This window comes from Lathamus discolor, chromosome 1 (genome assembly GCF_037157495.1).
Source record: "Lathamus discolor isolate bLatDis1 chromosome 1, bLatDis1.hap1, whole genome shotgun sequence".
NCBI classification, from domain to species: domain Eukaryota; kingdom Metazoa; phylum Chordata; class Aves; order Psittaciformes; family Psittacidae; genus Lathamus; species Lathamus discolor.
This window is the reverse complement of record NC_088884.1, coordinates 76,488,410-76,631,287: the sequence shown is the minus strand read 5'-3', so window position 1 is coordinate 76,631,287 and position 142,878 is coordinate 76,488,410. Positions and strand designations below refer to the sequence as shown.

Below are 142,878 nucleotides of genomic sequence, written 5' to 3'. Positions count from 1 at the left end.
GTTTTAGCCATGACCTGGTAGGCAGCACCAACATCCCATGTGTCCTCCTGCAGGACTGTCCAAAAGGGCAAACAGTCCTGATGCCCAGGCCCTGCTGCAGCAGTCCCACGGGCTGGGAGCTCTGCAGTCACAGGGAAAGGAGGTGGTTGTGGCATGGGACTGTCAAGGAGGCTTAAATGTTCCAGGTGCCAAGATATACCCAGGCTTCAAGGCACCCTGTGGGGCACTCAGTCCTGTCACTTGAATTTAAGTCCACAATTGCCCCAGGGAGCAGTACCACTCTTTCTCACGGGCTAGCTTGATTTTTTTTAGCGTTTTCTAGCTTTCACGGAACAAAAATCAAACATTTTCATTTTGCAGAGCTAAAAATGATGACTATGCCTTGAAACACCCTGCAAGACAGAATACCTGCTTTTCAGATAATCTTGGTTTAAATACAAAAGCAAATATTGTCTGTCTACATATAGTGGTAACATTATCTCTGCTTCTGATTGATCTTTATTTACACTGTCAATGACTGCATAGACTCTTGTCTTGCTGCCGCGTCATCCTTAGAGCTCATGTTGCAGTGATTATTCATTCTAATCCTTCAGTCCTTAATCTCAACCATGTTTTTTAAAACACAGCCTTCATCTTATATAAATATGGCCTACAATTTTCATTCCTAGATGAATAACCTTGCATTTAGCTGTATTAAGAAAAGATGATGGCATCAACATACAGCTCTGGAAAGTTTCCATACATCTCCTTCCAGCTGGAGACAAGATTTCCATGGCAGAACTGACTGAGAAACTGAGCAAAGGGAAAGGGATCCAAACAAGAAGGATTAAAACAGGAAAGCTAGGGAGATTTGCCCTTGCTTCAGATAGTTGTATATAGAAAGGCAACTCCAAAAACTGCAATGAAAAGATATCAAGTTCTTAATCACATACCAGCTATCTCTCCCAGCCAGGAAAACCAGGCCTTTGAAAAATGTGGAGCATCCCACACCTTCTAGAGTCCTCTCAGTCTGCAAATTGGCATTAATACCATCCCTCCCTCCTGCTGCTTCAGTCCTTCATACAGACAATCAGTTTTGAAAGGCAGTCGTGCCCTTCTCCCTCTCTCTGTGGTAAGAAATAAAATGCAGTCCAGACAGAAGATTTTATATGCCAATGGGGGGGGGGGGTGTGCTCTGACTGTGTTTTCCCAAAATACAGATGTAATTACTGGGCCTCAGGCAAAGAGAAAGAGAGAAAGAATGTGTGCCTAAAGGCACACAGCTTTGCAATTTAACTAGGTCCTGAACAACTCTTCCAAGTAAAGGTACTGTTCAGCTGAATTGTTGCCTGCTCAAGAACACATGGGAGTCAGGCTCTTTTTTTCAGAAGCACAGGGTAGTTTTTAATGTTTGGAGTGTGGTTTGGTTTTTTTAATGACTATCCAATTTGTGTATTTTAGTGCTTGTTCCAGCCTCCTAATACAGAGCAACTTTCCCAGAAGAATGGTAGGAACTAGTGAAGTGGCTGTCTCTGTCCCAGGCAACATAGGTGCACAAAGGAGTCTTCTGTTTGCCTTGTACTTTATGAAATTCTACTCACACTCTCTGTATATAAAGCGTAACTTTCCAAAGATGTGCACAAGCATTCTTGTAGGACTATGTTTTATATGTGCAAGTTTGCTTGTGGACTTTTTCTTTCCAATATACTCATATAATGTAGATTATTTGTAATTCATCAGCTTGTATGGACTCCTTCTATCAGTGTCTGTTTTTCCTATTTATCTCTGGATGAGTGCAAAGGATTCGATCAACCCAGCATTTTTCCCAGGACAACTAACTCCACCTTCTCAAGGAAGTGATCCCTGAGGCATTTGGTGTGCTGTTGAGGCTCCTTATTACCCCTCTATTTCAGAAGACAGTAGCTTTCTGTTTTTTATTTGATTTGTAGGCACCCAAAAGTTTTTCTTCCATTCATCTCCCCAAAGCCAAAGGACTTTGAGGGCCCACAGAGCACAGCCTGTATAAGCAGCATAGATACTTGCATGGAAAGCACAGTGGAAGTAAAAAGACAATATGTGTTCAATAAATAGAAGTGTTATGACTTCAAGTTAACCCAGGCTCTCCCAGTATCTACCAGTAAATCAGTTCCACTTCTCATTGAAATACATTCTCGGTCAGTTAAGCAGTCCAGACTTCAATGTGATGGTCTTTCTTTGGGAAATATTTGTTAAAATCCCACAATTTAAAAAGTTCTATCCAAAACGCTCCAAAAATTCTATCCAACGTTCTCATCCTTTAACTATAATGAAAGCCCAATCTGTTGGGTTTTAGAGTTTCTAAATACAAGCCAATAAAATTCCCAGGGAGAGCAGACAGATTTTATGAAAGCAGTGTTTAAGTGAGAGAGCTAACTTGTCCATAGAATTGTATTTCAACAGAAGATTCTCATTAACTATAATTACATGTTTTCAAAGGTGTAGTATTCTCTTGGTCTCACAGACCACTGCATGTGCAAAATGGAAATACAGAGGGCTCTACCTTCTCTGAGGCAGCAGTCAAAGGGAGGGCCTTTAATACAATGCCAGTAAAAGACACCTAGAGAGCTTGTGTCAAACAGGAGCAGTTCTCTATCCCACATTTCAAAAACCCGCCTCTGAGCCTCCAGGCCCAGCAGTGAGGTGGCACGGGCTGTGGCAGCTGTCACACAGCTACACAGGCACAACATCATTTCATGCTAGGAAAACAATCAGTGTCACAGCAGATTAACATAAACCTTACTTCTTTTCTAGAGTGGGGAATCTCTTGATTACCATAAGCTGCAACCTCATTAAAATATCACAAGGAAAAGCAAATTTCTGACATTTCTAATGCTTTTGGGTTTTTAATTCACTCATCCACACAAGCAGCAGTTATCAAGAGTGTGGGAGGACAACTCCTGTTAACCAGAAGCAGCCTTCAAGGGCAAACAGCTCTGATCTAGGCTCTTGAGGAAGGGAGAGAGACAATCCCCAACTGAAATAAATCTTCAAAGGATAGCATGAAGACTATTCTGGGTAAAAGCAAAGTGTATGTGTGTCCTTCAAGTTTATTATCCCTTTTTCCCTTGATTTTCAGTTTCTAAATCAGACAATATAAACTGAGATTTTTTGTGGGTTTTTTTTTTTTTTTTTTTTTTTTTACTGATGTACTGCTTTTGGACTCCATTGGGCAAGATTTTATATACAAAACCCCAAACTGGTACTGATGATGATGCAGAAAAAGAACAGTCTATGAGTTAGGGTAAGCATAAAATATGGGTAAAATACTGGCAACCCTGTGAAAGGCGAGAGCAACAGAACAGCGGAAACAGTCACATAGAGCTGCTAGCTTACCATATTGCAATTGTTATGATGTCTGTGGAGAGCAGCAATGGAAGAGCATTTGTTCCATCTCCAGCTGAGATGAACCAGAGAACGCCTGTTTACTTCAGACAGCTTACTTCAAGCTTTCACAGAAATAATCTGTTTCTGTGAAAGCTTTCTCTCTGTTAGGGAGAAATATGATGGATTTTTAGCAGGAATATGAGATAAGTCTCCCTCCATTTAAAGCAACTCTTGGCTGTTTTTTCTAAGCATTATATAAACTATTGGGCAGACAGAGCTAAGGAGGGTGGCAGAATCCGACCTAACGGTAGTTCATTTTTTCCAGCAGTGCTCTCCTGATCACTAGGATATGCGGGACTGGATTAATATCAAACAAGAATTACATTTTGAGAAAATACCTGAAGCTTTGCCACTTGTTTTCCTTCTGCGCTAGATTAAAGGCCAGACCTCTTTGAGATACTAGGTGAAATCAGATTTTGCTCGATGATAAGTGGAGAATGGAGACTACCCAAGTTCAGGTCCGTATTGTTCTGGAATTTGCTTCGGCCCTAGCACAAGCCCCGCACAGCAAGCTATAATGTCAGTCTCCATGGGGTTATCCATTTGGCAGTGCTGGACTTTCACTCCATGTGCAACAAATAAGTTTAGAGTAAAAGAGAACATGAACCGGACAGGTTCTGTCACTCTCGCATGCTAACATTAGCTGAGAATCAGGAGAGTTCAAGTAACCCAACCCAAGCAACGAAGGGCTGCAAAGAATTTTTGTTTGAAACTGAAAAGCAATGACTAAGTAAGTAAATAGTATTCCATACACATCTTATAACACAGAGATATTAAGTGTATGCAGCCAACAATTATACTGAAAACTGTGTATGATATGAAGGATATGATATTCACCATACAAAGCAAATAGAAAGTTTATTTCTAAAAAAAATTAATTTACTAAGGCAGAAGTCTTTCCAAGTTACCTAAATTCATGAGCTAAGGTCACAGAGGTGTTTTTAAAATAACAATAGATAAAGCTCTACATGAGCACAGGCTTAATAGGAGAGCACCTTCTCCATGATGGTCTTTCTTTTATTGTAATTATTTTCATGAAGTTATCTCAGTACATACTCTATAGAAGTTGGTCAAATATTGCAATACTGCTTTACCTTAATCTAAGTAAGTTATAAAATAAGTTTATCAGCTGCTTTGTGATCAGACCAAGCTCCCCTGATATGTGCTTATAAATATTTCCAGTTATCTAACTTCCTCATATACTAACTTAGATTAAACTGACATGAGCTGCTTCTATTGTTACCCATTTATGCAAAATTCTATCCCCATTTTTATCTTGTTACCTCCCTAATGGTTTCCATGTACTATTTCTTACATTGTCTTATGCAAGATCTTACAATTTGATCTACCGTAAGATGGGATTGAATGATAGCTCTGCTAGTGCACATGTGCACTTTGACCGGAAGTCCATTCAGTCTGATGTGTCACCTCACCAAATGTGCAGTAACCTACAAAAAAAGTAAAGGAAAAAAAAAAAAACACAGAAAAAACCAGCACAAAATCTTTAAAAGAAATTACTAACCTCATGAATGCTTCTAATCCAGCAGCTAGGACAGCTCACTTGGAATTAGTCAGCACAAAGAATCCAAGACATGTCCCTTCTAGGATCCCTCTGGGGTTCTATTGACTTAAGTGCACAATCAAAGAACAAAATCAGGTGCCTCCAAGTCATCTAAAAATAATTTCAGGGACAACTTGTGAATTTGCTTTTCATACAGAGTGCACAGGTGCATTAATTCTGAACGGACATTTATGCGCTTTTGAAACCCAAACAGCCCTCAGGCTTTGTCTGGCTTTTATTTGGTCCCTTCCATTAAGGAATCATGAACATTTTAGAAGTTCAGTTTTGCGTAAGAAGTCAGCTTTTTATTGATTAATGAACTGATAGTGAATCGCTAAAGTACATATTTTGCCCCTCTGAAGAGAACATGCCCTTACATTATCACGGGCTAGACTTCCGGTTAGTTTAGTGCAAGGACAGAGAAGGTTCCAACTCACAGGTTATTCCAGCACACAGAACAAGGACTCATTCATCTGAAAAAAGGAGTTGTTCATCTCTGTTTTACACTCAGCTTGCACTTAAGTCTATGTAATTACTGCCATTTCTTAAGAGTCATTTTTGTGTCCCTTTTGAACTGCTGTCAACAGATGATGCTTCAAGACAGAAATCATTAAGCCCAATGAAACAGATTTTACTAGCATCAGAGCATGGGACTATTATGATTCTATGATTAACCCCAGGGCTGTGGGTCACGCCTCACCTTGGGTATCAAAGAGGACTGCTTATGCTAATGCCAATTGGCAGCCAGCCCCACACAGCTGCTTGCTTATTCCCCGAGTAGAAGGGCGGAGAAAATCAGAACGGTAAAAGTGAGGAAGCTCATGGGTTGAGAATAAAACAGTTTAATAGGTAAAACAAAAGTTGTGTTCAGAACCAGAACAAAAAAAGGAATTCTTTGTCTACTTCCCATCAGCAGGCAGGTGTTTAGCCACATCCAGGAAAGCAGGGCTCCATGACACATAAGTTATTCATGACGACAAATGCCATAACTCTGAGTGGGTCCTGTCCGCCCCAACTCCTTCCTCTTTCTTCCACCAGCTCTTTACTGTTGAGTACAACATCATATGGTACGGAATACCCCTGTGGTCAGCTGGGGTCAGCTCTCCTGGCAGCGTCTCCTCTCAACCTCTTGTGCACCTGCATCCTACCCACTGGCAGAGCAGCATGAGAAACAGAAAAGGCCTCGACGTTGTTCCTATGTTCTCAACACTGTTTTCATCACAAATCCAAAACATAGTATCATACAAGCTACTGTGAAGAAAATTAACTGTCTCTAATATCTATCTTTCAAGTCTAATAGCTTAATTGTAACATGGAGGAATAGAAACTTGGATTCAAATATTTAATTTTATGTTCTGGATCCCAGGCATGGTACCTGATTCTGCCTTGCCTTGCATTTTCTCTCTACACCTGTAAGATGGAGATTGAAAAATTGAGATTGCAAATATGAACTATTTTCTGTTGGAAACACACAGATGTCTTAGGAAAGCATTGTGAGCAGATGGCTTTCTGGAGCCAAGACCAGTCCAGGTGTGAGCTGCTCAAACTCTCCTCCACAATTCCTTCATCTCAGCCCTCTCTATTTTCAGCTGCCCCAGTACAAGCCAGAGACTGTTGGAGAGGCTGGGCTGGCTTCTTACACTTTAACTCATCTATTTTGTCTGCACTGACGTTAACATAATTTGAGTTTTTAATGAGGAAAATGAAGCCACCACCATCACCTTCTCTCTTTCTTTCTTTTTCCCTTTACAGGTGATATCAGGGAGAAATGAATATTGTTCTTTACATGCAGAGAGTCACTAATTAAATGCAGTCACCTCCCTCTATGTATGACCACAGTCTTTTAATACTTTTAAAAGGCATCACACACAAAAAATATTAGTCCCAGGCAACAGAGGAAAGAAACATAAAGTTAGCAAAATAAATGCACTTATACTCACATTGATCTCAAAGAATTGGTCATAGCACATTACAGGATCCAGCAAAATATAATGGAACTTCAAGAGGATTTCAGAAAACAATCACCATGCTGTTACTCTGTGGATAGTCTCAGAGACTATATAGGGCTAAAGAGTAGGCACTTGAAAAGAAAATGAAAGATCTTTTTTGAATTGAGTATGCTACATGTCATGAAGCTAGGAGTACATTATTCCCACCAAATGCAGGAAGAATGGGAAACAGATTTTTCCTGATAAACAGCCCTGGTCCTAAAGTGAGATAATTACAGCTGCGCTTGTCTTGGGGATGATATGTGCCACAGCGGAAAAGAAAGAGATCCAAAATTCCCAGCTCATTCCCACCTCTCTTCTACATTTCTGGAGATAATAAATTACAGGAATGTACTATGAAGGGGCTTGCTAAGCTGTCCTGGTTTTGACTGGGATAGAGTTAATTTTCTTCCTAATAGCTGGTATAGTGCTGTGTTTTGGATTTAGTGAGAATAATGTTGATAACACACTGATGTTTTAGTTGTTGCTAAGTAGTGCTTACCCTAATCAAAAGCTAATCAAGGACTTTTCAGTTTCCCATGCTCTGCCAGTGTACAAGGGGCACAAGAAACTGGGAGGGAGCACAGACAGGAAAGCTGACCCAAACTATTATTATTTCTATTAACTTTATTTCAATTATTAAACTGTTCTTGTCTCGGTTTGTGGGTTTTAACCTTTTTTCTGATTAGCCTCCGCATTCCACTGAGGCGCAGGCAGCAATGACCATGTTGCTGCGTGGTTGTTAGTTGTTGGCTGGGGGTTAAACCACAATATAAGTCTTTCCTTACTTTTCCTCCCTCTTTAGAGAATTTCCAAGTCTATACGATGCAATAACCTCCTTTTTAATCCTCTTCCAAGGTTAGTAAGTTCCCTCTGGTACTGGCATGACAGATATATGAGCCTAACACTTCCCTAATTGCTCTTCCCTGTGTGGGTATTAAGCTCTGAAGATGAGAAAGTAATAGGCTTTTGTACATTTGTGGTTACAATGGAACAGAAAAACCTTTGCTTCATCTTACATTGGTTTGGGGGTACATGCACATATGCCAATATATGTTGTGTACATCTGCGTATATTTGGACAGGCTAACGTCTGTGTGTGTGAGTGTGCATCTCTTTTTGTGGCTTACTTTTCCAACAGGATATCTGGTGGCATTTGAAAGTTTATATATGTTTATTTGCTGTGCACTAAAACTTTCAGTAACGCACAGTCCTTCAGAGGCTCCCATGGCCCTGTTTGAGGTTTTGTTTTGCAGGCAAACTTTTGCTGCCCACGAGGATGCTGCAAGAGAAAGTGAGAACTTGTTTCCAGTGTCAGTTTATCCTCAGTAAACCCACTTTCACTGCCTCACCAGAGAAATAAATCTGGAACTTGTAGCTACTCTATAGTTTATTCTGAAATAGGTCATGGACATGCTGACAAATGAACTGTATTCATTATTACTACTGTTAAAGCCACAGGGAACTTTGACTTCTTTGAGAGAAGCAGAAATAATAGAGTAGAAGTATTTGAATATCATCAGGTAAAAACATACAATGTGCCAAAAATTCATCTTCACCTTCACAGACTCCCTGCATCATCTCTGAATTACTCCAACTCCCCATCAATTTAGAGAAGAATTTTTTCAATGTGGAACCTAGAGATCAACAGGTATTGCTCCATCAGGACATAACAAGGATGACATTTGAGAATCATCTGTGACTTGTTACAGTCTTGCCTCACCAATGCTGCAGTATAGCTGTTTCACGAAGTAGATTTCCAAAGACAGAGACAAACAGGCATCTTCTAAGATGATGTGACACATCCCTCTAAGTTAAGTGCCCTCCCTGAAGTGATATGCTATAACGCTTTGTAAAAGATCACAATCAACAACTGTTATCAACTAAGAGAATTCATGAAATCAGAAACTTGAAGTCAATGCAGAGATTAATTTAAATTAAGAGTTCTAGAAAAAGTTAGACTGATACAGACGACGGATAGCTAGTTTTTGTTCTCTTTCTCTCTTAAAGTTTCTTGCACTTTCTTGCTCCTTCTTGCTCCTGTGCCTTAGTTAAAGCCTAGTTCCAGTCACTGAAAAAGAAGTTTGCTCAATAGAATCCTTAAAATATTCTCTTAAGTTTCCTGATAACTTAAATTTTTCACCTTTGGTGAGGGAGGGAGATTTGTAGGTAGGTCAGAATAAAGAATGAATATATGTGGCCACTAATTTACCAATGCAGCACATCAAATATGGAAATATTCACGGTGAATTTTTTTCTCCACATAATTTAAAATTGAAAAACAAACAAAACACAAACCCAGCAATAATTTCTAGCAAAACCAAATTTTCCAGCTCTCTGAGAAAAGCCATCTGGGGAAGCAAAAATAATGTTATGTGAATATGCGTCCTGCTTTCTTTTCACTAAAGGAGACATGGCATAAACCAGCATCATCATTGGTTTAATCATAGCATTTTTCACTTTGAGATTTCAGAACACTGCCAGTATTTATTTTTCTACTGGACTCATCCTCAAGCTCTTTCTGAATATTCATAAGTAAATTCCTGCCATGTATATTAACTTTTAGCAGCAACAGTTTAATTGCTTTGGTCATAAATGCCTATAAATTACCATTAACAAAGAAGTTATGTTTTCATCGCAAACATTCCTCAAACAAAGATACTCCAAGCATTCAAGATTACAGACAGAGACAAAACTTTGGGGTATAGAAAAGAACAGAAAGATTTAATGGATCCGTCTGAACTGTCGAACACCAAAAGCCAAATTTTAGACAATCCTAGATGCACTTTGAAGTCATTTAACAGCAAGAAATCTCTCTGTAGTCTACATAAGAATTCATATACCAGTAAAAGAACTGTGTGCCTCACAGTGAGAGCAGAGCAAAGCTGGTTGCATGGTAATAGCTTTTGTCTTCAAACTGCAGCAGGTGAGGGAACAGGACCAACGCTATGGATTTTGCACCATTTCAGTTTGTTGCTGGTCTCAAGAAGAAAATTTGAAGCTACTTCACATTGCACTTCTCTTTCTAGCCCTTGCTCAGCTTACAGTCTAGCTATCACTTCCCTCAACAGTTGCTTTACGTGGTGACCAGAGGAATGAAGCACTTCCCTAAAGCTGAAACAGCAGCAAGTGTTCCCTCATCCTTTAAGTAAGACGTGTGTGTTTCTGTTGTCTGTGCCTGTGATGGGAGCTGCCAAGGCTTCCAGCACGGTAAGCATCAAGACGCATCCATTGCCCATTATTTCGAACAGGTTTTGACAGCCCTTACCTGCAGCTTTCTGGCTGCCTCATTCACTCTTCTGGCTTGCAGCTAAACAGCTGCATGAGGAAATGAAGACAAATATTTTTCCACTTTTTTCCCACAAATTGGTAATGATAACTTCTTTTTAGTGCTCAGCTACTGAGAAAAACAAACAAACAAGAGTAAAAACAAAGCCAGTAATCAGTGAAAAATTCTTGAACAAATATAAGTGGCCGTTTCTTCAGAAAGTACCTCACAGATACACCCATAAGTAATCCCGGGGTACCACTGTGACAGTCTAGTCTGGCCAACAGCACAATGCAGGTCATGTGACTTTCAGAAGTGAAGTATTTCTGTTTGGACAAGTGTGTCTTCTATGGAAGAATGACCATTTTTAATGTCCCAGTTTTCAAGAATGAAGAATCCGTCACAACTCAGTAGAAATTCTTCTAGGCTTAGCTACAAGCACAATTTAAAATGTGCTTCACAATTTAAGGAATTGTTTCTCAGGAATGTAATTTGAAATTGTTCAGGTTACCAGATGGTTTCAAATTCAGAAAAAAAAACCCAAACCAACAAATAAGCTTTCTGCAGGATAGACCATATTGTTTTCCTAGAATACATTTTATTTATTGTTTTGTTTTTAAATTGTTTGAAAAATATAGCTCTCAAAGTGACACACCTGCCTGACCTTCAGTCTCTCTATTTGAGGTGTATTGTAGAAGCGTATAGGGCCTTAGCTTTTCCTTTTGTCTTTGCATTACTTTGAACTGGTAATGATATATGTATGCTGAATAACACTCCCCTGAAGGAACCTGGAGTGATGGAAATGTTTACCTCACTAGGCAGGCTTCCTGTAAAACCTTCTTCTTGCAATAAGGCACCTACCCTTGTTTGACCCTGCATTTGATGTCAAGATAATATGTTGCTCAGGATGTCACAAGCTCAGCATAATTTTCCCTCACTACCAGAGAAAATACAGTCAAAGGAGGAGATGGGTTCAGAGGGGGGAAGATTCAATTTAATTGCAAATATCTACAAAATTAGTGAGAGATAAATTGGTTTATGTTTTATGAATAAAAAAGAGCTAAGATTTCAATTTTTAGTGTTGCCCTTCATCCTACTGTCTGGCACAGATGTGCACTTTTGCAGTCCTTATGTATGTGATAAGATAACATAACAACACAACACCAGACCTATCCATTTATTTTAGAAGGAACTAGCATATTTACATATATTACATTCACATATTCTGTAACAAGTATTTTTTATTCATTGAAAAACATGAATCAAATGCTACACTTTTTATGTACTTCAGATAAAATTCAAAGGAAAAAGTTATTATTTTCGTATTTTACTTTCCGAACTAAGAAGAAAATGACATACTTTTTTCCATTGCAAGTTGTTTTTCTTCCAGTTTAAGACTTGTGTCTTCAAAAGTCCCTTTAATGGGAGGTTTTGGCATGTTTCCTCACCAACTACAAAAAATTGGTTTTTTTTCAGACTGAAAAAATGTGGAAAATGAAGTTTCTGTTATTATTTTAAATACAAAAGAAATAGCTTCGGTGGTGGCAGTGCTAAATAGCTTTAGCTTTTACAAGACAATTGCACCAAATGCAGTTATGTTTCCCAACACCTTCCAAAAAAATAGTCCAATGCAAGTGATCCAAACTCCAGAACATTGACACCATGTACCTTCAAAGAGACAAGAGAACTAAGTGGTTGTTGCTGAGGTCTGGTTCAGCAGAGGAGCCTGTAAGAAAGTGTCTCTAACTCAAGTGTAACGGGGTGCTGAGATTTTTGCCTGGGCTGGGCAGGTCAGTGCCATTCATGATCCAGAGCAATTCACCTCCTTTGAGCAAAATGACAATTGATGCTTTTCTAAAACTTTCCCCCTCTCAGTGCAAGGCCCACAGACAAGTTACAGTCACTGTGCTCTTCTATACAGAAGAGGAAAAATTGTTCTGTCTAACGCAAAGTGCAGCAATTGGAAACCCTTCAGATAGGAGATAGATAGGAAGTTTTTGCAAGTAATGCAAATTCAGTGTATATCACATAGACGCTTTTCCTCTGCCACATCCCACTGTCATTGACAATTGTTAATGACAATGAACTCATCCATCACAGATGCTGTATCGCTTTAAACCCTCAGAGCTACAATGGTACACCATATACTTACAATGGTTTTATAACACTGACATGATTTATATCACCCTTAATGGCACAGCACAGAACATTTCTCCACATCCCCATTAAGTCAAACAGGAAGCTCACAGGTGTATTTTCCTATTGTTATCCTTTATGTAAAGTGAGTGTAAAATGTTAGCAAATGGTGGAGTGGTGACTACAAATCACTACAAATAGCCTTAGATCAGAGCAAAACTTATGCACTAGAAGGCTTCACCAGGGATCATGTTAAAGTCATGATGCTAAGAGAACATAGAGCATACTCTTGAGATAGTTTCCAAATGGACCTAATTAACATCTTCAGATGCTAACTGTGCTGAAGCCCAGTGTTGCCCAAATCATGCCTCATTTTCTGATCCATCCACTTATACTCTTCCACAGTCTTTAGGTAAACTGTGGAAGCTCCTTGCACATTTGAGTGTCATCAGATTACCCTTACCTAAAGGAGTTCTCCAAAGGGTAAACATAATCACAGTAGAACTCAAGACTGGACTAAAATTTTATTTCACCACCTAGGAGTCTGCTTCTTTCATCATTTTTTTTCTCAGTAATTATAATTCCCTCTTTTTCTTCCCTAAATGAGGTATTTTCTTTGTGTCGTGTCTGTTGCTACAGTGAAAGTTAATCTCTGCCCTTTCCTGTGTTCCTTCCTTCATTTCTTCAAAACGTAGGCCACCTTCAGTGTTGATTAAATCTAGAGGATTTTAGGACAGTATAGAAAAAGGATATGACTTTGAATGCATAAGAGGTTTATCACTATACTGTGTGTGCCATAAGATACTGAAAGGCGTAAATGCTTAAGACTACAACAGTTTACACAGCACACCAGGCAATTCATTATAGCTTATTTCTAAGGATGAACCCATTTAACTCAGCAGGCTGTCAGTCTAAAAATAATTATAAATAAAAAATAAACTGACATACGTTCAGTCAAAATAGAAATTGAGTAGGGAACAAAATAAGACCACACCATCTGCAATTCCAGCAAATTTCTAAATTGCCTTAAGGTTACCTTTTTCTAACAGACACCAGTTCACATTTTTTCACCTTTGGAAGTGAATTCAGTTCTCTCTGACTGAATTCCCTCCTTGTTTTTCCCTAGACTTGCAACAGCATGGAAATGCATTGCTATTAGACAGCCATGCTGTCCAAACTGTACTGAAGAGCATGTGCCAAGAGGCAGGTGAGGTACTTCTCTGTATTGGAAGTGCTGTACTGGAGCCAGGTACATAGGCAGGAGGAGTCAGCAATGCTGAATGGTGAATGGGCACAGCTGGGAAACACACACAGAACTTTTAGCATCATGATAATGTGGCTGGAAGATCTCTGACTCTGGCAAAATAAGTGGGCCAGCCTGTGAGACAGCACCAGCTTTAGCTCCTGCTGTTTTATCTCTTCACTTGAATGCCATGATTTCTCTTAATGCATAGTTGTAATAAAAGTGAAAAGTTAACACATATATGAAACAACAAAGCAATCTTTTGTAATGCTATCTTGCAATATATATGCTTCTTCAGTATCTCAGCTTTCACCTCAGCTTCACCTGTTCTCTTGTGCTAAACTAGAATATTTCCATCTGATAAAAAGCAGTCTCTCTTGGTTTTGTGGTCTTTGCTGCCTCCTACTCTCTTGCCCTGAGAAGAATTGAGGGCACGAAGTGCCTTTTTTATTAATACCAAGTTCATGGTATTACTGTTAGAGTCATTCCTCCTTTTCTTTCTGTAACTATCACATAAAGGTTAACATCAAAAAGGTAAAATTAGTGAAGGGGACTCCAATCCACATCTATATGGTTAATTTCTGAGTGGTTACTCTCCCAGGCATGATCATTTCCTAACATACAGCTCTTATTTTTTTCCTGAGCTTCAATTAATTGGTCTTTCTTATTTTGATGCATGTGAAAAAATAGATTCTGACACCTTTATTGTATAAGTAACTCCATCACTGACACTGGCCTTTCTCAGAATAATTGCCTGCTAGTGTGAGTAAGAGTACCACAAGTATAAGTTATTGCTGCAGAAATGGTAAAATGTAGACCTTTGGTTAAGATTTTTTTTTTTTTTTAATGAAGGTAGAGTGACAGAGATGCCACATTGGAAAGAGGGGAAAGGCTATTTTGTGTGGATAAAACTTGGTGTAAGAAAGATATATTACAGCACTCTGCAAATAGCAAGCACAAGGAAGGTGAACCTACAGATTTCCCCTCTGGAGTATCTCCTTCCCTACTGTTTTCTTTGGAGGTAGTGTTCCACAGTGGAAGGTTGGTCTGGACTATTTCCCTGAACCTTCTAATTTGATCCTGAAAAGTCATGCTCAGGTGGGGATTATTTCCTTGTTCTATCTGGATAAGATACCAAAGTTATCAGTCCAGCAATTCAGATTTCAGAGATTTCAGGTCACCATGAAGAAGAACAGCGTACAAAAAAACTCCACTGAAAACTTAGTATCTCCTTCTGAAATACTGATACTTCAGAAATAAAGAACCCCATCAGGATATTGTCTCCTGGTTTCAAAACAATAGGCTTTCCAGTTTGGAAAGCTCGTATTTGTTCACACAATACCTCAACAGATTGCTGCAAGTATTTATTCTGATGCAGCAGCGACACAAGCCTTTCTGCATTTGCCAAGATTCTAATGTTAACAGTGGTTTCCATTAGCTATGGAAAGGTTGTTATCACTAATCCTACTAAGTAACAGCAACTTGCCAGGCCTCAGTTGCTTAATGGACTTACAAAATGCATTCAGCCACTGATTTCCTTCATTCGCTGTCAAAGCTGAGGTAAAAAATAATCTCAAGAGACCCCAAACTTGACCTTTTCAAAATTTTCTGCTTGTCAAATTTTAGTGCAGAAGATGAATTATCCATGCAAGCTCTGGGAGAGCAACAGTTTGGCATATACAATGCCTCAGATTGATTCAGATATACATACTTCTGTGTGTCAGAAGAATCAGAAACAGGATGCTCCATCAGTGGTGCTCACAATAGACGTGTCTAGCTCTTGTCCAAAATAGACACATTACCAGAAGCATGAATTCATTCTTCACTTTCTATGTGCAAGAGCAATCAGGCAAACAGAAAAGTAATGCCGTTCATATTGCCTCCCCTCCTCTACAATTAACTTTCCTTTTAAAAGGTTGCTACAGGCTATATTCACTGTGGGGAAGGAATTGCAAATTGCGCAGGAAACCTATTTCACCTCAGGGAAGGAGTGGCCCATAATTTTATTCCTTAACATTATAAATTATGCTTTTCTATGCTTTAAGGGTTAGAAAATGCAGTGAAGATTAATAACATCAGTGTTATTAATTATGACCCATCAAAATACACAATAAGGAGGGAGTGTTCTCAGTGGGAGGCTATTCTGCTGGTGTGAAGAGAAATGGCTTAGGAAATAGCCATGCCTGAGTCAGCTGACAGAGAGCAATTAAAGCTTGCCTTCAGTTCATAGAAAACAGGCAATAGTATAACGGACTCATTGTACTTTTTTAAATAAACCTGTCAGACGATGCATAGAAAACATAACCATGATACCTTGCGTCAAACTGGAGCCACAACTCCTGCAGAACAAAACAGTAGCAAAGAAATATAGCAAGACTGAGAGCAGTAAGAAGACCCTGACATCAGCAGCAGATTACATGGCTGGACTGGCAGGCCATTTATAAAAAATTACACTTCGCATAGCATAGGAAAATATTTCACTTTAGGAACCTACCCTCAGCTATTACATATCCTTTTTACTCAATGAATGTACATACATAACGAAAGGGACAAAGATAACTTATGAACAGGCTGTATACACAGTCCATGTGATATAAGCAACACACCTGCAGTGGAAATAGAATATAATTTACAAAAAGAGTTAGGCTCTAGACCTAAATAGAAGCTTAGATACTAGAGCACTGAGCATTATAGATACTTATGGAGACACTGTCAAGTGCTGAGGATATTTGTACAGTTCAGACGGTCTGGAAAACCCAAGTCATATTATGAGTGTATATTCATGAGCTAGCCAAGTAGGGAATTCAGATTAAGGGGTTATGCCATCAGTTTTTGTTGGCAGGCCAGTGGTATATGCCCTGCAAAGTCAGAAGGAGAGTACAGGCTTTAATCTAGGAAATGAGGTGGTCAAACCAGAATCCCTTTCCTTACTACAACCATTTTCAGCCTATGCCTACCCAGAAATGTTAAAAAAAAAAAAAAAAAAAAAAAAGTCGACGACTCAGATTCTCGGATTACAGCCACTACAGTGTTACCACCAGTGAATCCATTGTGGTTTGTGGCGTTTATGTTCCTATGACTTTGATGGTCATTTTTCTTCAATGATCATAGAATCATTGGAAGGGTTGGAGAGGACCTTAAGATCACTCAGTTCCAACTCCCTTGCCATGGGACACTAAACCATATCACCTAAGGCTCTGTCCAGCCTGGCCTTGGACACTGCAACAGATGGAGCATTCACCACTTCTCCGGTCAGCTTATTCCAGTGCCTCACCACCCTCACAGTAAAGAACTTCTTGTTTATATCTAACCTGAACTTCCCCTCTTTAAACACATTCCCCCTTGTCCTATCACTACAGTCCCTGATGAAGAGTCCCTCTCCAGCACTCCTGTAGGACCCCTTCAGACGCTGGAAAGCTGCTATGAGGTCTCCATGCAGCCTTCTCTTCTCCAGGCTAAACACCCTCAAATTTCTCAGCTTGTCTTCATACTGGAAGTGCTCCAGTCATTCATTAAGAGTCTCCAGTTGGATATTAATCTGTTGACTGCAAGTGTCTGCATGTGGCCATCCATCCAGTTCTTTATCCACTGACTGGTCCATCCACCAAACTGATGTCTCTCCAGTTTAGAGATAAGGATGCCGTGCGGGTCAGTGTCGAAAGCTTTGCAAAGTCCAAGTAGACAACACCAACTGCTTTGCCCTTACCCATCAGTTCTGTAGCCCCATCATAGAAGGCCACCAAATTGGTCAGACATGATTAACCCTTACTGAAGCCATGCTGGCTGTCACCAACCATCTTATTTTTCATGTGCCTTAGCATGTTTCCAAGAGAATCTGCTCCATGATCCTGCCAGGCACAGAGGTGAGACTGGTCTGTAGTTTCCCAGGTCTTCCATTTTCCCTTGCTTGAAAATGAGGGTCATAGTTCCCTTTTTCCAGTCATCAGGAACTCCAGCTGACTACCACAATTTTTTAAATACAATCAACAGTGACTTATCAACTTCATCTGCCAGCTCCTTCAGGACCCATGGATGGATTTATACATAACACAATTTGTGATAATACAATTAAATTAAATTTTATAGTTCTGCTGATTGTACTGATCGATCAGTGCTTAAACTATTTTAGGTTGCTTTAAAATTTTCAGGTCAAAATAAAAATGATTTTTTTTGTCACTAGTTGAAATAAGTGACATTAAATACTATCTGGAATGGGATACCAATGATTTTCAATTAATATTAAATAAGAAAGTGTTTAATATCAATTTTAGTTAATGGGCACATTACCATTATATTAATGCTAAATGGTATAGGCAAACTTTTTCCATGAAGTATATTCATTCTTTTACAGTAGGCAGTAGTCAATCTCAGGTTTCCTCAGCTGAAAGATGTTTTTTGATAAATGGGCATTTATGCCATTTATGTCTCTTTAGCTACCAGCTCTATCTAATCTCCATTATAAATATTCCCTGGATAAGACATTCTTGTAAATTTTGACGTGCATTAATTCTGCGGCTCCTGCCAACTAATTGTCCTTTTCTTTGAACCTTTTCTTTGAGTTTCATGTCACACATACCATTAACTATTTTTTGCTGTTCCACAGGATGAATTCATAGCATTTGATTCTTCTCCAATTTAAATGAGGGTCAAATACTTGTATCAATAAAACAGTACTGAATAGGGAAGAAACAAATTAAGAAAAAGTCTTGGTATTTTTTAAAGATAACCAGTCCCATAACATACTCCTTACTTACAGGAGCTGGCAGCTTCTATGATTCAGGAATCATTTTTAAAAGTGAGCACTATGTGAATTAAAAAGTGTATAAGGATATTTGCTTATGGAAAAGCATTGCCACTGGGTGAATAATAAAATGCTATTGAGTTGCATGGGGTGGGACACAGTACATGCCATGAGTTTTACTCAATTGGAAAACCACAGGACTCTGTGTTGGATCATATCTGAAACTGATGTGTTTGGACAGTCTTGATGAAAGTGTATCAGACCCCTCTGTACCTCTGAAGCTCCTCTAAAACCTTGCTTCTCAGGTATGTTAGGACATAGCTTGAAATCTGAATTATTCATAATCACAAAAACCCTGGGGGTTTTAGACACCAGATGGTCCTTAAGCCATAAAGCAGAGAAGACCTCTTAGGTCTCTGAGTCCCATCTCCTGTTTTCACAAAGACCATGTTCTTAAGCTCCTTGAACAAATTTATCGAACTATCTTAAAACTTAGCAGGGGAGTCTCTCAAAAGAGGCAGCTATGTTTGATATCTTGAGTATGGAACTGAAATATATCATCCCAGAAGCGAATCAAAGACACAGGTAGTATATTAATGAATCACTGTATAAACATAACTTAAAATGAACTTTTCATTTTTCTCATCTTGGGAGTTCGATAGCCTAAAATGGATTTTTCTATGCGCTTTTGAAAGCCTCAGCCTGCATGCTTTTATACAGATGAGCTATTTTAGTCAGAGTAAGAAGCAATTCTTGAAGTCTGCAAATGTTTAGTCTTGCTGAATTGTCTTCAGAGAGAAAACAAAAAAGCATTATACAGGATTTTTGTGCAAAACAGCTTGTGCTGTGCTTGTGAAGTGGCAGCATGTTAGAAAACTGGTGCGACAGTTTCATGGGTTTCCATGGAAACTGCTAGACTTGAATGCATGGGTGCACAAGCAAGCTTGCCAGGTGCCTGTTATTGGTTTGGAGGAAGAAAAAATTACATTTCCATGACAGCTATAGATTAGCTGAGCAAGTATCTTTCCAAAGTGATGTACTTGCAAAAATAGATAAGCGCCAACACGACTAAAATTTTTTTGCACTTTCTACAACAAGCTGCGTAATTTGATCTCCCCTTGAAAACGTCCAGATTGCAGTTTCTGCCCGTTGACCGTTTCGCCCAAGATACTATGGCCTTCGGCAGCAAGGTAATTTTCTGTAAAAAACTTATAACACAGCAGGTAGGATGGAAAAAACAAAACTGAAATGGCAGAGTTCTCAGAGAGCCACACAAGCATTTTAGACACCAGTGATATATGTAAGAGGATGAACCACAAATAGGGCTTATTTGATAATCCTTTACATTCACTCCACTTGTCTGCTGGGCTATTTTTAAAAATCCAAATATAACCAGGCCTTTAGCTAGTGTAAATCACCACTGCTTTGATGAAATCAGTGAAATACTGAAAGCTTCTCTAAACTGGAGATTTCAATGGGAAGACACAGATTAGGAAAAACGGACAGACTGAATTTTACCTGGTGCCTCATCACCAGTGTAACTATGTTGTCTTCTTCCTTAACTCTTTGAGTATAACTGATATTTGATAATTTGATATTTGAATAAGCAAATTTGATATTTGAATAAGCGATGCAAATATCAGAATGTCACGGTCAGGCCAAGAGAGAAGGAGATTGAAAAGTTCAGGAGGTAATAACAAAGAGGCTTAGACTTCTGAAAAACTGTATAGGAATACGACTACCATAACTGCTCCAGACTGAAGACTTATTTACTTTGGTGTCCAGCAGATAAGGAGTCTTCTCAGAGGCTGCTTATAAAATGCTAGGGTTATGTGAACAAAATCTCACAGAAGTCAATTCACCAGTTTCAGCTGACAAGCAATTTGGTTTTATACACTGGAGAATATTCGGGGAAGAGAAAAATGGGCTGTATGGAAGACATGCATAGGAGGAATTACAGAGATCCTGAAACACCTGGCCTAATTCCAAAGAACACAATGCAAGGGTAGAAACTCAGATGTTTCTTTGTTTTGTCTAGTTCCATGAGTCTCTCACACAGTTGGAGGTGAAAAAATTGTCAGTACATAAGGAACTTCTAATACTCAGTGTTTCTGGGAAAACCAACTTTGAAATAAACTGCTGACAGGTATCGTGCTCTGGGAAACAGCAAACTGGTGAACTTTGTGTGTCTACATCTGTGTAGAACATAATTGCATTCCAGGAGCTTGCTTCTCTGAAGGGAGTCTTCACCCAGGGAATTTACAAGAGATGTTAGAGAACACTGTAACTTACCCAGACCAAAGAAACCTTATGAGTACTTGTGCTTATTCCTATACAAGCCAGAACAGCCTAGTAACCAAATATGAGAGGTCAATTAACAGAGTCGCTGAACAAAAGCTGAGGACTTTCATCAATGGACCCTCTGAGCTCTGTCGTTGTCCAGAAGTGCTACACTTCCGCAGCTGTTCGCCCCTTTCCAGTGGGTACTTGCTTATGGGTTTCTATACTTAGCCACACACCAAATGGTATCTCTAGGATCAAATATTCATGTCAAAAATAAGCGATTGTTTACAAAAAGCTCTATTTCACATAGCAGTCTCTTAATTATACATATTCAGATGGCTTTATATTAATTCAATTATACCCTTTTAAAAGAACCAGCAGCTCCAACAGAGATTAACAGCAATACTCAATGGAAGCATAGGCCCAAAAGTGTATTTTTAAATACTTACTAGCTGTTTCATGAATTATTCCTTTTCAAAACATATATTATGTCTCTCTTAAAGGAACGGTTTCTGCATCTATTTTAAATGTTGACCTAAACCTCTCTGAAGGGTCTAGCCATAAGTCCTTCTGAGGGGTAGCTACCGATACACACAACTGTTGCAGATGTTATTTCTTTTCATACTACTTCTGTCACAGATGGGCCACTTGTGTCATAGCAGTAGGGGAGGTGGGAATGAGTGTTACTGCACAGAGGGCAGATGGCAGAGGTATATAAAACAGTCTCCGAGCCCTATACATTGTCCAATAGGCTGAAAATCAGACAATGTAACAGCTTCAGAAAAGGCACAAATTAGTGTTTTGTACGCACGTACATTATAGCATATGGTACTTTTCCATTCATTCGTTTGACTAAATCACAGCTTCAGGATAAAATGATGAGACAAAAAGAACCCTGTACAAATGCATTTAGTATAATGGCTGAATAAGCTGACTCTGGAGAATCTTTCATGTTCGAGCAATTTTTTTCTTACTGTTTTTTTCTTGACACTAATTCTCTCTCTGGCTTCCTATAATACATAATTGATATGGAAATTAAAGCATGAGTGAAGATCAAACAAAAAGTCACAGTACTTGAACTTTGTTATTCTTCCTTTCCTGGACAAAGTAATTTGTATTACAGTAACGCAAACTCAATTACACTAAGCAAATATCAATGTCTGAAACCAAAGAGAGATTACTGGACAACAAGATGCTGGCTGATGGATTTGAAGGATGTTTTTGGGTTAATAAAATATACAGCTTTACATATTTCTGAAGTTAGAATTCAAATCAGGAAGCCTTTTAACCTTAAAGTACCGGTTTTGAAAGGAGACGAAAGACAAGAGCTGTCAATAGGACACCATAACTTCCTTTCATGCTAATGCATATAATGTTTATTATAGTTTCTACCTCTCTACTGCTAGGAAGCTTTTACCAAACAGGAAATCCACTAGCTTACCTGTTCCTAGCTGCAGAAGACATCTTGCAACTCTTTCAAGCTTGTCAGAAAGCACTGGTCACATAATGGGGCTTGAATGTCCTACACTAGATATAACCACTATCTCCATGGAGTAGGAGTTCCAGAAAACTACGTGGGGAAAAAAAAAAAAGTGACAAAAGAAGTAAAAACACAAAACAATTCTGAAAAATTAAATTTAACTTCTCAGTGGGCATTCAGATTTTACAAGTTTTAAACTCACACAGCCATACACTCTTATAAATATGCCTATCATGCAAACGCTGCAAATGAGAGTGAGTCAATATATAATGCCCTTCCCCAGAGCTTTGCCAGGGTTACTCAAAAAAGAGCTTTAGCAAAGGTTTTCATGGGCCTGAAACACACTTTCAATTCAAGCTCTACAGTTTTCACTCATACTGACATGAGATAACAGCTGTGTGACAGCAAATTAATCAGTTCTATGAATAATGAGTCAACCAGTGTGATAACATTCTTGACTTCAGTGCAACAAGGCAAGAACCTGATGATGCACTAAACAATGTCAAGGTTTTAAGGACTTCTTGCAAGTTCTACTTTACTTTTAAAAGTGACTTTCAGCTGTTTTGGGTGGACTTTGCAAGGGACAGCAAACCCCGCTTGCTGAAATGATGATTTCTTCTGCAGATGTTGAGGGGTTTTGCTTCTGGGAAGAGCTGCACTGAGGACATAGAAGCAGCTTTTGTTTTTATAGAAGTTTCACTTGGAAGAAAGATATGCTATTTTGTGAACCGGTAACTTGAATATGAAACACAGATGTGCACAATGTAAAATGTACATTCAGTTAGTCCGACTTAATTCTGCAGAGTTAGCAACAGCTGAGGTACCTCAGTAATAGAAGAACCACCAGGAGCCAGTTAAGGACTTGCAAATGCTTTGATTCCTCAAAGAATTATGCACATACTTTTGGACTCCAACCAAACAACAGATAGATGTAAAGGCTTAAAACAATGTTGATATTTAATCATTGGAATACACTACCAGTCTTCCAGAACTGAGGCACAAGCCAGTAAGAAAAATTGCCCTATGTTGAATTCATCTGGGAGTTATGTACTCTATTGCAGCTTTATAACACATGAAGCACAATCTGGGAGACCAGTTTCCTCATTGTACATGAAGATACAGTTCACTTCTCAGTAACACTTCGTAACTATAAGCCATTAAATTTTGGTTGCATTAGGATTCTTTTAGATTGGCTTATTGCATCCCTCAAATTCATACAATCACTGGAGTGCTGGTTGGAAGGGATCTCTGGATGCTTCTGGTCCTGCCCCCCACAAAAAGCAAGGCTATTGCCAAGACTATATCAGGTCAGCTGTTACTTTACCTAGTTGAGTACAGAGAACTTCCAAGTACAGAGAGTCCCTGGTTGGGTAACCTGTTCTAGTGCTGAATGACTCTCCCAGTGAAGAAGTTTTTCCTAATGACTAACCTGACCCTCCAAAGCTGCAACATGTGACTGACACTGTCAGGAAAAGCTTGTATCAGGCATCTCTGTAGCACCCAACAAAGTAGCTGTATGATGCTGTTAGTTTGACCAATAGTCTTTTCACCAGGCTAAGCTAGCCCAGTTACCCAATCTTTCCCTGTAGGTCTGTGTTCTAGGCCCCTCATCATCCTATTAGTCCTCTACTCAACCCTCTCTATTCTATCCCCTTCTCTCTTGGGCTGCAGAGTCTGTGAAATTGAAAATATTTGAACTAGAGCTTTGACCCATGTCAAATAATTTGACCTATGTCAAATTATGGCCCCCGCCTTGGAGTGCTGACCACATTGTCTCCAACACAATCCATATGCAGCTTGTGTAATTTGCAGTGAGAGTGCACTGCTAACTCACAGCTTGGCATCCACTGTAACTCCAACACCCTTTGTAACCAGTCTGTTCCCAGCCTGTACTGATGCCCGGTGTTATTCCTCCCCAGGTGCAGAGCTTTGCACTCCCCTTCCTGCAATTCATGAAGTTCCTGTTGGCCCAATATTCCAGTTTCTTTGGAATGTAACTCTGCTGAACATGCTCTGTTCAGCATGTTAAGCATTCCCCCAGTTTAGCATCATCTGCAAACTTGTTAAGGGTACGTTCTGTCCCCAAAGTTGAGTAATTAATGTTAATACAAGCTATAGGAATTAGTACTGATTAGATGTTATTCTGTGGTGCTCCCAAAGCTCATGTGAGAAAAATGAAATGTCCCAGTCAGTATTTCTAGTTGTCAAGAAACAACCACATATGGAATGCCAGAGTCCGCAAAGCAGAAACATCTGCTGAATAGTTCTTGCTTGTTGCAGCACAGTGTGCTCAGGATGAGTGCAAAATGAAGAGAGAAAAAGACATGCTCAAAAAGAATTAATGAGAGCAGAATAGGTACACTGGCTAATAAAATGTGGAGGACAACTGGCAGGGTGGACAGTATTTGCCATTTTTATTTTGTCCTTAGCTTTTACTTTCTAGCTGAGTTCTTCACTTTGAATTTTTCCTCCCTAATATACAGCACACCTTTGAGGTACCGCAGAAGTAGAAACTGAAAACTAACTTTGCAGTCAGTCTCTACTGTTTTACCAGTAGAATATTTCCAGGGTGAGTGAGAGCTGATGATATTCATATGGGAAAAAGCATAGGAGCCGGGCCCAACCTTCACAGAGAAGAAAAAGAAAGCAAACCACTTCCTGTGATGTGCACTGACTAGTATTTTCTTAGAGCAGCTTTCCTCATTCGCTCTTTTTCTTCTCTGCAAAAGGTATCAAGCAGGCTATTTCCACTTAGCACAAGGCACTGAATTTTGTCAGGTTAGAAGAGATCTCCATTTTGCTTGACCCTACCTTTCACATATCATCTTTCTTCAGAACAAGAAAGCTTCAGTGTTCAATATCACAGCCATATCTTTGTTCCAGATTGGCCATGGCAACTGCCCTCCTGAGACACACTTTTGATGGAACTGGGAATTTACACTTAACCAAAAAGAAACTCATGCATTTTTTTTCTCCTGAAAGAGGAAAAAAAATAAAAATCCAAACCTCTTATGAAACAGATTTCTCAAACTTGACTGAGAACTAGGTGAAGGGACCATTTTTTTCCAGGGAACATGATGATCCTCATTCCATTATGGACATAGTGTGTCTATTCTGTGCCAGACTAACTCCGTCAGAAGGTACACTTACACGATTTTACCACAAAGAGTCTCCCATGCATCCTTTAAAAACTCTTATAACTTGAAAATCAGTTTGCTTCATGCTACATGTTAGCCCCTATGCCTGCTGAAGAAGGACTGTCTGTTCCTCTGGTGACACGACACTGCACCTTTTCCCACATTTTACTGCTTGCATGGGGCCTCCAACAACCACGCTGAATTCGCACGCCCAAAGCAGTGGCGTAGTCAGCCCTCCTTGCAGTAATAAACAGTTAATCCGCAACAGTTGAACAGCTACAGATAGGTTTTTTGAAACTGTTTCTCTATTCAAATGATCTTACACATGCAGGAAAACAATTCAATCTCTGCTCTCAATAAAGCTGATTTAGGCTCACACATACCAGCAGTGTTATAAATTGCCTGACAAAGATTTGCAGGGAAAGGCACTTTTTTTCTGTTACAACTGCTTTTGGTTGATTAGTGGAAACCAACCTGAGACACATTTTGGAGAGACAAAAAGCATGAAGTGATCAGGACTGCTTTTTATTTGAAGCTTAATGCAAACTGAGGCATGACAGTAACTTATCCTTTTACATTAAAATTTGAACTCAGTAAAAAGCATTGAGCACCCTAAGGCCTACACATACTCCATCAGAAAGAGAACTGCAAAAGCATTTTACCACCAAGAGCAACCCTAGCAAGAATTAGCTCTCCTCAAGATGATGTTCTGCCCTGAATTGCTGAGTGAAGGAGAACCCGAGAAGCTCTCCTCTGGCCCCAGGAACACACCCCCACTTGCTTTTCCCACCCATGGTATCTTTGTTCATTTTTCTTCATCTTGTCCCTCAACCTGGTGCTAACATGCTCAATTCTTCCTCTCAGTGAAGAACATTTTCTCAGCTGGGAATTACATATGCAAGGGAGGACTCAATACCAAAAGCAGCTGTTGCAAAGGGTTGGCTTACATTTGGTTTGAATTTAGGCTCAGCTGGAAGAGCAGGGCACCTTGTGGACTCTGACTGAGATGCATGGGGAAGTCACCTACCCTCTCTAGGCCCTTCCCTCACTAGCTGTCGTCATATCAGGCTTTTTTCGTTTGGTTTGTTTTTTATCATCAATTTGTACAAATTATTCCTGAGCTAAGTCTATACAATACATCAAATCACAGGTTCATTTCCTTGCAGGTGTGTGTTCAGCAAAGGTGGGTCTATAAAAGCTGCCATCAGCTATTGTCAAATCAGAAATGAGAAATGTTGTTAGTGAGAATTGTGATTCCTTCTTCCACTAGCTATGAATCAGTGCTCTACTGCTTGCTTATTGAGTTACAGAATATTGGCAAAATGATGCTATTATGCCCAAGGAATATTATTTCAAATTTTTTATAATGACACTGCACCCACTGTAATTGTGTAACTGCACTTCCTCTGGATTGAGACAACCTGTACTGTGGGGCACCTCACAGTTTAAGAACTAAGTCCTGGCAGTGTATCAATTGAAGACAATGGCCAGGCAGCAGGGGGCAAGAAGACAGAAGCTGCCTAGAGGTATTTCATCTGTGCTCTTCTTTGGTGCTCCCACCCTCACAGTCCTGTGTGTCTGGCCCCGAATGACTCCCTAAAAGACGAGGTGGTCTCCCTACTCCTGCAGTTGCTTTCAGCTAGCTTCTTTTAGACATTCCTCGCACCAAGACATGGCTCCTTCCCTGAAAAGCAGCAGCCCTGGTTAGCCACACTCAGCTCCCTTTGGCTCAGTGCACCTCCAGGTAGGCACAAGGATCAGAGATCTACTTTTCTGCAGCTCAGCATGAAGAAGCAGTTAGGGTAATCTTCCCTGAATATACACTTACATTGCTCCAGACCTGTGAGGTTAACACAGGAGGTTATGATTGTGACCCTGAACAAAGATTAGCAAGGATGTATAAAATGTAGGGCTAGCACTGAAGAGTATGCTATAGACATAATATATTCAATCCCTTGAAAGACAAACCACTGTCTAGACTAGTAGAAAGACTGATTTTCTCTCACCTGATTGCAACTGTCTACAATGTGGACATCTGCAGATGAGCTAGGCACATCAGGCTCACTGCAGGCAGAAGAGAAAACAGGCACTTGCAGAGCAGCAGCCCTTTGAACATTTTCAGTGCCTCCTTTTGGATGATGTACAAAGACTCCCACTGCTCCTCATAGTCTGCAAAGGGGATCAAGGGTGATGCTGCTGCAGATCACTATATGACAAATTGTTCTTCCAGCTCAGAGCTCTGTTATTCCAAGGTGAATGGTTCACATGGAAAGAGAGGAAAGGCTTTCTGAAGAACCTAAAACTGTGACCTTTATGAACCTTCCAGCTTCAGTTTGCAGGAGCTGGGTGGCTGCCAGGAGAAATGTCCTTTGCTCTGGGAAGCTAGTGAAGGAAGTGTTTCTTCCACAAGTACTGCTTTGCCACCTGAAGCTCCAGAAGCTCTGAACTCTGGAAAATTAAAACAAGAGCTCAGGACCTGAGGACAAGGATATTGAATGAAAAGGAAGGTGGTGTCCATCTGAGAAGCCAAATCTAGTGGAGAAGAGGTGTAGTTGATGAAGAGTCGTAACCAATGCCCCTGATATATAAAGGTCAGGTACCTGTTAGTCAGAAAACTGCAAAGGATGTCTAGACCAAGATGGTTCCTGCCTCCAAAAAGACAGTGGATCCAGCATAACTTAGGAGGAAGAGGAGCTTCTGCAACAGCTTCAAGAAGTAAGGCTTGATGACTACTGAAGAGAAATTGGGCTCCTATCTGCCATCTGGAAATGTAACAACTGAGAAAACAGAGAGAGAGGTTTTTCCAGCTGTAAGCTCATTTACTGCTCCAGATGGTGGCAGAAGAAAGTCACAATACAATCACAAAGTATTTGCATCCCTGTGTATTCTGATGATTAAATGCTATTTGTAACTTGCTTCCTTCTGCAAAAAACAAAAGGTGTAATAACCAAAGAGGCAAATAAGATGAAACTTTGCTATTACAAAAGCAGATTGCTTTCTGTAGATCTCACTTTTCAGCATGTCTCTGCTCCCCACCCTGCTCACGTAACCTGTAAAATATCATCTTTCTTCCTAAATATGCCAGCAGTTGTAATTGCACCTGGCAGGAAACTAGAGAACTGCACAAGAAATTAACAAATTAGGAATGTCTCTTCAAATTCATCACTAAGAATTGTCTAAATGGTATGAAAGCGTAAAGTAAGAAGACAGCACTGTCCTGGTATAGTGCCATTGTCATGTGGTGAATGTCAGAATTACACTACTAGTGTAAAAGAGGTCCAGATCTGCCACTGAACACCGGCCTACCAAACTTTACAGCCACCAGGAGTTTGCATATTGCATGGCAAAAGAAAGAAGCTCCCTTCACTTCACTAACTTTAGAATGTGAGTTTTTAGACTCAAAACAGTATTTTTGTCTTAGGAACATAGCAGTCGCTTCCACCGCCTGTTCACCAGGCAGATCCAGGCAGACAATGCAGAGGAGCAGTCCAACTGGAGCCATGGTATTAATAGCTGTGAAGAAAAGGACATTATCATGTCTAATACAGCCATGGACAGATGGCCTACTTGTAGCACAGTAATCCTTCAATCCAGTTTCAGTCTGTAAAAAAAGTCCTCTGCCTCAAAATAAAATATACCAAATAATGACTCAAGACCCTCTGCTTCCTTTCCAAGGGTAAGTCTTATTACAAAAATAAGTTTCCACTTTTCCTGGCTGTTTAAATCAGTAGCTTTTCTTACGCATGAAACAGAAGATTTATAATCATATTTTTCTACTCCTACATCCATTGCTTTCCTGTTGAATGTGACTCCCTCTGCTTCATTTTAGCTCCTTGCTCTCCTTCAATTGTAAGATGTCTATGAGAGCCCCTGCAGAATGCAGTAGCTTGCAGCAAAGCCCTTACAGGAACAATTCCCCTGTCCCCTCCCACCACCATTCCCCCAGCATCTGTGAAATCTCAGCAGTTAGGACTTGTCAGGCTGCACTAGAGCTTTGCATAGCTCAGTCTGAAAGAAGCCAGACAAGGTGAAAAGGAGAGGAATTTTTTTCCAGCTCCTCTCTTTTTGACAACTTGACAGTTTTATATGGGAAAAGATGAGAACACAATGATTAAAAAAAAAAAATAAATAAAAAATTAATAATTAGGGAGAATGAAAGTGGGGGCAATCGTGGTAGCTGGGAGGCAGTGAATCACTGCTGGCATGTGTCATGACAGCATCTTTGGACTGTGCTAAGATGTCATGCATTAAAAAGACCTGTGTACCCCCTGAGTTGCTTGGTGATGGGCTGGGCATAGCAGCCATTCTGAGGCAGGGCTGAGGGTAAATTGAATGTTTTTAGACTGCCTTTATATGTCATTGGCTTACCAGCAAGTGCATCCATCCACTAGAGTTTTAAATACGACCTTGAAAGGGCAAAGTGTAAGGAGCACTGGGTGTGAGGTGCCCTCCCAGACTGTCACAGCTCCAAGTTCCTCCATACACTCAAATCTAAAAAGCCAGATCCTGTCTTCTCGGCTCTGTCTCTATGATGATTAATAACAGCAGAAGCTTCTATGCTGTCTTCTCTTTTCTCACTCTTACAGTCTTGTATTTAGATTGTTGCTAATAGCTGTATCTGCTGTTTCTCCAGCATCTTTCAAATCTTTGCAGTATCCCAAATTCACATTGTGCTTTCTATTCCTATTGCCAAACAACTTTATTACTGCTTTTGTTGGCTAATACTGCATTGCATTCACTCATCTAGCATTTAGTGTTTGCCTGTGCTGGCTGTAACATATCTCAGATAACCTCTAAGCCCCCTAGCTCAGATACTGGCATCACTCTAGTTACTATAAAACTGAGACACACAGTAAATTAATCTATGCAGTAGTGGAGCTGAAAAACTGCCTGATTCTGTGGCTAGTCCATGAGATACCATAATTAAAACTGCTTCTGATATCCATATGATATTTGCAAAGTACAGAGTGAATACAACCATTGTTTACCAAGGAACACCGCACACACATAAATTCATTCTTTCCTATACTCCTTACTTTTAAATGAAACAAAAATTCAGTATTATGTTAGAACTGAAGAGCTAACAGCATTATATCAGACACAGAAGATATTCATCCCTCAGTAGGTTGTATTCATCTATAAAACAAAATATAGCTCTCATATTATGAAAAATATATGGGACTAAACTGTGCTGAGTTGACTCATTTTCCTCTTCGCACCATTTCTTTCCATGTTTTGAATTTGTGGCCGACTTCACACTGGTCTGGGGATTGTAATTTCAATCTCTTAATTTTGAGACTTCCGCTCATTTAAATCCTCATCTGTGAAGCTAATGAAGCTGCAATTTTACCACAAAAAGGTCCTCAAGTTGAAAATGTATCCCTTGCATACTGCCACTCTAAGCAGCCAAACAGCAGAATGATGTTATCTTGAACAAAAACCAATAGCAAAACAATGAGGATCAACCTAGCCCTGTCAAACTGCCATGCTCAGCCAGGCTGCTGCTAACAGGGCTTTGAAAGGACTAGCAAGAGCTGTGACTAGAAGGCAGTTCTGTCTCCTGATAAAGCAAGCAGACACGCTGCATTTCCTTGTAATCTGTGATGCTGCATCCGCCATCTTTCACTATTCAATCTTTTTTTTCTCTTGTGGAGAATAGGGGGTGGAGAACAGGAGGGAAGAGTCTGGATGAAAAACCTCTTTCATTCTTCCCTTCTTTGGACAGACTACTTTGGTTTATTTTATCTTGACTGTAGGAAAGGATAAAATAGACTGCCTTAGGACTTGTGTAAACATTATTAGCAGAAAAGGTTTTGTTTGTTTTTCCCTTCATGATGGAAATCTACAAGCTATTAACATCAGCTGTCATTTTTAAATAGAGTATCAACTAATCTCTCGAGTGTGCATTTTAGATACAGCTGTACCTAATAGTTGTCACTGTTCAAAAAGCCAGGCACCAACATCATCCTGGCAAAAGAAGTGTCTAAGAGTAACACTAAGCAGCAAATGAAATATTACTGAGGTAAGAGGACCCACATCACCCTCTTTCTTCCCTCCTCTCAGTCCATGGAATTCATATCTTTACTGTCAAAATTCAGGCTTCCTACTTTTGTTACTTTTAATGTATTTTCAAAATTCACTTCTTAATGACAGTTTTATAATAGGAACTTTATAATAGTACTTGCTGACCCAACTATGCTCAGCTCCAGCAAGCCTGCTCAGTTTTCTTGACTCTCATGAAGTGATGCCACCATAAACCACCACAGAAGTGGCCCATGCTGCAGCTTTCCACATCCCTCCTGTCCCTCTCACGCTGAATGTGGTGCAGCAAGCTCTGACAGAGCTGGTCCTGCAGACAGAGCTCCTCTTCAGACTACATTCATTCACATACCTGAGGCACCACACAGCCTTCAGAGCTCATCTGCTGTGATGGGAGCCACCACTCCTTCCACTCTGTCCCAGATAGACCCAGGCTCATTTCTGTTCTCTCCCTGGTAGCACTGCCTTTAAATCTCATTGGCCTGCTTGTATCAGAGTAATCCTTCAATCCAGTTTCAGTCTGTAAAATAATCTCTCTGCCTCAAAATAAAATACACCCAACAATGACTCAGGACCCTCTGCTTCCTTTCTAAGGGTAAGTCTCATTACATAAATATGTATTCTTTCCTCTGTAACGGATTCCCCATTCCTCTCACTCCTGGGTCCTCTGAGCTTCACTTTTAATTGCCATCGCATGCTCTTTTCTAGCAAGTGGGACACAGATCTGCTTGATGCCACTCATACTTGCTTGGCTATGAATACTGTAAGCAATGTTTCTGCCCCTATGTAAAAATTACATGAACAGAACTGAAAACAGAGATACTGCATTAGAATTATTCCAGAATAATTCCACTGGGAGTATTTCTGGAGTATTGCTTTGATCCCAGAATATTTACTGTTTGACCAGAGGGGATTTTTTTGGAGTTGGTTTGTGTGGATATAAACCTCTCCTCTGTTCTGGAATAGTTGTTGCACAAATGTTTTTTGCTCAATAGCTATTCTTTCAATCACCCCAGACTACTATAAAATAGAACAAAGAGAAAATAAAAATCACAGCACATGGGAATTGTGGTCAGACCATTCCTAAGGGAAGGTGGACTAACAAAAGGGCCTGCTCCAGTTTATTTTTTCTTTGCTACCCTTCAGAGAAAACTTCCAAATCAAAAAGCGTTTGCTGGATGGTTTTCAATGCCTTGCTGCCAGGCTAGGAACTGATTTTACCACCTCATTAGCTAATCCACTCCTAAATCAAATATAGATCCAACAGGCATACATGCAGGAAGGGGTAAAGTAGATGAGTGTAATGGAAGTGTAATTGATTTTAATGTGTTGTGATGTCAGTAAATGCTCTACATTAATAAGTGTTCCAGGGCAACCTGTCTGGTCTCCAACTTAACTGCCCATACAGGTGCTAGCTTATGGAGGAATATATACAGAGAAAGTTTTTTTTTGGTTATTCCTCTGGTCTAAATGCCACAATCAATTGACCCTGGGATGTGAAAAGTATGTTGAATTAAAAAAAAGGACTAGGATGGTAGTGTTTTTTCACTTACATCATCAGGTAGATTTGCCCTCAATACCTAAGGTTGTATAAACACAATACAATGACTTACAGTCATGGTTTTCCCCCAACACTGTCTCAATCCTCACTTGATTTTCTAGTAAAGATAGGAAGTGACAAGGCTGTGTCAGCTGCAAAAATGGGATGGGAGGGACAACATTAGCTGATGGCAAGTGCAAGAGGGAACTCTGGTCCTGCTTAATCAGTGAGGACCAGAAGGGACAAAAGCAAGCATGAAGATGTCCCAGACAGAGGTTGCCCTGAGGAGTGACCCTGCAAAGCCCTGCACCATGAGCCAGGGCCCCTTTCGAAAACAAAATTAAAGGTCTTGTGCCTGCAGTACAGTCACAGCCTGGCTGGCACCAGAGCATCTTCTCTAGTCCACCAAGCAAATAATGTTTTTCTAGTCTGTTCCTCGTGGGGAGGTGGTAATGGTTTTTGCTAGGAGAGCCTGTCACCTCTTAGCTCCCTGCTGGAACCCTGGCAAATCACAGCAGATTGATTTGGTGTCAGTGTGCTTGTAGGAGGAGATCATCTCAATGGCAGAGATGGCTAAATGCTGAAAATGTGTTTTCACAGCTATGATGAGAGGGAATAAATTCATGGAGTGCACTCTGTCTTGAAAATTACATGACAATGTAAAGGATGAGAGCAATGGAAAAAAAATCAGCAATGATGTACTCAAGGCAGAAATAGGTGGAAGCCAAATTATTTCAGTATGAGCTAACGATGCGTCTTTTAATCAAATTCACTGTCATGATAGGCCAGCTATTTTTTGTTTAGCTATGACTGAAGAGAAATGCATTAAGATATTACTAGTCCTGCTGAACCACCTGCACTTTTTCCACTTTTTTTTTCCAGAAAGCTCATGTTCTCTTCAGCAATATATGAGCATAGCAGTAAAATTTTATTGTTTGCGCATGGGGTCACAGTACATGCCAGCCTCTGTCAGCAATGGCTGGTTTGTATTCAGAGTGCATGTCACGACTTTATAAAATCAGCACAAGTTCAGATTTAACCACACTATAGGAACTGAAAACAAAGGCACATTCCCTAGGCAGAGGGACAACTTTCCACTTTAAATTTCACACTGGCAAAATAATTAAATGTACAGGGGTGTTCATCTGGTACTGAAACTTCCCAGCTTACTAGAATTCAAATAAAGCATTTCATAACTGAGGATAATGAGGGCATGATGGTTTAATTTTTCTGACTGTTAGGCTCTCACATATCTCAGTAGAAATACAGCCAAAAGCAAAAAGTCAGGAAACTCCCAGATAAAACAAAAAACTCCCAATATCAAGTGTAAAATGTCTTCAACTAATACTAGTTCAGATTATAAATGGGTTCACTGTGAATGCACAGATACTTTTTTCCTGTTTGCTTTCTGGAAAGAATCTGGCAGTGGGATTTGCTGGCAAAAATATTGGAATAAATAGCTAATTTTTGACAATTTTTGAATCTGAAAATATTATAATTCCTTCCGGCAAGGCAATTTTAATAGATTCACAGGCTCACTGCGGGACAGAGACACAGCCCATGCCATACTGCCTGTTTCCACCTAAAAATCAATCAACGCAGCCAAGATATCACAGAGCAAATCCTTGCAGGAGCATGCTTGCAATTAACTTCTAACAATTAATCCCTCTTGTGCAGAACAGCATGTAAGAGCTGTTCAGGCACAACAGAGGTACAAAAGAGTGGAACCAAAAAAAAAAAAAAAGTGAGAATTATTTGCTCATTTAAAAATATTTGTGAATGTGGGATAATTACAATGGCTTAAAAACACTGACACAAGGCTCACGCACAACATCTCAGGCTATCCCTAAGCCCGTGTCAGGGTTCCCCCTCACACCCAGAGGAAAGGAGGGCAGAAGACGCAAAAGGGTGGCAGGAGCTTCACCTTTGTGCTCTGCAGCAGCAGGACACACTGCCAGGCTCCCTGGGCATATCTGGGCTCTGGTCCCTCTGGTTTGTCTGCTCTCTTTGTTCTCCTTGAGCTCTGTCTCACTGTACTCAATGACACCAGATTCCTGTTGCAGGGAAACAGAAGGAAAGCTTGTTTAATTAAGGTTGCAGTAAGTGACTCAACAGGTAAACATTGGAGACATTACAGAAAACATGAGGATGGATAACCAGGAAGGAGCTCGAGTCCTGCAAGTAATGTGTGCTGCCTCCACATGGCCAGAATGTTTTGTGGTCTCTTCCATTTCTCCCTTTTTGGTTACTGCCCCTGAACGCCCCTTTTATCTGCTATTTTTTGTCTTTTTTTGCCTGGGATGGTACTGTGAAGTAGTTTTAGAAATCAAGTCGTTTAGAAGTCAGCCCAGCCCTAAGAGTCTTCTTTAGTTCCATTCCATCACTGCTGAATATGCTTCATGGAGGAGACTCTTCTGATGAGGTGAAGACTAGAAAGCAAGTAGCTTGAAGAGGCATAATGTGCTATGCCAGAGAGCAGAGTACCTGAGCAGAAGTCTTTCACCAAAGAACGGTGATTTAAACTCCCTAAGCTCTTGACATGGTATGAGCCTAGCATGCTCAAGTCTTGCTGGATTTTTACAGGGATAAATGGTGCTAAGGAAGCAAAGTTTACTTCAGCTTTTTGTTCCAAGCCAAAAGGTACCTGTAATCCATTCTCTTCCCCATTAAAATATCTTGTCGCAGAGCTTTTAACTGTTCTGAGCAGTAGTCTGTCTAATTTTATGAGTGCTGTTTTGCTAGCCTACCTGGCAGACTATGAGAACAAACTTCTTAGGAAAAGATGCTTTGTCTGGCAGGAGGCCAGGGTGTGCACTGCAAACAGTAGACACATGTAGGAAGAAAACTTATTCTGTCAGCTCTACAGCTTCTTAGGCGAAATGTCCTCAAAACTGAAAGCTTAAAAAAGCTCAAAACCAAAACTGAAAACTTAGTTTTCTTTTAGCTCTTTGTGCACTTCACTGTGAATCTGCCACCTTTCTCATCCAGTGTGTATTCAGAATTTCTCATTTTTTCCTTTCCTCACATAATTCAAACTGACTTTCTGGTGCAAACAGAGGTCATTGGGGTGGAATGACTGCAAATGACGAACCACATCTACAAATAGCCGAACTCTGTTACCACAATGAGTCTGAGGTTCAATGCCTTTTTTGCAAATAAAAAGCTGTGACTTCTAGTAATCCCAGTTCCAAAACTGTATGCTGGTTGGCAATGTAAAAATTTGCATTCTTAGACAAACAATTGGGTGTTTTTTTCCATGGATATGCGCAAAGTGTCTCTTCAGGCCTAAAGGCAGCTTTCTCTTCTGCTGTATCCATTTCTGGAGGGCATTTTTGTGTCTTGTCTTTTTCCTATCTGCATCCCCTGTCTCCCTGAAAATCTGGACTGTCTAGTCCTGTTAAGAGGTCCACAGGACCTGCTGATTTCCCAGGTCAGAGATCAGGCCAGTTTTGCATAGCTGAGAAGAAGGTGGCTCAGCTTCAGATATCTGACAGGAATGTAAGCCAAAAGCAAAATGGATGACATTTTTCTTGTGTTGTTGTTTTCATGGTTTAAACCCAGCCACACAGCTCATTCACTCACTCCCCCGCCTTTCTTTCCTTCCCTCTACCTCCCCGCCCCCCGCTCCCAGAGGGATGGGGAGGAGAACTGAGAGAATGTAACTCCCACGGGTTGAGATAAGAACAGCCCAGTAACTAAGGTATAACACAAATCACTACTGCTACCACCAATGATAATATTGATAAGAGAAAATAACAAGAGAGGAGAATACGATACCACCTGCTGAAACGAGTCTGACCCCCAGAAGAGAGCCCATGCCCTTCCAGGTAACTCCCAGTTACCTCCCTGGGCATGACGTGCTGTGGTATGGAATACCTCTTTGGCTAGTTTGGGTCAGGTGTCCTGTCTCTGCTTCCTCCCTGCCTCCCCTCGTCCCTGGCAGAGCATGAGACTCACAAAGTCAGAGTAAACATTACTTAGCAACAACTAAAAACATCGGTTTTATCAGCTCTGATCCCAGGCTGAAAGTCAAAACACAGCGCTGCACCAGCTACTAAGAAGGAGAAAAATGACTGCTACTGCTGAACCCAGGACAATTGTGAACAAAATTAATGACACCAAGACAAGTGTGGCAGGGATACAAGAGACTGCAGGAATGTTATACAAGGCATAAAGCATAGGAAGTTTAATAACAGCCTTTTTTGTTGTTGTTGCTTTACAGATGGAAGTCCCTCACTAAGGGAGCAGTTGCCCTACAGAAGTACCTTTTATTTAGTGTGCTAATCTTCAGGCATCTCTGAAGAAAGCAGTTCTGAAAGCCAGTGACCATGTTACTATGGTGCTCCAGGTGCATTCTCTACAGTTTGGATTGTGATGACAAAATTGCTTGAATAAATTGGTGTATGCAATTTGGTTTCCACTTTCCTGCTCACAAACTAATCTCTATGCCTATCACTCCTGCTATCGCCTTTAAGAATGAAACATACTTATCTTGTTTCCCTCAGTTCTCTCCATCACAGTTTTAAGGCTTCAGCCATGATTACCAACAAACTTCTTCCATCACTGATTGAACCAGATCAACTTACATATGCTGGAAATTGGCTGCTGTTCCTGAAATATGTTACTGTGATGGAAGACACAGTGTGTGCTTGCTTTATGATTTCCTTTTGGCTTAACCTCCCCATCTCACCTCTCATGGCTTATATTCCAATCAGACACTTGCCTGCAGAATACTTTCACAGTTTCTGGAAGGTCTCATCTGATTTCACTCACAAAGATCTCTCCTCAGGTAAAAGTGCTGCATCAGAAAAGCAAAAGCTTCACGTGCAGAAAGTACAGGAGTGCATGAGAATTAATGATAGCAGGACTAGTAATTCACACTGGAGAACTGAAACCTTTTTACCATTGCCCATTCCAAAGTAAGTTGCCTTTAAAGGCATGAGAGAAAAAAAAGAGAAGGACATATTATCAGATTGTTTGCCAAATTTCAGCATAGATCCTCAAAGGTATTTTTAGCCAGCAAGCAGTACTGTTCCTGAGCACACAGGGAGAGCTAAGGCTATCTGGAAATAGTCCTGGGTGCTTCAACACACCTGGGGGATGTGTCCCTTACTTCAGTACATGCTTTAGCTATGCTTTAACTCCAGTGGCTGGACGTTCAGTTCCTGAAGGCAGCAATTTTCACAGCACAGCCTACTGTATCTGATACAGAAAAGACGATTGTTTTTGTGGTTTTTTTTTTTATTTGCCTAGATTGCTAAAACCATACTCAGAAACTTAAATTTGAAAGCAAGTTTAGCCTTTCTTTTCAAAGATGACATGATCTGGCTTTAAGGCAAAGCCAGCACCATGTCAGGAAGCATGTGGCAAATTCAGAACCCCAGCCCATCAGCTCTAACTCATGTGCTTAATTGTTTTTTGGAAGGTCCCTGCCAGCGGCTGGCCCTCTGGATCAACAGCACAGCCTGCCAGCCACAGCCTCAGGCCTCCTTCCTTTGACGGTCACACCTCCCACCTGGCACTGAAAGCACAGATCTAAATATGTGGTTTTGTCCTGGCAGAGGCTCCTGCATGCCAGGCATTTGGCTTTGAGCTCTTGTCATTGCAGCCACTGATACAAACGGAGGGGGGAGAGCGCTGGGCTGACTAGAGCTCGCCTGTGCCAGAGAGCAAGCAAAGAACTGGGTGGTGAATAAGAGGGGTACTGTGGTACTGTGATAATTTTTTTAAAGTTTATGTAGCCCCTGTCGGCTAAAGGATTTAGAGAGATTTTTTGGCCAGATCAGCTTTTCACAGAGAGAAGTAGTTCAGATACCAGTTCTAGGTCTCTCAGGAGATGCTGAATGCCTTGTGAATGAAGCCCTAAATCTGTCAACAGGCAGTGCTAGATAAGGAGTGGTCCTGCAGAGCTATTTGCAAACCCTCCCCATTCTCGCTGCACGGCCCCTTCCTGCGCTCACTTGTTTCCAGGAATTACTGGCCTGCTGTTGAGAAATGCGGCATCGCTCTGGTTCCCAGCATGGCCATGAAAGAAGTGGGGGCATCCCCATCCACATGCACATTCATCCGGGGAGAGGAGCTTCCCCTCACACCTGCTGTGTGGCACAAAGGCCCTGGAGCTTGGTGGGGGCATAGCCCCTCTCCCGGCCTCCCTCTCTTCCTCCCTCCCTCAGCTGAGGCAAATAAGGGAACAAAAGCAGGGACTTTCTCTCCCCTCTGCTTCAATACCCATGTCAGGGCCAAGGAGGAGGCTATGAGCTCTCCTCTTTCACCTCTCTCCCACTCTCCCGCTTGGGCTGTGCTATGTGTGCACTCCTCCCTCCCCTCTGAGAAGAAAGATTTGCACTGGGACTTCAGATCTGATCCCTCATTGCCATAATCCATGGCCTTAGCCCACTTACCTTTTACTTTTTTTTGGCACTGTCATCAAAGATATTAAGACCCCTTACATGTCAAATTCCTAAATACCTTTGAAGTTCTGGCCTCCAGTGTTGCAGTTTTCTATCTTAATGGGAGGGAAAACTACCAGGTGAAACTCAGGTCAGCCTAATACACTTAATTTCCCTAAGCTCCCTACACAGCTGGTGAGGAGAGAGACCCTTCATGACATCGTACAGATCTGCTAAATTAGCCGCCTACTCTGAATCACCTTCTGAATAGACTCGTCATGCTCCATTGACTACAGCAGGAGCCTATGGACGGTCTCTAAGATTAACCTTCCACCTCACCCACAGGGATGGTGGGTAGTTACCATTGGCAAACCGCATAAGTTTTCGAATCAAAGGTGTTAACTGATAGTGTATTACTAAACTACACTACAAGGCACAATAATGGCTGTTAAATTGTTGTTGTCATTGCTACTAATAACAACAGCAAATAAAGAAGCATATTTCTGGGTTTAAGATTAGAATGGTTTTCATCTCCCTTGATGAAATCCATCTACTCAAGGGACTGGTAGCATAAATACTGTGAAGTAGGAAGGTTGAGGCCTTTTCCATGGTTTTTTCTTTCTCTAAAAACTTGTTATTCTTCTTTTATTGTACCACTTTACTGTGACCTTACATTAAGGTTGCAGACCACTTACTCTTTTGGGTACACACTGCACTGAAAGAAAATTCACTGGTCTTTTTCTTCCCATACCGGTAGATAGAGCAGTGGCTTATTTAGAGAGCTTTCCAGATAAGACAGCAAGTAGCACTGATGATACACAGGCCCAGCTCAAATTCAGCTGCTTACAGAACAGTCTTTATCACAGGGAACTTCTGTTTTGTCTTTGCAACACTCAGTTGTGCAGGCAGCATGATGGACTCCTGTCATCAAAGGAGGACAACAGCAAATAGAACAGATGCTGTACTTCACTCCCAGCTAAGGGTAAATGGAGACCCAGTCCTGCCACACCCTGCTTTTTGCACTGGGAATTGTCCTGTTAAATCAGTAGGACTATCTGCACCACATAAAGCACAGCACTCACGCAAATTGTTACAGGACTGAGATATTATAAATTTTAGGATCTTTATACATTATATGATGAGTCTCAAGATGGTTCTCCACGCTGAAAACAGGCCACTTCACATTATTCACATATATTCAAAAACAGGTCCTGAATTGAACATAAATCTTTTTTAGTGTATCTTGTCAGAAGACAAAAGGAGAAATCTCTGACTTTCTCTGCAGCCACTTCCATCTACTGCCCAGGTAATCCTATTTTTGGGATGGGACTCTTCAGGACCCCAGACTGGGCCCCTTTTTGTATCTTTCTGTGACACGCATACCTGTTTTCTTGTTGCGTTGATCTTTACACACCAGGGATCCTATTCTCACCTTCCAAAATCACCTCTCATCTTCAACATTTCATTCTCAAAACTGCCAGCCCCACTGAAGTTTGAAGAGTCTATACAACAGGGACTCCATGCAATTGCAGACATCACAGACACATCTCTTCCCAGGGAATCACTCCCCAAGTTTTGGTTCAACGGTATGTGCCCTAAGCCCAAATAGAGAGAAGGAGAAAGGAATAAAGAAGGACAGTAAGGAAGAGAGAAAAAGAGAGGGAGAAAGGCCAGCAGGTATAGTACTGCCCTGTGTTACATTTCTTATCACTACCTCCACCACAAATGCTTTGAGAAGAAAGTGGAAGTTGGTCCATTCTTGCAGCTGGAGATTCCACTTGCATCAAGCACATCCCCGGGAAGCCACCTTGTCAGACTGAGGAACCCTGTGCATCCTGCAGTGACACCAACTGCATTTGACAGAGGTTGAGTATCTAGATCCCATGAGCATCTGTAGCGCTATGTAATGAACAGTAGAAATACAAGAATTAATGCATAAAATAATTAATAAAAATAAAAAAGCTAAGGTGTCTCAGACAGAAAAAAAAATTACTTGGGTGCAGAACTCTTTTGTTATGAACAGTAGGTTTCTGAAGATGTGTATTAGGGTAAAAATCCAAAACAAAATAACAGCCTGTATTTCAAAATGCAATAGTATGCAAGCTAATTACCAGTGTTTTAGAAAGCTCTTTTGCTTTCCTCCATCCTCAACATACTACATTTTTCTTTGCCTTCAGAACCTCCAGTAACAAACAGTTAACAACTGCTAAATAGCTATCAATCAAGTGAAAACATTTAGTATTATATATATTTTTTTTATTAATTTATTTTTTTAAGAAGGATTCTTTCTTGCGTTCTGGTCTTTAGAGGTTTTGTCTGCTGAACAGGACTAAAAATAGTTATTGACCTTTTCAGATCCAAGCTCTCATATTTTGTTCCTGGGACAGAAATGGAGCAAAGCAGCAAATTAAAATCATTAGAATGTAACTAAGAAAGCAGAGACTGAATAAATACTAACAAAAAAAAACTAATGCTCTTTGCCAATGGAGAAAATATTTTCAACAGTGGTTGTGTAGCAAAGGAGCTTTCTATAACTCAGGGTAACGAAGGAATGGAGGTATTTTTCTGTAAAAGACACTGCATGTGTGCACTTGTTTGTATGTGTGTGTGTGCGTGTATTTCTTTTTAATTTTAAATCTAATTTGACCATTAGTCAAGTGTAATGGTCTTTCTTAAGAAATGCTTTCAGTAAACAGTGAAGATTTTACAACAGACTTACGTTTTACTGTAAGATTACAGGCTTGCTTCTTTTATTGGGTTTCTCTAGTTGATCAGTACAGACTAAGCAGAGATGAACCAAGAGGGGATCTCTGTGTAAGTGGCTTCCCACATCACCACATAAGATGACAATGGACAAAGAATTGTATTATTACTTTGTGGGAATGCTTAATCTTGAACATGAACAGTGCATTGGGCAAATTCTCTATTCTCAGTGAAAATCACATGTTGCTCTGTCATTTACAAGGCAAGGGACAAAGTGAATGTGTCTGTGTGCGTGCATGTGCAACTGTCATGTATTTGAGTATTAATTCTACCCTGCGCATTCCAGAGGGATGATGAAGTACAAACAGGTTTTTAACTTCAGCTGTAGAAATGCATGGATTGAGCTTACAGCTCTCAAAGCGGCCTTCACACTGCTACTGGTTACTTTTGCACGGACATCTTGTCCCGCTCACCACTGGTCAACCTCCTTGCATCCACAGACCCATTTAATGACCCACCAATCCCAGAAATCTGGAGCACAGAGTGGCAGCAGAATTTGTGTCACTTTCGCATGAAATCCTCTTCATTCATATACTCCATATATAGCAAAAAGAGGTTATGCAAATACAGAGATGGCGTTCTAACAAACTGTTCCATGAAGGCAACCCATCAGGAAAGAGCTGACCTAATAGAATACAATCATAGAATAGTTAGGTTTGGAAAGGACCTTAAGATCATCTAGTTCCAACCCCCCTGCCATGGGCAGGGACACCTCACACTAAACCATCCCACCCAAGGCTCTGTCCAACCTGGCCTTGAACACTGCCAGGGATGGAGCTCTTTGCCAGGCCTGTTTATAGCTTAGCCAGTATTTGGCTATAGAGATGGGAAGGACAAGAGAAGTCAGACTGTGTACCCTCCATGATGGAGATTTGGGAAGCTAAGCATGACCTGAGACAATCCTCAAGCAGCTCAGGCTTACTGAGATCAGATATCTCCCATGGAAGAACCAGAGCATCTTAAAACTCTCTCCATCCCTGGTGGTGTACAAGGCCAGCTTGGACGCAGTCTTTGGTGACACAGTTTAGTGTGAGGTGTCCCTGCCCACGGCAGGGGGTTGGAACTAGACAATCCTAAGGTCCTTTCCAACCCTAAATATTCTATGATTCTATGATTACTCAGTAATCTGAAAATGTGACTAACTGCTAGGTAGCATATTAAAAAGAAATTTAAATTTTTCTTCTGTACTTCAATAGTAATGAGTGCTTGGCTACCCTTTACAGAATCACAGAATCCCAAGGGTTGGAAGGGACCTCAAAAGATCATCTAGTCCAACCCCCCTGCAAGAGCAGGGTAACCTACAGTACATCACACAGGAACTTGTCCAGGCGGGCCTTGAATATCTCCAGTGTAGGAGACTCCACAACCCCCCTGGGCAACCTGTTCCAGTGCTCTGTCACTCTTACAGTAAAGAAGTTCTTCCTGATGTTAACGTGGAACTTCCTATGCTCCAGTTTACACCCATTGCCCCTTGTCCTATCACTGGATATCACTGAAAAAAGCCTAGCTCCATCATCCTGACACCTACCCTTTACATATTTGTAAACATTGATGAGGTCACCCCTCAGTCTCCTCTTCTCCAAGAATAGGATTTCAGTTGCGGAGTCCATTAGTGTTTTGAAGAATGCACTGTCAGTTTTCATACATTACAATACTTCACTTTCTTCCACACAATTTCAGAAGCCTGTATAAATCTCCTAGACTTGTAAACAGTGAAGCATCTCCCTCTTTTGGCAATGAGTGATAGAATGGTTTGTACATAGTAATTAATTATTCTAACACTTTAACTAACAGTTGAACACAGAAACAAAATGGGAAAAGTATTTGGAACAGAAAGTAGATACTGAAAAAAAAAGGTTAATTGAAGAACAAAAAGAAAGGAAATTAACACACAAGGAACACTACCTGATTTTTTTCCATTTAGTCTATTAATGTAATTTAACTTCTTCGTTCTATTTTTGAGGCTTAATCTTCTGTCAATGAACACACACACCCATTAAAGTCACTGTTTAAGTAAAACTGCTGAGCACGACAGGGCTGGGAAGAAGGTTTTCACACTGCTCACCTGATAGAGTAATTTCAAAAAAAAAAAAAAAAAGAACAACAAAACAACAAACCTAACTCCTCATCTGTATTTGTGTCAATATTACACAGGTTGAAATAACTGTATACTGAAAAAAGCTGCTTTACAGAACGGGTAAGTGTCAGGAATTTGGGGCAGACTTCAGTATACACAAAACAAACAGCTGTTTTCTGCTAGGATAATTTTCTGTCAGATTTCTTTCGACAGACTAAAACTTTTGTGAGTTTACAAATACAAGTGTTTCTGGGACAGGTAAAACCTATAGAGGGTGGGAAATTAGTACAATAAAGACTAAGAAAACCTGGAATTGATTTCAGAATCTTCTGATGTCCTCTACAGTTTCCACACCCAAATGAGAACACGACACTCTGTGTATTAGTTTATTTAATTCTTTATCGCCACTAAGAGCAAGTAAATTATGTTGATACAATTGGTAAACATATACATTCGCTAGAGCCTCCCACAATCCCACAGAGCTAAGGGAAACATTAAGGGATGTTACAGGATTAATGCTTTCATTCTACAATATGGATATATGGCTTTCATACAAGTTTAAAAAAAACTGAAAAGGTAACACACTGCTAGCTTACAAAATCAATATACAAACTGAAAAAAAAAAAAAAAGGAACAGGAAAAAGAGAGTAACCCATGAGAAGACATCATATAGCACTGGTTTAATAGATATATACAGAATTAGAAATCCATTGAACACAATATTCAGGCTTAATTTGTTATTTTGACTTTCATTCCTTCTTTGTGTTTAACATCCAAACTACAGGTATTAAGATGATTTCAGTTTTACTTTATTTTTTCCATCTTTTTTTTTTCCCATTTTCCTCACTTTTTGTGGGCAGAGAAAAAAGCCTTTTTCTGCCTGGGTTTCTATGTTCACACCTAACTGAAGCAGTCCATCCACTCTGAAGCTTTGAACAAAGCCCTTCCACGCACTTGATGTGACAGAAGAGAACATCACTGTGATACTAAGTCCTTTTGGCCATTTCATTGGCATGTGTTTTGCATTTTCCTCAGACACACCTATCCTTAAACTGATATGCTAGTGAGTGGGAAGAAACCTGTCTCTTCATCCTACATACTTTTGTATCCTTGTGTAAATACCAACACAGGACAAAAAGCTCTTTCACTTCTACTTTAGCTTGAAAACATAGTAGCACTATTTGTGAGATACATTTTGAGTTATGGATGCACTCCTTTAATAGTTTTGCTTCCTCACATATGAATATATATGTATTTGGAGACCTGCTGTGCCTGATGATGATATCCTCATTAGGTGGTTTCTAGCTCAAAGCTGCAGCAGTACTAACCTGACTCTGCTTCAGGTCTTCTCAGAAACCACAACACACTCTAGATTATCAGAGCTTTTTCCTTCAGATACAAAAATTTAGATGAACTAAATAATCACAATATGGGAGGTGCAATGAATGACCTAATGAGAAAAGTTAAATAATGTCTTCTTGCCAGCTAGATCAGGGTGAGGCAACTCAAAGAATGTAATTAATTGAATGAAATCAGCTATGGGTAAGACAGCCGTGTACATTCTACTGTACATTCTATCTGTCTTTCAAGCTTTACATCACAGAATTCAGGGCTAAAGCTTTTATACAGTCTTTAATGACTTTCTGAAATGGGAATACTTGGGAGCCTCTGTTTTATCTCACCAGTAAATTCATACATTGGACACATGCTACCAGTTTTGTTTGGGATTTTGTTATTGTGTGGGTTTTTTTAAAGCAAGGTATAAGAACTGTAGGTACAGTTGTTTCATAGGCAAATCACTCAAAAGCCGAGCTATTTAAAGGCTAGGGGTAGGAGATATCTACTGAGTTTTTAGCCATCTGGGACCCCAAGACACTCCACATTTAAGTGGCAAACTGCAGAAAGGGGAAAAGGATTGCACAGCCCCACCAAAGAGATAATGATAGTTGAATATAGTTGAATTCCCACATTTTCCTTGAAATACCTCATTTTTGATCAGGTCAGAGTGATGAGGCCACAAGGCAGACTGACATTTTTGAAGGGGCACAGTAAGAAAATTGTTAGACTTCAGCATCATTTAGATTGGTCCAAAAGTACATACAGTTCTCTGCTGAGCAAGGCAACCTAGACCTTCTACAAACACAAACACCAATGGGGTAGAAGAGACTCTCTCCATGCTCTATTGGCTCAGGCAAGTCTTCCACTATTCCCAAAGCTCCATGTGACATGTCTTCTCCATTTAATCTGATGGTAAAAGAGGGAACAGTGGGAAACAATGCAGCTTCTTGCCACTGTTTATCTACCTAAAGTTTTTTTCTGTGTGAGGGCAGATACTCTTTCACCACTATGTCTACTTTTCTATCATATGTGATGCATTCCTTTCCACCAGGAAGCCTTGCCCAGGCTGAGCTATGACAAAGGTTTTACAAGCAAATCATCCTCCCAAAGAATCCAGGGATTCTTTGCTCATTCTCATATTTCCGTGTTCACTGTTATCTTCTGATTAACAAGTTGCTACTGTGTCTTTTAATCTTAAAAGAACACAATGAGAGGCACCTGACAGCAGGGGCTTGCTGAGCTGTTTTGCAACAATTCAGTGAGAAATGGAGAATACAGCCTCAGGCATGAGGAAGGATCAATGATATCCACAGAAGTTTGGCTGAAAGGTAGAGTGCCTTAGCAGAATTGACAGAAAACCTACAAATACTATAAAAGGTATGGATGAGTGGAGGAAGACAGACAACAGGTATAATCTGTTCCCACAAAGGAAAGAACACAATCAGAAGTTCACAGAAGATGCTGTCCTAGAGAGTTTTAAAAGATTGAATATGAGATACCTCTCCCTGTTGACATACTGCTTCCCCTTCCTGTAAGAATTTAGATGTGAAAGACTACAGTATTCTGTCAAAATGGTGTACACCTCACCAGTATTCTGCTTTAGAGAAGTGTCAGGTTTACATTGTTAATTTGTTGCACTTCCTAGGCTGAGGCAGTCAGGTTGTTTTTTGCCCCACTCTCATCATTGTCATTAGACTAAGGAAAGTCAGATAAAGTTTATTGTTATGTTAAGGGATTTCATTAAACAAATGGGAATGCTACACCACGTTTATCTTCAGACACTGCCTGCTAGCAGCATGGCTAGTTTATGGGGGTTTATAGCCTGTTTCCATAAAGTCTCCGTAAGTATTCACTTCGCCTTAGTTTGTCCTAATGCTCTGTTGTTTTACTTGAATTGTTCATTGCCACATACCAAGTGGTGAAGGATACACACCAAAGATAAAGAAATAAGTAATGTTTTCTCCTATCATCATAGCTTGTACTCCTAAACCAGAAAAGACACACTACTGTCTCTGTTTGACCTTACCTCTGGTTGGACATGTTCTTTTGAGGTTGGAGTGGGACTTGACTTCTCTGTAACGTTCTACATTTGATTAGTTTTCATTAAGGCACAAATCAAGCAAAGCATAATAACCAATGTGCCAGCCACTAATCCTGCCTTCCCTAGTCAAGAAGCATGCAAAAGAAGTTTGTGTAAAATGCTCCTGACTTCATACTTTTCTCTTTTTCACAGTCTCCAACACTGTCTGTTGATATGTATTATCATTATTATTCTTTCATTTCTTCAGTCCAAAATATCATTATGGAATTACAAGATAAGAATCAGTAAGTTATAACTTAGTATCTACCTACATGTACAACAAATGTTCTCACTTCCTGGAGCCTTGCCCCATAGTTCTGCTGCATTCAGAAGTCTGTTAAATATGCCAGGCTGACAAGCAATGGCTCTCTTTCAATATGGACACTTCTGTCAGCAGATATGTCAAAGTCAGAAAACGCCCCGATCACCAAGTATTGTTTTAAATCAAGATACAGACAGGCCTAATTGCTTAGAAGCTTGGCTCAGCGTACTCAGAGGAAGGGAACTGAGCTATACCTAAATTCCCCTAAGTTTAAACTTGATAGAATCCAGAGTCTGGATGAAGATTCATCCTTAGCTGATGTTCAATAACTCATCTCTCTTTTTCTCTAAGAGATTTGAGTGCTCAGAAAAAGCCTTTAAACTGGGGGATTTCCATCATCTCCCCATACCACACTACAGCTGTAGCAAATAAAGATGGAAATCACTTCTGGAGAGGGACATTCATGAAACAAGCTTCAGTTGGTTAAACTAGCTAAGCAATATGTCTATGCTAAGTCATTTTCCATTTTAACAGGATAGCACCAAGAGGGTAAAACATATTGCATCTGAAGTAGCCACCCCCACAGCACTGTCAGACAAGCTTGCCCTCCCTGAGGAGGGAGGGTAGAAGATTAGAAAGCAAATAAGGAGAAACTTCAGAATGACTCAAGTGGAAACTGAGCAAGATAGGATGGGAAGAGGTTTTGTTCATATTCTTGCCTCTTGCTTTCTTGATGATGCCACTAGTGAAGCAACTGCTCCTGTTAGATACCGGGCACCTCCTTTCAGAGCAGACCTGACTAACGTATTCTATTCAATCTTCCTCTGTGTTCTGCCATGAGTTACTTTTATTATCTCCTTCATCACCATGGTTTCCACAAAATGTTTTCTGCTAGGTTTTTTTTAGAAATTTTCTTCACTGTTTATAAACTATGACAGATAAAACTCCAATAACTGTCAACAATAAGATGCTAATACAGATCCAATCATATCTGGCTGAGTAGTACAGAGGAATTCTCGTATTTCACACTCTTCACTAGTAGGACTGCTGTGCTTTCTTCTGGTCCTAACATGGTGATTTTTTATTTGTTTGTTTGTTTTCTGTAAACTCTCTCTATGGAGGCCCTATACCACCATAGAAATATGAGTGGCCTCCTTCAAAAACTAGCAGGAATGTTCTTTTAACAAGCCAGATGGGCAGTTAATCATGAGGGCCATAAGGTGTTGGAAACTCAGGGGAAATTATTTTCTTTTTACTCACAGAGGTGGAAATCAGAAGTTATATCTAAGGTTTGCTAAATGGTAGCCAAACTGTTGGTATCAGCACCATTCCCAACTCCTGCCAGCTCCCTGTGAAACATGGACTAGATTAACCAGTGTAAGACAATGGTGCAACAGTGTTTGCACTCAAAGCTGAACCACTTTAAGTGAACTGATGCAGCATTTAGACAGACAAACCTTTGGTGAGTGAAAATGCTTCTTTCTCCCTTCGCTTTCAATCAGACCTACCAATTCATTAGTTTAAGTCTGAGGCACAAGCACAGGTAGACCTGATTAGACCATGAGCAAAACAAATAGCACCCAGAACCACCCAACCACCTTTATGATTTTGGATTTGGTCATTGCACATCCACCACATGTTGGGGACATATTTAACTATACCACTGGCTCAGGTATGTCTAACAGCATAGTCAAAATAACAAGGACATCAACACAGACTGCAAAACACACCCAAGTCTGGGAAATAATCAGGTGGCTAGTCTACCTTGAGCTATGTGCAGGCTTGGCTAGCTGGCTTCAGAAGGGTTTAGGAACATCTATGGATGGACTTGCCACACTGTGAGTTCAGATCAGCCATACCCTCCATGTAAGAAAAAAGAGGGCAAGCTCTGCAATTGTTATGCATTTTTTGCATAGAAAAGGGGAGTGATGTTAGCCTGGAAAAAGACTCTCTACCTGTCTACAAGCTAATCCCAAGAGAGCAATGTGATTTACTCAGATGTACACACGCTGCTGTGGCTTCACTGAAGTCAGTGGGTACCTGCAGGATTTCGAGGAGTCTATTCATCTTGACCAACAGTCAAGCAATGATTTTGAAATTAATTTGGGGACTAAAAACACATTTCCTCTAAAAAGTCTGGTCCACTGGTTGTTTAGTTTATTAACCAACTGTCTAGCTGGGAACAGACCAGCCCTTTGTTAGATCATTTTTCTACTTGGTGACTTATTTGTTACTATCATTTAAAATAGACAAAATTGAACAAACTGAAAACCAGACGACTATTTTTTTTCCCTGCAGATAATTAAAAAAGAAAACCCCAAAATCACAGAACTCTTTTTACACTGAGTGAAATTTTACAAGGTCTTTTTTTGCTTATATAAAAATGGAGTAAAGAAAAGGTACTGCTTTTATATTTCCCTTCTACTTTACTAACAGAGAAACAAAAATTAATTTCATTCCTATTGGTTTCAAGTCCCACAAGTTGTCTTTTTTTTTTTTTTTTTTTTTTTGTTTAAAAATAGGAACAACTTCTCAGGCAGTTTCCAAATAGATTTCTTCTGTTACTTCCCATCAGACATAGTATTTTTCAAGCAGCTATATTCAAAATCAACAGGAAGATTCCCACCATTACAAAAGGGAGTTGGGTCAAGAAGAATCACAACAATTTCAATTAGATTTTTGTCAAAAAAGATATTCTCCTGTCTGGCAAAATAAACAAATAAAAGAAAGCATTTTTCAGCTTTTATAGGTAAACCAGAGGACACTACCATCCACCAGCAATGATATGCTGCAAAATGGAAGTTTTGCTAACATTCTACTTGGAAAAATCATTGCTAGAAAATAGTGAAAAATTAGGACTCTTCCATGTCCAACTGTTGAATGATTTCAAAATTTTTACTGCTAACATCCAAAATGTGACCAAGGATAGGAGTGCTACTAGTTTTTACCTGGAGATAGTGGCATTTTGGAATGAACAGTCACCACACATCCCCGAAAAAATTCTATGCCTGTAAATATTCAAAAAAATTCCCGCATCCTTTCCTTAAACAAATAATTTCATACAGTTATCAAGATGCAATAAGTACTTAAGAAACAAATTTGGGTTTCTTCAGATATGAGGTCCCAATCTTAAATATAATTGCATCCACCCAGACTCCTATGATCACACAGGGCACCACTGGCTTCAGCAGAGCTCCACATGGGTTCAAGTTCAGCTTGCATGGAGTAACTACCAGACTGAGACCTATGGTAAAACTTGAGAATATTTTAAAAACTTCTACATTGTTCAATACACAATAGACATAATTTTCTAAATGAGATTGGAGTCCTTTATTACAGGCCTCTAAAAGTTGCTGTTAGGGTTATACATTAAAAATACTAAAGTAATAAAAAAAGATTTTTTTTTTTCTGTGTTTGCTTGTTTCCTTCTATGATACCATTAAGCTATAAATAATTTTAGGATAAAATGCCTAGGTATAAATGAAACTGTTAACTGATCATGTTTGCTGATGTCCCTTTCTCACATTGCCCAAGTTGGCTCCATTAATCCAGCATCTTCTCTTGTTTCTTGCCTTCCTTTTTCTTCTTCTTGGATTCTGTCAAGATAACAACAACCATAAAAAATTAGAGTCTAACAGTCACTGCAACAAATTTTATTCAATACCCCGAAACTTCTGCTTGCTTTCTCCGTGTAAGAAGTAATCCTGATTCCTCATTCCGAACAAGGAAAGGGAAAACAGAAGGAAAAGAAATTAAACAAGGAACAGCTGAGGCACCAGAGAAGATGGAAAGGCGGGTGCATGTGCCGTTCAGAATCCTTCCTATCTGAGCAGCTGACCCTGATTGGCATGCAAAGCATTGTCTCAGGAACTTGCTTTGAAAATAAGAAAACAGTAGGCAGCTCCTGGAGAAACCAGGTCATGGCTCAGTGGAGAGCTGGAAGAAAGCTTTGCACACACTATCCACACACATACACTTCTTCCTTGCTTCCTTTCTGTTTCATTGTCCGTCTTAGGCTTTCTCTAAATATAAGAGAAACTCTAGAGTGTGGGGAGAAAGCTCACTTATTTCTTCAACTTCTCCATTGCCAACCCCTTCCCCTTTGTCTGGGACTAACACCTATGTACACTTGAGGAGCCTGGAGTCACTAGAAGCATGGTCTGTCCAGGCAGCTGGTACTGACAGGGTGGCAAAGGGACTAGGGAGCATCTGCTTCTCTGATTAATTTGGGGTAAATAAGGTAATGATGTGAAGGTGCAAGTTAAAGTTTATATTAAAATTACCATTTATAGTCGTATAATACCATACCATATAGTACAAGCTTTCACTGTGCTAAAGGGGAGTGTGGTGTTCTACAGGCAAAGGAAATTCACAGAGGGACCTAAGACATGAATATGTATCACATGTCACCTTGCAATGGGCAAAATAACAGGTCTCAGAGGGAATGTGAATAAATCAAATCCTCACAGATACCACCAAAAAACACAGCACAATAGGTACTACAGAAAGAATGAAACTGAGTTTCTGTGAAGCATCTTTCCTGGAACCAAAACAGCAACCAAGTAGACTCATGTTTGCCTTAAACCAGATGTCACTTTTCTCCTTTGAATCCTGCCTTTGTTTCTTGCTTCTCAAAAAAATACCTCCTCCCCACCAAAGAAACCAAAACAAGACAAAAGAAAGAACCCCAACCAAAAGCCAAAACAAAAAAATCAAAACAACAACAACAAAATAACAACCAAAACCAAAAAGCAAAAACCAAACGCCAACAGAAAACATCTCAGGTTAAATAACAAATATAACCACAAATGAGAAGACAAGCACTTGGCCCTTTAGATGGAACACTCTTCTTTGTGAATATGATTCTTTTCTCTCTGACCAGTTTGCAGAACACAGATAAGCAAGCAATAATCACCTCTTGTAAAACCTTACTCGCATTAAAGCCAAAAGAACTACACTGACATCTTTCAGCTATGTATAGGGCCAGGGTACCTTCGACAGAAGGCAGGCTTAAGTCATCACATTTCCCTGATGGTTTTTTTTTTTTTTTTCCTGTTTGTTAGTGTTTCAAAACAAAATCTTCATCTTTTTCAACATGACAAAAATTGTTTCTGATAATCCTTAGTCAAAGCAAAATAAAATACCTATTTTATGCTTAGTCACAAAATCTGCTCTATAGAATCTTTCCCTTAAAAACTCTTCTTAACATTTAAATGGATAATAATTAAAAACAAAAAGTAATTTTGTTTGAAAATAAGAAAATGAACTATTATTTTTTTATCCCTGCCTTTGTATGTTTGTCGGTGTTTTTGTGTGCTCGTGTATGTATGCCTGCAGTCCAGAGCTACTCACAGAATTTGGCAGTATTTTACATGCCATTCTAAAATGCCACTTATCATTAAGTTAATATCTGACTTGCTTTCAGCTAAAGCTTTTTTCTCCCTACAGATTTTCTGTCTCCCCTCCTATCCTCTTTAATCCATGTTCTCCAGCACTTCCTCTAATTTTCCTCTGTACCACTGAGCCCCCTGGATTCTGTGTATTGATTGCACTCTGACTCTCTTTCCTCACCCCCTAACACTGCGTTCTCTGACAGAAACAGTGGTGGTTTATTAATCACACCAGCATTTGAATCTGCACTATTTAGACCCAGCACAACCAGAAAGACACTCTGCAGACTTCAACTAAATTTACCAAAAGCAAAGCAGACATACGAATGCAGGCCACTAACAGGACTCTATTGAAGAGTATGTGTAGCTCACAGTAGAAGTGAAGTCACCACCAGGCAAAGGTTTTAGTCTGGACTTGTGTGCTTGCATCAGGTTCCCATCTTCACCTGACCTGAGTACCAAACAACTCACTGTTAATCCATCTGCACTTGGCCCCTGTGGGTCTATATCTGCTCCTGCCAGCAAAAGCTCAATTCTGCCCTGTTGTCTACCCTGTGATAATCTGCATATCATCCCAACTGCCAAACCTATCTACCTACAAAGATAAGTGATTCTGCTTTGTGTCACAGCAGAGTAAAACCTTTGTGCTCACTCCTGGGATGTAAATCCTCCAACATTAAAGGTACTCACACCACCACAGCTTAATTTTTCAGACAGGTAAACTGTACTGATGCAAAGTAAATTTGCTCCATGAAACGACATGCATCCCCTGAGTTCTGGTAATATCGAAAAGGAAAAAAAGAAAAAAAACCCAAAACTGCTCAAATATTCCCCAGTCCTTAAGCTCTTCTAAAAATCTTACTACAGACATTAATACCAGATACTGGCCCATGAAGATGTTGCTGTTAATCTTCTCACGCACAGCTACCCGCCAACTGTTTTGACTATGGCCAGGCTACAGACTATTCTATGTCCACAGCTAACAAAATATAAAATTGCTTTAAGATGTACTTTGTTCACGTTTTCTCATTGCTCAGACCTAGTCTTTGCACCTGTGTCATTCAGGCTTTCACCGCCTTCATCTCTGCTCACCCTGCACTACTATTTCAACTTTTATGACCAGCTATCAGCTCAGCTTAAACAGCCACACTGGAATCCATGTCACCCTGATCATCTGGTCTGCCAATGTTTCCCTTCCAAAAGTAACCAGGCTTGACTGAAAGGGTCACCATGCCAGCAGTGCCAGCACTGACGCCATGCTAGGAAACCCTGACCAGCTGAGGATACAATGCCAGCTACCTGAAAGCTCAAAACAGCCCCATACTCCAGCACCAGCTGTAGCCATGTACGGTGAAAGATCCTCTAGACGCCACAAACTGTGACATCTCAATATAAAATTGAAAGGTATGTAGATAGGTAAGTAGAAAGGTATGTAGACAGGTATGTAAATTTGATATTTACAGTGAAACACATAATTTAAATACATTAAATGCTTTATCAAAGGTGTTTCTCCTAGAGCTACCAAGATCAGGGTCAGCAGTGAGGTGGGAGTGGGTGCTATCTCTCGCTGTCTCTCAACACTTGAGGTGAGCAGGCTGTGCAGTGGAGGGAACAGATGAGCACCGTCGTTTGCCTACTGCTCCAAGTGCACTGTGTGTTAGTGTCCCAGCTAAACTGCCCTTCCATTGCTGGCGTGGCTCAGCATATAGCCACACTGAGGAAAGCAGTAGCAGGATCTATGCCTTCCTCTCTGGCTCCCTTCACATCAAGGAAATACTTATCTTTACAATCCTTGTGCATCCTTGCAGCAAGACAAAGGTACCGGAAGAGTGAGCTATGTACGTTCCAGAATATTAATAAGGATGACAGAACAGTTTTTGTGTCTGTGTTAAAACATACACATTCCTCCCTCTCATCCCACAGTAAGAAACTGCCTAGTGGTGCTCTTGCTCAGACAGAGGCTGGGATCCTGGACCAGGGGACACACAAAGAGCAAATTCAGAATACCTTGCTGTCCCTATAGGACTCAGCAACAAGAATTTCACAGACATCCCACTCCCCTCCTGGAACCCAGAGCAGTTCCAGTAAGGTGAAAAAAAACCCCTATGTAACATTTTACAAACAGTCCTGCAAGACAAAACTGTGCCAGTGCACACATACTGGATTACCTAATCATCCATCACCTGAATATGAACAGTTGAATGCCTGAGAATTATTTGCAGGATTAAAGGCTGTGTGGTCATGGATTAGCACTGAACCCACTTCTGTGATGACTGGTAACAAAAATTTCAGTGACGATCTTGCGGAGCAAACAATTTAATTTGATAAGCAGAACTTTCTCTATGGAATTTGGAATGGCAGCAGCCCTCTTTAAATAGTCATCTTTATTCTGAAGACTCATTCTCATTCAGCACAGGAAAGTAATTTTGTCGAACAGAAGCCACACACCATTTGAAGCCACCCTTAATGTACAAGGCACAAAAGGGAGGTAATTACACTTTAATGGAAGCCAAGCTTTCTAAACCAAGATTTGCAGGTATTTATTTTCATTTGTTGAGAAGAAGGTAACAATTCACTCATGGCACTTCTGAACTCCTGTACATAAAAGGCAAGCAGTGTCCCCAGAAGCAATACAAATTATTCAAAATAGCAAAAGCTGTACTGATGGAAGGTTAGAGTGAAGAATTTCAACACCAGGTGTTCAGGACGCAGTTTTGTCAGGAGCTAACATTCAGTGCCAATGAATACAGAGGAAGGCAGCTCTTCTGAAGGGCTCCCTACCTCTCATTGGGGAAAATTTTCCAAAGCACCTGGCTGCTATAGTGAGGGGCAATGGTGCCACTGGGTGCAGGGAACTTCTGAATTTTGTGGATGAAATGCCAAGCCATATGGAAGGAAGCAGTCTTGATGTTGATGAAGTCAAGAATTTTATCCCTGGGTGAAAAAAATCTTACCCTAGAGAGGCTTACTCTGCTCTCTAGGAACAGAAACTGCTATCTTATGATTTCCATGGTTATAGAAACAAATCCCTTGATTTCTGAAATACCCTTTAATATGGTATTTCTTCTGCTTCTAGAGAGAGAATCTTTCATGGCCATCTAATTCCTTTTCTTCCTATTTTTTCTGCACAGCATTTATATATTCCCAATAGTTTAAGAAGGAAAAACTATCTTACAATAGCAGTTTTGTTCCAAAATGAGCTCTTCTCAGAGCAACGCAGTCCTACTAGATGGAGAAAAGAAAGCAATACTCCACTAGCTAAACAGCAGTAGAAGGCAAGTCTCCAATGAATCAATGACCTTGATGTGGCTTTTACTTCATTAATATATTAAAATTTATTGTATTGCCTATACTTTACCTCTGTGCTGTTCAATGACTTTCTGTAGTTGTGTTTCCCAATTTCTCCACTCTTCCAGTCACTCCCCTCCAGTACGTTTTGTTCTGCTTCTTGCTTTGCTAAATTTCGATTTTGAACAGACTTGGAATTGCTCCCAGTTGAGCACAAGATGAACCCAATTCAAACTTAAAGGGTGGAGCTAAGCTGTATAAGACAGGAAGGTACGCTGTGATGTGCCTTACAAATGGGGAACACCTAGATTTATGTCTGTAACAAACACTAACGTACCTGATAAAGGAATGGACCAAAGAGCCGCTCATGGAAAAAGTTTCACTCATTTTCTTTCTCATTGGAATTGCAAGAAGAAATAAATGCAAGGAAAAATTAATCCAATTCATCTGAAATAACCTTAACAGTCAGACGGCATTGCTTGAGCCTGATCTACAGATGCAAGACATTTGAAATACTCCCTTTACTATCCTTACTGAAATCAGTCAGAAATTACAGGTAAGGTAATTGGTTGAGACCAAGGTTTTTCATCAGAAAGTTTTAATTTTGGTGATTTTCTTCAAATATTGGGAGAAAGTGTCAAAATTGCCTAGGCAAAGGCACACAAAACACCACAGACACACACGTATTCTGATTTTGCTACATGGCCTAATTGCCCGAAGACAAAGATCAGGAAAGCTTCATCTCATTTTCTTTATGTCTGGGTCACACGTACCTAAGATGTTAGAGTCTTTTGACTATGTACCCAGAAAATTGCAATGGATAAACTTTCCAATCAAAGCCTGCTTTGCAACTGGAGACTGCTGAAGGGGTCTGGCTAAATGAAAAGTGACATCCATAAAGTAGCTCACATTGCTCTTCTGTTTGCTTCTTCCCATCTGCCTATGGTACGTTTGTACTGTTCCTTCTGTATGGTATGAACTTTCTGTTCTTTGTCATGTTCTGTGCATGAAGGACCCAGTCCCAGCTGGCCTTTCAGGCCTCTTTCTATCCTGTACACAAGATCCCTCTTAACGCCAGTGAGACAGGTGCAGGCACAGACTAATAGAGAACTCGGTCTCTGCATTCGCATGCCTGCAGGAGACTGCTGAGAACAAAAAGTATTAATAGCCTGACTAGAGTTTGGCATACACCTATACAGCAAAAAAATTACATGTTGCAGCAGTTTATATGTCACACTGAGATCTAAATTATATATAAATACAGTTATTTATCAGAAATTTAGTTGTGATATACTGTTAATAGAGACCCTATTTTACTTACTTAGTTTTTGGAAACCAGGCATACACATTTCTCAGCTGTGCCTTTTGCATCTGCCCCAGATGGGATCTACACTCTGGGCACAGGACACAGGCTTGGCTTTGATTAGTGCTCCACACTGAAAAGTCTCCTGCAAAACTTCAGCAGTTAACACAGACAGAAGAAAAGATAGAGTGATAGCAAAGCAGAAAATGAGATGGAGGGATAAAGAAGGGGAAAAAGCTTGAAAGGAAGGGAAGAAGCAGAAAAGGAAAGGAAAGGACAGAAAGGAAGGAACAGGGCTTTCTGTTTCACTGCTGCGAACAGTAAGGAGTGTAAGCATTTGCTGATGGCATATCTTTTATCACAGTAAATCCCACAGCTTCAGGCATTTTCATGGCTCAAGGGCACAGACTAATGCCAAGGAGGCTGACTGCTTTTGCAAGCCAGGAAAATGAGACAATGAGCATGTAACAGAATTGGCACGCAAAAGGCGATTTAAACTTTCAGCCACAAAGGTCTGTATTAAACCATAACAGAAAGTCCTGCAGCCACAAAGAGGGTTAAACAAGACCATTCATCACATCCAGTTTTTCATCTTTTGGGGCAGCAGAATAAAACTAAAAAATCTGAAATATAAACCAGGAGGTGAGAAAACATTAAGGTCTACCTTTTTCAAAAATACCTGTAAAAGTGGCAGAACAACTAAAAATTGAAATATATTCCTTTTTTAAAAAAATATTTCTCTTTATCCCTCTCCTACAAGCATTTCCTACTCCCTGGAATCAGGGTTGTGTCAATCAGATTGATATTATATTAGGATCTAACAATGCATTCAAATTATTTATCCAAACAGTATAATTTTTCAAAGGTACAAAAGCAGTCTCAAGGGACAATACAGTGCAAAAGCTCCAACAAACATATAGAAAATGGAAAAAGAAAAAAACAGCATTAAAATACATCTAAACTTTATTAGTTACAGGTTGCACTGGTAGCCTACTAGCAGCTTGAGGGTGCTCCACACTGTACCACCATTATGTTAACTTTTTCTTACATGACTTACTGTTGTTCCTACTTAAATTGAGAAAAATCGTATTTCCCCATCCTATGGCCACAAGGAGCCAAATCCCAGAGATAAGTCTCAGAGCCTAAAGTTCCCAGTGAGTTTTACTTCATCCTGAAATACAGGCCTTGTCCTCAGACTAGCAAGGGGCACAGGGAAACACAACTAATCATTTAGTACCCAGTCTCACCCCTCCAGACTACTGTTTCTTCTCTTGGTTTTCACATTTCCCAGCTCTATAAGGCATAAATTATTCATGGCAAAACTGCCTCTCACAATGTTTATGCAGTGCTTAGCACAATGGCACCCTTTTTCAGCTGGGGCCTCTGGGCACTCATGCAATACAAATAATCATGATAGCAACAATAATAACAGCCAGCTATGCTGTTCCCACTGGGCATCCACTGCCATTGTCTTCCCCCAGAGGGCTCAGATCACTTTATTTCACTGCAGGCCCCTGGTCAGTGCAAGAGGCCATTCTTCAATAAACCTGCCTCATCCTCTAGAGCAAAAGAAAAACCTCCCAGTTTTGCCTTTCAGGTTTTTCTTTATCACAGCTGTTTCCTAATATGAGAAAATCCCTCATTTTTATATCTAATTAGTTTCAGCAGATCCTATTATTCAGCCTCCTGTAATACTAATTATTACACTAGCTGCATGCTTGCACGACTAATGAGTTACATTAAAGATGGGGAATTCTAAAACCTACAAAGGGAGATGTAGCACGAGTGTGATGCTAAAACAGGAGACATCAGCATCTCTCAAACAAAAGAAAATCAGAGTCCTAACAAGTAATTTCTTCCCCCCCTTCCCCAGCCCCCCCAGCTACTCTTTAGGAGTAGACGTTTCGTTGCAGCACAAAGGCAAAGTCGAGGGAAGGCACCCCAGCAAAAGCAGACTGTCCAACATACAAAATGGAGTGGACCACAGGTGGTTCTTTCTGGTGATGCAGCACCCAGTTTATCTGAGCAATGAAGAGCTGCCTATCAGGAGAGCAATTCATTCAGACAATGGCACTGTCAGCTCCTTGAAACAGCACCAGCCAAAGCACAGCCAGCCTGTCCTGGCAGGGCACTGTGGGTAACATGTCCTCTCTGCAGGTAGAAATCAAGGCTGCCACTGTACCGCTCAAAAACCACACGTTGTTTTCTGTTCCTGGCACCAAAGTAAAGACAGGGATATACCTGATCATTAACAAAAGTCCAGTTCCATGTTTTGACACCAAGCTCCCTAAGAAGACACAAGATAAGTCAGTGTTTGACGCTGACTTAAGTCCACTGAGATTACTAATGTCAAAACCAAAGATCCTAATTAAAGACTGCAGTTCAGTCACCTTGAAGTAAATTCTGACAATTGTAGGCTAGGATAAAAGGGAGCAGCAGCTACTAGTCAGAGCATGGAGCTAAGAGTCAGCAACTCCTAGTTGAGGTAGGAATTATTATTTCTATTTCACTAAATTCCTAAGTAAAGCTCTTCAAACAACATGAAATTATTAAAACCAGACAGAGTGAGTCTCTCCTCCACTGCAGTAGCACGGACACCTTGCTAAACAAGGGGAACTGCAGAGACACCTTGCTAGACTCTCAATCGCTACACCTGATCCGCATTACATGAAAGAGATTACAGCCATTAACTCAGGATGTTTTGCCTTCATGTGAGAAACCTTTCCAAACATTGCATGTTGGAGGATGTGATCTTTGCGTGCCACCCCAATTATTAAAGACAACAGCAGTGCAAGCAATGCCAACTTTGACAACCTTATTTGGAACTGTTTTCCTGCGTGGACTGAGCTGAGTAACTCATAGAACTGAAAACCGATCAAAAGGTGGGAAGGAACATTTATTAAAAAGAACTAAATACAGCCAGGTGAAAAAAAAATTACCAGAAAGGAGCATAATTCAAAAAATGAAGGGTACACTGCAGAAAGAGCAGGCAGACTGCTTATTCTATTTAATTTTACCTTAATCAGAAGAATAAATAGGTGAAAGTACAAAAGTTATCGGGAGAAAGAGAAGAATGAGAGTGATGGAGAGAGTGCAAAAAGAATTGAAGCCTACCAGGCAACTCAGCTCAATAAAAATAAATTCCTCCTCTCTCAGCAGTTAAAGCAAAATGTTTCCTGACTCCTGACAGTACCCCATTCTTTTACTTTCTGGCTGGCTGGAACATGAACAACCATCAGTCAAGTTTGGGTGGCCACGAAGTAGGCCAGATGGAGTATGTCGGAAGTGTTTTCTGCTCTTCAATGCAAGTTGGCCATTATAGCAGCTACTCGACAGAAGTACCTGAGTCTTTCACATCTGTCAAGATAGTTTAGGGAGACCTTGAACATCCCCGGCCTTGCAGACACTGATTAGAATTGTGTGTGCTAGAGGAGGGGTGGCAGCCTCCATGGGGATTTTCTGATAAAAAATAGCCTTTCATCCTTTCCAGCCTTTGTGACAGGCTTTCTCATTACCTCATTTGTGTACTAAATACGCAGACCACAGTGTCTGGGATATCACTGTAGCTGATAACCTTTCTGTCCAAATATTCAAGAAAAAACAACAGTTTTCATCCACTGTTTACTTTAGCACAGCAGCCCAGGACTAAGCTATTCTCTTCCAATCTGAGAACACCTCAGCAAAGCCACGGAGAAGAGCTTGTCAGAAATCCGGACAAAATTCAAATTCCTGATTCATCATCTGCTCCCCCTTAAGACCAACATACAGCAGATTCTCACGCAAGCAGTGAACTCCAAAATGACCATGTCGCAGATTACAATCTATACTTAGAATCAGGCGCTTGGATTAAAATAATACTGAGACACAGCAATGCTAATAAGGACATTTTTTTTTTTTCCTAGTTTCCAAAATAATGAGAGCACTTCAAAAAGATTTTAAGGTTTTTCCACGAATGCTGACTAATGATAAAACAAATCCATAAGAACACTTAGATCACCAGTTTATGAGGCAGGCACTGATTCCTGAGGTTAATGAGTATCTACCTCCTTGTTTAATTTAGCAGAAGTTTTGCTACAGCTCATAGAAGCTCCTGGAAAGCCAAAATATACTTTAACAGAAAATCTGCAAAATGGTAACCCTTGGGATTTCACTGAAGGCATAATTTTCCTTTCTGTTAAGCACTGATTAAACTCCTTTGAAACAGCAGTCATCTTCAAAACTGTTAGCTGAGAGGAGAGACAGACACAGGATTCATCCTACCACCAAAGCTGCTGCATGTTCATGAGCTGAAAAGTGGATAAGCAACAGGAGAGCAGCAGTTACAAGTAGCATCCATTTATTTGTGTTTTTTCTCAAAGAACAGAGAAGGTGAGGAGGAACTTTAGACACCAAGCCAGAGTAAGGATTGGGCAAGCCTAGGAGAAATAATCTGTCCTACCCAGACATCTTCTTGGCTTCTTAACTGTTCAAATTAATTAACTTTTTAAAAAAATATAAGAGTTAGGGAAAATTCTGACAATCTCAGATATCTACTCCACATGCAAGCAGTGATCAAAATGAACACATAGGTTATTTAGTGAATGTAATAAAGGAAGTATTACAATGGTATTTTCTGTTTCAACACAAATCTGTTGAGAAGTTGGAATACTGTGTACAGTCCAGTCTCTTCATCTCAAAAATTATTTTCAGTAATAAAAGGAATTTAGGTAAGTCCCGTAGAGTATGAATGGATTAACTGTTATACAATAAAACACTGAAGTTAGAGGTTCTATCTTCAGAAGACGGCAAGCATCAGTAGTAACAGGAGATGCATAAAACTGCAACTGATTGGAGAAGCCAAATAGGGGCTTTCATTCACCTCATTTAAAACATAAAATCAGAAGGAAAACTGATGTAATTGAGAGATTACAAACATGACCCAATTGAAGGAAAATTCCAGCTCACAGGAAAGGAAGTTAGAGAAATAATGAAAACCATTTTTCTGAATATACTTGGTATTTTCAGTGTAATATTCTCAGTCAGTTGACATCTCCTTTTGGCACTCCTAACCTATTGCTGTCAGAGATGTATTCAGTGATGCAGCTCTTGAAGCATATACCAGTCAGGAAAGAAATGTTTAGCAGTAAAACAGATTCTTTCAATCAATAAGCCCCCCACTTACTGTTCTGCCAGAGCTCCCAAACGCAAGAAGGCCACTGCTCTGCTACTCCAGGCAATCACAGTACAAAGGGGTCGCACCTGATCAGCATTTATATGTCTATCTATGTTTCAGTACAGACCTTATGCAGCACTGTGCCTCAAAACAAAAATGCTGTTTCCAAGTAATGTATAATATGCTTTTTCTTTTGCAGTCTTGAGCCACTGGTGCAAAGCTATGGGTGGAAAGGGAGCCTAATACATATCTGCAGTTCATTCCAAAGGCTCAGACAATAATCTAGATTTTCTTATCACCAAAGAATTAAATTGGGTCCTATTCTAACTATATACTGAATTCAGTTTGATTTTTCCTTTATCTACATATGGGTGGAGACTTACCTCCAACCTGCAATTTCCTTCACCTCAGGAAGGAAACAGACACTCTCAATTCCAGCCAACATGTCAGCAGTCGGATTTTTAACTCAGAAATAAAGTTCAGTAGGGCACAACATTTCACACAGTACTAATCTGCTTGACCTAATTTCTTACTCTAGTTCTTCCCTACTGCTGCCAACATAACATGCAGTGTAGCTCCCGGGTACCCACAGATCTGCACTATGGAATTCTTATCCTTAGCTCAGGGCCCAGGCAGGCTGCAAGTGTGTGACTTCCTTGCATGATGTTCCTACTAATGCCAACAGCAGATGAACGAGCAGGTGGCAAGCAGGAAGATGCTGTGAGATTTCTAATGCAAATAAGGAGAGCAGAATTTCTGCCACAGTTATTCTGATAACATACCTATGTTTACATGTACTTCTCCTTTTGCATTCCTTCAAATGAAATGAAGCCAGGTTTCCTAATCAAGTCAAACCACATAACTAGGTTTGCTGCAGTGAGTCCCAGCCCAAGTTTCAGTCTCAGCTACAACTCATTCATATCTAGAATGAGTAAAAGTTAACTCCAATCCAGCAATTTCACAAGCGCTGCCTTTAAAGCTATAACTTTAAAAAGACCCTGTACCACCCAAGAGCATTGCTCTCACAAAATAATGCTGTATCAATGCTCTGCTTTGTCTCCCTCTCCCCTCTTCTGACAGCCATTGATAGAATATACAGACCCAGGGAGAGCAAAACAAGGCAAAAGGCTACTAGCAGGTCCAGCTGCAGAGGTCTTCTGGTAGCATAAAAGGAAGCTTCGGTCAATAAACTCCCAAATGCCACCTGGGTATGGAAATTTACTCAAAACGAAAAAAAAAACAAACCACACCAAAAATCTCTCCCAAGGAAAAGAAAAAGGTCCTTCTCCCCAGACTAAAAAACAATGAAATCAAAGACCTTCCTGCCTTCCCACTCAAATGAAGATGTTTATTGCTGCCAACTCAACTAAATCAGCTGGTCTCTGAAAATCTAGTTTCTAGCTGTGAAATATAGTTTCTGCTTCACAGCTTGTCATTATCTACACAGGGTCTAGGCTAAGTGCTGATGTAGTAACTCCATAAATGTCGTGTGGGGAAGACCAGTTACACCTGTACTGACTGCAAAGCAGACAGATGCATTAGCACACCCAGAAAGCATCTGCAGCCTCATCAGACATGTCTCTGGTAGCACAAGCAGAGCAGGCCACCTGCAGGTACTCCTCACTCAGATCAATGGTGCACCACCATCAACAATTTGAAAATGGCTCATCCCTGTTGCACCTGTCACTCCTAATCACATTTATTTTTATAATTATCCTAGTATTCAGACGCTCTAATGTTTTAAACCTAGATGGTTTTAAGCAAACAAATGCCAGGGTAGCATAGCTTGCGTAATCCACTTAAAACACATTACTTCTGTGTTTCAAACAAGATCTCACAGTTTTAGCTCCCACTATAAATCATCCTACACACATAACACCTGCTACTCCAACAAGAGAGTATATTAAAAGGCTTTAATGATTAGAAAGAAAATAAGTTTGTCTGAGGAACACCTGGAAACACAAATGCAGAGCATATGCCTTTCTGTGTACTAAGAATTACACTATCACTTGCACTTGAACAATAATACTCTCCTTCCTGCTGTCTTTGAATAAAGAATATACAACCCCAAGGGTGCAGAACATCCATGTATTTCAGCATTATTTGATAGAAAACAAAACTTTTATAAAAGGTGTCTTTATCAAGAGACATTTTTGCATGCTATTACTGGTCTGTTCCCATCAACAGCAGAGTTATGAAATGCATCTGTACTCTAGAATTCTAGTCACATCAGGAAACTGATCGTAGTAGAAGTGGTCTAATGTTAAAATCAGAGCTCTTTATCTTCAGCTTACCTCTTGTGTGAGACTGCCCTGACCATACAACTCAGGAATATTGTCTGCCTGACCACTGAGACATAGAAGCAAGTGCAGAACTAAGACAAGGCCATGAAAATACAATCTTCTGTACTACTGAGTTCCCACTGAAGCATGTGGGACATTACAAATCCAGTGATTTGAATGAACTAGTGTGCAGCCTTCAGCAAATGGAATTTACCTTGAGGTTTGGGTTTGGTAAGCTTCCCACAGGGCTTTGAGATTGTGACAGTCTTCTGGCAGTCAGCATTATGAAGGGCTCTCTTTAAGTTCCCAGTTCTAGTCTTCAAGGCAGTATTCAGGTCACATTCTCCCCAGGCCTGGAACTGGTATTTGCACTCTGCTGCAGTGAGTAAATAAATGGCAATTTTTAAACCAAAATGACTGAGTGTGAACACAAGAATGCTATGAATCTAACAGAGTATCACAGTTAGTTTTTGTAGACAAAAGGATCATGCTAAGCAGAAAATACAGGCTTCCTGCTCCATATTTGAGTAAACATGAAAGCAAATCCCTTGAGAGCAATGCTTACCTCCAAATTGCTTCTTCCAGTTGCAGGGGATCTTACACTTCTGAGTCTTGGTGGTTTGTTTGCACTCAGCTCCAGTGCGAGTGCCCTCACGGGTCCCCAGGCCACAGTCACCATTGGTGGGCACACAGACACTCCACTGCCATTCCCCACAGTCAGACTTCTTCGACTTTTTCTCTGGATGAAGACAAGGAACCAAACCCAAGCAAGAGAAATGGTTAGTACCCAGCAGCCTATGGAGAAGCTCCCTAAACTTCATTAAACAGGCACATCACCTGAAAAGGTGAATGAGGAAGACATTTGTAAAACAACTGCTTCAAAGGCAAAAGTTCTGGCATCCTTTTCACAGTTCTGCAGACAGGTCAGCCTCTCTGACTCCAAAGTAGGGTGGATCATTCAAATTCAGTCCCACTACCATGTCTACTAGTCCACTTAGATATTCCCAAGTGGATTCTCATCTTCACAGCGGGGAATCACCTAGAAACTCTCAGGGATCACTAACCAAAACATACAGCGCTCATGCAGAAAGGACACTCCTCTGCCTCCAGTAGCTGATGGCAGCCAAATATTTTCAGTTCCAACTGAAGCACTACACATTATACAGGTTAGAAATCATAATCATAGAATGGTTTGGGTTGGAAGGAACCTTAAAGCTCATCCAGTTCCAACCCCTCTGCCACAGGCAGGGACACCTTCCACTAGAACAGGTTGCTCAAAGCCCTGTCCAACCAGGTCTTGAACACTGCCAGGGATGGCGCACCCACAGCTTCTCTGGGCAGCCTGTGACAATGCTTCACCACCCTCACCCTCAAATGTATGTGTTGATGTTGTGTATCAGAGGATTCAAGCACCTCCAGGGAACAGCTGCGAGACACAAACTTTTCACTCGGTATGCCATGCCACATTCTATGGCACAATATGACCAAAACAAGGTGAAGAAAAATCTACACGGAGAGGTGTACTCAAAATGCTGTTAACACATGTGCTCAGGGACAAAAGTAAGGGTCATAGTTTCATTTAAATCCTTAAACCCAAGTCTGATAAGACAGCGATGTTATCAAACCCAAGTGTTCATCCCAAAACATCACAAGTAGCTTTAAATAACCTTATATAATTTTTTTTCCTTCTAACCCTGTATATTTACATTCACATTTTCTCATATTTCCATATAGCCACAAAGGCTATAAACACCTTTGTAATCAGAACACAAATTCAGGTAGACTCACATGTCATTTTAACTGGTGTGCAAGTGGCCTGTAAATCATAAGACCTTAAGAAAACCACCAAAAGATGCGTTCCTTAAAAAATGTCACAACTGGGTTGCATAGATATGAATTTTCCACCGCAGGCCTGTCTCCCCTATAATGAGGTGTGAGTTCATCACCAGCAGAAAGCAATTACCACTGGATGTCTGGCTGTCTTTACGCAGCAGCGAGTTAGTTCAGTTCTTTGTGGGAGGATTTCCACGTCACACAGCATTGGCCTAGCATTGTCAGATACAACACGGAACAAGCAACTTGGTAACTACTCTTACATCACTCCTATTTGGTTCTCCCTAAATCAAGAATGAACCTATTCCCAGAGCAAATACTAAGCTGCCTTGCAACATCTACTCTGTGGTAAAATAAGACTACAAGGCTGTCAAGCTGCTAGCTTTCATGGCAACTACTTTCCATTTTCATACTTAACGGAGAATAACATGTCACAGCCACAAAGCCCTACCCTGTATGTCAAAATGTTAACAAACAACCTGAATTTCATAACAAAACCAGAAGCATTTGACATTCTCCCACATGTGTAATCTATCATGGGGATTAACTCTGAATTACACTGGACCTTACCTGGTTTCTCTTTTTTGCCAGCCTCTGTGGTACTCACAGCTGCCAGAATAAAAACAAGTGCCAGGAGGGCAGCTGTGAACATTCGACGTTGCTGTTGTTGCTGTTGCATTCTGGGGATTAACAAGAAAAAAAAGATAAAAGGGTTGGTCAGAATGTAAAATGTGGGACCCCATCTAATATGTTGCTACAGCATTTCGGGGAAGCTCTGCTTCAGGCCAGTAAGAAACAAGCAGTTAGAACATAATTAGCCATTGGCAGAATGGATATCTTTATTCCAGAGAGAATACAGATATTTTTACCAATTCTTTTCCAGCCCGTGTACCAAATCCTTGGCCTACATCATTGCTGTTATGGATGAGTATTGCCACAGGAAGTTCAGTAATTATTGCTCATCTCTAGAAACCTGTCAGAGAATCAAGGCTCCTGATGGTCCTGGAGTTCCACTCTTCTTTCTTGACCTCTGACTGACATATTGTGTAAAACTAAATATATCATATACTTTGTGTTTCAGCATACCCATTCATATGAAGCAGGGAACGCTACACTTGCAAGAGAGCAAGTTCTCACTAGGCTTACTTGACATCTGAAAAGGGCTTATTTCATGAAAACTTATATAGGTAATATGTGATGTATTACCTTAATTGTCATCGGCATCTTGCTACTAACCTTTCCCTCCAATTAGTGTCTCTTCCTGATATAAATTAAGCTAATTGCTTGAAATGCAAAATGGGCACAGAGATAGGACTTGCACACATAGCTAGAAGCTATCCATAAGATCCTAATGAACCCAAAATCTGGATTTGGGATTCAAATATTTAAAATATAAATATAAATTTAAAAAGTTTAAAAAAATTAGAAACATTTGCTTGGTGGTGAAATATCATTCACTAGCCAATCACCAAAAGTCATTCACAGCTAGCTGATTTCAATGGCTTACATAGAACCATAGAATAGTTAGGGTTGGAAAGGACCTTAAGATCATCCAGTTCCAACCCCCTGCCATGAGCAGGGACACCTCACATTAAACCATGCCATCCAAGGCTTCGTCCAACCTGGCCTTGAACACCACCAGGGACGGAGCACTCACAACCTCCCTGGGCAACCCATTCCAGTGCCTCACCACCCTTACAGTAAAGAATTTCTTCCTTACATCTGATCTAAACTTCCCCTGTTTAAGTTTTAACCCCTTACCCCTTATCCTATCATTACAGTCCCTAGTGAAGAGTCCCTCTTCCACTTTGTTATAATTTGCATTGTTTCATTCTGGCATTGTTTGTCAGAAAACAGGGCCATAACAAATACACATGTCAAAAATAAGCAAGCTTCCCATTTCTCAGAGCCACTTCTCTAGCAGGCAGCCAGGAACCAAGACAGTGGACTCCAGATTTCTCAGACTGAAGGTTTCTCCAGCCTCTTTTTTTTTTTAACCAGGGCCCATTACATTCATGCTGCATCAGCTTTCCAGGGAAGTGTCAACAGCACTAGCCACTAAGACGGCTTTAATAACTTAACTAGACCAATGTTACTAAGAGTTTAAGATGCAACCTGATCTCATTTTGCTTAGTACAGCAACCTTAGGGGAGAAATAATTCTCAACATGAGTGAAGAACAAAATGTATTTGAAATTTAATTTGGCACTCCTCAGTATTCCCTGCTGGCAACCTCTTCCTCAAAAGCAACATAACTGTAATTGACATGGAAAACAGGAGAGGAATCCCAAACCCAGAAACTTTTAAGCATCCAGCTTTAATACAGTGGTAGAAGCCAGAGGAGAAAACCTAATGGCTTTGTTGAAGTAAAGTTCATGTGAAGACTGCAAGAGAACTGGCATTCAAATGTCTGAAAGAACTGTCATTACCACCCATTTGCTTATTTCAAAAGAAAGTACCATTTCCCATCATGAAGAAAGGACCACCAGTGTTTCCCATGAACTCAGAGCCTGGAGCTAGAGGGCACATGAGTTGTGTGTGAGCTTGGGTTTGATTTTTTCCTTTCTTCTGGTACATTTTTCCACTTAGAACTTCTTGTGTTTTACAGAAAATTAATCACATAAATAAGTAATAACAATAAAAAATAATCTGCCTTTTTATTCAGCTTACTTCAAACTGGTCTTTCATAATTAAACACAGTTGGAATACTTATAAGACACTCAACTTTTTCTCTCAGCCCCTCTCCCTTGGAGAAACCTCACCACTTGTAGCACTGCACCTCACATCCCATTTTCACTGCAATTTATCAATTTATCTTCTCACTTCCTCTCTTCCAAATGATTCACAATAATCCCTCGTTGGAGAAGGGAGTTAAGCACTTGTACAGAAACACATATGGAAGGAAAAATACTTCCATAAACTCCAGAAACCATCCCAGCATGCTGCCTGGGGGTGTCAGAAGCTGAAACAAGGCAGCACCGGAGGGTTTGCTGTACAGCATGTTGCTGCACACAAGAGATGCCTGCAGTGGACTTGGGACTCCCTCCTTCATCCTTGCTGCCCACCCTAAGGACCTGGGATGTAGTCACAGGTACCCCACAGTCTGCTAGCAGTCACTGGGAGCCATGCGTAACTGTTTCTAGGGAAGCAGCCTTATATTAAGTTGACAGAGACTCTAATTCAAATCTGATTGACACTATTTTCAGCAAATCATTGGGGGTTGGAGTCTGAAATGATCCAGAAGCCCTATAAACAAAACCCCATGGAACCTTAATATAGCATGTTTTCCTAAGACTCAAAGCCTCCCTACAGCCGAAACACTTGCTGAGTTGTCCAAAGCAAACACTAAACCTGCACACAGTGAAAGAGAGAGATCCCTCTGGCAAAGAGAGCTTCCTGAAGTGCTTTTGCTATTAATTACCAACAAGTGAAAAGCCATGTTGTACAGACAGAGGCCTTCCTTCACATTACACCTACACCTCGAGTCTCATGTAACCGGTATGACTACAGAAAATTGCCTGATTGCTTTGTACATGATAGATCAGCAAGGGCAGGTGCTCCCACAAAAATACAAATGGCTTACATATAGTACCCATTAGATTTCAGGTATTTTTTCAGAAGGACAGAAAATCCCACCTATCGGTAATCATTCAAATTCAATCTTCAATTTTCCCTGAAAATACTTCAGATGGCCATTAAAACATTGGATTGAGAGAAAAACATGTCAGGCTGTTTTTGAAAATAATATATTATCCTGAAAATAACTTTGTGGGATTTTGGTTTATTTTTTCAAGTATTTCACAATAGGCAAAATGGACTCCTCGATACATTGATTTTCATAATGAGCCTTCTATCTACACCAACAGTAATAAGTTATCGCAGTTAAATCATGTGTCCTGAAGGGAAACTATTTCTACAGTCCTGTATGTGCCTTCTCCCAGCAAAATGAGGCACAGGAATTCCTTCTGTCTTACAGTTCATTTCACAGTCAATCACTATTTGGGAGTAGAAAATGAAAGAGAAACTGAAAAAAAGGGAAGGCAGTCAGAAAATTAATTAGTTCATCAACCATCCACGTATAGATTCAGCTGCAGTTCTGACTCTCAGAAAGAGTCAGGCAGAAGACGCTATGGCTGCAGTTTAAAGGACCACCTGAGCAGAGGCGGACCCTCCCACTGCAAACCCCTAGTATCCCCCTGACCTGACAGAACCACTCCCATCTCTTCTGAACCTGATTCACTAAATCATTTGCTGTGATGAGTACAGTCCAAATGACAAAGTTTACCAACTACTTCAGGAAGTATCTATCCTATGGTCTGCACACACCAATCCCAGATCTAGAGGCCCAAAACAGTACCTACGTAGTACCTACATAGTAGTGGCAGGCACACTTCCATTTGGGCCTAGAAATGGTACAAACACTTTCATGCAGTGCCAGGATTTGTCTAACAGCCCAAGAAAAAGTTTACTCCTTCCAGCCCAAGACCCTGCAAATGCAGCTTGCTGATTTCATACCCAAGTTGGCAGCCCAAGGCAGCTCAGGTGTTTTCATCTTTAGAGCTCTGGATCTCAGTTACTGCAAGCCAAACTTGCTGGAACAACTCTGTTGGCACTTGTGCAATTAACTCATACACAGGTTCTCCATTTCTCACATCTGAACATGTCTTTTATGAACACAAGCATCCAGAACAAACAAGACAATTTCAGATGAAGCTCGATTGGTGAGCAAATGTTTATTTTTCCTAGCCTTACTGAAGCTAGCATATGTAGCACATCCTAGGATCACATATGCCTTTTGCAGGTGGCTTTTTTGCCATTAATAACTATTACTCATAAGACCTTCCCTTCATCTGCTTCCCTTCAAAGCAACTGGCAAAGTCCCAGATTATAAAAGCAAGTATTTTATTATTAGTGCATATGAGTGTAAACTCCCACTCTGAACTATCAGGTTTTCTCACATGATTTAACCTGTCCGTATCCTCCAGTTCTTCCAGTACAATATGCCAAACATCAACTGTGTTGATAATGCTGCTACCCTGCATGTATGCATTGCCGTTGCTAATGACAGGCTGTGTAGTGAGTCTGTAAGGCCTCCGGAATGAGGCTTGTCAGGGTTTGCTCTGTCTGAGCTTTCCTTGGCCTGTCAGCAGCCTCAAATATTCTAATTGGCCGGCTAGCTGTGCCTAATTTGATTTACCTTTCTTTGGCATTGTATGGAGCCACCTGGGTTTTATGACTGTTATATTAACGTGCTATAGAGAAATACAGGACTGGTATCTTAGCAAAGGCCTTGGGAAGTGGTGACATAGGATGCAGTATAGACAAGTAAAGGTAGGAGAGATATGAGATGGGGCACAGGCTTGACAGTGAATACCCCCCCAGCTATAAGCAACTTGCCGATGGCCAGCTGAAGAAATTAAGACCTGGAGCTAAGGATACAGGAGTAAGAAAGAGAACACAGGAGTAAGGAAGAGAACACAGAAGTGGTTTCCACCATACTTAAAAGGTGCCATATAAGTTTGGATATAACATGGAGCTGCAGACTAATGAAGAAAGAGAAATGCATAAAAGCAGGTCAGCAAACAAAAAACACAACCACAAGTTGATCCTAAAATGAGGAAGAAGAAACCATCAACATGAACATCCTCCTGGCTGAGGATCCCAGATGATGACAAGTCACCATAACCATACCCACAACCACCACCATACTGAAACCATCAACCTTAGGGCCAAGAAGAGCTGGGAAAGGGTCAGCATAACATTAGAAAAAGTAGTTTAACATAAGTGTATGTATAAGAATTTTAACTGTAATAGTAGTATTAACATCTGCATAAATATATTTTTTTTTCTGCAATAACTACATCCACGCTAATAATGATTTTTGGATTAGACTTAAGATTTCAGTTCACTAACAATAATTTTTTTCCTTTATACAAATATACATAAAAGGTCTGTTTCCTCTTTGCCAATAAACAATATTTTGAGCATAACTATGACTCTCTACTTAGTCTTTTAGTACACTATCATTTTCATCCCATGATCATGAATACATAAAATGTATCCCAAATGCAGACAAAAAATTCCTACAGCCCATTATATATCTTCACAACACTGCTCCTTACCCATTTTAGAACTAACTTTTTCATTAATCCTTGTTTTTCCTGCTTGAATGAATAATTTTTCATGAAGTCCCACAACAAATACTTTAATAAATTACAGTTTGATTAGTCCCAGATTAGTCTCATCTACAAAATCAGTTTTTAAATGAGGTAGTTCGGGATATCAGTCTCCTTTCAGTAAACACATGCTGTGTTTAATGAAACTTAACATTTACCTCTGCTTCTTAAATTATTCTCTTATTCAAATTTTGTTCTATTTTGCAGTCCATTGAGGGCAGATTAGCATGTCTGCAGTTGCTGGATCTATATCTTTCCCCCGTTTAAAGAAAAATATTATATTTATATAATGTATATTTGCTACGCACCAGTCATACAACAGCATGTTTTAACCGTCTCCATGAATCTGAAATGTCAAGTGCCATTTTTACAGTACTCTGACATGAAAACACACAGTCCTCTCTGTAACAGAGAAGTTAAGAGCATTTGGCTTTTAGGAGTCTGACCTCCGTAACAGTTGCATAAACTCCTGCTTCTCCAGGTGAATCTCTCTCATTCACCATATGGTTCATCCTTATGTCCTACCTGTCCTAGTCAGACCTTTGTGAACTGTAATCTTCCAACTGTGTGCTCCCTCTTCCCTCACACACACACACACACACACACACTTATTTGAGTCTTTCTTTGAGGACTAAAGGAAAAAAAAAAACAACTAAAAAAATATCAAGCAACCAATCAATCAAAATAAACCCCACCCAGCTAGATTTGCTTTTGATTTCCTTCAAAAGATTAGGTTTTGGTGAGTTTTAGCAATCCGAATTTAGAGAACTTCTAGACTTCCAAGACACTACTTTCTTGTATAATGAGTACCATTTTCTGAAATTTGTGAAAGCTCCTGGTATTACTTTAGTGGGTTGATCCCCTGTTAGATTTGGAATTCCTCTGTACAGGCTTTTTTACCCACTCTTTTTCCCTGAGGAAACAAATTTAATTTGAGATTTGAAACAATGAGATTTGAAACAACCCTGTATTAAATATCTTTCATTGGTCTGATACACATCAGCGATTTCCTTAACTTCTTTAAAATCAACTATTAAAATTGAAGACCTTAATTAAATTTACATTCATGCATGTTGCTCAGTTGCTAGCTGGGATTACATCACAACAATGATCCCATGTAATATAAACTAAATCAGCTTGCTCACACTTGATATAAGTGGTTATTTTTAAGGATGAGCTTTAAGGGTGAGCTGTAAGGTTATACTGAATTGAATTCTAAAATAGCATCAACTTTTTATAGTCCTGTGGTAGGTAGTGAAGAGATCTTCTTATTACATTTTCCTCATACATAACATCATTGGGCCTTCTAACCCAACTCTAAGTTGACACAAAGCCAGTAGATTATTTTTCCATACTCCTCTGAAGTAGTTGAGTCATATGAATCCTATCTTACACACATAAGAAGCTCTTATCTATTTACAGTGTATCATTAATTTCCATTACAGCTCTATGACTTTTACTGTGGTTTCTATCTTTTCTGGACTTTCAAGTCCTGCCTACCCGTCATGATTTCCATTACAATCTATGTGTGGGCTAACCCAATAATATAATTTTGCAAGTACTACACCTCTTTCCAGATTCTCCTATTCATTGCCCAGTTCACCTACATCTGATACTTCTCTCTGATCTCACTCAAATGTCTTCCAGGTACCAATTTTTCATAAACTGCTTTCCACTGACTACTGCAGTTTTCAACAGTTATAATTCCGTTCTTTGTCTTGGATACCCTGCAACTCTAGTGTTGTTTCTCTACCTAATGACAAATCTTTATTCACCTTGTTTTTCCTTTCCATTAAAAGTAGACATAGAATCATAGAATCACAGAATCATAGAATAGTTAGGGTTGAAAAGGACCTTAAGATCATCTAGTTCCAACCCCCCTGCCATGGGCAGGGACACCTCACACTACACCATGTCACCCAAGACTCTGTCCAACCTGGCCTTGAACACTGCCAGGGATGGAGCATTCACAGACATCACATGCATTTCTCTGTATGCTTCCTTATGGGTAAAGATCCCCAAACTCTCCTCACAACACAAAGCCTTGAGCCAGCTTGCTGAATTTCATCACTTAGTTGCACTTCCATGGACTAAAGAAATGTTGTATTCATTCCAAACAGAACTAGTACTATAGACTTAGTAGTCTAAGCCTAAAAATGAAAGATTTAAGGAAAGAACCTTTAATTATAACAACTTGCTCAACCAAATGACACTATCTCTGTCTGAAAACTATGCCTAATCTAATTTCTAACAATGGTCATGTTTCAGAATGATTCTATTAAAGAAAACCACTAGAATAACAATCAAACACCAAGTTTTCTTCTATAGTCAAACTAAGTAATGAAATGATATTTTACTCTTTGGGTGCTAAGGGTTGAGAGGGTTGGTCAGTGTATCAAAAAAACCCCAAACATATTAACTCAGAGACCTACAGCTACTGCAAGCCTGCCCAAAGCAAAATCTGTGTGCTCATTTCCCTTACTCCTTTGACATTCCTGTTTGTGTTTGGAATTCTCTTGTGGTATAGTAATGAAATTTTCGGAACTGTGTCAACACCACTAAACAGTGGACACCAGTGTTCTGAGTCTGTGCACTAACCATAGAATCATAGAATCACAGAATCATAGAATAGTTAGGGTTGGAAAAGACCTTAAGATCATTTAGTACCAACCCCCCTGCCATGGGCAGGGACACCTCACACTAAACCATCCCACACAAGGCTTCATCCAGCCTGGGCCTTGAACACTGCCAGGGATGGAGCATTCACAAACTCCCTGGGCAACCCATTCCAGTGCCTCACCACCCTAACAGTAAAGAACTTCCTCCTTATATCCAATCTAAACTTCCCCTGTTTAAGTTTTAACCCATTACCCCTTGTCCTGTCACTACAGTCCCCGATGAAGAGTCCCTCCCCAGCATCCCTATAGGCCCCCTTCAGATACTGGAAGGCTGCTATGAGGTCCCCACGCAGCCTTCTCTTCTCCAGGCTGAACAGCCCCAACTTCCTCGGCCTGTCTTCATACGGGAGGTGCTCCAGTCCCCTGATCATCCTCGTGCCCCTCCTCTGGACTTGTTCCAGCAGTTCCATGTCCTTTTTATGTTGAGGACACCAGAACTGCACACAATACTCCAGGTGAGGTCTCACAAGAGCAGAGTAGAGGGGCAGGATCACCTCCTTCGACCTGCTGGTCATGCTCCTTTTGATGCAGCCCAGGATACGGTTGGCTTTCTGGGCTACAGGCGCACACTGAAGCCGGCTCATGTTCATTTTCTCATCGACCAGAACACCCAAGTCCTTCTCTGCAGGGCCGCTCTGAATCTCTTCTTTGCCCAAGCTGTAGCTGTGCCTGGGATTGCTCCAACACCGGTGTAGGACCTTGCCCTCGTCATGGTTGAACTTCATAGGGCTAGCATCAGCCCACCTCACAAGCATGTCGAGGTCCTTCTGGATGGCATCCCTTCCCTCCAGCGTATCAACCAAACCACACAGCTTGGTGTCATCGGCAAACTTGCTGAGGGCGCACCCAATCCCGCTGTCCATGTCAGTGACACAGATATTAAACAATAATAAGTTAGTTCAAAGCCATGTAGGAAACCCCAAACCCGACTGAAAAAAAGCTCCCTGCATTTTGGCCACAGGAGGAAGGCTGGGTAGCAGGCAGATATCTTGGCACCAGCCTCCAGGCCGCCATTCCAACACGCACAACAAAGTGCAGCTGGCAGGTTGCTCTGTCTGGCGAAATGACAGAGAATCAGGGAGCTTCAACTAACAGGTGCTTCTCGGCTTTTCTTTTTCCCATTCTCTCCTTTGCTTCATTTTGTAAGGGAGACAGAAGCTACTCCAGCAATGGATGCAGCTCCAGCAATGCCCTCCCTCCATGCAAGGGAGGGGAAGCTGTCAAGCAGCACCTGGTAGGGAAGAGGCAAATGCTTCTAAGGTGAGCTGGTACTGGAAGGAATTAGGTAAGCAGCAGTTTATTCAGCATTATAATGGCAAATTTAAAAATCAAATAAAAATCCAAATTGAATATAGCTATCTATAACTGTTGCCGCAGATCAGCCAGGGAAAAGGGAGAAAATTCTAGAAGACTGGAATTATATTTGGCAAACTCTATTTTTTTAAACCAGCATTTCTGCCCAGCTACAGCACAGGGCACCTGTACAAGCCAGCATCAAACAGCTAAAAACGAAAGATATCACAGCATGACCCTTCTGATAAGCCCAAGTCAAGCACTTCAGTTCAAACATTGCAGTGTGCAGCTCAGGGACTACATTTTTCAATATGTAATCAACTTTATGTTCTCTTCTAAACATGAGCATCATTAAGGGCTAGAAAAATGAGCACCAAGGGCAGCAATTCTGTTATGCCAATGCCATTAAAAAAAAAAAACAGGCAAAAAAAAAAAGCAGAGAACCAAGAGTTGCATGACTGAAAAAAATATTCAAACATAAACAAAAAGTAAAAAACAATGATCAATTAACATGCCCCATATAGCTTTGTGCAAGTAAATAAGCTAAAGTAATTAGTTAAGTTGTGGATAACAGTCCCCCTAGGTTTTGATATTTGCATAGTTGATTGCATGTTTGTCTCTCACATCAGGCTAAGGCAAACACACACGCTGTGGCTATTTCATATTTCTAGCTCCCCAGATATAAATTAATCATTCAAGTTGATAACAGATACCCCATGGTACACGAATTCTGCCTTTTAGTGCTGAGCAGAATTTAGATTGACTCAAGACTCCAAAAAACAGTCAGTCCAAACAAAAACAACCCGAATATTTATTTCATTTTTTCCAAAAGTTTTGCCAAAACTGAAAAGTTTCATGGGAGAACATCACTTTCCACAAGATGCCAAGTTTCTGAAAACATTTTTATGAATTAAAATAATTTTATTTTTGTTCTTACAAGCTCGCTAATATCAAACTGAATTTCTTCCCATTTAAAATACAATTTTACACAAGCTACACAAAGGATCCAACTGCTTCTCATAGGCAGACTCTCCAAATACTTGGCAACATAACATCAGACCTAGAAACTAGAACTTCTATTTGGACTTCTCATTAGTCAGCTAGCCAGGAGAATGTAATTCCTTCACTGCAAGTTTTAAGCAAAATTTTGCCAACTCGGGACACTATAAGCCTTCATCTGATCACAGAAGAAGAAATCAGTATAAAAGAGGTCTTTTGGAGGGGTGAAAGTTTGGTATTCATGCAGTAGTTTGTGAACAAAAATACTTTCCTCTTCAGAGGAAAAGTGTAGTAACTGGGAATGCAGTGCTAAACAAACACAACAGGCAGTACGGATGGTTAAAAGGCCAGGAAACTAAAAATCTAATAAGAGATGGCCAAACCTCCCAAAGGGGACTAAAAATTTTATGCTTCTCTCTTTCCAAATTTCCAGCACAAGATTTTACAAAAGTGCTTTTATTTTCAGAAAGCCCAGGGAACTCACCTAATATTTTTAAAACTTTGTAACAAAAGAAAAAAAAAACCACCTAAAAACCTAAAACTCTTATCGTAAAATGTTAAGAAATTAACCATGTCAATAAAAGGGTGAAAAAACCATGCTGTTCTTTTGAGAGAAGCATTGAAATTATTAAGGGTAAAGGGTGTGGTTGCTATTTTCTCTGTTGGTCACTCTCCAGTGTATAGATAATTTTCTTAGCCCTGGTCTTCAAACCTTCTCTTCGCAACTACATCATTGAAATGAACATCACTGTTGAAATCCATTTTCTCTCATTCTCTGAGCTCTTATTTTTCTCTCATCCATAATACACACATTTTCTTCCTCTCTTTTGCTCATGGTGGGTCTGAGCAAGTCAGGGTTCTCAAGAGATAACTAATACTGTCTTCTGCAGCTGCCTCATCTATTAACCTTCCCCTCCCACTGTTCTAGCTGAGAGGCTGAGAAAATAAAACAAATAAAAAAAAATCAAACCAACTGATATTTCAGTTCATTCTTTTGTACTACCACATCCTAACTGAAAAAAACATTTTAAGCCACTTCTGCTACTGTGATTCACACACCCCCCCTTCCGCTCTTCCCACAATAATCACAGCTGCTGTGTCACTATCAACAGTCACACTGGGTTTCTTTACACTTTCATTTCTCTAAGACTAAAGATGAGATTAAACAGCCTTGGATCTGATCACCGAGAAGACCACAGGAGACTCACCTCCATTCTCTCCAATTATTTTTGTTTCAGCGACAGCGAGGCCAAGCCATTGACTCAACTCTCCCATGCATCATCTGCACCAATGTGTATCTCCTGGAGAATACATGTGTTGTGGTGATGAGCTTCCCCAGCCACAACTACTGAAGTATTCTCCCTCTATTCTCTACCAACTCTGCTCTTCCAATGTGCAAAATAAATACTTGATAACTTAATAAATTACTTGATAACGCCAGAGGGACCAAATATACCTATCTAGGGGAAAACAAGTTCTTATTACAGCTATTTTTTTTTCTGCCTTTTTCCCCACCCTTGGCTAGCATCTTTGCTTTACCTAATGATCTCCTGGTTGCCTGAGATTGTTAAAACACAAGTATTTTTTCATGGTTTTGCAATGCTTCTGACAGATGACCAGATCCTTACTACTCAGCCAGCTACCACGGACACTACAGGACCAGAAAAAGACAAATAAACACTGTAATACAGAGTCTTCTGGTATAAGGAATACATCTGACACCTACTTGGCTAGCTAATGTGTTTTCATCTACCAGAGATTAATTTGGGTACCTTCTGAAAATGTTAGAGTTAAGCTGTGGCATTTTCCCTATCCTCTTGCTAAGCAGAGGACAGAAAAGAACCTCTCATTGTCCCTGTCTGGACAAGAGAAAGTTTTTCTCACAATTGTAAATTCATTAATTGAAACAGAATAAATTTATGAAGCCCCATTTTCTTGACTTCAGCAGTAGTAACAATGTCCTATGGGTATTACAGTCAGGAAAAAAAAAAGGGGCAAACAATAAATATAGCTATTTTTGTAATCAGGTCCACAGCCAAACATTATTACTATTACAAGAACAAAAACTGTACAGATACACACTGATGTCACCACAGCCCAGCAGTGATCCCATAATTGTGAACGCATTATGATTTGGGAGCTGTTTAAGCTGTGACATGATTTTCATAATGAACAGCTGTACCGTGGAAGCCAGACAGATGCCTCCACTGTATTTTAATTTTCTTTTTCCCCCTCTGCTCCAATGAGGACATTTTCAGCTCAATGGCAATAGGCAAATTGCAGCATCTGTCACTATCCTTACTTCTCCATCTATGAAATAGGGATAATAGCCCTTGACTCCTTCAAAGGAACACTGAGAAACCCATAATAAAAATTATTACATAAAGGGGGGGATAATTTTACTATCCAGCATCAGCTGCAGCTTGCTTTACTTTCCTGGATCTCATGCCTCCATGATTCCAGGCTTTGAGCAGGGTGGCCAGACTCCCCCAGGCAGAGAGCAGCTGCAACACTGTGTATCCCCTAGCAGCTCAGCATGTTGTTGACAGAAAATTGCAAGACACAGTATAACCCCTTTACCTTTGATGACTACCTTTCCTTGAAAGTAATAAAAATTTGTCAAATACTTGAGTTTTGATTTGCCTGAGCTGACTATCAGGCTGGAGACCTTTTTTTCCTTTTAGCCTCCAATCAGACTCTTGGAAATACTCTATATTCCTAAAGAAAATAGCCCACTTTATGTCCTTTACTAATTATGACTCCCTGACTCCTTTGACATCTGTCTATTCAGACAGCACTCCAAAATATACAGTGTAGTCAGAAACCTATTTAAGCTGAAAGTGCATGACCTCCCACCTATACCCTTCAGTTATCTTTTTGAGGGACTGCATTTTTTTTTTCCTAAAGAAATTATCTCCTCATTTCAAATGAGAAATCCCAGGACACTGGGACAGTTCTGCAAAAAATGAAGAGGAAAAAACAAACTTGACGTGCAAATGAAATTTTTGTTTCAACCATGTTGTAGCACGAGGCAAGAATGTGCTTTTAAATCGTTCTCCAAAAGCAGTTAAAGAGCAGAAGACAGCAGTTGTGTAGCATGTTATCACCTCTTTGCCAATCAGAAAGCAAATGGCATGTCCAAGGCCCACATGCTCTCCTCCAGTATGATACCCGCCAGCAAAGAAAGAGAAAAGTCCAGACCTCATCTTCTTCAATTGATATTAACAGAATCATAGAATCACTTGGATTGGAAAAAACCCTTAAGACTATTAAGCACAACCGTTAACCTTGCATTGCCAAGTCCATCATTAATCACACCCCTAAGCACTACATCTACACATCTTTTGTATACCTCTAAGGATGGTGACTCCACCATTTCCCTGGGCAGCTTGTTCCAGTGCTTAACAACCCTTTTGGTGAAGAAATTGCTTCCAATATCCCATCTAAACCTCCCCTGACACAACTTGAGGCCACTTCCTCTCTTCCTATCACTTGTTACTTGAAGAAGAGACCAACACTTACCTTGCTGCAACCTCCTCCCAGGTACTTCACAGCCTTTCCTACATGCTAGAGCTTCAAGAACAGCCACTCTTATTGCAGTGCAATTTAAAAATCACTTAGGAAGGAGCCTACCTTGAATTCACAAAAGGACATTCACCATCTACTCACCGTGACATTTAATGGTAGCAAACTATGAGTTGGGATGCAGTGGCACTCCCTTTTCAGGTATAGAAGCCTGACCAATGTCCACTATGACCATATTAGTGCTAGCAATGAGCATCACCTTTCAACAGCTATGGTGAAGTGCTGTCAGGTACTGACAGCGAACAGCTGCATTCTGCGACAGCACCCCAAAGTGGTGCCTCCATCCTTAGGAGATTATCCTAGAAACAAGCAAGGGGAAGAGAGGAAAGAGCAATCACCTTCACTTGGCAGAACAGAAACTGAGGTTTAGCAATAATAAAAAAGTGTGTGACAGAGAGAAATTTTTTCAGATTAAACAGTCTTGCACCTTAACTAAAAAAATATCCTAGACAGATAATCCCACTTTCAGTTTTGGCCAGGAAGACAAAGGTGCCTCTGCTCCAGTTGTTTAATTGCCGTAACTTTCATAATTCAGTCTAAGGTAAAGCACATGATCGGCTATTGTAGCTGCATCATTTGATGCAGATGGCAGACAAAGTAATTGTACAGTGTGAAATATATAAGAGGTGAGACTTTGGAATAGCCTTTTTGGCTTAGACTGTTGAGCTCTTCTGCTATATTCCATAAAATCTTTCCATTTTAGAAGTCAATGCAAATCTACAGGTCACACATGAAAAGTTTTCCTAAGAATTCTCTTTCCAAACCACAATGGCTAAAGGGATTTTTTTCTTTTTTTTCCCCCAATAAAGTCCAGAATCTGCACAGACTTGTGTGACAAGAGTCATACTAATGACATACAGTATCATCACAGTACCACAGAATAAATCAATGGATGCCAGAAAGACAAGACAGCATTTAGGAAGAAATAAGTTGGCATTTATAACCTCCAAAGGAAGGCCACAGCCCTGGAGGAAGTTGAACTACTGCTGGAAGGCAGGTTTTATTCAAGTTGTGTTCTTATTAACATATAAATAAGGTGATTTTTAAAAGCTATATCTGTGCCACATATCCAAACATAATAATAGCTCAGATTTGGTTGATTGTTTCCAGGCAATATGCTTTTCTACTTCTTTCCAAACCAGACTGCTTTTCAGTTTTGGAGCTTATAACACAGCAACCAGGCTTTTGCTGAAGCTCTTTGAGAACCATCCTGTTGGGACTTTGAACAGTCAGTTAGTCATACAAACTTCGTGCTAATTCAGAAATTAAAAGAATAATAAAAATAATTTATGGTTATGCTTTTATGGTGGAATTTGGTATTGATTTCAAAACAAAAATTTAAAGCTTGGAAGATTTGTCTTCAGATCCTGTCAGTGATTGATAGCTGAGGTTTTGATTACTGTTTCCTACCTCTCAAGAGAACATTTACCTACAGCTCAGAGATTTCTTAGGCGGGCATCTCTATCGCTCATACAGAGAATTTGTCCCACATTACAGTTATTCCTAATGGTCTCAAAGGCATTTTCCTGGAAGGTAGGGTTATCACTAGTGAATATTTCAGTACTTTGCATCATATGATTAGCTTCCACAGGAGATGTAGAGAAACTACCACTATTGAGTACCTTGTAGGACAGTACTTACAGCATTCAGATACATGTGTGAGGTGAGTACATGTGATATGTGAATATGTGAGAAAAACTTTTCCAGTCCAACAGAGAGGGATGTGAATCAGGACTCCCTCACTAAAAATCCTACCCAAAAGACTACTAGATAAGGGCAAGGCAGTACCATAGAGCAGCCTCACTGCTCTCTTCTCCCTCGCATGAGCAGCAGTTACTCCACAAACTTTCACACTTAACCTACAGTTACACATAGCTACATCTCATAACTGTGTTTCTCGGTGAATAAAATATTTGCTTACTGTGATTCAACAGAATTTTCTTGAGAACATGTCTCTCAGCAAATTTGCAAGACAGTCCTCTTTTTTTCACGTGTGAAAGAAGCTGCTCCTAAGCGCTTCAACCACCATAAAGGCAGGAGTTTTAGAACAAAGTTCCAAATTTATATGTTCCCTGATCCCAGTGAGAGAACTCCAGTGCAAACACGTTTTTCAGACCATATTCCTAAAGTTGAAACCCAGGTGGTCTCTTTAGAGTTTGCTGTTGAGTGGATCATCTAGGGATCACACTGTTTACACCATTTGGATTTATGTTTTGTTCCCCCTTCCTCATGCAAACTGCCATTTCTCCTTCTCCCATTCTTCTGCATTGCTATTACGTGCGGAAATTCAGTACTGTATTCCCCCATATGAAGAAACTGGCAGGGAAAGAGAGCATGCTCTTGGCAGAAGTTTATCCTGGGATTATGCTAACAAACAATCATTTTCTGGTTACCACAAGCATCCCATTATTTCAGTTTGGCCATTCAGTCCACTCCAGTTCAGCCCTGTTAGTGCTTCCTTAATAAATCCTTAGTATCAGGGGCTTAGGCCTCAGTTGTTTGAATTACTGCTCAGCTGGGATTTGGTATTCAGAGACTCAGTCCAAATGTCCTTTAAAAAATATATAATTAAAACACCCTACCACGGAGCAGATACAATGGAATTTTGTTGGCTGCAAGTTATATTTGCACTCTTAAAATCTTAAGAAAAGTTGGATTTTGAGGCTTGTTTTATAAACAACACTTGGAGGCTTTGGTTCTCCCTAGAAGAGAAATGTGACAGCAATCTTTTGCTTTCGTTCTTCTTTGTATGTATATGCCTGTTGTTTACAGTACAAAGAGATTTCACTTTCACATCCATTTTTAATCACCTACTTTGGGTGCTAGATTTGAGAGGGGAACCTTAAAACCCAAAAGCACTTTGAAGCTCCCACTGGGGGAGGTACCGATCAGTGACAGTGCCTGAGACAGCTCCTCCACCCCTAGCACAGCTGACTTGGTGCATACAGAGGAAGCAGCTCAAACCACTTATCTGTACAGCATGGGCTTTACAGCTTTGATCCAGGAACCTCCATTCCCCTAAAAAGCAGCAGGCAGTCTATATCACTGAGGGCACCAAACACACGCGCACACACACACAGAATTAGCAAGTTGACCAGCTCCAGACCTTGAACTTTAAGCAACGAACGTCAACTTCATTTGTTCACAGATCAATTAAGAAAAAGAGTTTGCCCAGAGGTTAGTTGTAAAGCCTGGACTGTTAGGTTTCCAACTGAAAAAGCTCACAGCCACCTCCCTCATGTACCCCACTGTCATAACCCCCTTAAAATTTAACTTGTTCTTTATAAGAAAGGTGCAAAACCACAGAAATTTATTGGCTGGATGTTTTTATGTAGTGCCTGTGCAGGGCAGGAGTAGTAGCATGCATAACTCAGTCACAGCATGGATGGCATCTGTCTGCTGTTCTGCAGCAAGTTCTTTTCACACAAGTCAGATTCTGCTGTAGTTACAGTGGCAGCCTCTAGAAACCGACATTTAGATGCAAAAAGCTGTATCTCCCATGGATCAAATTAGCAAGGATTAACACTATGTTTATATTCCTTCCCTTCCAATACAACATCCATCAATATCATACCATTCTTACTGTCCTAGAGACATGCATCAATGAAACACATTCTCATCCACTCCACCCTCTTCTGTCCCTTGCTCTCTGCAATTGTAATCAGATATGTTGATGAGAAACTTAACATGATTCAGCTTCAGTGTGCGCTCGCAGCCCAGAAAGCCAACCGTATCCTTGGGCTGCATCAAAAGGAGCGTGACCAGCAGGTTGAAGGAGGTGATCCTGCCCCTCTACTCTGCTCTTGTGAGACCTCGCCTGGAGTATTGTGTACAGTTCTGGTGTCCTCAACATAAAAAGGACATGGAACTGCTGGAACAAGTCCAGAGGAGGGCCACGAGGATGATCAGGGGACTGGAGCACCTCCCGTATGAAGATAGGCTGAGAAAGTTGGGGCTGTTCAGCCTGGAGAAAAGAAGGCTGCGTGGAGACCTCATAGCAGCCTTCCAGTATCTGAAGGGGGCCTATAAGGATACTGAAGAGAGGGACTGTTCATCAGGGACTGTAGTGATAAGACAAGGGGTAATGGGTTAAAACTTTAACGGGGGAATTTTAGATTGGATATAAGGAGGAAGTTCTTTACTGTAAGGGTGGTGAGGCACTGGAATGGGTTGCCCAGGGAGTTTGTGAATGCTCCATCCCTGGCAGTGTTCAAGGCCAGGCTGGACAGAGACTTGGGTAAGACAGTTCAGTGTGAGGTGTCCCAGCCCATGGCAGGGGGGTTGGAACTAGATGGTCTTAAGGTTCTTTCCAACCCTAACGATTCTATGATTCTATATGCAAACTACAGAAAATTGAATCTCTGCCATGCATCCTAATAAGGGTGGCTGGTCCCCTAGAACAAACTGGCTTGTAAGATGTGGAAGCCACTGCTGACTTGTTTTGGAAGCAAGAACAGAGAAAAAAAGTGTGATAAAAACCCACATATGTATTTTGAACTCCTAAAGTGAATTCCTCCATTGCAACTGGTAGTCACTCTGCAGGCTGCTACAGAGAGTAGTCCAACCTGGGAGGATAGGGAAAGTACAGGTTTTTCAAAGAGAAGATTCCAGACAGAATCCCCTGGGAACACTTTTTGTCTCTGTTCCCATAAACTCAACTAAATCCCTTTATTGCTGTTGCTGATTGAAGAATTTGGAGAATAGCACGGTAAAAGCACTTTTCCAGGGACAGCCCTGTACTGGGTGCTGCCATAGTGGCAGGAGCTGGTGAGTGGCTGAAAGAGCAGTTTCACAGGCTCCTCTCTGGGCCCAGGGGCCCTTGTCAGAGCAAAGAGCTCCTGAAGGCTCTGAATTCTTTAGTTACACCAGAATCACACACAGATGAGTCCTGAGACAAGAAGAGTGAAATTGACCTCAAAGGAAATCAGAGTCATACAAACTTGTGAGATTGCAGCTGCCTAAAATCAAACTAGAGCACCAGACCTTTTAAGATCTTCACTGTTTTTTGGGCTTTTCAGGAGGGAGTAAATAGCTGAATATATTTGTAATTCTAAATGGTACTTTCCATTGGTCTTTTGTGTTGAATTTCTTCCTGAACAGAAAAGTATTATGGTATGCGTGGTTATTACAATTTCTGTAAAACACTAATTCAGTTTCAATGAATTTAATGATCAGTTTTAATTACAGAATTTCACCATTTTTCACTTTTGTAAATTTACCAGAAACAATGATGGGGGGGGAAAGCCTTAATAAAACTGCAACAGCTGAAGAAGTTAATAGGAAAGAACTGGGGGTGGGGAAGGAAAGAATGAAAGGTGGGGGATGTTAACTCTTGATAGTTTTGGTGGAAAGTCATGACAAGTCATGATTGTTTTATTTCTGCTCAAACCTGTAATGCAAACTGTCCATTCTTGTATCAGCAACACCCCTACCATCAGTGAGAGTGACTGCCCCAGAAAAATTCCAGGACTTTATTGCAAACCCCCAACCACAATGTTAGTATAATCCATCATGAAATAAATGCATGATTTCTTACTGGGGAAGATAACTCAAAAGTCCTGGAGATAAACTCATTTGCGGTATCTGTATAGGTGCAATACAGCATTGCCCTCTGCTGGTTTTCAAGCTGCCTACTCCTGCAAAAGTTGCCTCTGGCTGAGCTAGAAAGAACGATTTTTAAGCAAGCACTGTACTAACTATAATAAGGTAATGTCTTGCCACCAAATAAGGAATGAAATAGGAATTCTGCTTATTCCTAAACCTTTTATTTTTACTTTTTTTTTTTTCCACAGGACTTCTCCAAACAGGGCCAGTGGTGACTCATTCAGCCCTTGTCCAGCAACAGTCATAGATTATTAACACATTCCCTAGAGTCCAAACAGTGAACAGAATCAGTGCACAATCAGATCCACAACATCTAAATAGGAAGAGGCTGAATTTTAGGTGAACTCTAGCTAAACCCATGTCACCAGCTTGCAGGTTCTGGTACCTGCAAGAGCTGTCCATATTACATGACTGCATGTCCAACTGGGTGTTTCACACCATATAGCATTCCTGCTAGACAAAAGCCTGTGCCACCAACTCTTTTCTGGATACCTCCTGGTGAAAAGTCAAGCGCTATTTCCAATCTCTTCAAAGGGATGCGTACAGAGGCTACCTCAGTGTGGGCTGATGTAGGAGTATGACAAAACAAGGCAAATCTTTTTGTCTGTTCTTGCTATTCAGCATCTATAATTTGACGACTTTTTCCTGGCTTACTGACACTTGGTATAACAAACCAAATGCACACACATATATAGGGATACCTATATGTGTAAATATATATTTGAATACAGCTGCCTGTGATGGGCTAATTATAATCATATGTTCTAGCTAAAGACAACAAATCCCACTTCTGTACTTCTTCAGCTATTATTCTTGCTGATCATGTAAAAGACACAGCAGGGCATTTTGCGTCCTGTAGCTTGATGCTGTGCATAATGGGACCACATCCAGAGAATCAGGACATCTGCTAATTCAGACTAATATACAGGAAACAGAGTTAGCAAAATACTCTTTCAGAAAAAAAAAAAAAAAAAAAAAAAGGAGCAAAAAGAAAGCTCTTTTCTATTTATACTAATTTCCAGCCCATAGTCTACCCTTGTGCTTCTTAAATGGTCCTTTATTGGGTTTCATTTAACTTTGCTTTTCCCCACCATTCTTTCTCCTTTCAGTCTCTATTTTATTCTCCCATTTTAATATTTTGCTCATTTTCCCTCTTCCATCAAAAATACATGTTGTATATCCTCTTCAAAATAGCTAGTCTGCAAAAGCAGCTGCTTATATCCCTGGTTTTCTTAGGATTCCAATTTTGTTGTATATCTGTTTTGCATTGGTTACTGTGGGAGCAACTCACTCTTCTACACAGGTGGTGGTATTACTAATAATAACAATAAAAATAAACAATTCAGTTTCTAAAGATACTTTCTTGCTTTGTTGCTTGATGAGAATAGCTGTATTCTAAAAAGCTCCCTCTAGTCTGCTTCTCCCTGCAAGGTATTCTGCAGTTCGCTGTGGGAGGCTTCTTCCTAAAAATAAATGTCATGATTTGTTTTCTCTTATGTTACAGCTAATTAAATTTTGCCACCATAACATTTCACCACTTCATTATGTTGCATTTACAAACGTATCAAGCAGCACTTTGCCCTTTTCCTGCTTCTTTTTCCTCATTGTACTCTCAAGCCGAGAGCAATGGCTGAGTTTTAATATGAAAATTATCAACCCCAGCCACGTGCAGTGAAAATAAAAAGCAGACCCCACATTGTTTGATCTCCTGAAAGAAGTTAGCACCAGGAGTGAAGAAGATTTGATAATATTGCAATTCCAGCTTACAAACTGCTGAAAGTAGGAAACTTAACTGTAATAAAAGGTCTATGTCACTACGTATGAAAGCAGTCAGACATGAAAATGTGAAGAATGCACCAAAAGGCTGACAGATAGAAGAACTATTTATATAGTAAAAAAAAAAAAAAAAAAATAAAATGGTGAAATGGTTCATATTATCCAGAACTCAATTCTTAAATACAAAGTTTACCTGGGTGCCAAAAGAGTTTTATGGACCAGATAGGCACTAAATTTACAGCATCAGCCCAATTTTTCACTGTCGTGTTTTATCTAATTGTGTATACTTGTGCAAATATGAGCAAGCAATACCATTCATTAACATTTTATACTCACCTTGAACCAGTGACTGAACAACATGCAAAGCAATAAAATGGATCTTGTAGTAACAGCAGAAACTTAAACATGAGGTGATTCAAAAATATTATACAAATTGTTTTGGAATTATCGGCATTCACTATGCCCAGTGATGCAGATGATCTCTCCAGTTTAAGACTGAGGGAGTAAGTCATAATGCAAATGGTTCAGCAAAGCAGAGATACAAAGGAATATATAAAATTCTCAACATGTCATACTCAGGTGCATTCCCTACTTCACATTTTAAAGAACAGCCATTAGCCATTCAAGTGGAAAAAAAAACAAACACTGCAGCTTGCATTTTAAATTGCAATGACAAACTTAAAACTACGTTCTTGAACTTCGGACATGATGTACCTCATGTCTGTTTATATTATAGCATATGTTTTCTATAATGTTAGCTATTTGTGTTTTAAACTGGAAAATGCTTGGTGATGATGATAAATCAGAATGTGAAAAATCTCCATGTGAACACTGTCCTGTCTTGATCCTATTTTGAACCTACATTCCCTAGGTAAAAAAGGATAAAAAAAAAAAATCTTTGCAAGGCTATAAAGGGCCTCATAAAGGGCCACAGGTACAACAGTGGCTATATTGCTGCTACTTCTTAATAGCAATGTCAGAAAGGTAATGCAAGAAAGCTACGGAACTCTTTTCTCCCTCAGGGCGTGGGTGTCCCAAAGGTCTCAGCACATTCCAAAGCAGTTTGCAGAGTCCCTGGAGAACAGGACTGGAGTGGGAGGACTCTGGCAACATGCAGTCTCGTTTCAAATTAAATGTTGCCAATAGGGAAGGAGTTAAAAATAGTTTGTTGTCTTTATAGGTATGCCATATAACTGAAATTATTGCCAACAAGGAGGTAGAAAAAGTCTAATGTGGATTTCAGAATACCTTCCCTGAAAGAAACAGTGGTATTTAAGCTTCCCTGAGACTTTTAGTCCCTATTAGAAAAAATACCTATGAGGATTGAGTTCATGTTTCAACTGCAATAAAGCATCAGAAAAGTAGTACAGTCCAAGCTCAAAGAGAAAAACCTTTTGACTGACTTAACCACTCAGAACTCTTGGCACCATGACTCTTAGGAACTCTGAAAAATAGAAGAGCAATGCTGAAAGAAGAGCAACGAACAACCTTCCATGGTTGAAAATTTCTGAAAAATATGGTATTTGTTATTGCTCATTACATGCCAAGAGAAAGCAGAGCTGAAAGGTGCTTTCTTTACAAGCAAAGCTTAATGTAAAGGATAATCTCATGCACACCTATTCCCTTCCCACCTCAACTTCTGCAAAAATAAAAACAGTAATAAGAGATTAGAAAAAAAAAAAAAAGAAAAGAAAAGAAAAGAAAAGAAAAAGAAAAGCAAGCCAAAACAAGACAAACCCCAGAACATTCCATGGATCCACCGGTAAATCTTTTCTCCCATACACTTGCACAGGTTCGCGTGTTCATTTCGGTAAGGCTGCATGCTTTAGAAAGTAAAAACCCACATTAAGTGAACTTCCTGCCTTTAACAAGAGTCAAGATCCCACAGACTCCACGATTTGTTTCTGGTAACTTGTTGTGCTGGCAGGGTTAACCAGGCAAGTGCTTGGATATTCAGTCCCAAGCAACTTAGGGTCTTACTTGCATGTGTCATGACCCAAGTTACCACTCAGTCAGCAGGCCCTTATGGATTCCAATCATGCACTCTTGATTGTCTCTGTACATCAATATTAATGATTCTTGATTCCACTCCTAAACTATTAACTCAACAATGAGCTGAATGCACCTTCCGTGATGTGTGCCAGCATGTGACACATAGGATCAAACCCAAATCCAGCCTCACCATGTTAGTTTTTTCCTCCTGAAGAGTTTGTGGTACACAGGGTATGCCAAAACCTGTTGGCTCTTTTCTATTTCTATTTTTTGCTAAAGAAATAGAAGTTCAACTTTTGGACAAGTCTTTCTTCCTCTCCAATAAAGAGCAACTGGCACACGTGCATGCAGGAAGGCAGGGTTAAATTCAGACTTGCTTGAAGTTCCAGGCCATTTCAATTAACTTCTCTACTACTCCCTCCCTAGGTCACTGCATCGCACTGACTTACAAGGAAATAAACACACTGTATATCCGTTTGTCAGTTGCTTTCACTTTTTTCTTCACCAACCCTAAAAAGTGCCAGGACAGAGCATATGTATATCTGTTCATTTAATCGGCTCAAGTGTAGAAGATCACTTCTGAGAATATTTCTGATATTTGTTCTAGCAATAGAAGAAACAAATCCACACAAAAGCAGAACACAGAAAGAACAAATTTGAGAAAAGGTGATATTTGATCCTGAAACATTTCCCTGTTTCCATTTCATTAATATTCATCTTTTCTTCTATGACAAAGTAGGAAGAACAGCTCATATTACCAAGGATCGTAACACCAGCTTTCTCATGTGTGGATTCAGGGAGGCATGAGGGAGCATTCCTGCAGGTAATTAGGCCTGACTGCTAATCACATCAGCCAAACGTGATGAGCAAATTAGAGCTTTGGCAGAGCAGCTACTCTGATGCTTTTCCTAGATCCCTAGAGCAGCATTGCTAGTTACTGTGATGCTCTGATGCACAGACACCTGCAATACACCCTCACTACTCTACCAGGACTGGCTTCCACAGCAGCCTGCCTTTGGAATGGGTGGGAATAAAGACAGAGTGTCTTCTATCAGCATCACACCCCACCCCAAGGACCATGTTTCTTTACGGGTCAGGGTAGATATTCACCTTCTGATTGGCTCCGTTGATCTGCCCTCATGCTGCAATAGTACAAACCAAAGAAGAACAGAAATTATTTGCTTGATCTTCTCAGACACAACATTTGCCTGGCTTGCAGTTTTCCAGAAAAATAGAAAAGTCATGATCCAGTCACAATGAACACAATGAGAAATTGACAGGGGCTTGGATTCATATTTGTCTGTACCTCTTCTCTACTAATAATTTTTAATTTATAAGAAGGGGGGGAAAAAGCAAATATACTATAGCATTGCATTTCTATGCGACCTATCACTTGAGGTCATATTCATTCCTAAAGACACAAAGTGAAGTCTCAGCACACATGCCTCACCTGCAAAAAAGGCACATCTATTTAAGAGTTATCAACAAGAAACAGCAAGCATGTAGACAGCATGGCAGAGTTTACACCTACACCATCTATACCTGGGACCTGAAAGAAGTGAGCGTGCAAGCAGCCCCAGCAGCCTGGTTTTACACACAAATTCGTGTCATACAAGTGTCATACATGAAGCACGGGACTCAAGAATTGATTCCCTCAAAAAGCTCTCCAAAAGCTAAGGCTGTATCTCACACAGGTCAGCTGGGATGCCCTGTAACCTTCCTCCCATTCCTTGAGCCCCCCAGACCTGGGCCCATTTGCCAGTGAATGGTGCCTTCCTGAGTGACTGCACCTAGGTGCAAAGAAAAGCTCAGTTCAACTGAGCACCAGACTGATCCTTCTCTCCCAGAGATACAACTCTGAGATGCAACCTAGTGTCATGTCCCTTTCTTTATCTTACACCCCATATTTGCATTTACTGCACATATTCGCAGCAAAGAACATTAGGTTCCTTGCATCAGTGTCATGCAGGGTCTATGCTACACACCTCAAGTGAGCAAGCCAGTCGAAACAGTGCAGAGAATGCTGAATGGTGACTCTACTATAGCTATAAGGTTTCCAAGGGGACAGTGGGGGGACTTTTACAGAAGTTGCATATAAATGTTTTGTATGAGAAACAGTCTCCAAAAGCTGACAGGGATGAGACAAAAGCTGTATGCTAGATACGACGAACAGAGAAACCAGCAGTCCCAACTCTGTCACTCAAGGAAAAGACTCTGAAACCCTTCAAGATAGAGGACCATGTCACAGATGGCACAGGCCTAAAACAGATGGGATGAAAAAGGACTTGGAAGAAGATGATCAGGAACAGAATGGACCAGGAGATACAGCGACAAGTGGGCTGTGCATTAAGGAGGAAGGTTGATACAGAAAGTATCTCAATATGAAGCTCAGCCCAGCCAACTGTGTTGAAGACAGGAGCTGAGGCAGTTGCTCCAACACCCTGAGAGCAGGTGACCAGTTTCTGCATCCTGACATTTTTAGAAACTCAGCGAAGGAAATGGAGAAAACAAAATCCTTCCAAATATTCTCTTTTCAATCCAAGATGATGATAGCTTCATTATGCTGGAACTTATTAAGGGCTAGACTTTAAAGAAAAGTACCCAGTGAGATTTCAGAGGATGGAAACATAGATATTATTACTAAAACCTACAGAATTTAACTGAAAACAGTTACAAGGGGATGGCAGATTTCCAGTCACTAGAAGATCAGAGTAATTTGATTCTCCCTCATGTAAACATTTACATAAGTCAGAGGGATTTAGTGACAGGAGTTCTACGTCAGCAGAGTGGGATTTCCAGCACCTATTTCCAGATCTGTGATTCAGGCTACCCCACCCTATTTCCATCCTCCTACTTCCCTCGTGCCACAGGATAGGCTTGTTGTAAGCAGCTTTCTGCCAGTTGGATGATTAAGGTAACTACCTCACAAGGCTCAAGGATTATATCTTCCTCTTTACTGATGCAGAAATAACCTTAGAAAAAAAAAAAAAGCAGATTCTTAGTGACAAAGGTTAGAGACTGAAGGTAGAAAGGAGTGAAACCATCTGAGGAGATCAAGACATTCCAGGGCCCAGGTGACAGCATCCCATTCCCAGAACATTCCTACCATTTTTTTTAGCAGGAGTTCATCCTCATGGGTTTCAAAAAAAGACATAATTAAACATTGATCAGGACCTCTGCACACCATGCAGACTGCGCAAAACATCCAACCTTGTCTTTGTTTTGGAGAAAAGACTAAAGACAATTCTGATTTAGACAGCTTCTCACCAAAGCTAGCCCACAGCTACTTTGGCTTCCTTGTTCCGAGACCAAAGAAGACATAGAGGATGCCTAGAAAGCACTGCAGTCTTAAGTGCTACATAGGCCTGTTTAGTCTAGAGAAGAGGAGACTGAGAGGGGATCTCATTAATGAATATCAGTATCTCAAAGGCGGATGCCAGGAGGGTGGTGCCAGACTATTTTCAGTGATGCCCAGTGACAGAACAAGGAACAATGGCCATAAACTAAAACACAAGAAGTTTCACCTCAACACGAGGAAGAACTTCTTTACGTTGAGGGTGGCAGAGCACTGGAACAGCTGCCCAGGGGGGTTGTGCAGTCTCCCTCTCTGGAGACATTCAAAAACCACGTGGATGCGTTCCTGTGTAACCTGCTCTGAGTGGCCCTGCCTTGGTGGGGGGTTAGATCAGATGATCTCAAGAGGTCTCTTCCAACTGTAATAATTCTGTGACACCAAGCCTGGTTTTGTACAAGGCTGATCACTCACAGACCTGGCGTGCAAGTTTTACAGTCAAGACTCAGCCAGCAAGGAAAGCAAAAGTTCTGTGATTTAATGCTTTGTCATACCTACTCTTCAGCAAAATACATCTCTAAATGGAAGGCATAAATATTACAGCTTACGCAATGCTGTATTTCTGTATTTTAATTCTCAAAATGGCTTGACAGGAAAAGGGAAACTGCTTGTGCTTTACCCACTCAATCCTATTACAGCCTCTGCAATGCAAATACTCCCACTCCTCAGATAACACGCAGATTAACAATGAAGTCAGCTTTACGATTACTCCTGGTACTGTCATTTTTAAGCACAGTCAACATTAATAGGTTGGGTTTGCTACAGAACAGGGATGAGTGATTACAAGCAGCTACGAAAATACAAAGAGTAAGCAAGGCAACATTCCTGAGGGTGAAACTACAGGACTGCCTCATGAAGGAAAGTGTATGTGCAAAAGCAGAATCAAGCACAGCAAAACAGGTAAATCCAGTCTTTGCATTAGATCAAATCTCTATGATGCTCCCCATTCTGTCCATTTATCGTTGCAGGTGAAAGGAGTAGAGGACTAACAGAACTGAAAGTCCTGCTGGAGAAGATTTGTTTCAAACAAGCATCTCACCAATAAAAGCAGATTCAAAATGGAAAAAAAATGAGATAAATCTCTTTTGGAGGAACAGAGAATGGCCCTAGTTCACCAACCAGTACACGTGGTACAAGTGCTGCACTTGTGGCAGCTCACAGACTCACGCATTGATAATGTGCTGCAACGAACATCACATCCTGCAGACACAGACTGACGATCAAACGCCACAATTACAAATAGGACAGTGGCTCCCCTCCTATTTCAGTGCCAGTAGACTCAGTCTCAGAGTCTACTAAAGTAGGACAGTTATCTTCCTTATTAACAAAGAAACACTCCACCTTCAGTACCTGCACTGCTTCCTTCTACCTCACATGTAAAAAAGACCTACTATGCTTTTGTTCTCCATTCACTTTGTCTCTGCCCTATTTCTGAGGTCCCTTCAGCCTGAGTTTGCATATCTCTGAACCAATGGTTGCTTTTGAACCTTTCCCTGCTGGTTTAGTTGCCTTTATTAGCTGCAGCTTGTAACCAAAGTTAGGGATGTTTCTCTCAGTAGTCTCTTCTTCAGCATGGAATAATGCATATTAAGGCCAATTCTCTTCCTAATTAGAGGACTTTTATCATCTCTAGACTTCCGTATGACTGAAATGTCTCATTCATCCAGTAACACAAGCATCTCTCCCCACTTTGCTTTTCAGTTTAGGGTATTTCTGTCACCTCACTCTACTCCTTCCCTATCTTCTCTACCCCCAAAAAAACAAGTAACAAACAGACAAGCATACGAATGTCAAACTTCTCCAATAATCCTCCTAATTCCCCATTTTTATCTCCTGTGGTCACTATATACAGGTCTGGTTCTTATTTTTACTGCATCGCAAAGATACAGGATTTGTGCAAATTGGTCTGAAAAATCCAGTGTTCCTTTTGCTTCAAGCCCCTCCTTGTTGCTTTTTAAACAAGAAATGCCAAATAGGAAAAAAAACCTTCATATTATCTTACTCAGCCAATTACTGGCTACTACTGTCTTATATACCACATCTATGGGGAAAAGCACAGTGAAAATATGGACTTTGAGAATATACTGAAAAAAGAATATTTAAGAATGTTATTCTATAAGATTTTGAATTTTTTTATTATGAAAGAATTATAATAAAAAAAAAAAAACACAACAGCAAAAGCCAGCCAAGAGTCTGTCACAGTTTACTGTCAGCAAAGAGCCCCAACAGCCTCCAGCAACAAAAGCAGCAATTTCCTACTCAAAAGAAAAACCCAGAGTCCTTCTCCACCTTGAACATGTTAAGGCATTTGTTACAGGCCCACAAGGAAGCTCAAGGAGACTAGTGAATGGTAAAACAGGCAGAGGAACCATAATGATGAGAAAGACCTTGTTAAGTGCCAACTACCCTGAGAGAGGAGAAACTGTGTCTTTCCAGGCACATCAACTTGACCTGGATGCTGAACGCATTAAGTGTGATTCAGAGTACAGAAAGACTTTTCTTGATTGCTGAGCAGGAATAGTATTGTCCAGTTTGGGACCTAGCAGATTTAGCTGAGAAATATAATGCTGGGAGAGGTTTTAAACAGACTTCCACAAGGAGTTTAACACTAAACATTTGCATTTTTATTTAATACAGAAAAGACATGAGACCAAAGACGAAAAAATTTATACACTATTAAATTAGCATGCTTTCCTGCTAGTAGACATTAGGATCAGGTCATCATAAAAGAACTGGATAACCTTAGGAACGGAGGAATAACAAGTTCTAAAACTCAATAGTATCAGAAGCAAGATCACGCACGTGGGAACTAACAGAAAATTCTGCTTTGAACCACTGGCTCATCAGGCTGCACAAAGTGAGAAAGGAGAGGTTTAACACAGACCCTAATTACTGCCACGATGAGACCATTCAAAGCAGGGATGTGAATATATCATAGACATAGGGCATAAGGTCCAGGCGCCTCCTTAGATTCTTCCCCCTGAAATCAACCTTCAGAGAAGAAACATCTGTAAATGACAATATTCAGCAGGTTTTCTTTTGGTTTTTTTGTGGTTTGTTTTGGTGTGTTTTTTTCAATACAGGGACTAGCAAGTCTCCAAATTTAATGTTTTTTTAAAACACCTAAATTTTGGATTTTGGAAACAGCTTGACACACTTTGCTCAGCTTCACATGCTGTCTTCTGGGACACAGACTTTCCTCTCAGTGACCATTTGTACCATGCCAAGAAAACATCCCTCACCTTTTTTGGCTGAGTCCTCCTGGTACCTCTGTGAAAGAAATGACAAAATAACCTAATGAAATACCAAAGTGGCCAGAATACCTATCTGTACTCAATCCCCCCTCCCATTGCTTGGAGGGGAAGGGTTGTTTACCTAATCAGAAGATTACATTTGTTGATCAAGGGATGAGGGGAATCCTCTCCACCTCACACACCCTATCCATATGCAGATTTCGGGGCATGGCCTCACTGAAGCATAGTGTATTGGCAACACAAATGAACTACTCCTATATTAAGTAACCAGATGTAATCCTGACAGCAGCTCCAAGCTCTTGGGGTCCTCCTCCTCCTCTGATCTCTCTCTTTCTCCTGCCTCCCTCTCCCTTTGCTTTGATGACTTTGACAGCCAAGTTCTTGGAGAGTTACTCCAGGTTACAACATGTCACCTTTAATGGAATTCAAAGCTTTAATTCAGAAAGTGGCCACTCTTGACCTCTGGCCCCACTACCACCCACTCTGCTGCCCCCCTCCTTTCTCGATCACCATGGAAATGAATAGCCCAGCGAAAAAATGGGAGCAGGCAAAGTCTAAAGCTTTTCACAGAGCCCCCAAAAGAAAGATGAATGAAACTCATTCATCACTGAGCAAGGGACCCAGAAAGCAACGCTGACTGAAAAGCAAGCAGGAGGGAGAGCAAGCAAGGGAGAGAGACAGACGAAGATAGAAAAGGTTACCTCATGCAGGAAGTTATGTGATTTGAAAAAGAAAAGCACAGGAGGTGTGAGGGAACATAGTTCACTTGCAAGAACTGCAGATTCTGCCGAGAAAGATGTTGTTATTTGGAGAGAAGGGGTTATTTCCTCAGCCCTTGCCCATACAGAATTTCTTGTCGGATTACCAGGAAAGGCTGGAAATCTGGGAGGGGGGAGAGAAGAAGAAACACCTGAAAAAAAAGATTTGCAGTTAAATCTTAAAGGATGGGAAACTCACTGCAATGAAAAAAAAATACAATTAGAAACAAAGCTGTTCTTATGGTGTTTAAATTCCTTTCATAAAATCTCCTACTTTAGAAATATTTTGTCCCCAGTGCATTCACCTGCCTTTCCTTCCCATCACCTCTGCATCACACAGTTTGATTTGTCTTGATATGTGATAGGAATCAAATATCAAGGCAATTTTTAGCACTAGGGATCAAATGCACTTAAGATGCAAGAGCTTTTTCATTCAGATGTGGCACCAGTTTTCTGGTTTGTTCTTCTAATTTCCCCATTTCCCGCAACCTCGCTACAACTGCATTGGCAAACTGCTCCTTCTTTCAGGGCATCTGAAATAGATACACAATAAAAGAAACACCAGATGAAGGAAAATGTGTTACTGCATGCTGTCCTACAGAGCTGAGGGAGCCTGCTGATGCCAGTGACAGAAAAAAAAAAGGGAGAGGGAGGGAAAGGAAAGCCATAGATGCAGCAGCTGCAAAAAGCTTATTTGCCTGCACCACTTGGTGGAATCTGCAGTTTTTGCAGCTGAACTGTGCTCCCTCACACCTCTGGCTCTTTTCAAATCACATAACTTACCACATGAGAAGATGAAAAAGAGATAAGCAGGACAGAAGGAAGGCAAGAAGTGCTAGCAAGTGAGTCCCTAAACCCAGAATCTTTCACAAAGGTATTAGATAAGTGTCATAGATTATACTGGGATATTTATATAGTTGATGACTTCACAGAATAACCAGTCAAAATTCATCTCAAGCATACCAAAGATGTGAGAGAAGCCAGCAGGGCACTTTGGGATGCTTATGGGAGAAAAGCTGTAAAGGGCGGCTCTCAGGAAGAGGCAAATTCTTACCCAAGATTGCCTTCCTGCCTTATCCTGACAGAGAAATTATAATGCAGTTCTCCTTTTCACTAAATACCAGTACAAAGCTTACCCATTAAGTACGACTCAGAAGAGCCTACGTAGAGGCTAAGTAATAACTCCAGGAGACAGTTGCGCCTGCAGAGCGATTACCATTCTGAACCATGAGATCCTATTTCCTCCTTCCAAAAGCTAATCCGGCATGTTTCTCTTTCATTCCCCCAGCCCTTTGCCACAATTTAATTATTTTTTGGTTTTGTTCTTTTTTGTTTGTTTTTTTTTAATGTTTTAGTGAAAAAGTATCACCCAAGAGGCAGGAATCATTAAACTTTATTCATTGTTAATTCAGCGAACAAGAAGCCAAGCCAAGCTTCCTGGGAATGGCATTAGCACCTCTGCTGGCCAGTGAGCTCAGACCTAGAGCTCATACTTTAGCTTCAGTTTCCTGACAACCTGTATTACCCTACATGGTGGTTAGCCCGAGCTACCCTGCAGATTCCCCAGGAAAGAGAGTTCAGGTACACGAGGAGAAACACCCACTTCTGTCTATATAGCATATACAGTATACACAGCCTGCGAGTCACAAGAAGAGGTACATTCACAAAGCCTTTTGAAAAAAGAAAAAAAGTGGTAACCTGTATACAAATGAATTGAAACTAAAGCTGATATTCTCCCTTGTTGCCAAGTCTCTCTTCCACAGCTATCAAATGTGTTTATCAAAATGGAAGCAGGCACAGGTAACACTCCTTTTCACCTGTTGAATGCCTGCTATTGAGATGGGATTTTTACATTGTTGCTTCTTTCCTGTTACTGGGGAATCACTCCCTCCAAATACCCAAAGGCTGGCTAAGACCAGAGGTATATCACCTGTTAAAGCTACTGAACCATATTTCACTACAGAAGGATGCCAGCACTGAAGGCACAAGGCAGAATCACTGCTACCTCTCTATGCACCACACTTCACAAGAAGCATCTCTGCAGATGTAGGAAAGCCAGAAGTAACGCTACAGGCTCGTAAACTGAGGCCAAAGGGAGAGCAGTGCAACACAACAGAGGGGGGGAGGAAAAATCCTAAGAAACCTTACAGTGCTGTTCATCACACCTTGCCCCATCTCCCCCCTCCTCTGGCCTGCAGACCTCTTCCTCTGTTCCCACCCCCAAGGTCCTGTAGCTTTCCCTCTTCGAAAGCTGGCTTTCAAACAGAAAGAGGTCCATTAAAGGTTTTGCTAGTTAAAAAAAAATAATAATAAAAGAAAAATAGATGAATGCCATTCAGGACAGTTAATATGATAATGCCATTTCACACAGGCAGAAAAAGCATACAGCTCTGGTCTGAAACAACTTGTGTTAGTCTTAACAGGTAACAAGAATATCTTAGCAAGGAATTACCCTCTAAATGGTTCTTCTCTCTGGTGGCCTCAGGCTAAGGCTTTGAATTGTCTTGAATGAAGATGTCTCTAGTTGATTCATGCTTAATTCCCACTGTAGGGAAGTTCAGGTCAGCTCTGTGTTGCACATCTGTTTGTTAAACAGACAGATTTTGGTAGCAGTAAATTGTGCTACAAATGGCTCCACAGCAGTGGGAAGCCTCATTTGGTCTTCAAAGTAACCAACTTCCTACAGTAAATTTAGAAACTTCAGTGCTCCAAACCATGAAGGACACCTGCATGTCATTAAGTACTTAATGCTGAGCATACAGCTTTCTGGGTCACCATCTGTTCAGTAAGAGCACCAGCTCCTGACTGCTGTTCCCCAATTCAGTGTGCTCCAAGGTTTGAACTCCCAGCCTTGGCAGCTCAGTTACTCAAAAGGCAGCATGGGTGGGTCTTCTGTATCAGCAATATAAATTGAAAAACAGTATCCCAAGAGAATGATTCAATCAGGCAGAGTTCAGTAAAGTATGCTTAAGGATTAGGAGCTAATCAGAACAGCTCAAAGTATAAGCCTCTGTTTGTTATATCTACTGCTGCCCTTCTAATCTCATCAAGATGCCTGCTTATCTGCAGTTACCTGGCTCTGGTAATACTTACTGGTTTTGTTGTTTAAACAAAGTTCTCTTGTGCTAGCAAGTTTGCAAGGTAGGCAATTACTTCCAGAAGAAGGTTCAAAACTAACATGCCTTCATCTAGATAACAACACTTGTTGAAAACACTTTCTAGCAACAGGAGGAGCTACCTACTTAAAGCTGGAGAAGAAATATCTCAGCAGCTGTAGAAATCCAGAAGGATTTTCTCTCTGCTCCACAGGAGCCAGGTTGGCCCAGTGCTGGCACTTCTATCAAAAGTTTTCAGCCTAAACATTCAGCCTTCTGAAGTTGAATCACCAGATGGTTCCACTACATCAACATCATTATTAAATTACCCAACATTAATCACAGAGATAAAACAAAAGGTAATGGGTCCTAACGGTCACTGGGGAAACATGACCTCCGCATAAAACCAAGCAGGAGAAAGAGAGAATAGAGGCTGCTTTAAGGTCTGGGGAACTGATGTAGGCTATAACCACTTTCCACATCACAGGCTTACAGCTTCTGCTTTTTGCCCCCTGTCATCCCCACCCAAGTTGTCTTACACATGAAAACTCAATTTAAAGAAATGTGCTTTGTAGAAGAGTTCCATATTCTCAGAGAGGAGTGCTTTTTCCCATTTGGGAAAATCCTATTCGAAATTTGATCTTTCAAAATCTTCTTAAATAAAGCCAGCATTTTATTATGACTATAGCCAGTGCTCAAATTGAACTAGAGTTCAAAGCTACTAAGCTTTTTCATTCTTTTCAATAAGAGGAAAATCAGCATCTCTTGATTCTGGAAACAGAACTGTCTTACCCACATGACTAGAAAAGCAGAAATAAAGGTCCTTCAATCCCATGAGCAAAGGAAGATGATAAAGCTGACACCCTTCTCCTCCCTAATGCCTATATTTCCTGTTTTGCAAAATCCAGATGATGTCCTTATCCCTACATTAGTTGCACATTCGCCAACTAAAAGTGAGCAGGAAATAGCACACAGTGGTGTGGATACTCTTATTTGAGCTGGAAACACCTTAGCTTGATTTAGTTTATTTCACTTCTAAAGAGATTTGGTTACATTTAAAAGCTGACACAATCTACCTGTCTGTCCGATGAAAGTTTTACTTAATTCGGATTCACTTTTCTAGGAGGCTTTATACAGGCAAGGCCTAAAGACAGTGAAACAGTGCTTGCATGGAGACCTTTTGTGCTAAAGAATCAGGGTTTCAGGAATAAGGGCTGCAGCCTGCTTGTCAGTTACCAAGAAAGTCGATTTGAAAGGAAAGCACGCACTTAGCTACCATCCCACCAAGGCAAGGTAAGCAGGGAAAAGAACCAAAAACAAAAAACCCCACCACAACACACTTAGAAAGGAAGGAGCGAGCAGCTATATACTTTGATGGTAAATGCTGTCCCAGCATGGCCCTTCTAGTTTCTATAATAAATGTTTCCCTGTTCACGCTGGTTTCCACAGGATGTTTGGCTCTATTCTAGGGGGTTTACAGCAGCTGAGTTACAAATTGATACAATAAAGGGCAACACAAGAGGTGTGACTTGCAACATGCTTCAGCCTTTGCAGGAAATAAATTGACACCTAAATTACAGTATTTGTGTATTATAGTTAAAACGAGAGCTCTATTACTTGTTAAAGAAGGACACACGCACTGTCTTTCACAGCACACACTTCTGCTTCCTTGATCTGCCACATTTCACCTCTGAGCAGCTGACAAAAACTTTACTGCCAAGACAAAAAGGATGTCTTTTTGCAAAAGCCCCAAGTCAGTTCCTTGTACCAATTTTCTGGAATCTGGAACTTCGCATTTGCCATTTACGCTTCATAAGATGAGGGATCCACTGCCTTCCATTAAAGCTTTTGTGAAATTATCATCCTTCCTCCTACCATCAACACTGTAAAATGGTAAATTAGTTTGTAATTGAATTTTTCTTATCATGGCTTTCCCCAGTAAGTTACAGGCCTTCAGTACTTGTTATTTTTCTTCCCTAAAAGTTATTTATAATGTGCTTATCCGTTCTTCTTGAGTCCATTAGGCAGACTAAGCTCTTTAAGCCACAGAGCAAACCTTCTCCAGCCATCAGTTTGTTTTAGAGAGTTTTTCCCTTCCTTTCTTTTTTTTTGCACCTTTTGAAAACGTCAGCACCAGAGAATGCCTTATCCTGGTATCCCTGCCATCATTACCATCACCCTAGTCCAACCCTCTCATGTATATGCCTAAGAATTGGTTTTAGACACTTCTTTGTAACACTACATTCATCTGCCAATGCCTACCTCCTATGATACCCTAAAAACCTTTTTAGTCACTGCTTTCCAGATATTTCCAACTACGTCAGTTTCATTCACACATACAGAGGTAAAAAAGACTAAAACATGCTGTACTAAGCCACCTGCATTTTTATTTTCAGCCCTGAAAACACAACAGGGAGAATGTCACCCATCCCTAAGGCACAGACATAGACACGAGAAGGCACAGGTAGAAAGAGGCTCCCTGCCTTTACCTGGCACCCTCTCCCATTTCCAAAACAGTAGAAAGAGGTCCTCAGCAGCCTCAGGCTGTTAACGACGATGACAGTGCTCAATAAGTTTTGCAACATTTAGCATTTTCTTTAAAGACTAAGGTCTAATTCTTTATTAATTTTTAAAAGGGGAAAAAAAATGTATTTTCAGTCTTCAGCTTTGAAGAAAATAATTGAAAGTATGACCAAGCGGTTACATTAAAATAATTAAAAAAACCTACGCAGAAGGCCGGAACAAAGAATCCCATCGTTGTTTTGAATTTTCTTCATCCAGTGATTTTTAGGCCAATACCCTGACAGGAAAGGGGGAGGAGTGGGGCTGTCAGTACTGTATTCAATGAGTATAATTACACTGAATTAGCGCTAAAGGGTTTAGAGAGAGGAGAAAAAAATACTATTCCACAGAGTTAATATAAAGTGGGCTTTCATGTACATACAAACCCACAAGGAGCAAGCTACTGCCTGCTGAGACCTATTTGAGAGCCAAGGGATTGATCGGACTCAGCCAGCCCTTGCTTAAGAAAAAAGCTGCAGTTGTGAATTACTGTAAAGCAGTATTCACATGATTGATGGGTTTACCCCCACCACCACATTTGTTTCAAAGATCCATTTTGTCTTATGTGGCAATGGTGTGAATTAACCCCTCTCACAACGGCTGGCTGGATTTTGCAAAACCAGTCCAAGGTCTTGGAGCCCGATGAAGCTTTTATCTTATGCAGCCGTGTGACCAGTAGAAAATGGGAAAGAGATTTAACACCCAGGCTTCTGAGCAGCACCACAGTAACACCAACATCCTCAAACAGTCTGCAAACTTTCTAACATCAGACCAGGCAGCTCCTCACCTGCCTGGAGAATCATTTTTGAAGGTGCTCTGCCTCTGATCTCCCTTGCAGTCTGATACTCCACCCACTTGCATAAGGCATTTTTATTTAATCTCTTGGCTTTTTAAGCAAATTTTCTGTCAGAAATAGATCTTTTTTCCTTCGTCTTCTTTTTCCCCCATGGAGAGCAAGAGAAAGCCTGAACTCTATGGAGTAAGGAATCCAGAGACTCCAGATAGACTTGTGATGGGATTTCTCCTCAGGCCTCAGTCGCTGTAAATTAAAAGAAGTAGTTAGAACAGCCAAGGCAGTGGGTGAGAAAAACCAGAAACGGGCCCAGATCATGACCAGCTTTTAAAAAGCTCCTGAAATCTTTTGAATTGACAGTATGACACAGAAAGCCAGATTTCCATGGAAGCCAATCACACGCCTGCTTAGGAACAGGCCCACAGCATCTCAGGAACAGCTTATTCAGCCAGGAATAAATCTGTGTCAGCAGCAAACTGCCCTGTGCTCTTCCCAGTTTCCAGGAAGGTATTACATACACGCATGAGAATTCTTTTTTCTTTATGAGGTAAATACATTGCTTAAAGTGCCAGAGGGGAGAAGATGTGGACTAGGAGGAGGTGGACAATGACCCAAAAACACAACAGAGAATTAAGTACTATTAGCTACCCCAAGCTGGCTGCAGGCAAGTGAAGTGTAACCTTTCTACACAAACTCCGCAAATGCATTTCAAACTGTGTCTGCACCATTACATTTTTCTTGCCCTAGACTTCATAAAACCATGTGTTTTATCCTATAGCACCTCCTCTGTATTCAGAGTCTTGTCCTAGCCACAAGGAGAAAAAAAAAGTGATGCATTGCCACCTCAGACATCTGTGTCACCACCACCGCACTTCCACCATTTCTTAATGGCTACCTGTAGCATTCACTGCTCCTCTCGGGGCAGTGAGTGCTCCTCTCCCTTACATAAGCCCCACAACCCCGCTTGCTGTCTCTGGCCTGGCCCTGGGAAGAGGGTGTAAGAGCAGGACAGTGCAGATGGTTTTACAATGTACATTAGGCTGAGGAGCTTTCTCAGCGTGTCCTGCCTTGGCTTGACACGGCACATTGTAGAAGTTTTCTGCCCTCAGCTTTAGAGCACTTTGTAATCCTCTTCAATCCTTTCTCGGACACCATGTTCATTTGCCTTGATAGTTATGGCAGATGTCACTGGAATCACAGACACTGGAAACTAAACACTCTGAGAGGTTTCCACCTAAAAAAGCAGCCTCCAAAGGGGGCAGATACTGAAGTAGCGCCAAATGGGGCTGAATATGAAACAGTGGAACAGGTTGCCTAGAGAGGCTGTGGCTGTCCCATCCCTGGCAGTGCTTAAGGCCAGGTTGGATGGAGCTATGAGCAAGCTGGTCTAGTGGAAGGTGGCCCTGCCCATGGCAGGAGAGTTGGAACTAGATGGTCTTTAAGGTCCCTTCCAATCCACACCATTCTATCACTCTATGAAACACATTTGAGCCACTATGCTTGATTCTCACCTGGAGACATAAATTCTCAGGTCAAAATGTGCCATGACTGAAAGCATCCAGTACCTACATTAGTCCCCTGTACATGACAGTTATTAGCGACCCACACAAACCACAACTAGAGCTTGTCTGTCCTGCAGCAACTGGGTTAATGGATGAACGTTCTGCATCCTCAGAAGCATACAGAAACTCCAGTCAGACCTTCTTTAGCTATCCTACAAACTTGTTTCCAAATTTTACATGTGTGCATTTTATTAATCCCAAAGGACAGCATGTTTCATTTCTCTGTGAAAAACTCTCTCAGATTGCAGGGAAACTATCCAATTTGTCAGGATCTTTTTGAGTTCTAGTATGCTTGTGACCTCTGCTGCTGTGACATGCAAGTTCTACACTGTTCCACTCTGCAAACAGGGAAGGAGAAGAATGGGGTAAATGGCAGGCTATGCCAGGACCTCACAGAGCTGCCAGAAGCCTGCAAATCACACTGATGGAAAAGCATACCAAAAGACAATTTTAGGAATCCTGCTGGAGTGGGGTAACATAGAGCAGCAGAGTACACTAGCATTATCAGTGTGTTAATACGGCACTACTGTGTTACCAGAGCCATCAAATCTCACTGACCCACCATACTAAGCTGAATGCTTATGGCAGTCCCAGGAGGCCGACTGTCTCTGTTGCTACCTGTCTTATGACAGAACATCTCCACTGAGCTTTGATCAGCACACTAAGGCACTATCTTCCTCCCCCACCAAGTCCCTTAACTGTGTAGTTCGATCCAGAAGCAATAGCACCTGGATGTGAAACATGGATACACTATTAAGAAAATCAAGTTATTTTATTTCCAAAGCCTGCACACAGTGGGGCACCAGTAAAACCAGGCACATTTTAGTTCTCATTACACCTGAACAATTATTTCAACAACACCTACTCTTGTCACCCCCTCATTTGACACACACACAGGCCGTAGGCAAGTGATTGAAAAGCACTATCATTACAAGCAAAGGTTAACTTCAATCTCAGCTGGCTACTGTTACTCCTGATGCTGTGTGTCACAGCAAAAGCTGTAACACATTTAGCAACTCACATGATGACAAGAACCACTAAACCTTTGCGCCCATTCACAGCACCCTACATAAAGCCACTTGAGCTCATCAAGAATAGGAACAAGCTCTTTAAGTCCAGCCCAATCCAGTTAACAGGCTTATACAGAAATGCTGAGAGACAGGGCTTACAAGTGGCAATGCACCTAATTTGCACTAGTTTGCTAAAAATTAAGGAAGAATATGCATGCACTGCCTGGCTGAGGTTTCTATCTGCCTCTTCTCCATATATTCCTTTACAGATGCCTTTCTCAAAAGATATGTATTTAAGAAAAGGCTCAAGTGGCCTTTTTGATTAGTAATCATTATAAAACCTGTTCCACCAGCACATACACAAAAAAATCCTGTTCAATACAGAAGCCCATTTTAGACTCCCTGATCAGTTAGCCTTCCCTTCCTGCTCTCGGCATATGTTCGTGTAAGTTGATTTACTTCTGCTAAAGAGATGCCAGTATGCATCAAAATAGGAAAAAAAAAAAAAAAAGAAATAGATGCGCAGAGGCTCTGAGATAACCCAGTACTGTCCCGTCTTTCTCCCTGCATCTATGTACAGAGAACAGGTTGCTCCTGACCTTCTGCTGAGAAGCAAGCCTTGAAGTGGATTCCCAAACCCTGTCTTCCCCATTACCACCAAGCATGCAGGATAGCTGCAAAATGAAGGATAAAACAAGCATTTCTTCCCTTCAAAACCCAAAGATTTTCTTTGGGATTCACTACTTAAAGGTAAAATACCTGTAACCTCAAGTTGCTAAGTGCTCGTTTTCCATAAGAGAAATTGGGAGGAGACAGGGAGAGGAGGTTGAGCAAGCATCAATTTTGCCCAGAATATGAATAATTAGGAGTTAAATGAAAGGCATTTTAGAAGTATGAGTTTCGCTATGAGAAGTTAACATTAAAAACATTCTCTGTGAGATGCAGGGAGACTAAATCAGCATCAGATTAATTGAACACAGCCAGAGTTAGGGGAAAATGGGTTGTTTTCACAGGATATTCCAACTCCAACAACATACTTGTTTTCAAGTAGTTGTCTAATCACCACAGCTGGAAAGCATCAGGGCATCAAATTAGATGTACATGACTGCAATTGGCATCAAATTAGATGTACATGACTGCAATCAGCTTGCATTTCTGATATTACAGCATCCTGGAACACAGTTTGCTCAAGTGTTAATGAAAAGAAAGGCAGTAACACAAAAAGTGGTGTATTATACAGCCAATCTAAATCTCAGCAAGCCTACAGACACATATGCATTTATCTTTACATATATATTTAATTACTTTGGTGGACTTTAGATCAGGCCTTTAGCTAAAATGCTTAGAGGGGATTCTTCTAAAAGGAGAAAACATACAATCCTGGGCTATATTTGCACACATACCAAGTAAGAAAGAGGAAAAAGTCAGAAGTAGAAATGCGATTTTTCAGGCTTTCTTTAATGAGCATTTCCTTGTAGGGAAGTTTGTTACAGGACTGTTTCCAACTACAGATTCTGAGCTACAGTCTTGAGGATGACAGAACACAAGCCTCCAATTCAGACCAGAGATGACTGATGTATAAGTACCTGGTGATCAAATGATGACAACACTACAATTTCCTAGTAATATTAAAACACAGTCATTTTTATAAATAATTTCTTGACATTGTAACCAATTCATATGGTGGCAGCTGGTTTGAAGGAAAAGCTACACTGAGTTAGTCCTAAGCAACTAAACTAATTAATTCAGGAATTACAAAGGGCTATGCTTCTAGCCTAATTTCCAAAGGAAGAATTGCAACATTTCAGATACATTTCCATAGGATGCAAACATAGAATTCCCCCAGAATCCTTTGAAATCTTCACCCCAAAGCTACTACACGATTATGGTAGATAACAAAACTGGGAGGTCATTATCCCTCCTCAGAGATCCAGGCTTCAAGAAGCACAGTATTTGGGAGTCACTACTTTCTGTTCTGTCAGCCTGCTTTTAATGAAGCAAGGAATGAGTACAGATATTCTGAAAGGATGCCAAAGTGCAGTCAGCGGAGATACTCCTGACCATTCAGAAAAAAAAATAAAAAATAAAATAAAAGACTTCCTAAATGTGGCTTAAGAATTTATTAACTCGTACAATATCCCTAAGAAAACAGAAATCAAGCTCCATTGAAACTAATAGGAGAGAACAACTTTGGCAGGTGAGATGCAAACTAAGATGTTCAACTTCAAGGCTGAGAAACACAGAGGCAAATACATAGTGACAAGTAATAAGGCATTCCTTAAACACATGGCAGACTAGAACTCCAGAAGAGCTGATGGGCCCTGAAGACTATGCTGCACACTACCTTGATGCAAAGAAGTCAGTGAGGACAGAAAAAAAGATTGCACAGAAATTAAATGGCTCCTCTGTTCCAGTTTTCCTTCAAAGTAGAGAAGAGAGATGTATGCCCTAGGGTTATACAAGTAAAAACCTTGAGGCAGAACTGCCAGACAGATTATGGGGAAACTAACTAACTAACTAACTAAATAACAAACAACTCAAGAAATTCATTTGTGCTAAACTGCATTTCCAGAGCTGAGAAAAATCAGTTAAAGGCAAGTGTAAACCAGCCAGCCTAAAATAGAAGCCCCTCAAACTAGAAAAGTCTAAAATAAAGTACATTTTTCACAATGTGAAATCATGCCCCGCTAATCTACAAGAAGCCTTTAAAAACTTATCCTGGCTGTTCCTCATTAGATGTAAACTGTTTAGATTTTCAAAGACTTTAGGGGGGGGTTGGGGGGAAGGGGAGGTGGGGAAGACTATTAGGAAAGCTTAGTAATTTGGGATAAGAATTAAGGTCCTGCCACTCTTTAAATATTAGTCAAGGAACAGAGAATCCCAGGGTAAGAACAACAATCAGTTCTTTGTAATGAAGGAGGGGTTGTAGCACCCACTAGGATAGATCAGCCTAGATAAGTGTTGTTGAGTGCATTTATGAAGCAACTGAAAGAAAGGATTATGAAAAAAAAAAAAAAAGGCAACAAAATATGCTGCCTGCATAAAATGGTATTAGTCAACAGTATGGAGGCCTTTGTACTCTCAAACTGCCAGGCAATCAGACAACACAAATATCAGATAAAATGCAGCACAGACATACTGAAGTCTAATGGCAAAAAAATATCTATATGCTTACATACCACTATATACACCGATGATAACTAAATTAACTTCTAGACATCAAAAAGTTCTGGAGACAAAAGATGTCATGTTTCTGTGCTTAGTGGAAGAGTCATTTCAGACGAGACAAAAATTTTAGAATAGCGCTTCTAAAATTTTAAACCATACTATGAAAAAAAGTTTGACTATGGAAATTATAATGTAGTTGTAGAATGCCAGGTTAAATTTCAACTAAATGCTTGCTAAAGTAAGGGCATGAATTGTGAGCACACTTAGAAATAAACAAGCTGAAGCATTTTGCTGATTTAGAACTACATGTGGGGCTGTTAAAAGGCCACCAAAAACAAGAAATATGAGAAAATGTATAATATTTATGAAGGGTGAGCTACTACACTATTTAAATAGAAGAGAGATTAAAGTAAAGAGAAGTTGAGGTTATGAAAATAAGGATATTAGAGACAGAGGAATTCAGAATTAAGATTAAGGAAACCTCAGCTATTTCAGAGTTACAGAAATCCATCTTCAAAACCAAAACAGTTTGGTTTGATTTATCTCTTCAGGGAAAAATCCATTTCAGATCTATGCACATTTAAATCTAAGGAAGATGAATGCTACTTGCAAAGAGTTTTAAGCAGTTCACATAACCTTATTTTGACAGAACTTGACCCACACTCTTCTACACACTTTCATGCCTTGTACAATTGGACTGCTACTCACAGGGCATGATCCATGTCTTAGAAGAATTCAGACCTATTTCACTGCCTGATACAGCTTCTGCTATAGGAGCAGTAGCAGCAGCCTTCAGTGGTTTAGCTCTGCAAGGCTGCAAAACTGGAACCAGATGGGAATCTGAGCAAGGAAACTAGAGAAGCAGGCAAGGCTGCTCAAAGAGAGCAGCTCACGAGGGATCACCTGCTGCAGCATGGAAGTTCTGCTACTCCAAGAAGTTTTTAGGCCTAAAATACTTTTTTAAACCTGGAGGAACAGAACAGAGATACAAATGAGATTTTTAAAAAACAAACAAACAAAAAAGAAAAACAAAAAAACAACAACAACAACAAAAAAAAAAAAAAACCACGAAAACCCAACCTTTCATTACACACGAATCACCCAGCATCATCAGCCAGTGAAACATAACATTGAAAAATGGTTAAAATGTCTTTTGCAACAGAAGCTATGATTATACAGGGAGAAATAAGAAAAAAAATAAAAAAAGAGCAAAAAAAAATCCCAACCACCACGCTCTGCACAGCAATTGAAAACAACATGTGCAAGTCTTTGCAAAAAAAATGGAATCAAGCTTCCATTTTTATTCAATTCTATAATTATAGTAGTAATAGTTGTAAATAACAGTTATAAATTGTTACCATTATTTTGTAAAGAAATCTTTGTAATAATTTACAATTATTACAAGTATTTAAAAGTGTTTACAACTATATGTAGTATTAAAATTGCATATAGAAATTATATTCTAATTTTCAATACTATACTTTGTTAAAAACAATTTAAACTGATCAAGAAAGGATAAATTTCGGAAAATGCTCCTCATTCCCTATTGCTGTAAGACATCATGATCATAAAAATGCATAATGAAATGCATCAGCTGGACATCATAGGGCATCATGAAGAGCTTACTGTAGCCAATGTATCTATCTTTTGCATGAGCGCAAGTTCTTGTTTCCATTCCCTCAATAGCCATTAAGTGTTCCAAGTGTTCAGATACACACTAGACTTTCACTGACCTGCAACACAAATCTTGGATTAATTAACTCAAAAACGTCTATTTTGATAGGGCTTATGTAAAATATTTTTATATATTTTTGTATATTATAGGACAAGGGGTAACAGGTTAAAACTTAAGCAGGGGAAGTTTAGATTGGATATAAGGAGGAAATTCTTTCCTGTGAGGGTGGTGAGGCACTGGAATGGGCTGCCCAGGGAAGTTGTGAATGCTCCATCCCTGGCAGTGTTCAAGGCCAGGCTGGACAGAGCCTTGGGTGACATGGCTTAGTGTGAGGTATCCCTGCCCATGGCAGGGGGGTTGGAACTAGATGCTCTTAAGGTCCTTTCCAACCATAACTATTCTACGATTCTAACATACCAAACTCAATTTTTCTTGACTTAGACAGATAATTTACACTTCACAGACTTCTCCTGCCTTGGTTGGTTTGTGGGGTTTTTTTGGTTGTTTCAGAATTTCCTATCTAAATAAGACAAGAAATTCCCACCTGCAATTACTTGAGAAATCTCAGTTGGTAAAATCCCAACTAGAATTAGAGCCTTATTGCACATGCTGAAAGTGTCAATACAGAAAGATGTGAACTTGTCATTTATAGTACATGGTGCGCAATTGGAAAGTCTAAACTTAGATAACACATTTTTGCTACACATCCCTACAGTTTGGAAAGTTTCTCCAGAGACTCACTTTTGACGTGAGGTATCTACAGATCTCTTTTTTTTTTCCTCTGTAAAAATGCAGTCTCCATATCCACTCAACCTACAGTTGCGGTTAGCACAAGAATGAGGGGTTCTTATTTAAAGGACTACTTCCTTCTAGATATAAATAATTCAAACTAAGCTACAGTACATAGCAATTAAATGAACAAAGTACATGCTGTAATACACCACCTTTGCTTTTTAGTTCTTTCCTTGTATGACAGTATTCAATACCAACTATTCTCAAGACCTCTCGCCCTTTGTGAAAATTAGCAGAGATGCTGTATTTGGGCACAAAGAAGACAAAGAAAGGTGTGGTGGGTTGACCCCAGCTGGATGCCTGGCACCCACCATGACCACTCTATCACTCCCCACCTCAACTGGGCAGAGCAGAGAAAATATAACAAAAGGCTTATGCATCAAGATAAGGACAGGGAGAGATCATTCACCAATTCCAGTCAGGGGCAAAACGGACTCAACTTGGGGACATTAATTTATTGCCAATCAAAACAGTAATAAGAAATAAAAATAAATCTTAACACACCTTCCCCCCAACTCCTCCCTTCTTCCCAGGCTTAACTTTACTCATGATTTCTCTACCTCCTTCACCCCAAGCAGCACAGGGGGATGTTGCAGTCAGTTCATAACATGTTGTCTCTGCTGCTCCTTCCTCCTCAAGGGGAGTCTCTTCACACTCTACCTCTGCTGCAGCATGGGGTCCCTCCTACAGGAGAAAGCTCTTCATGAGCTTCTCCAACATGGGTACTTCCCACAGGCTGCAATTCTTCAAGACCTGCTACAGCGTGGGTGCAGACCTTCAGGAACAGACTGCTACAGTACGGATCCCCCCCAGGGTCACAAGTCTTGCAGCGAACCTGCTCCAGTGTGGGCTCCTCTCTCCACAGGGCCAAAGGTACTGCCAGGAGCCTGCTCCAACACTGGCTTCTCATAGTCACAGCTTCCTTCAGACACCCACCTGCTCCAGCATGGGGTTCTCCACAGGCTGCAGGTGGGTATATGCCCCACCATGAACCTCCACAGGCTGCAGGGAGACATCCTGCCTCACCATGGCCTGCACCATAGGCTGCAGGGGAATCTCTGCTCTGGCACCTGGAGCATCCTCTTTCTTCACTGACTTTGGCATCTTTCACATACTCTCACTCCTCTCTTCAGCTGCAGTTGTGCAATTTTTTGCCATTTTCTGAAATATGTTAAATACCCAGAGGTGCTAGCACTGTCACTGATGGGCCCGGCCTTGGCCAACAGTGGGTCCATCTTAGAGCTGGCTGACACTGGCTCTCTTGGATGTAAGGGAAGCTTCTGGCAACTTCTCACAGAAGCCACTCCTATGACCAAACTTTGCCATACAAAAAGGCCAGGACCACGTTGAACATTATCCTACCTAGAAAGAAGTGTTTGTAAATATTATCTCAGTTGCAAAGTACTAAAAGGATCTGTAACTGTTTTTTGAAAGCAGCCCCAAAACAACTTTTCTGGTTCAAAATGATGATTAAGGGCAGGAAGTTCACCTGCTTTTCCTCCCGTCCCCATCCCTTTTGAACTTCAGATTTTTTTAGCATGAAAACATGACCAATTTCGCAGGTATCTGGGGACAGGGAGAGAAAGTGTTCCCCACTCTCCTACATTTCTGATTCCAGAAAGCTTTACAAAACCATTTCAGATTACAAGAGCAGCAGTTTTCTCCTTTTAGAGGTAAAATCTAGGGCTGATCCCAGAGGTTCAGAGGTAAAACCTAGGGCTGATCCCAGCAGGAAGACAGCAACCTCCACCTCACATCAGGATAAAGTCAGAATCTTCACAGCACCAGATGATCATACAAGGAAATATTTTGGCAAGGGCCTGGCCTACATTATGCTTTGGAAAGGTACAGTTATTACCATGGACCAACAGGAGAAGTTTACATTTGAAAGTGGAGGGGAAAACCAGCTCGCCAATATGACTTCTACAATAAAAAGCACACGAGCAGCTCGCGGTTAAACAGATGTCCAGAAAAAATACCTAGTGAAGCTGCCAAAGGCCCCACAGTAATAGTATTGCTATAAAACTTATCACAAGAGATTTCATCCCCACCCACTCATAAAGGGCATGCACCTGAACATATGCGGTATCAGAGACTTTTATTTCCACCGTGTTAAACTCATAAATCAAGGCACTGATCAAGCAAAGGTTTCACATGCACTTTTATATTTACATTGTCTAAGTAAATCCCACTGTTCTCAATGAGGTAACTCATAGCCCATAAAGCTGTTTCAGTGCACAAAATGGGCAAGACCATAGCTCAAATTAAAAGTGACTGAGAGAAGAGGCTGGTGCATCTTAAAACACATACACCTATAATTTCAACGGCCACTCAATATTACTGAGTCCAAAACACAATCTAAACTCCATGTCCCATTTAAACACAAGTTCTTGTGCGGACAAACACAAAGGGAGCGGAGCTTGTCTTTTCTTCTTCATCACCCCATAAACATGGTTCCCACACTATTTTGCAAGCATAGAAAAACTCCTGCAAAGTAGATTCAAAGAGACACCCCTATTTAGGCAGCCCATAATCCTTGCAGCACTTCATAAATACTCTGCTGGTGGATGATCTAGTTATGATTAGTAATAAGAAGGAAACAAGAGCTGAACTCTGTGGGTCTTTTGTCAAACTGGACAGAGCATCACCACACCATAACTGGATCCCCCATGGCTTTCTGCTTTAGTTCTGTTGGTTTGTTGTTTTTTTTTTTATCCCACCACTGCATAAGTAAGCCTAAAAAAGGGGGAAGCCTGCTGCATGGAACAAGTATGCTAATGCCATATCATACCAACTGACATGCCAACAGCAATCACACACACACCCCCTCACACACTTCTGCCAAATAATCACTTAGGCAAACATCAACTGCAGAGATTAGAAAAGCATCTGACAAGGCGCAAATCATACAAGAAACATGGGCTGAAGGGACAGCTTAGGAAAGTGAGGATTTAGTAAGTGAAGTGACATGAAGTTCCCAAATCAAAGCTTGCAGTGTTTTTGGAAGATTGCTGAAAATCCTATCTTGGCCTTAGAGAGAAAGCTAGTAGATTTTTCCATCCCTTGGTCCCTACTGCATATCAGCTGCACAGGCAGGCTTCTAATAAAAGAAAGTGACTTACGCAAACAAAACCATCTTTCTGACCTCTGGGAAGGCAGCAATCCAAGCAAACAAGCAGGCAGTCAGGTGGCACAAGCCATCAGGAAGCAATCAGAGCATCTCAGGGCCCTTTTGTCAGCACCAGAAAGAAAGCTAAGACACTACCATAGTGGAAGACTGGGTTTCCAGGAGAAACCACCCTAGGTGCAACAAGAAGTTCAGACTATTTCTGTTTAGTATGGTCGGGGTAGGAAGGCTGCTTTTGAACACGTAATTTTTATTGTTCAAACTGAAGGAACAAGGTGCTTTCATAAAGGAATTAAGGCAGACTATCAGAACAATCTCTTGACTTATCTTTGCTTTACTAAAAAGTGCTTCACTCCAAAGGCACTTCCAATGAACATAATGAGATTCTGCCGCAAGAAGAGTCACAACCATTTACCAGCATTATCATTCGTGTCTTACTTTGAAGACTCCAACACCAAAACAAAGGGGCGGGCACTCTTTCTAAATCTTAGGATGAATTCTATAGTCCTTATTCTGATGAAGCTTTTGCTGAAACAGCAACTATGTGTGAATAATGGTTGGAGGATGCGTGCCTCGTTTAGTATTAATCTGTGCTTGACAGGAAGAATATAATTCTTAGTGAACTGAAAAAGATCTCAATATAGAAAAGGAAGAAGTTCAGTTGTCCAAAAGCAACCTGTGACCTTGTAGCGCCGTAACACAGCAGGGACAGCACCATACTAGAGGTGCCATATTTCTACCAAGGCTATTTCTGAGTCCCTTTGGAAGATCATTTACAAAGACAGTAGACCTTTCTTAGGAGCTCCATTACCATCTAACAAAGTGCCTAGAAAAGCATCACAGAAATGTTAAAATGTGCATTTTGAGCCAATGTTACTCTTCCCATATTGCTTGCATGCTGTAAACTAGAAAAAAAAGGGGGGAGGGGCAAAATACCTGTAAAATAGTTATTTTTAAGTGCAAAGGTTTTGATATGAGAACTACCTACACACAGTATCAAGCACATTTTGGACGCTCCTGTCACGGAGGCAAAGATGCTCCAGACTGTGAGCCTTCTGTTGCTGGCTACAGATGGGCGCATACATTTGCATTGCACAACTAAGGCTCTTTTGCACTTTGAGAGACATGATGTGTGAGAAGTATAGCTAAAAAAATAAATAAATACATAAATAAATCTGTTGTACTAGTGATCCAGTTAAAACAAGGAAGCCTTAAATGCAGTACTCAGATCATCTTTAGCTGGTTACGAAGCTAATGCCATTGTTCACATGGCTCTGAGAAACAAAACCCAAGAACAAAACAGGGTCTGTGCTGCATATCCAATGGAACTGAATCTGAGAAGCCAGTTCAGTCATTTTTGTTGCTTACAATCAGACAGAGAGACTCTGACTTCCACAAATAACTATATATTTACTTCTTGTGTCAACACACAGGGAATTCCACCTTTCTTATATACCCATAGAGCACAATTATCTGAGTTTTACCTTTCCAGTCCTTAGGGACAGCCTAAACGAACAGGTGGCAAAGTCAGATGGTGAAAACAATAGCAGAGTGGTCTACTTCCTTAATGAGCTCAGAAAATGAAGACCAACTTTGCACTCAAGCCTGAGAAATAGGTTACCACCATCTTGTGAGCATTACTAGCACTGGGCCTGTCTCCACTGCCAGCTGGATCAGTCCCATTAAGACAGCAGAGCATCAGCTCAGGTGCATAGAGAGATGCTTCCTGAAGGAAAGAGCCCATCCCTTTCTTTTAAGATGACAAAAATTCTAATTCATTTACACTGTTAGCTAGCTGTGGACCAGTCTCAAAACAAGCATTTGGACTGAGGTATTAGAGAATTTCTCTGCTTTCTCTTCACTCCCCATGGGCACTTGACAATGGTTTCATCTGCAACTGAATAGGAGGTGTTTACAAGGTCCAAGCTACACTGGAATTCCATAGAAACTAATGAGGAAGAAAGATTTTTATAACACTCTTGTGAAATACTTAATGAGCTCTGAAATGGTGCTGGCAGGCCTCAGAATAGAAAGGTCCAGTTCAAAATTGAACTTTGCAGTTTAGTAAATGACACTGGACTGGAGCTCCAAACACTGTTTATTTTCAGAGATCATTTTTATCAGAAAATGCCCAACCCCTGTAATGCTCTTCTGCTCTAAAAGTCTTTACCCCCCTGTTGAAGCTGCCATGTAATCAATGGCACTTGGCAAGCAACATGTTCCTAGAGCCCAGATTAACATATTAATACATTTATCTTAATGTAATGAAACTGGATTTGCCTCAGACATAGCTCTACTCCTCACCTCCAGAAGTTACCCACATTGAAACCAGAATCTGCTATTCTGGGAAGGCAAGGAAGAGCAGAGATTTTTTTTTTGGAGTGGAAGGATGCAGGGGGGTGGAAATCACCTGGCTGCATCAGTAATATATCTAGCTCTCTATTATGTTCACATTCCCCCTTCTCATCTCCCATGAAACTGCCTACAGCTGTGTTCTCTCAACCTTTGGTCTGAAAGACATTAAAAAAACATTCTGCAAGATGACTACAGTTTTTAAAAAGTCACTCCCACATATGTAAGCAAGGAAGGAAATTAGAAAAGTTTAAAATAAAATCATCAGGGTGCCACTGCAGGAGGCAGAACCAGATATTTTAAACAGTTCAGTGATTCTATTCCTTGGAACAAAATACTGGCCAAGAGAGTGTCTAGTTTGGTAAAGTCCCACTGACCTTTTCTACCATGATAAGGTAAACCACTGCTGAAAACATAACAAACTGAACTACTTTAATACCCCGTGTGAAACACAACCTCCAACAGGGCCTTTTAAGTCTCAAAGGTCCTTACTTTTCACTAGTGGCAAGACTGTAGGAGTCTGAAGAGAGTCTGAAAAGTATTAATGAGCTTGGCATCACAAAGTCAGGTCTTCTGGCAACTCAAAGCCAACAAAATTTTAAGCAGTAAATTCCATACTGACTGCCAACTTTTATTTCATGGGCTGGATCAAGCTCATGTTAAAGTTAGTGGGATTAAAGTGTTTCTCCAGCTGACGACCACCTCTCTTTGATATGAGATCAATGGCCCACAGAGCAAATTTAAATCATTAAAAAAAAATCTACTGCTCTTTATTTAATGTCTATTACTGTTGGCACAAGTAACAGGTATCAATCCCTTGAAGTTAATGACACGCGAAAGATATGCCTTTTCACATCTTATTTAGTTGCTGCTGTGTCAATCCACAAAGTCACCACCATACCATTACTTACACAACTACAGTGCTCTGTGGTTTATGGTAGTAAAACATAGAGAAGAGATTGCTTGCTCCTTTAATTTCATTTTTCCACAGTGCTTCTGCTGAAGAAATTAATGTGAGACAACTGACTTAAATTTCCCTCAACTCTCCTCAAACACACATTGAACACTCCACAATGCCCACTTTTCTATTTTCCTCTCAGCAGCTCCATCAAGAGAGGACCCTCTATGCATTCAGAGCAGCACAATGGAGAATGATTTCCAAAGCATTAACTTGGAGCCATTGAGACTTGGATGTTTTCGAAACGACTCTATTGTGCTCAAAGGATTCTAGACTACCCCAGCTACTCCAGAAGAGAGTCTTTTTCCCTTTCTCAAAAAGTCCATTCCTTGAGCCATCCCTGGAGTGCATTGTTGAGGCTGATTCCTTAGTGCAGCAAGTTCCATCAGTCAAAGCTCAACAGATACAAATAATATCAGGATATGGATATAAATTAGTGCGACAGAGCCTAAATAGTTTTGACAGGTTTAGTAAGTATATATAGCAACACAGAATGCTATTCCTGCTGTCAGACATCAATATGTAGACAGAAGATTGGGGGCACCATGGAAACTCAGTGACATAAGAGTGGTATTGATTGGATAGAAAATGAGGCTGCAATTTAAGCTTAAGGCTGCCAGAGATGCCAAGAATGGAGAATGACCTCCAGCAGTGAATTTTCAGCATAAGCTCCCTGTGAACAAGCCAGTCCAAGAAGGATAAATCAGGGACAAGCTCACCAGGGATATGGCTCAACCAAATGCAGGCTACCCTAAACAGAAGAGAATCACTCTGTGTGTGCGTGCGTTACAGTGACCTAGTTCATTCAAAGACAGCATTTGAATGGTTTATTATAGAGGCTTGAAACAAAGAGATTTCCTCAATTAAAGTCCTGAAATGAATCCTCTAAATGAAAATGCTTTTGATACACTGATCAGCAAGAGGTTGTAAATATTGAAGCAAAGTGTACATTGTTAAAGACCAGTTCCCACAGAAAACACTGCGGTTGGGAGTGTAGGTAATAAGGGGGCCCAAACAGAGCAGATTTCATGAGCAATGCCAGCTCCATCGCTAATGCCCTACTCTTACACTAAAACACTTGTTACACCATAACACTTCATAAATCATACCTTCCCTCCCACAAAAGCACACTAAAATAGAGTATGAATTAAATAAATGCATTTTCAGAGTTCCTGTAAAGGATTGGTTTTAACTGTTATCTGAGGATTCCAGAACAACCATTCCCAGAATGATCAAGAAGAAACATAGGATGTGTCAGGGAAGCACTTTGCAGGAGCTCTAAGTGCTAGAAGTCAGCTAAGTAATAATATTCACATTAGGGACAGAAAGATGAATCTACACAAAATATCCATCAGTACAGCTGTGATAAGAATATGATAAGCCTCCAAAGTGTCAGTATGGGCGCAGACGAATACAGGCATATATGGCACTGGGATAAAAGCACTATGATTTGTGATACTATAGTAAGACCAACCTTCTGCTGGCAAGGATCTATCAGCCACAGGCTGCATCTCAAATAACTGGTGTTAGACATCTGGATAATTGCAAAAAGTCTGTTTTTCTTATGCCACTTCTACACCATAAACAAAGACTTACCATATGTAAATGAACTATTTCTTGCTGCCTTCTCTTTTTTCCACCCAAGAGCTTACTCTGGTACACACTACATTCAGTAAATTTCTGTCCTTCGATTGCATCCAAAGCTTCATAATAAGCCAGCAAACAGTTCAGCTTAGCCTCAAGACAGGAATACATGAAATTCCTGCCTTCCTTCTCTTTAGGAAGGATCACTAAATTATGCAGCACATTTATTTTGTTTTTGGGTTTTGTTTTTTTTTTTTTGGGGGGGGGGGTATTCATTCAGCAGTATTCATCACTACAGCAAATTAACCAATTTTGTCACAAATATGCAGGTTCCCTTTGAACCACTTCTCTGGACCAAAAGTGCAAGGCTTTTTTTTTTTTTTGCTTTTTTTTTGCCTTTTTTTTTTTTTTTTTGGGGGGGGGGGGGAATGTTTGTTTTTAATTCTTATTTCTTTGCAGGGAGGAAACAGAAATACACAGGAGGAAAAAAATTTGCTTTGTAAATCAGATCAAGAAAATGTAAGCAACAACTATTTCTTTATCAAAACTTTTCCTTCCTTTCTCTCTTTCTCTCCATCTCTCCCCTCCTTCCTTTTCCCTGATAGGAGTAGTTACACAGTCTATTTCTAGTCCAAAAAGCTGAACTTCGCTAAAAGCTCAAAACCAAATCAAGGCCCAAAGGGGAAACAAGGAACAGACAGCGAGTTCAAGAGTTGATGAGCCACAGGTAAAGTGTTCTTCCACTGTAATACAAGTCTTTTACAGCAAACAGGATCTAGTTAAAACACCCACCACTGTCTGCAGCTACAGGGTTATCTGAGAAAGATTTAATGCACGTTGCAAACGTTTCTACAATGCTCCCAAGACTCAACTAGCCTCCAGGGTTTACATCCTAGAACCCAGCTTCAGAGTGGATCACCAAGCTAATGCACAGCATATGTTCACCGCCAAGGCAAATCACCTGCACTCTGGAGGAGAGAAGGGTGTGACAGACCACTAGAACATACAAAAGGAGCCGGGAGCTCCCAGAGGGTTAAGAGTACCTTTCCCTTATAAAAAGCTGTACTTTTAAAAGGGAGAGAATGAAGGAAAATATGGAGTTAGTTTGAGACCATAACACATTTGCAGAATAACGTGTATGCTCAACAGGAGGAAATTGTGTTTTCACTGTTGTTGGCCCAGATTTTCTCCCAACCTATCCCTCCAGAGGAGATGGAAGACACAAACGACGACAGTTTTAAATAGATCTATAGGCACTTGCTATACTCAGCTGTTCCACCAGAAGTGAACTACGGGTAAGAAGGCAAAGTCCCAAGAAAAATACCAGTTGAAGTGCTCGGTCCGAGAGTGCAATTTAACCTCATTATCCCGAGGCTCAGCCGGGACATTCCTGGCACGGGGCAGCCGGGACCCGCAGACGGCTTGCCGACTCTGGTGTCACTCCACCGCCCTTTTGTCCTCTCGAAAGGGACCAGACCGAGCACTCCTGCCTCCCTTCCCCGCTGGGTCTCGTCCCCCACCACCACCTCCCTCCTCCCTACCCTAGCTTTTCAACGGTCCCACTTACCGATCCACCGCCGCTACCCCGCTCCCGGGCACCCCCAGACCTCGCACCCCGCCTGCCCCTCGGTCCTCAGGTGTCTCCGGATCCTCAGACGCCCACAACCACCCCACCGTGTCCGGGCTGCCACCCAACCCCACAGCCCCCGTCCCCGGCACCCGCCTGACAGCGAGAAGCGGCGAGGTGGGACCGGGGCTGCAGAGCCCCCTTTGGGATAAGCCTCCCGGAGCCGGGGCAGGGAAGCGGTTCCCGATTCCCACCGTTATCCCGCCGGAGCGAGTGAGCGCGAGGGGCACTATCCCTCGAGCGGACCCCAGGAGCCCCACCGCCCTTTCGGACTTACTTCGGGCGGCAGAAAGCTCTTCTCCCGCAGCTGAGAGGGGTAAGCCGCGGTCGTCCTCGGTGAGCCCCGGCGGCTACTGCTGCTGCTGCTACTGCTACCGCCGCCGAAGCGCGTCCCTTCGCTTCCCCACGGACAGGCTCGCCTCGCCGGCCACCGCCTCAAGCCCCACTCCTGTCGTGCCCCGTCCCTCTCCAGCCGGGGATTTCTCGCCGAGATTTTTATACTGGAGGCAGGGAACCTGATCCGCGCTTTGACTCAGCAGAGCCCGGGCTGCAGCGCGGCGGCGAGAGGAGGGAGGCAGGCGGGCGCCGGGGCAGAGCGAGCGGCCGCGCTGCCCCCTCGTGTGATGCGGATGGGCCGCGCCCGCCGGGCGGGTCACCCGCGGGGCAGCCTCGCCCCCGGCGCCGGGGGGGGCAGGAGGGTGGGAGGGGACGGGACGGGGCTCGACGGCAGCTTCCCGTGCGCCCGCTGCCGAGGGAGGGAGGGAGGGAGCGAGCGAGCTAGCTAGCGACCCCGGCTGCGGCTGGACTGGCCCCTGGGCCGGTACCGAGCGTCTCAGGCCAGGCAACTTCTCCTCGTCCTCACGGTACCCCCCTACCACTGAGTGGGATACCCAGGGCGGCAGGGGCACCTCACGGCCGGTGCGCGGGCTCGCCGGGGGTTCAGCTCGTTTCCCGACACAAATATCCATAGCTTTTGCTTGGGCAGCCTTTGGCTGTTGGCGTTTGGGGAGCTTTAAGTTTAGCCTTGGTGGCTTCCAGCTTGCTACTTGAATCATGGTAGTGCTGGGCTGGAAATGCTGCTGGGAGGGGTAACACCCCCCCCCCCCCCCCCCCCCATGAAAAAAAGAAGATTAGAAAAGAAAAAAGAAAAGAAAACCAGCTTTTAATTTCAACTTGGGCTAAAAGTGCCATAAGAACAGCTTTTGCAATGGCATTCCAACACTCCTGGTTGTAATGGTTGCTGGAGTTAACTCAAGGCTTTCATTTAGCAGCACGCTTTTCCAACTTTTGGGCTCATTACACCAATTGAATGAGTGTTCCCCAATCCACAGCTTAATTTAAAGCTAAGTGGACTTGTTCCAAACTCCAGGCAATTTCTGTGTAATTCCCAATCCCCAGAGCAAATCTCTGCCTTGATGTGGAAGAGTGGGCCCATTCACTGCTTGGGTCTCAGCTGGGCTTGTAGCTCCTGCTCCAGGTTTGCACAGAAATCCAGTTCAGATTCTTTTCCTGTTTCCTGAGGAATGAGCTAAAAAAGTAATTTGTCTGGCACCGTACACATTGCATCATCTAACACCTAACATCTGTGACAATGAAAAGCACTGTGCGGCTAGTCCCAGCGTGGGCAATTGCACCCACCTGGAGTCTTTCTTACTAAACTACTCCCTTCCATCTACACCTTGGCATCTTCTTTACATCACACAGTTATGTGTTTAGCCCTAGCACGGCTGTTCAGGATTTGCACCACTGGCAGATTTAATGACAAGTGATGTAATTTAAAACAACAACTTTGATTTGCAGTGTAAGGTGGGTGCTTGAGATGGAGAGAATATCCTTTCCAGCAGCTGGACGAATGGAAATGAACGCTCAATAGTAAACATCGTCTTCGTGTTTCAGAGCATGCAAAGCTGAATGGGTCCTTGATAGCTAGGTTGCACTTTCCTGAGGGCTTCTCAATATAATGCTAGTATCATGGTTCTAAGCACCACAAACATCTAGAGAAAAACATTTTCCATAAAAAAAATACGTGGTAGTGGTTGACACTTAAAGCCCTCAGAGCTTCTCCGTAACAACCACAATAGCGCATTTTGGATGGTCAAGCATGTCTAAGTAACCAAAGGGAAGTAGGAAAGAGGACAAAGGCTGATCTCTAAGTTCACCTTGATTGAAACCAAAACAGGTTGCACCAAAGTGAGTCAAGAAATCTCTTCCTTTCCTTACAGAAATCTGAATCTCAGCTAAAACAATGAAAATCAGATTTTCAGCTTTCCAGAAAACAATGGGAACTTTCTGCAGAAAGAAACTGCCTTTTACAAAGATGTGCATGATACTAAAAACCTCATTCGTCCACTAGATTTTGGAAGCGCTGTCAACAGTATTTGACCAAATTTACTCACAGCTTTTATCCATACCTACTTTTTCTAAAATCAGTTTCCTGAAACTGAATTTACATGCACAGAACTACTTTTGTTGATACAACTTGGGTTTTGATGAAGGAAGTCCAAAACAAAACTGTAGATGAGGTTAATATAGCTGTTTAGAGGGCAGATTATGGTCTGAAGCACATATAACTGGAAAAGAAAGTATCTCAGTTTTCAGTCGCCAAAAATTGAATGTGTTGTTAATATTATCTGTCTTAATGGAACCTTGAGGCTTAACGTGAGGTTTCCATTACAGTAAGTAAGCACTGTACAAATACAGAAAAATATTCTTTGCCCCAAATTGCCTACTGTGTTTGATGTCTTTGATACTTTGATATTAATGGAGTATAATACTTGAATTATTTGACTGAACCTTTGCAGTTGGGATAGAACTCGTAAAGACATAGAAGCAGGTGAGACAGTGAATACAGCAATCTTGGGAGGACCAATGTAACTTATGTTGCCAAGAAAGAGTCATCAACTATTTATTAACCACTGCCTTAAATGTGTCTATTGTGCTGGTTCCCAATTGGAAAGAACAGGACAGCATGGAGAAAAGGAATGGAAGGAAGATATGCTATGACCATTGTGCTGGTTAACAATTGGAAAGAACAGGACAGCATGGAGAAAAAGAATGGAAGGAAGATACGCTATGACCATTTACTTGCCACAGGACTATTTTAAAATATAACATAAATAAATAAAACCACAGTTTTTGTTAAAAGAACTATGAAATTTGAGAGGCTTATCTACAGAACCTCTCTGCTGGTCTGTCTCTCGAGTTTTCCAGCCAGTGCTTTATTTCATTTCTTACACGATCTCTGGAACTAAGCCTAATCTAAATTTCTTATAACATATAGAAAAATCCATACTGAAAAAATAGGTTTGGACTATTACTTTTCTAGTCTGGACACACAGCTAACTTAGAAAGGAGAATTTGCTTAGAGAGTGCCAGTGACATTTACAATTAAAATCCTCAACATTTGTTTACAGCTGCTGGTTCCACCCTGATCAAAAAACAGAGATGAGGAACGGAATGGACTGGCAGCTGTAGAAGTCTGATTTCTAGTTTCATGTATCCTCTTTGCTACCTGAAGCAAATATTGGCAACCTAATGAAAGAGAGAGACAGGGCTGAATTTTCTTTTGAAAAGTAAAAGTTAAGGTTAGTACTATAAGTAGTTATAAAAGGATTTCTGATTAATGCCATATACAGATGCTCTCATAAACAATCCGAAAATACTAGATCCCAATTAGAATTCTGGTTCAGTCAGTAAATGCTCAAGGCAATCTGGGGGAAAGAACCTCTCACCATTAGATGCGGTTTGTGCCAAAATGTAGAAAGCTGCCCATAATAAATTTCCTCTCAATGAGTTTTGGTTTTCTTTTTCCTTTGAAAAGACCTGAACACCAAATTTTCCCTTGAAGATGGGTTTTTCAGTACTTTTAGGTAATCATTTCACAAGCATCTGAAGGAGATAGATAGTTACTTGGATCTCATCAGCTTCTAAAAGGGGTTTGCACTTTTTTCCAAAGACTCCCTTGAAAAATTCCGACTCTAAAGCTCAGACTACAAAGACAGAGAACAAGGCATGACACAGTTTGCTCCCAAGAAGCACTTCACTGCTTTCAGTCCCGCTGCCGAGTAGAATGATGCTCTACTTTTCAAAAAGCAACCACTACTCCATGTACACCATTTAAGAGGTCACCTTGAGCTGAGCCTGCTTGTTTGTTTCAGATACACTGTAAGTACCAATTTCTTTTGCTTGCCCTCCCTAACCATCAGCAACAGCAGCTCCAGGAAGATGTAATGTGGTTCTAGAAAAGCAAAGAGAATTCAACAGTAGTTTACAGATTTTTTCACCTTTTGCTCCATCGTTGTTCCCTAGCCATTGAGCTGCAGACCATGGCAACTGAGTGCCCCTCATCCCCACTCCTGTGGTAAGATCAGATTTCCATTAGTGATCCTGAATTATTTAGTGAATGCATCGAAGATTGAAATCAACTACTTCTGAGCTGTGTACCTTCTCACTCTATCTATCCTTCATTTAAAGTCTGCAAAATGGCAGGCATATTGTCACAAAGGATATCAATTGTATAATTAGAGTAGAAAAATCTACAGAGTTAAAAAACAGTAATTCATATCTTGCTCTCTTATTATGATAATCTTTATATTATAATTATAATATAATAATATAAATATAATAATATATATTATTGTAATCTTTATAATTATTTAATAATCTTATTTTTAAAATAATCCAGTATATAAAAAATCAGATTTCCCAGATGTCTGTAGAAGAAGGCAAACAGAGAGAATGAAACCAGAAGAGTTATTTTTTCATGCACATATGCTAAAAACTTAAGATATTTGAAAACAAAGTCAGTGTCCCAGAACTTGGTCTTAAGCTTCAGTCACCAAACTGTGAACACATGTTGTAACTTTACACATTTGACTGCTTCTATTTTGTACAAGGGGATTAAAGTTTCTGTGCTCAAGATTATTCATGTGCATACATCTGCATATTGCAGTTTGAAATCCACAAATACAATGTGACACAGCAGGCCTTTCCAGGTCCTCAGCATTTAAAAGACTGCTGTTTGTACTTTGGTTTTTCTCACTCTTTTCTTTTTTTTGTGCTGGCAATCTTGAGAATGGAAGTCTGCCCCATCCAGGATTTCAAGTCTATTGCACTAAAAAAAATATATGTCTTAGCTATGGTACAAAAATTGCTGCTTTGAGTACATTATTGCTCTTTTCTATATAAACAAACATGTTCATTTCACTCTAGTTTTACAGTGTGGGGAGCAGTGTAAAGCAAAACTAAATGCCATGTTATTTTGAAGGGCTGAACAACAGCTACCATTTCTGCTCTATTTTCAGGGGTTTTGTCATTACCTATTTCTTTGTGATAATCAAAGCAACATGCAGAAAGAAACAAAATGTTCTTAGTTGAAACAGAACCAGTAAAATTGGTGGGTGTATTTGGTTTCAAACTTCTGGCAGAAAATTATTGAACAAATAGAATGCAAGTTTCCTTTTCAATTTCTCTCAGGAAGAACCTGATTTACTAATACCTATTTTTTCTAAAGGCACTATATACCCACATGCCTAATTACTCTGTGAAAGGACTGGCATTAAAGGTAGAGAAGGTAGTATTTATAATCCCTCCAAATCAGTTCTTGATACTCAAGACAGTCATCTGGTATCAGTCATAGTACTAAGTACTAAGGCACTGAACTGAACTGGTAGGGACAAGCCAGCAATAACAGATTTGAAGAGCTAACTACATAACAGGCAAGTGATTAGAAAATGAAAACCATTCTCATCATTTACCTAGAGCAGAAACATGACATAATACCATTTCCTAGTTCAAAGTAAAACTATAGTAATCGCATTTTGAAATACCTAACGAGTACTTTTCATTCTAATGATGCTTATATAATTAAAGAAATATTTCTTAACATACTCCCTTAAGAATGAATTACTACTATTGTGAGGAGCAGTCTAAAACTACTATTAATTAATTAGTTACTAGTAGTCTAAACTACTATTAGGACAGTCTCTGCATCCACAGTGTGATGCAATCAGCACAACTCTGAGTTTAATTTATGAACAAAGAAATTCCACTTATCAAGATGATGTCTTTTTTTTTTATCAAATTATTAGGTTGTCAATTTGTAAAGGGTTCACCTGTGTAATTATAATGATGCTAAACTTCACATTTAAAGAAAAATATAAGTGATTTTGACAGGTTTTCCTTATGTGCAATAAAATGATGAGATGTTCTCCTTTAATGCAAATGCAGGACAGCTAAATTGTTGATTATGAATTTTAGTGAAATCACAGCAATAAAAGGAACAATGGGAATATAATATTGGCAAGTGATTATCGAACACATTCCGAAATACCATTATTGAGAATTCTTCATAGCTGGCTTGTCCAAAGATCTTCAGGTGGTATGTTACTAGCTAGATACTTTCACAAGAGAATAAAATAAAAGTGAAATTGTATTAAGGTTAAGTTTCGCCCTTTCCCTCATATCATTTTACAAGTAACCACGGCAAATGGGAAATTTAGGAGATATATCATGTATAGATATAGACAAAGACACACCAACATAAAGGTCTGTTGTTGGAAACATAGGAACTGGAAGACAAACAGCTATAACCTGCTCATGTGCAATGCCTCATTAGTTAATGTAATGGCCATGATTTTTCCCTGATAAGAATAAAACTAGGTACATCTGTTCTTAACTTACTGGCAATTTCTTGCCTGAGATTTGAGCCAGTTCCATGTCCTTCACAATACGTCTTTGATGGAAACTCCTGAGGGATGCTGTTGGCTTCAATGTCAGCTTGATCTAGGTTTTCACTCTCAGGAGTTTAACAAAACACGGCATCATCATTTGCAAACCTAGACCTGGACTGGCTGTTATTAAAAAAAAATAGTAAATAACATGTTAAAATGCTTTAAAACCTTGTAACATCCACATTAATAATTTCATACTGACGTTGAAGTATGAGCACTACTATGGGCAATGCTAGCACTTCTTGCTCAATGACAGGAGCCCAAAGTCCTCATTCCCAGCATTATGTGATTGCATTAGACACGCAGTTTTCAATAGCAAAAAGTGAGCAAGCAAATAATGGGGAGAAAGTACTGACTCTTCCACACCCACTTTTTGATAGGAAAATCTCAGAACAAGAATGTTATAAGGCTATTAAAAAATCCAAAGCTAATAAAAATGTTCAGAATATGTGTTAAACTCTATAACATAAACTTATATATTATAACACATAAAACATATATGAATGTTTCAAATTTGGGGCCTGTCTCATGAGAATTTTTTTATATTTTTTAACTCTTGGAACTGTCAATATAGTAAGAAAGACTTAAGAAAAAAGCTGTACTGACATTATATGTTGTTTACTTTTGTTTTCTCCTCCAACACATTATTCACTTCAGTGGTTCTTGCTGCACATCAGGAATTTGAAGGGGGAAAATGACATATTCCCATACAGAATAAATTCTGACACGACTCAAACATTCCTAATTTTCGGGTCATTTTAACAAAATTACTATAGATATTGATGATAATAAGTTTGTCTATACCATTAATTTTTAAAGTGAAATTAGGGAGATTTTAAAAGCAGGAGGATGTGATTAAACATACTTGGTTTTACTTTGAAGAACAGGAATAATCAGGGTAACTTTGTACAATCTACAGCTTTTTTTTTTTTTCTTTTGGAATTACTATTTCTACTGAGAAATGAATAAACAGCAGGGTCTCTATCTTCCGAGATCCATCGGGAACTTTATGTCTTTTGAAGATCCTGTGTTCTTTTAGTATTATATATTCAATGTTTAAAACAAAGGAACACAATCCTAGCTAAGGTCTACAGTCTCTTTCATCCTAATTTTAGTATTAAAGCTAATTAGTGTATGCCATTATTGATGAAATTATATTAATAGGTTCACAGAACCTAAGAAGATAGATGAACATGTACTTCAGTAGCAATATTCCCATTTTTTCAACTTGCTTTTCAACACTACATGAGATTGCATATACTTCTACTTAAAGCTCTTCAGAATCGTTTTTGTCTTTGTAAGCTATTCCTTTTCCAATTACCCAGGCTAAACACTAAGGTTTTGCAAAGCAGACCTTTCTAAACAGCTAAATTGAGCTCTGTTTCCCTCTCTGCATCTCCACTCTCTTCAGTATTCTTCCTACCCTCTCTAAATAACCTGCATCCTTCTCTTTGTCTAAATGACGCTAATATAATATCCTATTAGGACAGCGTAAATAATGCATATCAAGAAATTGCACCATCCTCAAAGAGTCAAAAGCAGAAACAATACAAGATTTGTGTTAGGAACCAGTGTTAACTGCCTGAAGGCAGTATGAGTTTTAATGAAATGTTTGCAATGTTTAACAAAAATGCTCATGCTCCTGGTATAATTTGCCTATTTACATTTCCTCCGTGGTATTTTTTCAGGAGGTAGAAAACATGAGTCTTTAAAAAGGAGTTTGTATGAGTCAACAACCCTGCACCATTGTTGTTGTCTGAACTCTTTCTTTAGTGACATGTTTTAGATTTTCATTAACTTTTTTGTATGTGTGTGACATCTGTTTTATTTCAGCTGTCTGGAATAGGAAATGAGGAGCACTTTCGTAGTTGGATTGCCTGTCTTTACTCTAGCATCTACAGGTACCATTCATTTTCCAACTGAAAGATTGGTTTGGAATGTTGTAAAATGATATTCCCTTTATGTCTCAAATTGTTCCTACAGTGTTGGTCAGAAAAATGAGAAACACTTAATTTTGAAGCATAGTTATAGGACCAGGTCACAAAGTGTAATTCAATGCTCTTTATATGGTGTTTTTTCCCTGGTTGGTCTGATGATGAAAGAAGTGCTGGGAATTTATGAACTTGTTTAGCATGCATGGGTTTTCTTATTCATGAAATTGAAAAGTGAAGATGGGAAAAGTCCCTGCAAACTGATACATTACCTGATCTGGCCAGGAAAAAGTCATCATTCATGGAGTCCGGGTTTATTAACAGGGATAATATTTTTATTCAATCCTATATGAAACCTCACAGCTGGATTTTCCCCCACAGCCTGTCTAATACTCAGATTCATTCTGTAAAGAATGCCCAAATCAGACTGTAGGCAGACACGCATTCAAAATCCCCTCACTGTGGCACCTATTCTCACCTATGATTTTCCCCAGTGACATAGTAAGCCAGCTGCATGAGTGAGTCAGAAAAATTACTTTGTACTTTGCTAAAAGAAATGTTCTGGGAAAGAGGTTTAAGGCAAATTTTGCTGGGTTTACTGTTATTAAAGAAAAAAAAAACCACAGAAAAGAGCAACACAAAAAAAAAACCAAACCCCACAACAACCCGCAACAGGTAAATCCATTGGAATTTACACCTTCGCAGGCTGCAATCACAGTATGTTCAGAAAACTTTAAGATCACAGGTACGTGGATTCACTGAACATCAAGACGTCACAAAATTGTATTGATTCGAACTCTCCTTTGATTACAGCGTTTCAAAATTCAAATCTTACCCACAAAGATTATTGAACAGAATTTGAGGAAAGCCAACAATACCATTTTTACATTCAGGTGCTTTGGCGTTTGAGACAGTTGAGAAGAGGAAGAGCATTGAATCTGGAACCACTTCAGAATACAGACTGCTGTTAAGCTCAGGCTGTCTAAAAAATGAAGACAAATTAAAGAAAATGGAAAGTGATTTCCTGTTCCCTGTGAGCAGAGTTACTTGACCAACACTGTGAAAACTCTAACATTTGTAACTGTAAAAGTCATTAACCAAATGTCCTCCAGCTTGAAGAGGTCGTTTCCTTTATCTCATCAATACTTTAGACATGAGGGAAGAATGAACTGCTATTTCGAACCACCATTCTTATGTCAAATTTTACATTATGACCTCTGAAAATCACTTGTTTAATTAGCATATAACGCAGATTAAAGTAGTCTCTTTTGCTCAAAGTTCTCTGTGGTGAAGAGCAGGTCTTTCTGGTGGGGTTTTTGTTTTATTTGTTTTTTAAATTAATACTTCAGAGCAACAGCTAAGAATGGGCATATTTATTTCAATAAGATGAGTTTGAAAGGCTGAGGTGAATGAAAAAAAGGCTTTGAACAGTACTTCTGCCTTAAGTATAATTAGTTTTATGCAGTTGTTATAAATAGCTGTAGCACATTTTCTCTGAGAACCAAAAGCTTCATCAGTATTATTGCTTGCTGTAGACTGGTGGTAAAACTGGTGGTGAAGAAAAGTTAAAGCCAACATTTACTTTTTTTTTTAAATTGAAAAGTGAAATAAATAATGAGTCTAAGTTCAAGTCCCTGGATGCTAGCTTGGCTCTGTGTGTTTATGTGTAGGACATGAACTGGACACTCTCTGCCAGTAGAGTTTCAGCCTATGTATTGCGCTCACCCCCAGGCCATGGCAAAGAGCAGTAGCACAGCTTGCTCTTTTGTCTTGTGGCTACAGCAGACTTCATTAGTCTCCTTTATATCATGACTATGCAAGAAAATGATGACAAGAAAATGACTGAAAGACAGTGGTGGTTGAAGCCTGATTCACATTGCTGAACTGTATCTACAACATGACACCTGCATAGGAATCTACACCTCCTACCTTTGTGGCAGGAAGATGAGGAATGAATAACCTGCTTGTGTGGAAATTACATTTTCTCTTTCCAGTCAAGCACACTGCCTTTCTATGGCCATATTTATGTAAGCATGAACACAGCTGTACCCTGGAGCAGATCATTTTTTAACTGTTACACTTAGTTCACACTGAGATAAAACCATTTTCTTGTTGTTGTTGGCCAGTATGCTGGTATTTGAACTTGTTGGGTAAGCGACTCTGTCTTATTCTATGGACTAACAGAGGACATAAGTCTTAGATGGGGCTCTGTAGTGCTTTTCAACACTGTGCTTGCTTTAGAAGGGACAAAAGAAAAACAAAAGAGAAAACATTTCCATGGGTATTGTTTTAGTGGCTCAGAATCAGACTTTTGCCTGGTGTCACGTGTATCCATGGAAAAAATGTGGTAAGGCTACAGGCTGTCGCCTCCTTCTTCTCCCAGTTTCCATTTAGAGGCCCAACAAATTTGAGAACAAACCTGTTTCATATTTTCTGCACAATAGAGATGCAACTTCTAGCTTCAGGGGAGAAAAAACCCCAACAACTCCCAGCAAAGTGCATAAGTTCATGAAAAAACCTTCAACACAAGAGAGACTGCAGAAACTAAATTCAATAGGAGACACATACTGCAATAAAATTTACCAGATGTGAAGTTAACGTAGTGGGAGCCAGGTGACTTGCAGGTCTATTCTTTTTTTCTAGCAGTCATTTTCTGGGTGCCTTTGAGTAAGTGAAAAAAACCTCCCTTTAGCTGTCTGTAGTGTGTTCAGTCCCTGATTCCACAAGTCACACAGCTTTTGTGTTGCCTCAGATTAACAAAGTGGGGGCAATAACAGCTCATTTGCTTATTCATGTTCCCAGCTCTTTACAGCAAGTACCTGTTCCTTTCTTTTTGTTTGTATATAAACCCAAGGAAAACCTTGATAAGACCTAAATGATGGTCCTAAACACAAGGATCTGACCCCGAGCACGCTGAACTAACTTCAAAGTTGAACTTGGTTTGAGTGTGGGGCTGGACTGGATGTCCTCACCAACCTAAATTAGCCTATGTTTATATTTCACTGCAATAGAAATTCAGTGTGTGTTTTAATAAGCAGACAAGTTTGTCATGAAAATCTGCACATTGCCAAACCACAGCATTGGGATTCAGATGGCCTTCTACAGTTCCTAATGCCTTCTTGTGGGAGGTTACTCATGGTGACTCCCACACCCATCTTGGATTCAGCAGGCTCATAGATCTGTGTACAGTTGGTGAGCCATATCCCATCTCTCACATTAAACAGGGGGTGCAGTTAAGCCTATTTCTGATGTGAGATATCTAGGAACAGCAAAGACAATTTGTGAAGGCAATCACTTGCTAAGTGAGAGCTAGCCCCTTCTTTGCTTACCCAAGATAATTGTGGTAGACCAGCTAGACTTAGAAAAACTTTGAGCAAGTCTCCCAGTGGTGGCAGACTTGAAAATGAGCAAAAAGCCTTAGCCCCTGCAAATAAGATCTGCTATGTTTAGCAGAAGAGGATGTTGCATGCATTGCCTGTGAGCAAACAGCCACCAGAGAATATACTGAATTTGTATCATCCATCTCCACTTCCCGTGAAACAATCAATCCAGTGTTGACTAAATGCTGTGGCTGCAGAACCAAAGTGAGCTTTTTGCCATGTGAGTAGAAAAAGCATCTCTTGCTGTGTGCCTGAAGGAAGCCCATAGTCACCTGCTTTTGTTTTTTAGCATTGTTTCTGTGATTTAGTGAGGATACATAGCAAAGAGCTGCAAAAAAATTCTCATAGTGGTTAGAAACGGAGTGAAGCAGCAGCAGCAGTAGGTTCAATATGTCTCGGAAAGACAAAAGGGGCAATCTGAGACAATTACAACTAAGCATCACAATCTGGAAGCATAAAGTTCATTTCTAACATCAAAAGGCTTCATCTCCCACAGACACAGGTAGCAAGAAAAGTAGAAAAAACAATTGGCAGTGGCCAGTTGCACTGATGTTCCTGACTTATTCACCATTCTCAAGTCCTTGGATTCAAGGACTTCATAGAATAATTTAGGTTGGAAAAAACCTTTAAGATATCAAGATCAACCACAAACTCAACACTGCCACCACTAAACTAAGTCCCTATGCTCCACATACCTCCAGCGATGCTGACTCAACCACTTCCTTGGGCAGCTGCTTTCAGTGCTTGACAACCCTTTCGGTGAAGAATTTTTTCCTAATATCCCATCTAAACCTCCCCTGACACAGCTTGAGGCTATTTCCTCTTGTTTTGTTATCTGGAAGAAAAGACCAACACCCACCTCACTGCAACCTCCTTTCTGGTAGTTGCAGAGAGAGACAAGATAAATATATATATATTTATATATATATATATATAAATAAAATCCAGATACTGTATTGCCAACTTTACAAAATCAGAATACAGAAATTACAAAAACTTAAAATAATAATAACAATCTTAAACATGAAAAGCTTGGAGAGCACTCATATTCTAAATCAAAGAGTTTTTCATAATCCAAATTAAATCTTACTCTCTTTCCACCACACATGCAGGTGCTTAACTTCTGGCTCTGGATCTGACCTCCTTCATTATCAAAGGGTGAAAGAAAGGCCCAAATGATCTGCAGAGCACTACAGCGTTGAACTAGGTGTCCCAGGAGGAGGTCACTTTAGAGATGGACAATACAAGTACAATTCAAGCTTGACTGGAAATCCAGTGTAAGAATTTCAGGGTGACCTGTGGAGTCATTAGTTTATGCAGCTACAGATGTACTGCTCACATGGTTTTGTATTACAGGAAATTTCAAACTACAAGCTTCAATCTACAAGCTGACTGTTAGTTTACTAGAACATTAATTTTGGTCATGTCTATGAATATAAGCTGAATTTCAGGCCCTCACTGCAACATTAGATGGCACGTAACTAAAAATTAATATGGAAAACCTTAAGTGAGAGGAAAGACTAAGGAAAACTTTTAATAGCTGTGTTGCACCAAGAAACTGCTAGTTACCCAATGATCCCTTATTCTGCAATCATTCAACTGGACACAACTGGTTATATCTGCCCTTCTAACATACATTTGGTAAAAAGGAGAAGGGAAAAACAAGAAAAAGAGTGCACAGCCAGAATAATGACCCCTTATATTTATACGGAGCCTTACATCCCTATATTACCTACTTCAGGGATGATAATGAGGCCCATTAGCAAAACGCAGATACTCCTGGAGTATGAACGTAAATTCATGAATGGAGTGAGAAAGACCAGAGCTTTTTAGAACATCATCAGTTCTGTCAGCAAAGAAATTTATGTGATTCATACATGCATTCACAGAAGCAGGCAGGTAATCACGCCCTATTTCTCAGAAACACAGTCCTCAGCCTGCTGGCTAATTATGTCAGCAACAAACCCCCCAAATTCTAGACACCAAACACTAGCTTGAATGATGTAACAGAATTGTTTGACTCCTGGTAATTCATGTTAGATGAGGCTTCAGGACCCATAATACCTTTCAGAACTACCTTTTTAATCTTACTATTTCACTTTTAAATCTCTTCTTCACTCTCATATCACTCTTAAAAAAAAACCAACCAGACAACAACAACAAAAATGCATGCACCCTCCACCTTTCATCCAGCATAATAGAACATCCACCAGAGCTGATCTACACCCACCCTTTGGTGAAAAGCCTCTTGCTTTCCTCTAAATTCTGAAGACTGCTGCACCTAAAAACTGAAACCTCTAGAATGAGAGTGAATTACCCTATGCAGTTTCTTGCCAGGCCATTTGGTGCTTTAGTGACAAATGTAGAACAAATGAGACCACAGTCAAAAGTTCTTCTGACAGTGCTACTGATTTTTGTTAGCTCCTTGATTAGATAGCAAATTGATTACGGCTATTAACCAGGCAGTGCTTCACCTGGCTTCCTGTCATGCTACAGATTATCCACCTGAGCTTAACTCACAGCAGGTAGCTCTCATTTCATATCCATGGGACACAAAATCTTTATTTGTCTGTGTCTTGGGACTCACAGCTCACCTTCCTAACTGCGGGTTTGCTTGCCCTACTGAATGAGAGCAGGAGGATCCATGCAGCTGACACTCACATTCACAATAAAAACAGTTCCTGACAAACACACACACAGACACACACACTCACACATCCCTAGTGCCACTTAAGATTATCGACAGATGGGGCAGAAGAAAAGAGGGAGCTGTTCTTTTCCTTGAGGTCTTCCTTGTCCTGTGGTATGCCTGCTGTGAACAAATATGGCTGTAAATATAACATTCATGTGTCAATATCAACCCTTGAACGTGAAAATATAAGACCCAACACCTTGAAATTATGGGATTGCTTCCAATATTTACCTATTTTTAAACTTAACAACCTTGGCAACATCTCTTACAAGCATCACTACATAGTTTAAAAGATCCCTTGTGAGAGAGAACCAAATTTTAACTGCAGGGAAATACTGAAGTCACTTGGCTGCAGTGAAACTGCAGGGGCTTGGGGTGTTTTTCAAAGCAAATGATTCATTTCAGGATTCTTTTTCTGTTTTCCTCCCAAAAATGTTTTGGGCTTTGGGGTTGGTTTGGGGTTTGTTTTTTTGTTTGTTTGTTTGTTTGTCTTCATTGGCGTTACATTCTTACTACGGAAGACTTAGCTTTTTAAAGAAACAATTAAAAGTTATTACATTTCATATGTAAAAAAAGGTTGCATGTAGAAGGGAAATCCCCACCTAAATGACATTAGCCTATGAGAAAGATACTTATATATATGTGTGCGTGTATATGTATATTCATTTCACCAACTTTATGAAATATTTTTGTGTGTTAAGTTGGCTAGAAATCAGCCCTGAAGCAGCTAGCACAGCTGAAATGCTGAGGAACAAGGGCAAATTACTATGGATGAGCAAAGCAACAGTTGGACTCTCTTCAGAACTACGTGCACGTGCAAGGCCACACACATCCAAGAATTTGGGGTGCAAAATTGGTAGGCTATCAAGCTGTACTCTCATTTTTTTAAATGCACCACTGAGCAGCTCTGCCTGCAGGTGGTGGAACACCTCCAGATGTTGCTGTGAGAGCAGCTCTGAGCACATCAAAAAGCATCTCCTCCACAGGCATTTCCAGAGAGCAGCTGGCAGCCATTTGGTGCAGCTTGTTACTGTGAAGGACCCCAGAGGGGTTAGTGCTTTGTACCACAGTGCTTATGAATGTCAGAGCTATGCCTGGTAGTGCTTTCTGCTGCACAGTATAAGTCATGCCTAGGTTACATCCTCATCCAGCTCCATCCACTCCTGCACAGGCAGAACAGTTCATCATTTTAGCACTATTATTATTAATAATAATATTCTTAGGCTGTCTGAGGCAGCCGGAAAAGAGGGCTTAAGATATCCTTTAAAAGAGACAAGCGCACAGCTGGCTGCTGGCAGCAGCGGTAAGCATCAAAGGGCTTGGAATGGAGGAGGGAGCCAGAACCATGTGTGAGGGAGGTGTTTTTGTGGCAGGCGCTGTCCCAGAGAGACAGAGCGAAGGAAACATCACAAAATTATCCAGAAATACAATTTCAGGATGGGAGAGCACAGGCAAGGGGACTGTTAGGAAATATTGAGTTGTATGGGAGAAAGACCACAAAAACTTGGTGTCAGAAATGGTGCGGAAGCAGGGAGGGCAGCTGCTGAAGACAAGAAAGCAAGCAATGGCCATGACAGAAATTTCTTCAATCACACACAGCTGGACAGAAACAAATGGAGCCATTATATGATTATGGGTTAGCCTAAACCAGTGCTGAACTGAGAACCTAAGATAATTGGGGGTGAATCAGAATGTACACTCAAGAAATGCCCCTGAGATGCATAACTAAGACCCTGAGGTGACCTATATGCCTACATTACAGTCCTGCTAATCTCTGCTATGTCTATTTTGCACGCACTGAGTGCTGTGCTGACAATCTGAGTTTATCAAGGGACTGAGAAGACTTCCCTGGAAATATTAAGGGTATCATTAACCTTTTTCATTACCATGAGCTTGAAGTTAGCTTATCCAGAGGCTTAACACCCCCTTCCCATCTGTCCCCTGCACTGACACACATACAAGCAGAATCTTCACCCTTGCTTCCCTTTGCTCCACTCCCCCTAACTCTTCTCAGCTTCCGAGTCACACCAGTCTTTTCACTTTGTCGGGAAAAGCGACCCAGCTCCACTGGCAAATAACACAAGGAGACTCAGCCCAGCCAAGGTATGCGCTTCTTCACTTTTATTCTGTACATTTCCACAGAAGTGACAATACAGAAAAAAGTGTCCAAAAGGAGCAGTAACCATCTCTTTCACTGGATGCAGGTTTCCTCTTTCCCCCAGTTTAAAATCAACTTGTTTAAGCAACACAGTGATCAAGATACTTTGTATAAATAGGAAATGCAAGAAAATCAGGGAAGAAAATACTTTCACGCTTTGTTACAAAAAACACCCTCCCCCTTCCCATATTCCCCTTCACTGCTGATTACCTGGACCCTGATTCTCTGTTAAACATATAGTTTCACTTCATGGGTGCTGCTGCATGCCTTTGATTCCTTTTGCCAGCTGGCAGCCTGGGGCATTATGCATGGGGTCAGGCAGCATAAAAGAGCCCTTTGTGATGTTATTACAATTCCTGGAACAGATGTGGGTTCAGATAATAGGATATGTACAAATACTGGAACTCTGGATGCCCATGAAATGTTGGCTGAATATGTGCATTTGTTGTTTGGCTTTACTGCTTTATTCAGGGGACTAAACACATCATGGAGTGGTCCAGATTCTGACCTCTGTCATATGTTGGTTCACCTGGAATGAATTCAGTGCAGAGCAGATCAGGATGTATCATTTGTCCTTCCTCCATCATCTCTAGGAAGCAGCAAGTGAATATCTATATATCACTATATAGCCTATTGGAAACTCAGCCTTTCTATCATGAGCCTGTGCATTACCATCCCACATGGCAATGACTCCTTCTTAGCCTTGTTCCTTTTTGTAGGAGACACCTTCAGTTCCTCAGCTCTTGGCTAACTATTGTCTTTGTTCTTTATCAGTTTTCATCTCTCATTTGCCAATTGGCTAGCATGGGGGCCAGAGAGTCTGTTCTCTCAGCTGCTTGGATTTGTTCCCCAGGAAGCTTTCACATCAACAAACTCAAGTGGTGATTTCTGGCCTGTTGGAAAAGATACTGTGGTACCTCAGTGGTAGGATAGAGATAACAGAAAGTGGTATTTCTGAGACTGGCTCTCCCAAATGAAAGTCTGTGCTCAATGAACTCAATGTGATGGAATACAACTCTAAAATTCAACAAAATACTGTTCTCTGGAGGAAGGGCAACCACCAGAATGCTTTCATTGACTGGAAGTATCACCCAAGTTAAAATTTTTAATACAAGGTAGCTCAAACATGGAAATCAAACACAAAAAGTACAAACTAGATTGTTAGAAACTTGTATCCTTCAGCACTCTATTATCTCGATTTAAGTCACCTAACTAAAAAGCCTAGGACAAGGCTACTCCAAACATCCTTCAAAAAATGGTTCCAAAAGAAGTAGGATGTTATAGAGTAACATTACAGGCACCACAAAAAAACTCATAGTTAATATACAGCAGTTTTTGGCCTCACAACACAGAGCGCATTACCTATGTATGTATGGGGAGGTGGTACTATCCCCATTATGCAGATAAGAAAACTGAGGCATAGGAAGGTTAAATAACTTACCCAAACTGGCTCAATGACAATGGAAGGAATAAAACCTCAATCACTTGATTTGCTTCCTTCTTCTCTACCCCTTTGACCACAGTACCTCCAGAGAGATGTGATGATTTACAACACACAGCAAGTGCCTTCCCTGTTCTGTGACACAGCCATGTGCACAGTTAGACTTGCAAACTGACATAAGACAGAAGCACATCATTAAACAAAGTTATAATTCGTTGCATAACCTTAATGTTTTGTAATAAAATAGATCAATTCTTGCTCAGAATAAATCCCCACTGAACTAGCAGTGCCAGTCTCATAAACAAGGTTCAGTCTTTGCATACATTGCATTTTCATTTTCACACACTTGCAGCTTGATGAGTATTGGTGTCCATAGGAGAATTGTGTTTCCCACAACACATCTTGGTTTTTCCCAGTGCAGGGCTGCAAAGCTGTAGCTGTTCTAAAAGCCATGAAGAAGGAAAGTAGCAGTAACCGCAGCACAAAGGCAGGCCTTTAGTTTGTAGCAAAGTGTTCTGCTCACTGACTCAGCGAGGGCACTGAAACCAGTTTCGGACTGCCAGAGGGTTTGTGTGGGAGACGCAGAACACGAGTCCTCAACTATATCATTGGCTAGATTTTCCAATATCTTTCAAAAGCCTCCTGCTTCCCAAAAGCTGGCTGCATGCAAAATGACTGGCATAGGGTTTACAGTACAAAAAATAAGGGCAGAAGAAAACTAACCTTAGTTTCCCACTGTAAAAGCATGTTTCACCTTGCTGAGGTTTCTACAGGGAAACACTGGCGTTTGTGTTCCATGTTCCCCTTCCTGATGTGTTGCACCCCGACAGGCCAGCAGCTCCTAAGTCCATTTGGGAAGGGATTTTAACCCTTAATTTTTGCAATAGAATTATGGTGTATTAAGCACATGCAGCCCATGGTATGAGGGCACCTAGATGGCACCCATTACCAAAGGGCAGATCCACAACAGCTACTCTGAGAGGAAACAGGCAGAAAACACCATCCTGAGGCTGCCCCCTGCCCTGGCATCGGGAAGAGAAACAAGAAGACCATGGAAGAGCCTTTAAGAAAGGAAGGTATCTCCCACAGTTTTCTGATGTCTGTATGTATTTTACACTCCGCCTGGCACATGGTGGGGAGTCTGGAATAGGTAGCCTCTAAAGAGTTGCTTCTTCTGCCAGTAAGGTGATAGATGTGTCTCTCTGCACATAAGGAATCCCCCCACCCCTTTGCCTTTCCCCAGATCTGTGAGGTGCAGCCGTAAGCTAAAGAGACAAAGCTCCCAAGAGCTGCTTAGTGCTTTGAAGGCTCAGATACTTATTTTCTTTTCTCACAAAGCTGTTGTGTGATCAAAGGAGGCAGAAGGAGGAGAATCACTCTGCAGTGACATGTAAATGGAACAAAAAAACTGATAAGCCCCTGCCATCTTCCTGTGATTCTTCTGAGATATATATTGAACAGAAAACCATACAGTAGCAGGGCCAGCCATTTCACATGAGAGATCAGCACATTTGCTCACCCATTAGAAGCAGCTGCCACTTCTCACAAGCATGTAATGGAGCAGCACTATCACATTTGTCTAGGCAAAGATTATTTTACAGGAAAAACAGAAAGTGAAGGAACATTAGATTGGACAATTTTTTTCCTACTGATACTGAAACTAGGTCTGAAAATGTCAAAATCAGCTCTTCAGGTGTGAAATACCCAAGTCTATCATGCTTCCTATCTGCTTCATTCTGAGACATTACAACTGCCCTCAGAGGAGCCTTTAGTACTGCACATCCAGCTCATTCCCAGTAC

The 142,878-nt window shown here is 40.6% G+C and overlaps 1 protein-coding gene and 1 long non-coding RNA gene across 4 annotated transcripts; both read right to left on the bottom strand.

Annotated features, from left to right (window-relative positions):
- Window positions 1-44,427: 44,427 nt before the first annotated feature.
- PTN (pleiotrophin) lies at window positions 44,428-123,111 on the bottom strand. Of its 3 annotated transcripts, XM_065681482.1 has the most exons (6): window positions 123,023-123,111; window positions 97,671-97,698; window positions 67,545-67,654; window positions 65,707-65,880; window positions 65,356-65,517; window positions 44,428-51,322 (listed from the first exon to the last, which is right to left on the bottom strand). In XM_065681482.1, exons 3-6 carry the CDS (start codon window positions 67,651-67,653, stop codon window positions 51,270-51,272), a joined length of 498 nt encoding a protein of 165 aa, XP_065537554.1. In that variant the 5' UTR covers window position 67,654; window positions 97,671-97,698; window positions 123,023-123,111; the 3' UTR covers window positions 44,428-51,269. The 3 variants fall into 3 exon arrangements, with proteins under 3 accessions (XP_065537554.1, XP_065537544.1, XP_065537561.1); XM_065681472.1 differs by lacking the exon at window positions 97,671-97,698; XM_065681489.1 differs by lacking the exon at window positions 97,671-97,698 and having other exon boundaries at window positions 65,356-65,514.
- A 4,320-nt stretch (window positions 123,112-127,431) lies between these two features.
- On the bottom strand, window positions 127,432-137,154 carry LOC136007217 (uncharacterized). Its single transcript, XR_010609531.1, has 5 exons — window positions 137,018-137,154; window positions 135,483-135,622; window positions 132,286-132,389; window positions 129,427-129,596; window positions 127,432-127,858 (listed from the first exon to the last, which is right to left on the bottom strand). It is a non-coding gene; the product is annotated as an uncharacterized LOC136007217 (long non-coding RNA).
- Between the last annotated feature and the right edge of the window lie 5,724 nt (window positions 137,155-142,878).

Coding starts and splice junctions, on each gene's coding strand:
- PTN (XM_065681482.1), bottom strand. CDS start 67,653: ATGCAACAGCAACAACAGCAACGTCGAATGTTCACAGCTGCCCTCCTG. Junction 65,881..67,544: donor TGGCAAAAAAGAGAAACCAG/GTAAGGTCCAGT, acceptor GTCTTCATCCAG/AGAAAAAGTCGAAGAAGTCT. Junction 65,518..65,706: donor CTGGAAGAAGCAATTTGGAG/GTAAGCATTGCT, acceptor TACTCACTGCAG/CAGAGTGCAAATACCAGTTC.